Raw genomic sequence first — 144,179 nt, forward strand, 5'->3', positions numbered from 1 at the left:
ACATTCCTGATGGATTCTCCTCGGGTTTTTGCCTGCTATATCAGTTCTGTTATACTCGCAGACATTATTTTAACAGGTTTGGAAACTTTGGAGTGTTTTCTATCCAATACTACCAATTATATGCATATCCTAGCTTCTGGGCCTAAGTAACAGGCAGTTTACTTTGGGCACTTCATTCATCCAAACTTCTGAATACTGCCCCCTAGCCCAAAGAGGATTTACCCAGAAAGACTCACAGTTGTAATCAATTCCAAAGGTGTTTCTAACCTGTTTTGTCTCAGGGGGGTGAATACTTATCTAATCAAGATATATTAGTGTCTTATTTTCCATTATCTTTAATAAATCTTATAATGTTTCTTCCACTTTGACATTAGAGTATTTTGTGCAGATCATTGACCAAAAATGACAATTAAATCAATTTTAATACCCCTGGGTAACACTATAAAATGTGGAAAAGGTCAAGGGGTGTGAATACTTTATAAATGCACTGTATATCTTAAAAGGACTTTCCCAACATATTACTCTTAGATAATTTAAGCAGACCTGTGATCTATAAGAAAATGTTACAAACAACTTTGTTATCTCGCTATATTAAGATGCTAAAAACGATAGCTAGCTAGCTAAGTTAAATTAGTCTGCTGCCAAATCATGTAAAAATGTGTCAAATGACTCACCTTAGCAAGCCAAAAATACTTTAGAGTCACTTTCTCAAACAGCTTTCTAATTCTTGGTTTGTTAGTTGACAGTTCATCCATTGCACAATCATTTCTCTTAGCGCCAAAATCTAAATTACCTTTGAAGCGTTGGAGGCCCCATTGTCTTGCATCAAGATAATCGTCACGTAGGAGTGAAGCCATCTGACGTAAAACAATGTCGAGCCCCCTCAGACGGTGAGTGATGATGTCACAGCTCCATGTTATTGGTCGATAGACCAATCAATCAAGCATAAAGAGCAGATGATGGTAGCCTACCTTATACGCATGTAGCCTAAAAAGTAACAAACAGTACCATGGGAGATCACATGTGTACCTCTGAAGGAACATTATGTGTACCTTCGACCCGGGGAACAAAACTGTGACCTAATTGTGACCTTATTTTTGAATGTGTAAGAGCAAACTATTTCAACCTTTTGGGTAGGCTACTATTTTTAAGAATTACTTCATGACCAAATAAGAATCAATCATAAGTAAGTGAGTTTTTTTCACCACACTAAATGTTATGCATTTAGTTAAGTGAAATGCATAACAATAAGAAGCTAAAACAGAAAAATTCGAAATAAATTGCTTGTGCAATAAGCAAAAGCTAAAGTGAAAGCTGTGAACGTGTATTTCTGGACTAAGGACAGGCCCACTTTACTTTTCTGACACTTTATTTACAAATAGCTTCAGTGGTTGGCATTCAAACGTTGCGTTGGCCACTGTCTGACGAGCTTGGCATTTCTATTTAATTAGGAAAATGCTCAGTGCTGCTCAACCCCTAATTACACACTATTCAGAGCATTGGGCTGGTTTCAGTGGCAAGGCGATAGCAACCGACTGTAGACGAAAGTCTCTGAGTGAGGTCGGGGGAGGTGCATCTGCGACAGCCGAAAATCAGACAATGATGTGGTTTTCCAACAGAAAGGCTCAGGGCATCATGGTAGTGTTGCCATTGTTTATAAAAGTTGTTCTTTATAATGTCAAAAAATAAACTCCAACCCTATATAACACACTCCCAAACTGAAGATACGTGTTTACATTGTACAATCGATAAATTGCATTGAAGTTGGTTCCTGTTTCAGTTACTTCTTTGGTCACGTTCATGTGGGTTAATCAAAAACACCATAATGATTGGTTGATAATAGAGCCATCCACAAAGCAGGTGACGGCTAGAGGATGAAGTTGGTGAAGAGCAACTGCAGAAATTTGCAGTCGACTGCAATCAAAACTTCATGACCTTTGATCACATGATTTTTGTAAAGTTCATGCAGTTGACATGTAGGCTCAAGTCGGACAATTTTTATCCTCATAACACACTTTGAAAGGCGGTGAGCAACGATTGTCACCGACTATACAAAAGTGATCCGCTCAAAATTATCTGTAATCTCCCAAAGCCCTCGAAATGTCACAGGGTAAAACGATGTACCAACCTTAAATCAATGTTCAGCATCCACCTGTTTTTCTTTTGTTGTTTAGAGTGAGACCAACAAGAAAATATGCAATTCCATGAAGAGATTCAAATGTAATGACATACGCTATATATACTGTAGCTTCTGTACATACTGTACAGGTAACTGCCAAAATAATGGAAACAGTTGAGTAAATGAGGGATAAAATGTATATTGATGTCAGGTGCTTCCACACAGGTGTGGTACCTGAGTTAATTAAGCAATTAACGTCCCATCATGCTTAGTTATGTATAAAAATGCTGGGCAGGCCATTATTTTGGCTACCATGGCTATGCCCACATAGGATGATAATGCCCCCATCCACATGGCACAAGTGATCAGAGAATGGTTTGATGAGCATGAAAATGATGTAAACCATATGCCATGGCCGTCTCAGTCACCAGATCTCAACTCAATTGAACACTTATGGGAGATTCTGGAGAGCCGCCTGAGACAGTGTTTTCCACCATAATCAACAATTGGGTTGAGAAATTTCTCATGGAAGAATGGTATCACATCCCTCCAATAGAGTTCCAGACACTTGAAAAATCTATGCCATGGTGCATTGAAGTTGTTCTGGCTTGTGGTGGTCCAATGCCCTATTAAGATACTTCCCACTGGGCACAGACTTCAATTCAATGTTTATTCCACGTTGGTTCAATGTAATTTCATTGAAATGATGTGGAAACAACGTTAATTCAACCAGTGTGTGCCCAGTGGGCTTATGTTGGTGTTCCTTTATTTTGGCAGTTATGTCTGTATGTCTGCATAGATTTTATTCCACTCGTCCGTATCGCCACGTTATGTTCATTAGGTTAGGATTGTCTAAAAATAAGGCTTGAGCATGCATACAGTAGGCTGCATGAATTGCATGCACTGGTTTAGAGTTATAATTCAAACTAATTAAGATTAAGGAATATACTGGGCCTGTGTGTGTGTGTGTGTGTGTGTGTGTGTGTGTGTGTGTGTGTGTGTGTGTGTGTGTGTGTGTGTGTGTGTGTGTGTGTGTGCGCGAGTGTGGTCTTCCAGTTAATATGAGCAGCAGTGAAAGCTCTTGAACACTGTACTCTCTCTCTCTCTGATGTTAAAAAGTGATTACACGCAGAAGCAGTACTTTGTTCTACAAACTGATATGGCAAAAAGTAATCCTATCTGGATCCCACTGACTAAAAAGCCTTGCTTATCATTGACGTGTGAATCCCTGGAGCACAGCTTTCCCAAGACGTATTGAACTTTGCAATCCCTGCATTAGATTACATGAGGGAACTGTCTTCGACTCAATTAGGCATTACTATGTTACCCATGCATGTAAAAAAATCAACTGCATAATACAGCACTTACATATCTGTAATTCTGTCACCCCTCTGAAATTTTGCCAAGTTGTCAAATTGATTTACAATAGCTGTGTTGACAACACTCTCAGAGTGGGGATGCTGAAACCCATCAAAGCTCAAATGGGTGTCAAAGAATAAATCCCAGCCTGTAGGCTACTTTTTTTATATACTAGATGTGCCTTATTATGAATATTAAAAGGTCAAATAGTGCTGGAAAACCTTTATCTGTCTGATGTGGCAGTTGAAAAGACCATACGGTAGGTCACATACTGTATGTGTGAAGAGAGAAAGAAAGTGTCTCTTTAAAGCAAACAACTTGCTGCAGTTAATGTTTTATTAAGTTACAGTTTTAGAAAATTCAACACAAAAGCACAAAACAATGATTCACATGCACAATTTTAGTATACAAGACAAAACAGTTACTTTTCAATATGAAACGCAGTTCTATAGGTCAGTTATCTCATGGAGATCATGGATTAATACATCAGTATTAAAATCAAGGGCCACATGTTGTATAAAATATCAGTAGGTTGTCTTTGTAGGCCATCTTTAAAAATATATATGCAAGCTATTTACATTTGACCAAGCACATTTGTCAGAACTAAAGCGCACTCTTTAAGTAACCAACATCAGTGTTAATCATGTCATGTTGTAAAAATGTAAACTCAAAATGTAAGCTGACCTGATGGCTACAATAATTTTGTTGGATGCATTTTGTAGTAATTCACAAAGTACGATCCCAAAAAAGGTACATTATTTCTCCTATATTTTACAGTCAGCAGGGTGTAACATACATGTATATAGCTATGTAAATTATAGGATAGTCTGGCCAAGTTTGATAAAGGACTTATTTGTAAATCCACATACTCTAGCGCTGTGTGATGTGAAGGTGAACTGGTAAGTATATACTATTCTACTAACCAGCATACAGAAATAATGATCAGGTGATGAGCATAGGAATTAGGAAAAAGGTCTAAGAGTTATACTATTTCAATTAAACACTGTGTTACTGTGTTTTATCCTTGAATTATTTGGACACCGCGCTGTACTTTTTTTTTACAGTAGTATTATTACACAGGCTAAGTCCCCAGACAGTTTGACACCTAAAAAGCCATTGTTCATCATTTGTAGAGAAAGAAAAGGACTGCTATATCAATGTCACTCTTCAGCCTCAGATTAGAGTTTTTTTTTAAAGAGCTGAAGAGTCAAAAATACATTACAAAAAAGGAACATGACAATTTTCCTCTCTTAACCAACTCATGACCTTTAATGAGGAACAAAATGCTGTTCATTTTCATATGAATTTCAGTAAGAGAATTTATAAATGTGCAGCACTTAAAATCCGTTAAAAGTACTCGGAACTAGTAGGGGGATGTTACCTAAAACATCAGTTTGTCACAGTAGCTCTTATAAAAAAAACATGTAATGTATATTACATTGTATTATTAGGATTTTGACTTGTCTCCTCTGGATGAGGTGGACACACAGACAGAGAAAGAGTAGGGGAGGACATCTCAAATAGTAACCAACGAAAAATGTGCAACAGGAAGCCCCAGCATCAGTCAATCAAGCAGCTGAATTGTGACAGCTGCAATAATGGGACAAGGAAATCAATATCCCATTGACTGGGCTGCAGCAGTAATCAATGAGCACAGGCCTTTATGAAACCACTGTAGGAGCAGATAGGACAGGCTGATTGCATCCACTGGTTGGGCTTTACGGGCCTCTGGGGCCTGCACACCTGTTCTGGTGGCTAAGCAGGGACAGAGTCACACAGTTACCTTGGATCACTTCCTTCTGCTTTCATTCGACTTTGCAGATGACGGGAACAGTCCCACAACAACGTGATCAAAGGACAGCCAGCCATAATCAGTAACAAAGTTCAGTGAAGGCACAATTCCTTATAGCAGTAGTCAGTGGCCCCAGAATGACGGCTCATGATGATGGACCCATCGTACAATAACATGAACAGGAAACAGTTTCTCCCTCACCATCAGGCTAGTCACAGTTCTTTAAAAGAGTACTGTAGCAGTTCTCTAGTCTTGTACTTTATACACTCTTAAAAAATAATGTGCTATCTACAACCTAAAATGCTTATTTGGCTGTCCCCATAGGATAACCCTAGGACAACCCTCTGTGTCAAACCCTTTCCACAGAGGGTTGTACATGGAACCCAAAATATTTCTACCTTGAACCAAAAAGGGTTCTCCTATGGGGACTGCCGAAGAACCCTTTTTTCTCAGAGTGAAGTTTGAGAAGGGGACATGACAGCAGCCAACTTGGCTCCATAGACATGGCTCCATAGACATGACATAATTTATTAAGATGCTTTAATAACTGCTAAATTATGCTGCAGATTCAATCTTACATTTATTATGCCCAGGATCTCTCAGGACCATAAAAGTATAGACCCCCCCCAATTCATTTTCCAAAAACTGATCCAGAAAGAGTGGATATGTCCGTCAATTTGTAAGATGTTCCAGTGAAGGCACTCATATATGTCCTATACTTAAACATGTATGATTTATATATATATTTTGCCGACTGATGATCGTAATTCTGAATAATCAGGTCATAAATGATAGACGTATTTAGCATTTAGAGGTAATTTGAATGCAGAAAATTACAAGTGGGATTTGTTTTACACAATAACTCTACATGATTCTGTTCTCGGGAACCTTAACATTTCACTGTGTGCTGAATGCAGAGTGTGATATGCATCAATTATTAAGAGGAGCATGAGATACAGAACAAAATGTCAAGTCCCATCAGCTTGTTGTAAAGAGGGGGCTAAAGCTCAGGAGCCAACAGCTCTGTAAGGTGCCTAATACTATTTCAATTGCAGAGATGAGTGGCTTAGAGGGACAGGTGACCAAACTGGTATTCAGTTAACACAGCTCAAACACAAAGCATACAAGGTAATGGTCGAGCTACAGCCATAAAATCACTTGATCAAATATTATATGATTCAAACAGTTATCATGTAAAACTGGTTTTATCTGCTATAGTGGCCAATTTGACATTAGTTTGGGCATGGTGTCAGTTAGATAATTAGTTGTACGTCTTCAACCTCATAATAATAACCCAAGATGCCATGTACAGTTAGTTATATCAAAGGACGTCCAACCCATATAAACCACAACACATCTCTCCATTGAGCAGCTGACACCACAATTATGTGAACATACCTTCATTAAAACCTCACATTACTTTAAAAACACAAGATAACTAAATATTTTTTTGTCAACTACTTTGGTATGTAAATGGATTTAAGGCATTAGTAATCTTCAAGGATCAGTGTCAAACATATATACAGTTGAAGTCGGAAGTTTACGTACACTTAGGTTGGAGTCATTAAAACTCGTTTTTCAACCACTCCACAAATTTCTTGTTAGCAAACTATAGTTTTGGCAAGTTGGTTAGGACATTACTTTGTGCATGAGACAAGTAATTTCTCCAACAATTGTTTACAGACAGATTATTTCACTTATAAATCACTATATCACAATTCCAGTGGGTTAGAAGTTTACATACACTAAGTTGACTGTGCCTTTAAACAGCTTGGAAAATTCCAGAAAATGATGTCATGGTTTTAGAAGCTTCTGATAGGCTAATTGACATAATTTGAGTCAATTGGAGGTGTACCTTTGGATGTATTTCAAGGTCTACCTTCAAACTCAGTGCCTCTTTGCATGAAATCATGGAAAATCAAAAGAAATCACCCAAGACCTCAGAAAAACATTTGTAGACCTCCACAAGTCTGGTTCATCCTTGGGAGCAATTTCCAAACACTTGAAGGTACCACCTTCATCTGTACAAACAACAGTACGCAAGTATAAACTCCATGGGACCATGCAGCCATCATACCGCTCAGGAAGGAGATGGGTTCTGTCTCCTAGAGATTAACGTGCTTGGTGCGAAAAGTGCGAATCAATCCCAGAACAGCAAAGGACCTTGAAGATGCTGGAGGAAACAGGTTCAAAAGTATTTATATCCACAGTAAAACAAGTCCTATATCGACATAACCTGAAAGGCCGCTCAGCAAGGAAGAAGCCACTGCTCCAAAACCACCATAAAAAAGCCAGACTACGGTTTTCAACTGCACATGGGGACAAAGGTTGGTTGTACTTTTTGGAGAAATGTCCTCTGGTCTGATGAAACAAAAATAGAACTGTTTGGCCATAATGACCATTGTTATGTTTGGAGGAAAAAGGAGAGCCTTGCAAGCCGAAGAATACCATCCCAACCGTGAAGCACGGCAGCCTCGTGTTGTGGGGGTGCTTTGCTGCAGGAGGGACTGGTGCACTTCACAAAATAGATGGCATGATGAGTGTTACGCTCGTCGTTTGAATGAGGAGACCAAGGTGCAACGTGGCAGTCGTACATCATTTCATTTAATAATGAACACCAACAAAACGCAAAATCGAACGTAACGTTCTGCAGGGCTGGACAGCACAATGCAAAAACAAGATCCCACAATCTCAGGTGGGGAAAAGGGCTGCCTAAGTATGATCCCCAATCAGAGACAATGATAAACAGCTGTCTCTGATTGGGAGCCATACTAGGCCACCAAAGAAATATAAACATAGATTTGCCTACCCAAATCACACCCTGACATTAACCAAATAGAGAATAAAACAGAATCTAAGGTCAGGGCGTGACAATGAGGAAGGAAAATTGTCAATATATTGAAGCAACATCTCAAGACATCAGTCAGGAAGTTAAAGCTTGGTCACAAATGGGTCTTCCAAATGGACAATGACCTCAAGCATACTTCCAGTTGTGGCAAAATGGCTTAAGGACAACAAAGTCAAGGTATTGGAGTGGCCATCACAAAGCCCTGACCTCAATCCTATAGAAAATGTGTGGGCAGAACTGAAAAAGTCTGCACGAGCAAGGAGGCCTACAAACCTGACTCAGTTACACCAGCTCTGTCAGGAGGAATGGGCCAAAATTCACCCAATTTATTGTGGGAAGCTTGTGGAAGGCTACCCGAAACATTTGACCCAAGTTAAACAATTTAAAGGCAATGCTACAAAATACTAATTGAGTGTATGTAAACTTGACCTACTGGGAATGTGATGAAAGAAATAAAAGCTGAAAGCAATCATTCTCTCTACTATTATTCTGACATTTCACATTCTTAAAATAAAGTGGTGATCCTAACTGACCTAAAACAGGGAATTTTTACTCAGATTAAATGTCAGGAATTGTGAAAAACTGAGTTTAAATGTATTTAGCTAAGGTGTACGTAAACTTCCGACTTCAACTGTACTTATATAATGTAGACATCAGTACTCCCAAATAGAAGTATATTCCATTGGAAAAAAATATTTCCAAAATGGTTTTACAGCATGACAGCACTTATGACATGAGAGGAAACTGTAAAATATCATGCACACAAATTCATGTTTTCTCCAGAACAATTTATATCCTCAATGCATGGCCCCTTCAAAATTCCTGTTCTGTCCAGCACTGCCACAGAGGTTTGCACCCATGCCAATCTGAATGCAGGAGCAGGCTGCTAGAGGAGAGGGAGAGAGGAGGGCTGGTAGGAGGGCTGTGACGTGTCCAGACATCACCAGGAGGTGTTGAGGAGGAGAGCGCTGATGAGGAATGCAGAGAAATGAGACAGCAATAGTGGATTGAGACTAGACGCTCCCGAGCCTCGTGCGCCCATGCCTGAAACCACAAATCAGCAGTCAGAGAAGCTCTTCAAGAACTGAAAATTCCACTTTTCAAAAAGAGCAAAAAAACGAAAAATCGGGGCAGTTTCTGTCTCTATCTGCTAAATTTGATGACAAGTCGTTGTAAATCAAAGGGCAACTGTGAATTACATAGGGCTTTCCACATCTATTAGTAATTGCTTTCAACCGGATAGGACAAGTACACAGAGATGAGGCTTATATCACATCAGAGAGCAGATCTCTTGAGGGGGGGGGGGGGGGGCATTGTACCATTTTATATGCCGCAGAGCTGGGAAGTCAACAAGGAATAATAACCCAATGGCAGAGATGGATTGCACCACACATGCATTTCTAAAAAGGTTGCATTTCTTGCACCCGAAAGAAGTCTATTACACATGGTTGAAGAGGGATGCAAGAGCCCAAAATAAATGTTCTGTTTGGCTGATTTAATCATCATTAAAGCTTCATCAAGGAACACAGGGAGAGGAGAGGGGAGAGAGAGGAAGTGGCAAACGTACTTAATTTGTGGATGTGGATGGGTTCGCTGCCCACACCTTCACCGCCCTCACTCAGGGCCTTGATCTGGATCAGGTAGTTGTCGTTGGGAGACAGCGTCAGCTCCATCCTGGTTTTGTTTGTTATGATGCTGTTTACGTCATTGTACCGGTGTCTTCTCAACAGCACCTAGAAACGGCAATGCAAAACACACAATCAAAAATGAAAGATTGGCTGAAATGAGCAGTGAGGGAATTTAAACTTGATTTTGCTGATTGGATGATAAAATGGCTCCTAATGCTTGGTGACAGTACAGTGAGGTTTGCTGGTTGGAGCTATGGATGTTTTGTCCCTGTGGAAAACCTTACCAATATGATGGAAAGAGTGCGTTTGAGATGGTCGTGTTGTGCTTGACAAAAGAATAGAGCCACAGTGACATGAGACATACAAGATATCCGATGACCTCTGCCTCTGTCTCCATGGCTATCACAGGACCCCAGTGTAGAGTGAGCAGAGAGCCAATCATGGTCCACTCTACATTCAAAGGAGGCTGGCCTGGTGCTAAGAGAGAGAAGTGATGATGAAAGAGAGAAAAACAGAGAGATGTTCATATAATACTTGTATAGTTTTACAAAATAATGAGTTTCTGTTCCCCCTAAATGTTTAAGTAAAAATGTACACTGCGTGCACAATTATTAGGCAAGTGAGTATTCTGATCTTATCATTGTTTCTATTCACATTTTCGAACTCCAAACCATATAAACTTGAATGCTTATTGGATTTAATCATTTTCAGGTGATATGTATTTGTGTAATGAGGGAGGGTGTGGCGAAAGTGAATAACACCTTATATCAAGGTGTGCATAATTATTAGGCAGCTTCATTATCTCAGGTAAAATGGGCCAAAAAAGAAATTTAACTGACACTGAAAAGCCAAAAATGTAAAATGCCTTTAAGACGGATGCGACACTCTTTAAATAGCTATACTATTGAGGTGTGACCACCGGACATTCAAACGTTTTGTTGCGAATAGTCAACTGGGGCGCAAAAAACGCATGGGGAAGAAAAGGCACAAATTAACTGCAAAAGACTTGAGAAGAATTAAACGTCAAACTACCAGGAACCCATTATCCTCCAGTGCCACCATATTCCAGAACTGCAAGCTACTTGGAGTGTTCAGAAGTACAAGGTGTCAAGTGCTCAGAGACATGGCCAAGGTCAAGAAGACTGAAACAAGACCACCACTGCAAAGAAAGACCTGAAGACAGATTTTTCAAAGGTTTTATCCTAGGATACAATTGTTATCTGGTGATTTTTAAAAACATTTTTTATATTATTATTATTATTATAATTTTTTTTTTTTTGATGAAAGTGACTCTTGATGGACCAAATGGATGGGCCCGTGGCTGGATCAGTAATGAACACAGGGCACCACTTTGAGTCAGGTGCCAGCAAGGTGAAGGAGGGGTACTGGTATGGGCTGCTATCACTGAGGATGAGGTAGTTGGACCTTTTCGGGTTGAAGATGGACTGAAACTCAACTCCTAAACCTACTGCCAGTTTCTTTCGTCAAACAGTGGTACAGGAAGAAGTCCTCAGCATTCTAGAAGGACATGATCTTTATGCAGGACAATGCTCCATCACATGCATCCAAGTACTCCACTGCTTGGCTAGCCAGCAAGGGCCTCAAAGATGCCTGAATAGTGACCTGGCCCCCTTCCTCACCTGACTTAAATCCTATTGAGAACTTGTGGGCCCTTCTCAAACGTGAGATTTACAGTGATGGAAGACAATACACCTTTTTGAACAGCATTTGAGAGGCTGTGGTTGCAAAAATTTATCGTGAACAGATCAAGAAACTGACAGACTCCATGGTTGGAAGGCTCATGGCAGTTATTGAAAATAAGGGTGGCTATATTGGTCACTGAATATTTTTGAAAGGCCAAAAATGTTATATAATTGTCATTTTGTGTTACTTATCTGTTACACTTACTCTAAAAATTGAGAATAAACGAGTTGAGAGAAATTATTTTTGTAATTTAGTTGCCTAATAATTCTGCACACCAATAGTTGCCTAATAATTGTGCACACTTATATATTTCCCTGAGAAAGACAAAACTCACTTTTCCTTTGTTAAAAATTCAGGTTTGAGGTTCAATAACATTTTGGATTGACTGAGAGCATTGTGTTTGTTCAACAATAAAATGAATCCCGAGGAATACAATTTGCCTAATAATTGAGCATGCAGTGTATATACAGTACAATCCCCCAAACAGCTGAAGGAAAATGTACTTACTACGACTGTGATAATTGTAGTTGTCTCACCTAGCTATCTTAAGATGAATGCACTAATTGTAAGTCGTTCTGGATAAGAGCAACTGCTAAATGACTAAAACGTACATGGAAATGAGATTCACTCACCTGGCTTCTTGGTGGTGGCGTTGATGTGTGTAGACTGTGGCCCTGTCCCTGCAGTGTTAAAGGCGCACACAGCTAGATAATACTGTGTGTTAGCGCTCAGTCCAGTCACATTAACCGCTGAGTAGTTTCCAGAGGTTCTCACTTTGCCTACTGTGTCAGGCTTGGTGTCATCTTCCCAGTACACCACCTGTTAACCAATGGAAAGAAAACAACAAGAGATTGAGATATCAGACAAGCAATTTAATTCTAGCCAAAGGGACTTAAAAAAAAAAAAAACATTATTAGAACAGCCTCATCATTCAATCTGTAATGCCATTTGGTGTGCAGTGGAGGACTGGCTTCCCAATCAATGATATATGGGTCTTCAATTTTTGATACCCATAATCTCTAGCCCATGGTCATTCTACAAAGGCACCCAAGAGTAATAAGTAAAATGACAAAGGGCTTGTTTAATACAGTATAGGGATATTCTTGTCACAATAATGTGTTTAAGATCCACTGTTTTTGGTTCAATAAAATGTATTCCCCTTACAAATCTGTATTTTCAATGATAAAAGTACAGTTTCTGTACTTAGAAATTAACACATCCAGCTACAGCATGGAGGAATATCGTATTCTCTTTAACACTAGACAGAGCAATTAATTACTTTCCTTGGGGGGTATTAGCTTTCAATTAACAGTGCAGGTGAAGAGATATTTGATGAAGCAAATGAAATAATCCAATGCTAGCTTAGGGTCATTTTCAATATTCATGTTTCGGGTATTAAGTGACATAAGAGTAAAGTAAATAATTAGAGAGAAAATGTGAAGTCTGCTCTTGGGATAGGCACATCTATACTCCTGGTATTGGCCATGCAACTAAATTAACCTATTAGATACTAATTTTCATGCAAAAAAACTTAACAATATACCATACTGGAGTAAAAAACTAGATCCATACTGTGAGATGGGCATATTATCAGTTTAGACCTATCCTGCCAGTTTGGCTACTAACACAACAATACTAATGCATCTGTCTGTGAAAGGTGTCATCTCTTTCAGAATCCTATGACCTCCACTGTACCCAACCTCTAAGGCTCAAGATGCATACTAACAGCTTACCCCCTTAAAAGCCCCTCTCTCTCCAATCCTGTTTGCTGACCTGATAGCACTATTGTATCAACACAATATAGCCAGTGCCATGGCAACCAAAGGGTTTTGTTCCAGGGGGCAGAGGTGAGCAGGATTGAAAGAGCACTGGGAGAAAAGGAAAAGCTCTTCTTGCGTACTTAAATGGATGGATGAGAGCTTTTCTCAACCGGCTATAAAAGCTGCTGCAGCTAAATGGTGGTGGTCGTTAGACACAGCTGCTCTAAGCAGTGCTGGGACATATACAGTACGTGTAGGAGTCAACATATTAACAAAATGTTGTCAAGGTTACAGAACTCCTCATGATATCTTATACAGTGAGATGTTACAGTACACAGCACCCCAGGGAGATATTTCAAGAACCGTGTGTTCAAATAGAATAAATGAAGCTACTGCTTTACATATAAACACTAGAAATGGCAATGAGTATGTTGTTTCATTGAGGAAATTGAGTGAATCCTACCTCATAACCCAGCACTCTTTCAGGGGTGACGGGGAGGGCTTCCCAGATCACTTCAATTGTAGCTGCAGATACACTCCTGCCCCAAACCCTCTTAGGAGCCTCAATTGGTACTGCAGAAATAAAGAGCTGATGAGGACCCCACAGACTCATTCAACACCATCAAACACACTAATAGGAAGGAGAGGAAAGCAGAGAATAGACCTGTAGATTCACTGGATAGAGGTTTTGCCTCGGCTTGGTTGTTATTGGGATCTGACTTGCATGGCAAATTCAAATAACACAGTACCTCACTGACAGCCCAGTGTAGCAAGTTTCTGCTAGGATTTCCTGTAATCTACCACTGCAATAACTAATATCAAGTTGACACTCCCAGCTTGAGAGTGGGAAAGTGTCTGAACCAACGCATTTCATCTTTACTATAGAAGGTTGTGCCTCCAGAATGAAAAGATTAGGCGCGGTTTCAGCGTGACTTCCACTGGCAGCCATTTCCTTTACCTTCCTCTGCTGAGAACACTGTGGCTATGGAACTGAAGGGGCCCTCCCCACGTTTGTTGTACGCCCCAACCTTCACATCAAACGGCGAGAAAGGCGGGATGGTGTCGTTGCGGAAGATGTATCGGGCCACCCCGGGCGTGGAGATGACCACTCGTGTCCAGGTGATGGCACCCAGCGGCCGGAAGGCGATGATGTAACCGAAGCCCTCTCCATTCTGCAGTTCCTCAGGCACGGGCTGGGAGCGAAACACAAAACTATAGTGATATTAAAACGCATACAGACAAATGCACTGACACCCCTGTGTTTGTCGTCAGGCACCTGCCAAAGAGGTCTTCAACCTTGGTTGCAATGATTAGATGTAGTGTTTACACAAGGGTTCCCCAAATGGCTGTGACTTTATTTGGCCCCCTAGTTCTGAGCAAAAAATTATTATATGTATTTTATTTATAAAAAAGACTAAAAACACCAGCAAATCAGCTCCAAGTGATTTTAATTTAGGAAATCTGTTCCAAAGTATTCCCACGCATAGAGAGATATATGTGATCATATTCAAATCTAAGCAAGCTTTGAAATGATTATGTTTTAGTCAAATATTATATCCGTTTGGGCTTCTTGCTGTCAATTTGCAGTCCACAAATGATTTGTAATGATGTTCAGGCCCCCTGACCATTGGCCGGCGGCTGAATGTAGTTGATGATCCCTGGCTTACACCTACACCACAACCCACAGATGTGCAGAAATCACTGATTGTTTCTTTGAAGCCCACTTCATCCACAATTATGTGCTATTGCAGGGAGAAAAAAATTAAACAATCGCTGTCCATCAGTTGAATCACATTGGAAGGGAGAAATGGCACTCCATGGCCAGCACAGAAGAGAGGGCTGGCTCTAGTGCAGATCATAATATTTCTCCATTCAATTCTGCACAATTAAGCAAAACCATTACCCGGCTATGGAGAGAACAGTAAAACCATTACCCGGCTATGGAGAGAACAGTAAAACCATTACCCGGCTATGGAGAGAACAGTAAAACCATTACCCGGCTACGGAGAGAACAGTGAAACCATTACCCGGCTATGGAGAGAACAGTAAAACCATTACCCGGCTATGGAGAGAACAGTAAAACCATTACCCGGCTACGGAGAGAACAGTGAAACCATTACCCGGCTATGTAGAGAACAGCAAAACCTGACAGATGACTTACCTCCCAAGTTATCACTAATTCAGATTTTGTGCCTCCTCCGCCTCCAACATCAGTGGGAGCTGTATCAGGCACTGTAAGGCAAAGCCCAGAAGAGAGCAATTTTAAGGCTTTTAACATAGCTGAAATACAGGACTATATACCATACGTCTAGTCTCATGACACAGCTTTACAGATTTTCCCAATTGTTTACACACTAAAACTGGCCCATGAGGCACAATGACCCAAACCTTTAACTAATTTAGTTGAACCAGACACCAGATCTGCAATACTACTGGCATATGTTTTGCTTTACACTCAGATTGCAATTCCATAACAAACATTTGGCAAAACACAACACACAATTCTCTACCTTTGGCACAACCTTCACAACTAAAATGTCTTGTGTGCAAATGAAATGCAACACTGTTCAACAAGCTAAGCTCAATTACCAATTGATCCCATCCTCTCTTCAAACACTAATTGCGTAAATGTGTCACTTTGCAATCAGACCTCTGGCATGGATAAAAAGGCCACAGGTGAGTACTCCTGTTTTTGGAGAACAACGGAAGCAAACTTGGCAGAGAGAGGTAGAGGTGGAGGTAGAGGTAGAGGAAGACCAAGAACAAGGAGAGTAATCCCTGAGACGCACTGGAGGCCGGGTGCGTGGGGCTGGCACAGGATATACTGGGCCGTGGAGGCGCACTGGAGGTCTGGAGCGTAGGGCTGGCACAACCCGTCCTGGCTGGATGCTCACTTTAGCCCGGCAAGTGCGGGGCGCTGGCACAGGATGAACTGGGCTGTGAAGGCGCACTGGCGACACAGTGCGTAGAGCTGGCGCAGGATATCCTGGACCGAGGAGGCGTACTGGAGACCAGGAGCGCTGAGCCGGCACAATCCGTCCTGGCTGAATGCCCACTCTAGCACGGCAAATGCGGAGCGCAGGCACAGAGCACACTGGGCTATGAATGCGCACTGGAGATAGAGTGTGCATCACCGCATAACACGGTGCCTGACTGGTCACACGCTCCCCACGGTAAGCACGGGGAGTTGGCTCAGGTCTCAACCCTGACTCCACCAATCTCCCCGTGTGCCCCCCCCCCCCACCAATTTTTTTTTGGAGCTGCCTCTCGGTCTTCCGTTGTTGCCGTGCTAATTCCTCGTAACGTCGCCGTACTGCTCTCGCTGCCTCTATCTCCTCCTTCAGACGGCGATACTCCCCGTCCTGCCTCCAGGGTCCTTTCCCGTCTAGGATTTCTTCCCAGGTCCATTCGTCCTGACCACGCTGCTTGGTCCTTTGGTGGTGGTTAGTTCTGTAACGGCTCTCATCGGAATGAGTGGACCAAAGCGCAGCGTGGAAAGTGTTCATGATTTTTATTGATCAATGAAACACTTGAGCAAAGTAACAAAATGAACCACCGAACAGTTCTGTCAGGTAACAGAAAATAATTAACCACAAAACACAGGTGGGAAAAGGCTGCCTAAGTATGATTCCCAATCAGAGACAACGATAGACAGCTGCCTCTGATTGGGAACCATACTCGGCCAAAACAAAGAAATAGACAACATAGAATGCCCACCCCACATCACACCCTGACCTAACCAAATAGAGAAATAAAACGGCTCACTAAGGTCAGGGCGTGACAGAGCTATACTACTTTGTAACGTGTATCTTGTGTACTGTACTACTGTTGTGTTTACTGTACTGCATGCTATTTTGTTTTTGTAGAACTGAAAGACGACTATTTACAGACGAACAGGAGGCTGCCATTGTGCAAATGGTAGTTAAAAATGATGCCATAAGACTGTGGGAAATCTAGCATCTGTGGGACTGTGGGAAACCCTGCCATCTTCCACAACAACAGAATGAGCTTATCAACCATAGCCCGCATCCTTCAGAAACCCCATCTCCGTATAAAGCAAATCAACAGAAACCCATTCGAAAGGAATTCCCAAAGGGTAAAGGATAAATGGTACGAATATGTGCAAGTAAGCAATGTAGCAATGTATTACACTCTTGAAACATTAGAGACTCACTGATGTTGACAGTGAACTTTACTATACAGCAATTACAGTATTTACTGTCATATCAGAGAACAATGGAGTTGGATGCAAGTCCCATGCCCCTCGAACTCATATTCATAGATGAGGCTGGATTAAATTTAGCAAAGAAGAGGAGGAGAGGAAGGAACATCATTGGTCAACGCGCCATCATTGAGGTACTGTACCTGACCAGCGCGGGGAAAATGTCGCCATATGCTCAGCTATGAGCCACAATGGGGTCCTCCACAGAACACTGCCTATCTCCTTATTTTCCTGAACACCTTACATGACAATCTTTTTCAGCTAGAGCAGAGAGGGCCAGGTGATCCTGAGCAGCAAATGAATGTTCTAATTTGGGACAACGTGCGTCTCCGTCTGGCAGCTCAGGTCTGCAACTGCTTCCATGACTACCTGAGATGTAGTATCAGCAAACGTGTGTTAACAATTGGGAAAAATTGTAAAATGCATTCACAATATTTATTTTATTTTACACTCCACAAACTTCTCCTTTGATATTATCGACCCGACATGTTTTGGACTATATGGTCCAACTCAAATGCCAAATGTCACAAAGAATAAAAAACTTTTTTTTAGATTTAGCTGTTCAGTTTAATATTCAGAAAATGCCATTTTACTTGACAACTGTTTCGTGCATAACACTGCAAACCGCGCATGTGCATCCTGATTCCAGCCCAAAGTAAATGGTCCATCACAAGACATCTGGTTCAAGCAGCCTTTCATGTCAGATGTCTGTGTATACTGTATCTACAGTATTTATGTGTATGTGTGTGTTAGTGTGTGTGTGTTAGTGTATGTTAGTGTGTGTTAGTGTGTGTACGTGTTTGTTAATGTGTGTGTCTGCGTATGTATCTTAGAGAGACTAGAGGAGAAACACTCACTGGTATCCTCTGTCCTGGTCTTGGCTGAGGCTGGACTGGGCTCTCCCATGCCCACACTGTTGCGGGCCACCACCCTGAACTCATACTCCACCCAGGCGTTCAGGCCCACCACAGTGGCTGTCAGTGTGTTGCCATTGATCACCTCAGGAACTGGAAGTGGAAAGTAGACCATTATTATCATCCTGGATAAACATAGTTATGGTGTGCTTTGTTATGTACTGTATGGTAGGTGTATAAGCTACCTGTGTCCACAGCCTGCCAGCCCACAGTGAAGGGGGTCCGGGCTTGGATGATGTAGCCGGTGATAGGGCTGCCGTTGTCCCTGCCGGGGCTCCAAGAGAGCTGGGCCGTGCTATCTGTGATCTCCTCCACTGCTACTGTGTCCGGGCACCCAGGGGGACCTGACTCAATCAGACAATTAGCAAAGTGAGCCTCCACACCGCACCAGCACTCCCACCACCACCATAAACACCACCAACACTACGCCCCCATTACCAACTCATCATCCTCTTGCCTTTACAGCTGGTCCAATGCCATCATACTCCCTCTAATTAAGCTCTGTGTCCTTGATCCGGCTTCACAGGGACATTTAATGTAGACATGGGATATGTGAGGCTGAGAAGTGATTAAGAGCATGGGATCACTAACGCCAGACAGGAACATGGGAGGGGACAATTTGTGAAACATATGCGTGTGTTAGGAAGATGGACAGTGAGAGGAAGTGATAGAGAAAGAGAGATAGAGAGCGAGAGAGAGATTGAGTGAGAGTGACCGCAACACTAAGAGGCAAAGAATGACAGACAGTGTTCATGGATATCTACTCCAAAGATGGTTGCATGCAATGATGTTGTTGTTTGCTCCACTGTTCCATTATTCAGATGTTTCTATGGTATTTTGTCGGTATGTAAATTAGCCAATTAAAGTTCTCTGTAATAAACAATGGCTTTCCAAAACACCTGGGACAGCTATTACAGGGTGTTATGAGTGTGCATACCAATGTAAATCACTAGAGATAAGCTACAATAATGAGAGATGATACACTACGCCAAACACATATCAACTACCACTGTGGAAGCTGCGTTCACAAATGTACCAGTGCCAGAGTGTGCGCCATTTTCAAATTCAGCAATGTGAAATATTGTCTTTCCATTTTTTCTAAAATATGTCATAAAAATGTTATGTTTTCATTACACAAATACCACATATCATTACATTGTATAACATGCTATGTCATGAAATGTAAAAAAAAATATTTAAGATATTTATAGATATTATATACATGTACATTTGTCTGCACAGTTCTCACCAAAATATGACTACCACATCATATTTGTCATAAAGGTAGCTTGACAGCAAGTTTAATTAACCAATATTCTTCATATAGGCCTAGAAAATTAAGTGTGCCTTCTAGATTCCAATTTCAGCTCCAATTTATTGCATGAATCAATTTTAATTCTGTCAAAGTTCTTGCAAGATTTTTCATTGCAATCTCTAAGGTCAAGTATTCACAGCCGACACTATATTGTATTTCAACATTCAGACTTTTCTAAAGAACTTAAAATGTCATCACTTCAGAGAAATTAGTCCCTGTACAAATGTGAATCTCATAGCCAGAGTGAACTGAACATGAATTCCATAGAGGAACCCTTACAACCTTAACAGTCGGTTCTCTTACCTTTCACAACCAAGATGGCCGAAGCGGACAAGCTCTCCACGTCGGTGTCGATAACACAGACATATTTCCCCCCGTGATTCAGCTGGATGTTACGAATCATCAGATCTCCTGAAATGCTCTACAAGGGATAACAATAACACAATAACAAAAAATCTGCTGTAAGATCAAGATTCTAAAGGAAATACACTCTGAACTGTTTCATCATTCTCTCTGAGCAATTGCATGTGTGATCCTACTGTAGGTTGACTAATAAATACATGTATTACATCAGAACAATAAGGGGTGGTGCCCCTACCTTATTTTTCTTTCTAAGTGTGACTGTAGCTTTAACATTGAGGAAGCTCTGTGCACAGAGCTGCATGTGGTCCTCAGGCCACTGAGTCTTGTGACACACAGGAACCAACAAGAACGTCAGCTGTGTTCTAATCAAACAATCCTGTTGGCTACCCTTCAGGCACTGCATGTTCCCCTACTCAGCCTCGCACAGGACCCACAAAACAAACAAACACATTTCGGCTAATTGGCAAGATGATCCTAATTATTCCATAATTACATAAGCCAGATTAGATAAAAAATGTGTATGTCTCACAGACTAGGAGCTAATATTGTTCTATATAAAGCCATGTGCTCTTTGAGATCCTAAAACTGATAAACTGTTGAAAAACCCAAAGATGAGCAAGATGTGATGAAACACGTTGTGTACATTTTCCCGTCTGCCATGGAGGTTTAGTATAGTTACATAAATTAATGTGGAAGAGCGATACAAGTAATAGTATTCATATTTTAAAGTGAGTGATATGGATCATATTTACAGTCTTCAGAATGTATTCATAACTCTTGACTTATTCCACATTTTGCTGTTACTGCCTGAATAAAAAAGGTAATAAATATAAAACATTTTATCCATCTACACATAATACCCCATAATGACAAAGTGAAAACATGTTTTTAGAAATGTTAGCTAATTTATAGAAAATTAAATACAGAAATATCTCATTTACATAAGCATTCACATACCCTTTACTATGACACTTCAAATTCAGCTCAGGTACATCCAATTTCCTTGAGATGTCACTACAACTTGTTTGTAGTCCACCTGTCACCAATTCAATTGTTTGGGCATGATTTAGAAAGAAATACAACTGTCTACACAAGGTCCCGTAGTTAACATAACTGTCCGTAGATCTCCGAGGTAGAATTGCGATGAGGCATATATCTCTGGAAGGTTATAAAACAATTTCTAGAGTGTTGAAAGTTTCCAAGAGCATAGTGGTTTCCATCGTTGGGAAATTGAAAAAATACCCAGACTCTGCCTAGAGATGGCCGTCCGACCAAACTGAGGAACCGGCAAGAAGGACCACTCTGACAGAAAATCAGAGTTTCTTGGCTGAAATAGGAGAACCTGACGGAAGGACAATAGTCTCTACAACACTTCACCAATCTGAGCTTTATTGGAGAGTGGCCATACGGAAACCACTCCTGAGAAAAAGGCACATTAAAGACTCTGAGAGCATAAGGCAAATGATTCAGTGGTCTGATGAGCCAAACATTTTACTCTTTGACCTGTATGCAGCTGTCTATCACCATCCCTACCGTGAAGCATGGCAGTGGCAGCATCATGCTATGGGGATGCTTTTCAGCGACAGGGACTGGGAGACTGATAGGGATAGAGGGAACAATGAATGGAGTCAAATACAGACAAATGCTTGAAGAAAACCTGCTTCAGAGTGCAAAAATGTAAGTTCCAACAGGACAATGACCCCAAGCATACAGCCAAAGCAACGCTTAGATGGCTTCAGAACAAGAATGTGAAAGTCCTTGAGTGGCCCATACAAAGACCACACTTGAATCCCACTGAAAATCTGTGGAAAGACTTGAAGACATCTAACTTAACAGAGCTTGAGAAAATCTGCAAGAAAGAATGGGAGAAAATTCCCAAATCCAGATGTGTAAAGTTGATACAGACATACACAAGACGACTCAAAGCTGGATTCGCAGTCAAAGGTGCTTCAACAAAATATTGACTCAGGGGTGTGAATACTTATGGAAATTACATATTTCTGTATTTCATTTTCAATACATTTGCAGAAATGTCTAAAAACATGTTTTCACTTTGTCATTATGGGGTACTGTGTGTAGACGGGTGAGAGAAAAAAAAGGGGATCTACCTGGACCACTGTATCTGCAGTTAACTATTAGGCACATAGCAAGGCTACCATCGCTCTCGGGAGTTGGACTCACATTCCAAAAATCCAGGGCCAACGTTCACTTGGTGAAGTGGTCTGTTACACATACACAGCATGTCATCCTTCAGGACTTAAAATGGAGTATGCTTGTGCAGAGATGATTCACCTGAGGGCTAGCCAGGTTAGACACACTCAAGTCACGCTAGATTTCATCAACTCACTGGGCAGTGACCACAACTTGGCTTGGCTGCAATTGGGTATGAACGCTAGAGGTCTTCATCAGTCCAAAAAGTTAGACCTGTTCCGAAATGGACCTGGGGCTTTCCCACCCGGACACGATAAATATTTGTTTATATATAGAGAACCATTCTAAACGGACCTGAAGACACATACCTGAGACCCGTATCAGATCCGACCTAGACCCGGTTCCCGGGTATTCGGGTACAGGTGGATCTGTGAAAACCCTCTAATGAACGGCCTGAGGATCCTCACGTTTCGGAGTCAAAGACCAAGCGGAGCAGAGTGGCAGTTATGTGTAGCTAAGGGATGGCATGGCACTCCTCTCCTCTGAGAGGTTAACATGCTTATGCCATGTCTACGTCTGACATGCCAGCCAGCAGATGTCTGACCGGAGAACGAGGGGTTAAATCCCATGCTTTGGCAGGCAGGAAGCTATGAGGCAGATCTGGTTTAATTATGTTAATTCATTCATCAGAAGCTGTTGAGAGGAGCTGGTAATCTCCTTGGGCATTGGGATATGGAATCTGTGAAAACTCTTTCTCATTATGTGTGTCCACATGTCAATGTCATTTGTAATTTCCACGCAGGAGTGAACTTAGCATGACCACAACATTGGAGGGGTTCAACTCCAATACCAACCTCAACTTTGATCCATTCATTAAGTTTTTTTCCAACTATATCCATACAATGAACCTGGGGTGAGGAATGAATCCATAAAACAGTGAAAACATTTTCCTACAACTATTTGGCAGAGACAAGTGCAGAACAAATTAATATCAAAACTGAACACATATTTTCAACAAAGAGTAGTCTCTTATCGTTAATTCAAGGAATTAGGAATTTTACAGGTGCCAAGGCTTGCCCTTGGTTAATGCCAGCCAACTCATTATAAAACTCTTTCAGGGCACAAGATTCATAAATAGGTATGCAAATTAAATTACAGCAAAGAGAGATGATAACAAAATGTTCTCCCTTGAGGTGGATGGATGAAAAGTAAAAATACTTTTAATTAATCAGGCTTATTCCACCATAGAAACATCTTACGGATTAGCATGATCTCCTACGAAATGGTGTGGCTTTTCACCTTTATATTGTCTTGTGGATAACATCGCAATTCATATGAGCTGTCCGATAGACAGGGAGACGAAATATGCATGGCAGATTCATTGAAAAAAAGAAACTATAGCTTGAAACAATGGAAATTAAATTCAGCCTATTGAAGCAACACTTCAATGATGAGACTGCTGCTAAGATTTGATCCCAACACATCCTTCATTTGTACTCTTCTTGAATACACATTTAATAAAGTAGCCTACTGTGTGACAATAGGGCTTTTAGATGTTTTTAAGATGTAGCCAACCTATTATACAGAGATTACACAGTTTCCAAATAAGCCATATTGTTTTGCATAGTCTGCCACACTGTGTGAAAAAAATATCCCACACTCTTAGAAAAAAGGGTGCTATCTAGAACCTAAAAGGGTTCTACATGGAACCCAAAATTGTTCTACCTGGAACCAAAAAGGATTTTCCTATGGGGACAGCCGAATAACCCTTTTTTCTAAGAGTGTAGAATAGCCTCACAGCGGTGGTACAATGCTGCTGATGACTTACCCCTCCTACTCTGTCGAAATGGTCGGCATCCCTGTGGAAGTCTATGAGCTGCCCGTTAAATTCCCAGGAGAAAGACACATCCAAGGCCGGATCGCTGGCTATTTGGCAGGGCAGCACGATACTCTCACCAACAATGATCTCCATGTTAGCAGGCCTCTGGGTGATTCTGGTGGGCTCTGTCCAGACAACGACAGTTTAGTATGCATCTTAATACTCTCTGGGTGGGAACTACTAAATTCAAACTCTAGTGTTTAAGATTATAACTATATCAAACTATTGTTATGACAAGGATCACCATAGCTACATGTATCTAGCTTCTAGAACTTAATTTTCAAACTAGTGTTGCCTCACTAACATTTAACAACATTTCTGGTTGACACTTCGTATTTGCATGGTCAATTTGGGGGGAAATGTTTGAAGTAGGATTATGCAAGCAGAATACAATGGTGGCTGCAGTGGAGTATGGACATTGTAAGAGAAAGGTCAGGATAATTAAATTCCATTAGATTAAAGGGTTCAGCTGTTGGCGTATGACCTAAAAAAGCTAATGAGAAAAACAATGGAGGTAGTGACGGACGTTTACAATACATGTACCTGATAACTGCACCAACACATTACGTCACCACACCCATAAATAATGACCTTCACTTAATTGCTGTATAATAATGTATTGTCTATTTCACCACTCTCTCTAGTGAAATCAATTCCAATTGCTTTAATTGCAAAATTACAACCTTGTCTATGTACAGACAAAATAGTAATGACCAATTGAAGTTGTACGGACAGAATTGTAACGATCACTTTCATTAAATGTTAGGCTGGAATTATTGGTACAATAATCAGTACAAGACAGTAGATAAAAATATCCGACAGTAAGGACAGCGGTTGATGTTAAAAATGGCAATTACGTTAAAATCATGAACCAAAATGAATATTTTTTGGGAGATGCCTCGGGCTTATTGTGAGAACATGTTATGATATCACACCTGTGATAAGGAGTCTTCCGGTGGTGCTTGCAGTCCCAAACTGATTTTTAGCGATGCATGTGTAGCTCCCCGCATCCCTTCTGGTTGCATTGACAATCTTCAGTGTCCCGTTGGCAAGCAGAGTAATCCTAGGGGATAAATAACAGAGATTCTGAGCTGTTGCTTGGGTAGAGAATAGAAGAGCCATTTTTGAATCCAGTCCAAGTGCTAGGATGCATAATAGCCTTCCGTTTCAACATCATTTACATTTTTCCTTGTATTCCAAAAAGAAAACTGAAAATTGACTTTGCATTTAGCAATTTCCTGTGAAATTGGTGTCCTAATGCCAATCATTCTACCCAGGCTTGTCATCCAAGAGATGGTTATCTGCATGTGAATTTTTGAATTTAAACAAAATAATCCTGACTGAAACCTGAATGACTGAAATGTAGGTATTTGCATATGCTAAGCATTCAATATGCACAGACTCCGCATACAACATTTACTATCTATATCTACATTTTTCCAGGGGTTTGTTTTCTTCTCATCAGCCTTTCTCCCTATTCATCCCCACATCTGCAAATATTCTAATCACACACAACTGCCCTTTGTTCATGCTGGGTTTCACACTACCTCTCGTTTTTCTGCACGATCTCATTGCTTTTCTTCCACAGGCTAATTGCCCGGGGCGAGGCTTGGGGCTTGCACTCCAGAACCACTTCACTGCCTGAGCGAGCTTTCAGCAGGGGCTTCAGTGGATTCTTGGAGAAACTGGGAGGTGATGCTTTAGGAGACAGACACAGGATGGGGGGGGGGTGGTGAAGAAGACAACTTGAACCAACTCCCAGATCAACTGTGCTGAGCTGAGATTGACTGTCATTCCCTCCCTTCTTCCCCAATCCAATGGCATCAAAACCATGATCTCCATAGGAACTGCTCCAGAGCTTCAGTGATGAAGCCATGTCAGCGATGAAGCCATTTCCCCCCTCCCCCATAGAGACCAGTCCTCACTACACACTATGGGCTTCTCTAAATGTTGGGCTTTGTCTGTCATCATCACATTTTGTCAGTCATCATCTGAGACCCCCAGTGTCATTAAATATCAAGACAGAATTGGATTTCTCATCCAGTCAGTCAGATAGAACTCAGCAAAGCTCTCCGAATAAATCGATATGTAATCTACATGAGAAAGCCCTCTGATGCCACTGTGCAATGCGTTTGTAGTATCAAAATCAATATGATGAAATGATTGAAAGTAAAATGAGACACTCCATCAGATTCATATTTTCTTCTCTGGAGCCGAAGTGGCATTAAATGAGGCTGCGAGTGAATGTTGAAAAGGGCAACGGCAGGGTGCTAGTTTTATCTTTAAGAATATGATCAAACACACAGCAATCTAGACACATAAAAAGCAGAGAAGAAAGCTATCTTACCTAACACCATTAGCTCAGCGCTGGAATAAATAATGCCATGTTTGTTTTCAGCCACACACTGATACATTCCGGCGTCTGACAGGTTTAATGCTGCTATGGAGAGAGCCCCGTTTTCGATTTGCACCCGGCCCTGTGGACGAGAAAGCAAGCAGATCTGCATATGTATTGCTGGAGCAGTCTATTATGTCCACAGGCGCAAATGCAATTACTTGTACACCATGAAGAGACAAGAGAGGGGAAGAAATAACACTTTATAGCACCCTGTTCTGGTATGTATGCTCAGATTGGGACTAGGATAGGGTGAGGGGTTAGAAAATGCTGACCTGCTGCTTCAACAAAAACAAAGAAAGTGATGTTGTCAATAGCAGTAGACCACTAATAAGCTATTTATTTCCCATGGCCATCAAGTTGGAAAAGCCACTAAAACAAGTCAGAAACATTTTTCTGCTGATGTCTTACTCAGACTGAATTTGAACTCCATCAGCTGTTCAGAGATCCTGAACCACAGCACACTATGTGGAGATGCTGATGTGGTTTAACATGCAAGACTCCATACATACCTCTGCCATTAGGTTGTCTCCATTCCTCAGCCAACTGTAGGAGGGCTTGGGTTTTCCGTTTGCCTTACACTCCCAGAACAGGTTGTCCTCAATGGACAGGGCCCCGTCGATCATTGTTTGCAGCCAATGGGGTTTCGCTATGAAAAGAGGGAATATGCAGATGTCAGGGACACGATGTGTCAAAGAAATAATGATGATAACAAGGACAACGGAGCCAAGACTGAAAATAAATTGTTATCGTGGACCGCTGACATAATATCAGAATTTTGCCTTAACAGTTTGAATGAATATTTCATCATTGGATTCTCCATTCACCGAGCTGCCAGGACAGTAGCCTCAGGGAAATCGAGAGGGGGAGGGGTATGCCTCTTCATCAACAGCAAATTGTGTGCTGACTTGAGAACAATGAAAGTCTCGACCCATTGTTCACCCATCTTGGAATGCCTGATGGCCAAATGCCGACCCTTCTACTTCCCAAGGGAGCTTTCAGCTGTTATCGTGACTGCTGTATACATCCCACCTCAAGACAAGAAATATAACAAGTTGGCAATTAATGAACTGTTATATACAAGCAGGAAACGTACATCCGGGGGCTGTCTTTCTTGTTTGCCGGCGATTTTAATTCCACGTCATTAAGACACAACTTGCCTGGACTTCGTGATGGGCCGCCCCCCAGGTGGTGAAGGTAGGAAACAACACCTCCACTTCACTGATCCTCAATACAGGGGCCCCACAAGGGTGCGTACTCAGCCCCCTCCTGTAATCCCTGTTCACCCATGATTGCATTGCCACACATGCCTCCAACTCAATCATCAAGTTTGCAGACAACACAACCATAGTAGTCCCAATTAGCAACAATGACGAGACAGAGTACAGGAAGTAGGTGAGGGACCTGGTGGAGGGGTACAAGGAAAATAACCTCTCCCTCAACATTAACAAAACGAAGGAGCTAATCGCGGACTTCAGGAAAAAGCAGAGGGAGCAAGCCTCTATCCACATTGATGGGACCGCAGTGGAGAAGGTGGAAAGCTTCAAGTTCCTCTGCGTACATATCACTGACGATCTGAAATGGTCCACCCACACAGACAGTGTTGTGAAGAAGGCACAACAGCGCATCTTCAACCTCAGGAGGCAGAAGAAATTTGGCTTGGCCCCTAAGACTCTCACAAACTTTTATAGATGCACAATTAAGAGCATCCTGTCGGGCTGTATCACCGCCTGGTACGGCAACTGCACCGCCCGCAACTGCAGGGCTCTCCAAAGGGTGGTGCGGTCTGCCCAATGCATCACCGGGGGCACATTGCCTGCAGCACCCGATGTCACAAGAAGGCCAAAAAGATCATCAAGGACATCAACCACCGAGCCCCAGCCTGATTCACCCCACTATCATCCAGAAGGCAAAGTCAGCACAGGTGCATCAAAGTTGGGACCATGAGACTAAAAAAACAGCTTCTATCTATAGGGCATCAGACTGTTAAATAGCCATCACTAGCCGGCTATCACCCAGTTACTCAACCCTGCACCTTAGAGAATCACTGGTCACTTTAATAATGGAACACTAGTCACTTGAATAATGTTTACATACTGCTTTACTCATTTCATATGTATATACTGTATTCTATTGTACTGTATTTTAGTCAATGCCACTCCGACATTGCTCATCCTAATATTTATATATTTCTTAATTCCATTATTTTACTTTTAGATCTGTTTGTATTGTTGTGAATTGCTAGATATTACTGCACAGTTGAGCTAGGAACACAAGCATTTCGCTACACCTGCAATAACATCTGCTAAATATGCGTATGTGACCGATACGATTTGATTTGAACAGATCCATATATGATGGAATCTCAATTGCACTCCACACTGCCCTCACCCACCTAGATAAGAGGAATACTTATATCAGAATGCTGTTCATTGACTACAGCTCAGAGTTCAACACCATTGTCCACTCCAAGCTTGTCACCAAGCTTAGGACCCTGGGACTGAACATCTCCTTCTGCTACTAGATCCTGGACTTCCTGATGGGCCGATCCCACGTTGACCTTCAACACGGGAGTCCCACAGGGGGTTGTGCTTAGTCCCCTCCTGTACTCCTTGTTCACCCACGACTGCGTGGCCACGTACAACTCCAACACCCTCATCAAGCTTGCTGACGCCACGACGGTGGTAGGCCTGATCACCGGAGACAATGAGACAGAGAGGAGGTCAACCTACAGGGAGGAGGTCAGTGATCTGGCAGTGTGGTGCTGGAACAACAACCTCTCCCTCAACGTTAGTAAGACCAAGGAGCTGATCGTGGATTACAGGAAACTGGGGGGCGAGCACGCCCCCATCCACATTGACGGGGCTGCAGTGGAGCGGGTCGAGAGCTTCAAGTACCTCTGTGTCCAAATCACTAAGGACTTAAAATGGTCCACTCACAAGTGCACAGTCATGAAGAAGGCGCGATAGCACCTCTTCCTCCTCACGAAGTTGAAAAAGGTTTGGCTTGGGAATATGGTATTGGAACTAACCCAGCTTCTTACTTTGTTGTGTTCTTCTTATTTATTTTCTTGTGTGTTTTTAGTGGTACCTTATGTTATTTTTTGTGGTATATTGATATTGATTACTGCATTGTTGGTTTTGGAGCTTGCAAAAAAGGCATTTCACTCTACTTTTGCACGTGACATTAAAACTTGAAACTTCACACAGCCAGGTTTTCTAACAGATGACCAAGGCCAAAGTCAGTATTCTGACTCCAAGCCTCCATTTACAAATTTGGGTATCTATTACAACAGCACATTGACTCATAAGTGTCTTTGGATTCATTCAATGTAAAATGGATCACTTACCCTGGAAGGCGATACGACCTCGTGCAGCGTTTTTTCCCCGGCTATTTTCTGCCACGCACTCATACGTCCCTGTGTCTTCCTGCTGGAAATGTGGAATTTCGAGAACAGCATTGGAGTTCTTCATCTTCACCTTACTGGGAAATGGGACGCCGCTGGTTCTCCTCCAACTTATTTCTGGGACTGGGCTGCAACACAATGAGGAGAAAAAATCCCTTATGACGACTGTCTGTCAGTCTGAGGTGAAAAAATTTGATTAACTGTACAGAAGCTTCTTCTGTGTAATGGAATTCAATTTTTCTCTAAAGAGGAGGCTGCCAAAGCCTTTAGAATTAATGTAACCATACAAATCTGGAAATCTGGCTTTCATCCATTTTCACTGTATCAAATTTCAACAGCTTTGCCTTCCTGGACATATGAAAGGATGTTTGATTTTCACATCCTCACAATGTGCTACTGCTTTCTTTACTCCTCTGTAAGTCTGTGATACTTGACTTCAAGACAATGAGTAATATCACTAATGTTCCAGCATCCTATGAACAGCAACCTCCTAATTACGAAGACCTGCATAACAAATAAACCTGCACTCGCACAAACACGTGCACGTTCACTTACTTTCCCAGTGCGAAGCATTCTAGTTTTACCGTGGATCCCTTCGCAGCTGGAACAGTGTCAGGGAAATTAACTTCTATTTTCGGTTCGTATTCACCCATTGCTCCTATGAAAGGGAGACAATACACAAACAGCATTTTGGCATCAATGATTAATGGCACACACACTTTACGCCTTGGAAGACAAGGCTCAACAATAACTTGGGCCCAGAAACACAAAGGTCTTTGTGTGTGGAACAGAAACGATCACTGAGAGGTTGGTAAGAGGGAGAGAAATGGAAAAGGTTTCTTAAAGATTCAAAGAAGAATACACCTGGGGGAGGGGATGGTATGTATTCATCTCCTGTGGAGATGTGACTCTTTTCAGACTGAATCTAATATTCAAGCTGCTAGGAGGGCAACAACTCCACCCAATGACTTTTCCCTTTGAGGAGGTAAGGTTACACTTTGTCTTTTACCAAGTACAATTAGCATTATAGACTATCTGGAAAGAATGGTCTATTGTAGACTGTGTATAGTCTGCCAATGCTTTACACGTTGAGCGAGGTAGACTATTTGATGTTGTAGCCTGTGTAGCACCTATCTCTTTATAAGGGGCATAATCTGGGCAGCTTGTGCAGTCTGATCAGCGTGTATGTTTACATAAAGGATGGGATCTTACCGTCATTCCTCAGGACCAGTGGTGTAGGAGAGCTGAGGACTTTGCCCTTAGTGATGCTATTGTTGACCACACAGGTGTAGTTGCCCACATCAGAAGGCTCCACTTTAGCGATGTACAGACTTCCTGTCTCCTGGGAGATGAATCGACGACTATCTTGCTGGACAAAATAGGGGTACTCATTGAAGATCCATGCAAACGTCAGCTCTAGGAGGGAGAGGAATGTGACAGCGGTAAATACAGTAGTAGTACTGAACAGTAACGTACATGTAGACATAGTAGTCAACATTGAAAAATGCCCTTTTGAAAATATAATTTAGCATGTATGCGAAATGTTTCAGTGTAGATATATCCTATTGCTGAAATACTGTACTAGAAATCAAAATAAATGTTCTTCTCCTTTTTTAAGTTTCCTTTCAAGAAGATACCAGGCAAATGCAGTAGAACAGCTATCGCTGCACAAGAAAGAGCGTCCAAAGGAAAGAGAGCAAACAAAAATGGATTACAGCACCGCACTGACACTCTCATGACACATGCCCTGTTCTCTAGTCTGAGTGACTCTGGACGGGGCTTTCTTCCAGGCTTGTCTCATGCATGCCATGCTTCTCCTCAGCTAACAGGCCTAGCATAATTAAGAACACAGAACACAGCATTACTGAGTCATCTTGAAGAGAGCACAGATTCACAGGCGTGAAGTACTGTAGCAGTAGCCTATCCACAGTGGTGTGGAGGCGAGAGTGTGTAGGGAGCTACAAGGTGTGTACGTACTGTCACTCATTTCCTGTCCCCCTGGGAGCAGAACGCCTTGCAACCTTGGCTGCTGGGATCACGCTTTGGCAGTCGGTTTAATGAAGCCAAAACTAATTCATTCTGATGAAGCAAAGCAAGACCGGGTATCACTGACTCTAAGCTATGTGGCCAGTGATGAACAGCGATAGCATTTGTCAAGCAAATACAAGTAAAGAGGAAAATGAAAATATAGTGCAACAACCTCTTTTCTTATTGAACTCAATAGCCATTTATGTAACATGCACAATGTTACAAACATGCCATAGCTACAACACAAAAGGAAACCATCCCTTAATTGAGCTCTAAACAAATATTTATGATGGAGCAGAGCCCTAATGCAGTCACTTTAGCTAGCAACAATATTTCATTTGTGGCCATGTCTATGTAACATGAGATATAATGTGTCATTTGAGAAAACATCTATTCCAACATTTGAAGCCGCTGAGGCAGAATAAAAACCTGCAGGGATGTCTTATAGTCAGTGGGTAACGATGGGCCCAACGAGTTCAAGGTTGTGCGTGACATTCATGCTTCACAATGCAATGAGAGCAGTGCTACGCTTACTGGGTCGTATTCTCTTGTTCAAATAGGAAAACCAAACAAAACACAATACTGCTATGGTGACAACAACATGCCTGGCATAAGATCATTTCTGAGCAAGAGGCTGTCGCTGTGTGTTTCAAACTGGCTACACAAGCCCATTATCACCTCCTGCAGCTGTATACACATGCACACACACACACACACACACACACACACACACACACACACACACACACACACACACACACACACACACACACACACACACACACACACACACACACACACACACACACACACACACACACACACACACACAATGTGTACAATACAAAAGAGAGGAACCTCTAATGGGTCATGTTTAAAGGGATACTTCAGGTTTTTGGCAATGAGGCGCTTTATCTACTTCCCCAGAGTCATAGGAACCATGTATACCATTTTTATGTCTCTGTGTGGAATCTCTCTATGAAGGAAGTTAGAGTTGGTTTGCGAGCCGTTAGCGCCATGATACCCATAGATTCCCAGTCATGGAGCTAACGCTAGTTAGCAATTACGCTAGAGTTAGTTAGCAACTTCCTGAAACTGCACACAGTCATAAAAATGATATCCACAAGTTCAAATCAAATTATATTGGTCACATACACATATTTAGCAGATGTTATTGCGGGTGTAGCGAAATGCTTATGTTCCTATGTCCAACATTGCAGTAGTATTGAACAATTCACAACAATACACACACATCTAAAAGTAAAAGAATGCAATTAAGAAATATATACATCTTAGGACGAGCAAAGTCAGAGTGGCATGGACTAAAATACAGTAGAATAGAATAGAGTATATACATATGAAATGAGTAAAGCAGTATGTAAACATTATTCATTATTCAAGTGAATAGTGTTCCATTATGAAAGTCCATTTCTATGTGCAGTGGCAAGAAAAAGTATGCGAACCCTTTGGAATTACCGGGATATCTGCATAAATTGGTCATAAGATTTGATCTGATCTTCATCTAAATCACATCAATAGACAAACACAGTGTGCCTAAACTAATGACACACAAATGATTGTATTTTTCATGTCTATATTGAATATATCATTTAAACATTAACAGTGTAGGTTGGAAAAAGTATGGAGTCAGAAGTCCAATCAATGAGACGAGATTGGAGATGTTGGTTAGAGCTGCCCTGCGCTATAAAAAACACTCACAAAATTTGAGTTTGCTATTCACAAGAAGCATTGCCTGATGTGAACCATGCCTCGAACAAAAGAGATCTCAGAAGACCTAAGATTAAGAATTGTTGACTTGCATTAAGCTGGAAAGGTTTACAAAAGTATCTCTAAAAGCCTTGATGTTTATCAGTCCACGGTAAGACAAATTGTCTATAAATGGAGAAAGTTAAGCACTGGTGCTACTCTCCCTAGGAGTATCCATCCTGCAAAGATGACTGCAAGAGCACAGCACATAATTGTCATTGAGGTTAAGAAGAATCCTAGTGTGCCAGCTAAAGACATACAGAAATCTCTGGAACATGCTAACATCTCTGTTGACGAGTCTACGATACGTGAAACACTAAACAAGAATGGTGTTCAATGGAGGACACCACAGAAGAAGCCACTGCTGTCCCAAAAAAACATTGCTGCACGTCTGAAGTTCGTAAAAGAGCACCTGGATGTTCCACAGCGCTACTGGCAAAATATTCTGTGGACAGATGAAACTACAGTTGAGTTGTTTGGAAGGAACACAACACTACGTGGGGAGAAAAAAAAGGCACAGCACACCAGCATCAAAACCTCATCCCAACTGTAAAGTATGGTTTGGGGCTGCTTAGCGCCTGGACAGCTTGCCATCATCAACAGAAAAATGAATTCCCAAGTTTATCAAGACATTTTGCAGGAGAACGTAAGGCTATCTGTCTGCCAACTGAGCTCGTCAGAAGTTGGGTGATGCAACAGGACAATGACCCAAAACACAGAAGTAAATCAACAACAGAATGGCTTCAACAGAAGAAAATAGGCCTTCTGGAGTGGCCCAGTCAGTCCTGACCTCAACCCGATTGAGATGCTGTGGCATGACCTCAAGAGAGAAGTTCACCCCCAAGAATATTGCTTAACTGAAACAGTTTTGTTAAGAGGAATGGTCCAAAATTCCTCCTGGCCATTGTGCAGGTCTGATCCGCAACTACAGAAAACATGTGGTTGAGGTTATTGCTGCCAAAGGAGGGTCAACCAGTTATTAAATCCAAGGGTTCACATACTTTTTACACCCTGCACTGTGAATGTTTACACGGTGTGTTCAACAAAGACATAAAAATGTATAATTTGTAGTGTGTTATTAGTTTAAGCAGACTGTGTTTGTGACTTAGATGAAGAACAGATCAAATGTTATGACCAATTTCTGCAGAAATCCAGGTAATTCCAAAGGGTTCACAAACTTTTTCTTTCCAATGCATATGAGCAGCAGCCTCTAAGGTGCAGGGTTGAGTAACCGGGTGGTAGCCGGCTAGTGATGGATATTTAACAGTCTGATGGCCTTGAGATAGAATCTGTTTTTCAGTCTCTCGGTCCCAGCTGTGATGTGCCTGTACAGACCTCGCATCTGGATGGTAGCGGGGTGAACAGGCCGTGGCTTGGGTGGTTGATGTCCTTGATGATCTTTTTGGCCTTTCTGTGACATCGGATGCTGTAGGTGTCCATTTCAGATTGTCAGTGATGTGTACGCCGAGGAACTTGAAGCTTTTCAACTTCTTCATCTGACTCTGAAGTAGATAAAGGGCGTCATTGCCAAAATCTCGAAGTATCCCTTTAAAGTGAGTGGTGGTCCTTTCTAGCTCAGTTGGTAGAGCATGGCGCTTGTAATGCCAGGGTAGTGGGTTTGATTCCTGGGACCATCCATACGTAAAATGTATGCACGCATGACTGTAAGTCGCTTTGGATAAAAGTGTTTGCTAAATTGTATATATTATGGTCCTGCAGCAGGGTCAGCCTGTATGTGCAAAGTCCATTATTCAATACCAAGGAAAGTTGAACTGAGTAGGATTGCGATCACACACACTTCAATAGCAATCTCAAATGTGCAGAGTCATTCATCTGTAAAAGTTGAAAATAGCATGAATGATAAACAAGATATCCCAGAAAGTTTTGTTGTTTGTTTTTCCTCTAGGGTATAGAATAAATGAGTTTGAAAAATCCCTTTGAATTCTACATTCCATTTGAGTTGGGATAAGTTACAATTGATTATGTAATCCAGGTTTTAAAATCACTTTGCTGGGAACGTATTGCCTAAGGATCAGGTTAAGCCTCCAATTTGAGGAACATCTTTTCATTTAACCCCAGATTTGTCTCTAATTGAAGGAAATAGTTCAGAATGAAAAACAAACAGAGGCCCATCACGCACGGCTTTATTCTGCAGACATCTGTGCGCAATGCGTTTCATGTGAGGTTGCTAGCTGGAATGATTGCTTTGAGGGCTAACAAATAAGGTGTTATGAATAAACAGATTGTGAACACCCCGAATAACTTCTGTATATGCACTAAAATACTTAATCAAAGATTTTAATGGGATACAGAAGAGCGGTACCTTTCCAGTTATTCATAGATATCTCTAATAAGGAAAAAACATACCTCCAGAATGCATGGGTGGTCCACATAACAAAACCACTCCTTGGCCCTCTCGGACATTGACAGCACTCCGTGCAGTTTGGGTCTTGAAGTTATCTAGGTCTAATCAACACAAAAATCAAGCTTTAGTGTTACTACAGAATGGATGAACATGCATTATAAAGCATAATGGACAGTAAGCACTAACATGAGTAGCATCATGCCTAAATACAGTTGACAACTCAATCAGTATCAGCCAATGTGTTTCCCACTGTGGTTAGAGTTTCACCAACACATGCATCCGTTATATTGGATGCAGGAAACCATTCACAGGTACAGTGATTGATTGCTTTAGAACACACCCAATGCTATACAATACTTTGAAAGGCAATTGTAACATTGAACATTATTGATGGACTTGAGTATGTGATGTATACCTAACAACACACAGTTGTTATGATAGCAGCAGGAGATTAACTTGCAAAGGAATAAAAAAGAGAGGAGGAAACTGGAAGAACTGAACAAACACAGAGCACATGATGAAAAACAGGATTCAGTGCCAAGAGCAATAACCAACATCATTATTAAATACAGTGTAATCTTGCACTTAGCTTCCCCATTGATACTCTGGGCGCAATTCATCCCTGCAAATGAAAGGGGAAAAAGCTGACAGACTGAGCTTGTACCTGGGATGATGAAACGTTACTCTGTTTCAGTGAGTGATGGGCAAACCACTGTACCCCTGTGCCTAATGACTCCGCACCCTTGGGCTGGCAGCCCTGCAGTCAGGCCCCGAACACAAACAAAAGAAAGTCAATGTGACCGTTAAGACAAACTGGGAAAAGAGAAGGATTATAGAGGGGAGTGGGAGAGTGAAGGGAAGATTAATGAGCCAGTCTCTGATGACCGTGGTGAAATCCAACACGGCCAAGTCATAGCAGGATTCTGTCCAGGCCACGCGGTGGGTGGCCATCTTCTAACAGAGCAGTGGAGAACTAGAACTCTCAGCCAAGGTGCTGATTCTAAAGCAGGAGGAGGAAGGCTAGCTAGGCTATCTACAGACAGGTGGTGCAGGCTGGTTGGAAAGCATAACCACACAGCTGCAGCAGATCATGACGATAATATTAATTTCAAACAGTGGGGGTTGGAACTAAAAGGTAGTAATCAGTTAAGGTAGGGAGAGGAGGCCCACCTATACTCCTCTCTCCTCACACAGAAAGTCACAGCAGGGACTGGTGCTAAAATGCAGCACTCTGCAGGCTGGCTCCACCCTGTCTGTAGCAGAATGAGTGCTTCCTCTAGGCTAATATGTCTCCTCTGCACAGACTCCAACTCTGAAAGGCAACAAGAATGTGTCGGGAGGGAAGCCAGAAAAAAAAAATATAGAGGTATCTTGCAAACTCTTGCAAACTCTTCAGGTTCATTCTATTTCTATCACAAAGGAATTGCAACACAAGTCACAAGTACTCCCTGGAGTGGCTTCTACCAGTGTTTGATACAATTGTATTACAGTTGTGTTACAGTTGTTCAGAAATTCAATGTAAGTAGGATGAAGTTGATGGCCATAACACATCACAAAAAAGAAACACATCATCAAAATGACAGTTGAATTGTGGAGACAGGAAATGGAGGAAGCAAGCCATCCTTGTCTATGGCAGCTTCTTCATTACGAGGAAAAGCTAGCAGCCTATGCAGCAACCCTCATGTATCGCCAATACCTCCTCTGTGCATTCACCTACTAGACAATAAATATCAAGCAGCTTCCCTCCTCATCTAGGCCCCACAAGTGAGATTCATTATCCAGCCCATGAGGGTAAAGGCAGTCAATCTCTTAAGGGGAAGGAAAGGCTCTTTATCTCTACGACATGATCAATAGTGAGACGACATGATCAATAGTGAGACGACATGATCAGTGAGAGGGGAGAGGTGTCGCTACAATGTCTGTCTGTCGGCTCTCTATATGGTAGAGAATCATGCCAAAGCCTCATATTCATATAAATGATTGTGTCTGGTTTGCAACGTCTTAAGCTTTATTTGTGTTGTTTTCCTTTCAAGTCCAGATCGCAGACGCTGGCATAGATTTGCAAAGCATCAGTCAATACCGAGTGAGCACAGATGCTGTCAAAGCTGGAAACACAGCGACTAATGAGAATCAATGGAGTCAGAAGTTGCCTTACCCATTTTGTTGCATCTGACATTTCATTCAATTAACCCTTAAAAATATATATTTGAAGCAAACCAAACAAGAAATCTGAATTCTAAGGCCACAGCACACACACACACACACACACACACACACACACACACACACACACACACACACACACACACACACACACACACACACACACACACACACACACACACACACACACACACACACACACACACATACATACAGATGTGTTAAAAATAGCCCAATCACTTACATGCAAATTGTAGAGTGGCTCGGCAGCTGAGGATGATCCCCCATGTGTTGAAGGCAGTGCACTGGTATATCCCCGTGTCTTGGTCCCTGTCCAGACTGTTAATGATCAGGTTGCCTCCAGACATGTGACGCCGGTAGTCACTCCCAAGATCAATGAGTGTTCCGTTAAGCGACCATCTGGAAAGACGCAAACACAATCAGTAGCCGGGCCTCTGGAGATGCACACTCACAAACATTTATCATTTGGATCGATTTGATGGGTGCAGGTGGCCATTATTCTGTGAACACCACGAGACAGGAAATATCAAAACATTAGTTTGAATCTTTATGATTCCCTCATGATAAAGACAATTGAATCAAATGAAAGATATTGGATATAATCACCCTGTAATTGTTGGTGTTTTTAGCATGAGACTTTTCATAATGTATTGGGTTAGCCTAGCTAGCTGCCTTGGCATTTCAAAGACTGGCCTATTTGTTTCTATTGTACATAATTGTATTATGGGAAAAATGTACTTCACATCTCACATTAATGACATAAAATAATTTTCATGAGTCATAGCACAAAACAAATAATATTTTCAAGTTGTCTAAAAACATCAATCACCAGCTATGATAAATACCAGGATATACACTGAGTGAGGTCAAATAAAGTAAAATATAAAATGTTTTGGACTGTTTAGTACTAATGATTTGCTGCAATAAACAATTTACAAATAGGAAAACTAATTTTTGTTTTTCCAAAGTGAGACAGAAACCTAAAAACGAAAAAGGAAAATGAACGAAGCTGAGAGGCATGATAAGTATGGATTATTTTCCACTTAAGAAAGAAAGTAATTGTGAATTATTAGGATGAGACTTTGATCCAGCTAGCTTGAACAATGCCATTCTGGGACAGTGAAAAGACAATTCCAATGATGAGCAAAATAAATCTATATTATTTTTCCCCTTTTCAGTAAACTAACGAGCAGAGAAAATTATTCTTCACACAGCCTTAAAACCAGCCATGACTCTCCCCAGACTCCCGCCTGACAGACTACAAAAGATATAGCTGTCTTTCATGTTGTTGACTGCATTATTCATCTATCACAGTGTGGTTTTCACTTAATCAGACATATTTTGTCACCATTCCAGATACCAAAATTATTTTCAAAATGTTTGACGTTACAGTGTGTGATGAAGCCTATGTTTCCTGGGCGCACAAATATGAACGCAACAAACAAGGGAGTTTGATGACTTATTGAATCTCAATTGCTTTTAAAAAAAACAGCTTGTTTATACATGTTCCAAACGGCTCTGTTGATACAGTATGATTCATCACGTTACCATAGGTATACAGTCGATAGAAGGAGGATCTCACATGTGTAATCTCGTCCTAATATTTATATATTTCTTAATTCCATTCTTTTACTTTTAGATTTGTGTGTATTGTTGTAAATTGATAGATACTACTGCACTGTTGGAGCTAGGAACGCTAGCATTTCGCTACACCTTCAATAACATCTACTAAATATGTGTGTGACCAATACAATTTGATTTGATTTGATTTATAATAAAGAGGAGAGGGGGAGAGGGAGTGGTGGTCTGGTGGCTAGTTATATTCGCAGCCGCCCCAGAATATCTGAAGTTAATGGGAGAGGACAGTAGGCAGGCTGAGCAGATCAGACACCCCTGGAGCAGATGGCTGAGCTCTGCCTCTGCTGGGTGTGATGGTGTCTATGCACGACACATCCAGTCACTATGCCAGCCACCCGATCTAGCAGCAGCAGCAGCAGCAACACCTTAAACTGCAAGCCTGAACAGTGGGACAAGTTGTCAGAGACACCCCTCACCTGCCACCACTAAGTAGCCACCAGAAAAAGCCTGGTATGAAACCCCCCTGAGGGTGAAGGCTAGGTGACAGAGCATGTAACTCCCATCACATATAGAGCACCCATTCCATGAGAGTAAGAGTAAACAACAAGGATAGACTACAGTGCTGCAGCTAGTGTAATTTCACCACAACACAAGCAGCTGTGGAGTTATTTAACCTGAACCAATATAATTGAAATCACACATTGTCGTCATACAAAATAAATCCCAAATGACCAAGCAGTCATCACACTGAGATGTTATTATCACTCCACCAATTAAACCCCATGCGGACATAACTATCCTTTGCCATCCACTATCCAAAACATGAATTATCCATGTTAGCATAGTCATATTGTATTTGAGTCATCACCATCATCATCACCATCATCATAATATGCAGTGATGTGAATCTCTCTAACAGTCAGTGAAATGGTTCTTATCACCTGTGAGGTTGTGAGCAAAACCTCAAATATGGAGGCAAAAACATTAATTTAGACAGCCAGCTCCAATTATATTTTTATTGTGAGAGTATAAGATTGTTGCAAGCAGCATGCTGTGACCTGTATAGCAGTCTGTGCCCTCAAACCTGTTGCCAGCTCCGGACTAATGAGGGCTAGGGTTGCAAAGGGTGGGAAACTTTCCGGTATATTTCCGGAATTCTTCCATGGGAAGTTAAGGCCTGGAATTTGGGGGATTTTGCTTAAATTCATAAAAAAAGTTAGCTTATAACAGTGAACCTTTTTTTGTGGGATACACATAAGGCAATTCTAGGTCTTGTGGCATATTTTGGTTAAACTGTCCACAATTCAATGGAATTGCAACCCTCTGCATGCACAGTGCATTCTTCCATCACATGTGCAGTGCACTCTTCCATCACATGTACAGCTGATTCTCAAGATCTTGCACACTAATGAGATGCTATTGAGCCCACACTACTACACTGTCTGAGCCAAGGACTACATGCTTTCTGGTAAGTTTTGATTACAATACTGGGTGGGGTGAATATATTTTATATTACATATGTACATTATTTTTTGTTAACTAGTAAATAGTAGCCTACAGCAAAGTGTGTTTAAGTAATTTATAACTTGTTAACAATTTCTGCTAGTTAGTTTTTGCTACCATGTGGGATGTGATGTCCCTGTAGCTCAGTTGGTAGAGCATGGTGTTTGCAACACAAGGGTTGTGGGTTTAATTCCCACAGGTGGCCAGCACAGAAAAAAAAAAGTATGAAATTGTATGAAATGTATGCATTCACTACTGTAAGTCGCTCTGGATAAGAGCGTCTGCTAAAATGTAAAATGTAAAAATATTTAGCTTGTTTGAGACTGCTAACCAACGAGTGTTAATTCACCTATTTCCATACATGTTTAAATTTAAAACATTTTTCGAACAAAGGAGTTGTTTAATCTAACTGCTTAACTATTTATCTGCACATGGAATTGTATTTATTATTTTTTTACAGGAAAATGCCACTGGCTCTATCTGATGGGTGGAGACATTTCACTGCAGCTAATGTAGAAGGAAAATATGTGTACATTTGCAAATACTATGCCAAATGTGAAGAATGCAACAAAGATGCAGAATCATCTGGCCAAGTGCATAATGTTCCCTCAGCGTTCACAACAAGCAACCTCTGACAAAAGTCCCTCTACTTCTCTTCGAGGTGAAAATGATGAATCAGACACCTTATCGATAGCAACAGCTCATGGTCCTCCTGGAATCAGATTTTTTTTTACTCAATGGAGGAACGTAGTCAGAGAAATGCTGATGAATGTCTTGCTCGAGCTGTGTATGCAACTGGTTCACAGATGCGGAGTTCAAGTGAAGGTCAAGCAAATCATAGCGAAAGCAGACTGTATTGCAATCATCTCTGATGGGTGGTTGAATGTTCGCTGGAAAGGAATAATTAACTACATCATCTCCACCCCTCAACCAGTATTATACAAGAGCACTGACACAAGGGACAACAGACACACCAGTCTCTACATTGCAGATGAGCTGAAGGCAGTCATCAATGACCTTGGACCACAGGTATTTGCACTGGTGAATGACAATGCTGTGAACATGAAGGCTACTTGGTCTAAAGTGGAGGAGTTCTACCTCACATCACACCCATTGGCTGTGCTGCTCATGCATTGAATCTGCTCCTCAAGGACATCATGGCACTGAAAGAATGAATACACTCTACAAGACAGCCAAGGAAATGGTTAGGTATGTGAAGGGTCATCAAGTTATAGCTGCAATCTACCTCATCAAGCAAAGTGAGAAGAATAAGAGCACCACATTGAAGCTGCCCAGCAACACCCATTGGGATGGTGATGTCATCATGTTTGACAGTCTCCTGCAGGGGAAGGAGTCTCTCCAAGAAATGTCCATATCACAGTCTGCCGATATGGACTGCCCCATCAAGAGGATCTTTCTGGATGATGTATTTTGGGGGAGTGTGGTAAGCAGCCTGAATATCCTGAAACCTTTAGCCGAAGAGGATGGCTGACGTTTTACATGCCCGTAATAAATTGTGATATTGTGTACATTTTTTTGCGTTGTTTGTAACTTATTTTTTTACTTATTTTGTACATATTGTTGCTGCTACCATCTCTTATGACCAAATATAACTTCTGGACATCAGAACTGGGATTACTCACCACAGACTGGAAGAATATTTTTCCTTTAACGATTCCAACGAGAAAGATATACTGCTCTCCCGGGAACAGGCCCAGATCCACATCCTTTGCGTGAAGAAAAGACGGAGGAAAAGAGGAAGCAGATCAGGCTGCCTTTTGAGAATCCGTAGGCGAGCAAGGAAACTCCCATTGCCATCAATTCTACTTGCTAACATGCAATCAGTGAGATATAAAATGGATGTACCTACGATTATCCTACCAACGGGACATTAAGATCTCTAATATCCTATGTTTCACCGAGTCGTGGCTGAATGACGACACAGACAATATAGAGCTGTAGGGATTTTCAATGCACTGGCAGAACAGAGAAGCTACGTCTGGTAAGATGAGGGGAGGGGGGTGTGTCTTTTTGTCAATAACAGCTGGTTTGCGATGTCTAATATTAAAGGAGTCTCGAGGTATTGCTCGCCTGAGGTAGAGTACCTTATGATAAGCTGTAGACCACACTATCTACCAAGAGAGTTCTTATCTATATTATTCGTAAACGTCTATTTACCACCAAAGACTGATGCTGGCACTAAGAGCGCACTCAACCAACTCTATAAGGTCATAAGCAAACAAGAAAATTCTCATCCAGAAGCGGCGCTCCTAGTGGCCGGGGACTTTAATGCAGGCAAACTTAAATCCGATTTACCAAATTTTTACCAGCATGTCACGTGCAACCAGAGGAAAAAAACTCTAGATCACCTATACTCCACACACAGAGATGCATACAAAGCTCTCCCCCGCCCTCAATTTGGCAAATCCGACCATAATTCTATCCTCCTTATTCCTGCTTACAAGCAAAAACTAAAGCAGGAAGCACCAGTGACTCGCTCAATACGGAAGTGGTCAGATAGCGCGGATTGTACGCTACAGGACTGTTTTGCTAGCACAGACTGAAATATGTTCCGGGATTCATCCAATGGCATTGAGGAGTATACCACCTCAGTCATCGGATTCATCGATAAGTGCATCGACGACGTCGTCCCCACAGTGACCGTGCGTACATATCCCAACCAGAAGCCATGGATTACAGGCTACATCCACATCAAGCTAAAGGCTAGAGCTGCTGCTTTCAAGGAGCGGGACACTCATCTGGACGTCTATAAGAAATCCTGCTTTGCCCTCAGACGAACCATCAAACAAGCAAGGCGTCAATACAGGATTAAGATTGAATCCTACTACACGAGAGCACCAGCTGTTCTGGATGATGAGAGCACCAGCTGTTCTGGATGACTGTGATAATGCTCTCGGTAGCTGATGTGAGCAAGACCTTTAAACAGGTTAACATTCACAAAGCCGTGAGGCCAGATGGATTACCAGGACGTGTACTCAAAGCATGCGCGGACTTCACTGACATTTTCAACCTCTCCCTGACTGAGTCTGTAATACAGTGGTTCCTCCTTTAAAAGTTGCAGTGTACTGAGGTGCAGCTTGCATGGTGTCGCAGAATTCTATGGCACATTATTTAAGTGTGATCCACTGGTACCATTAATATTAGTTAGTGCTTTGAGAAGCATTTGGTAGCCTTCAATAATGGCTGTACTACAGATTGTGGGCACGCGGGAGACCAGGGTTCAATTCCCCGATGGGGAGGAAGGAGTAGGCTGTCCTTGTAAATAAGAATTTGTTGTTAACTAATTCCATATGTGTTATTTCATAGTTGTGATGTCTTCACTATGATTCTACAATGTAGAAAATAGGAAAAACAAATAAAAACCCTGGAATGAGTAGGTGTGTCCAAACTTTTGACTGATATTTGCTTAATGAATTTGATTACTATTATAGTGTTTCTATTCCAAGGAAAACGAAAAACACTCTGGATTTCCATTAGGATGGAAAATATGGCGCTAAACAATGTGACGGTCGGGAGTACAGTACTGCTCTATTTAGCTAAAGAATTCAGTGTCCTGAAGGCATGCGGGAGAACAGGGTTCCATTCCCAGACGGGGAGGAAGGTGTAGGCTGTACTTATAAATAAGAATTTGTTGTTAACCGGTTGGGGATAGGGGGCAGTATTTGCACGGCCGGATAAAAAACGTACCCGATTTAATCTGGTTACTACTTCTGCCCAGTAACTAGAATATGCATAGAATTATTGGCTTTGGATAGAAAACACCCTAAAGTTTCTAAAACTGTTTGAATGGTGTCTGTGAGTATAACAGAACTCATATGGCAGGCAAAAACCTGAGAAGATTCCTTACAGGAAGTGGCCTGTCTGACCATTCCTTGAGCTTCTTGACTCTGTTTATTGAAGACTGAGGATCTTTGCTGTAACGTGACACTTCCTACGGCTCCCATAGGCTCTCAGAAGGCGGGAAAAAGCTGAATGATGTAATTCCAGCCCCAGGCTGAAACACATTACCGCTTTTGGCAAGTGCTCTATCAGAGGACAATGGGCTTAGGCGCGTGCACGAGTCGACCCCATGTTTTTATTTTAGTTCGTCTCTGAACCTAAAGAGAGATTCCCGGTCGGAATATTATCACTTTTTTTACGAGAAAAATGGCATAAAAATTGATTTTAAACAGCGGTTGACATGCTTCGAAGTACGGTAATGGAATATTTAGAATTTTTTTGTCACGAAATGCGTCGTGCGCGTAACCCTTATTTACCCTTTCGGATAGTGTCTTGAACGCACGAACAAAACGCCGCTATTTGGATATAACTATGGATTATTTGGGACCAAACCAACATTTGTTATTGAAGTAGAAGTCCTGGGAGTGCATTCTGACGAAGAACACCAAAGGTAATAACATTTTTCTTATAGTAAATCTGACTTTGGTGAGTGCTAAACTTGCTGGGTGTCTAAATAGCTAGCCCTGTGATGCCGGGCTATCTACTTAGAATATTGCAAAATGTGCTTTCACCGAAAAGCTATTTTAAATCGGACATATCGAGTGCATAGAGGAGTTCTGTATCTATAATTCTTAAAATAATTGTTATGCTTTTTGTGAACGTTTATCATGAGTAATTTAGTAAATGTTTAGTAAATTCACCGGAAGTTTGCGGGGGGTATGCTAGTTCTGAACGTCACATGCTAATATAAAAAGCTGGTTTTTGATATAAATATGAACTTGATTGAACAAAACATGCATGTATTGTATAACATAATGTCCTAGGTGTGTCATCTGATGAAGATCATCAAAGGTTAGTGCTGCATTTAGCTGTGGTTTGGGTTTATGTGACATTATATGCTAGCTTGAAAAATGGGTGTCTGATTATTTCTGGCTGGGTACTCTGCTGACATAATCAAATGTTTTGCTTTCGCTGTAAAGCCTTTTTGAAATCGGACAGTGTGGTTAGATTAACGAGAGTTTTGTCTTTAAAATGGTGTAAAATAGTCATATGTTTGAGAAATTGAAGTAATAGCATTTCTAAGGTATTTGAATAACGTGCCACAGGATTCCACTGGCTGTTACGTAGGTGGGACGATTTCGTCCTGCCGACCCTAGAGAGGTTAACTGACTTTCCTAGTTAAATAAATGATATTGCTTCTAACTTCAATACACTCTTTAAATAAATAAGACCTTGTCATGATGTGGCCCTTTCTGGGTATAGATCGTGGCTTCCCCCTCTCTCTCACCCTTCTACACCCAGGTTCTGTTATCTCAGGCCATACATTTTTGGCGGGGACTCGCTCCCCCTGGTCATGCAGAGAGAGAGACACAGAGAAAACAAAGGATTTCACGTGGCGAACTCCTAAATCCCCAAAATGGGAATATGAAACAAAATGTCCACTTGTGAGGAGGTGGGAATGGTCCGTGGACACTTAAGGGACGGGTATGACGAGTGTGTTTCATTTGGTGATCTCAGAGAGGATAGGAAACACACATAACTATATCTCTGAATGTGTAAATTTCTCAATTATGGGGTTTGCATCTAATTAATGTATAAAATGAATGAGTAAAGATGAAACTATTTGTGAAATGATGTAATGTGATGTTAAACATTTAATGTGAGAGTATCGTATTCCCTTTAAAGTTTAACTAAGTCATTGGCCCGCCCCCGTGAGCACAGACATGATCAGGTGTCATGGAACCGCCTTTTCTACTCTTACGAATAAAACCCCCATGCTAACCACAAAAGACTTTGATCTTCAGGGAAACAGAAAGAGAGAGAGAGAATCGGATAAACTCTCCAGCAGACGGACCGGATTCCAACAGGAAAGATCACGACACATGGGCGTAAATATATATTGATTGCAATTATTCCCGAATGAGTGAGCGTTCATGTGCAAAGGATTAGCATTTCAATTAATATAATTATCAACTGTGTAGCGATTTATTTTGTCTTTCCCGCTCTTTCTCAGTCCACACCCATTTCCCTTTGTCCACCAAGCCGTCATATCGGCTTAGCCCACTAAGGAATCTTCCCTATCATTTGTTAGTAACATATCTACTGTTTGTTTGTGCATTTCTGTGATTATTTAGTTAGTTAGTAAATAAATGACTAAGCCAATTGGTGTATGGATGATTCATAGTAAAGGCTGGGTTCGTGCAGATAACCAACAATTTACGATGTTTGTAATGAGGCTGATGTGAGGTAAAGAATAATTCATTAATATAAGACTAATTGATTAGATATTAAAATATCTGAAGAGTTATATTCGAAAATTATAACTTTGTGATCTGAATATTTTCCATGGTGCCCCGACTTCCTATTTAATTACATTTACATGATTAGTTTAATCATGTAATAATTATTACAGAGAATTGATTTGATAAAATAACAGTCTTCAAAGACACAACAACCTACACCACTTTTAACAGCACATTACTCAACATTAGTGAGACTCATGTCGCCTACGGTAGGCCTACAGTATATCGAAAAACCTGATGTGACTCTCCGCAAATAATTACATATAGAGGATTGGAGGATTTTAAATTAAAACCAAAAGCCATTAAATTAAAACCAAAAGACATCAACCTGCATCTGTAGCACCACATTTTGCACAGTGGGAGCCCGCATCCACTCCGGAGCCTCCCATCCACAAAGTATCAAAATACAGAGTTGTTGGAAAAGGTATATTGTTCAGCTAATAGCCCATAATGGAAAGAGAGCGATTGTAATCTGAATAAAGGCCAAAACAATATTTGTAAAGGCAAAAACATTTATTTCTGTTTTTAGAGGGAGAGAAACGCCGGGCCAATTGTGCACCGCCCATAATGGCCAAAATATAGCCCTGCTAATAGCAATAATAGCACTGTACAACGTGACCATGTGTTTGAAAGAGTATTTTCCAGTAAGCAACAATCTGTTTACCTTCATTAGACAACTTTGTTACAATATTTATGTAATTCCATGATATTTATTCCCACAGTAATTTGTTATGGATCCATAACTAAATAAACATCAGCATTTTGAAAGAGTATTTTTATCATTATTTTATTAACGAAAGCATAAAGATGTTGATGAAGAAAATACTATACTGCTGTTTTGAGTTATAAATGTAACACTTCAGAGTACTTAAGTATCGAATACATTGCATGTATGGGGATGTTCACAACTACAGTAGCCGGGCTTTAAAGAGTCTACTGTCCTGCTAATCGGGCTACAAGTGTTTTAAAACCTGTTTTCAAAATGCCACCAGTTAACACATAGTAATTCGTTATGGACCCATAACTAAATAAACATCGGCATTTTGAAAGAGTATTTTTATAATTATTTTATTAATGAAAGCATAAAGATGCCATTATTAGTTGCATTGTTTTAGTTTGAACCTGCAGACTGGCACTAAGAACAGAACAGCGGGAATGTTTCCCTAGTCAGCGCCATTATTAGTGCAATGCCCCTTATTAAAGTGTTGCCAGTTTGGCGGGGTGGGGGTCCACCCCCCCTTCCTCCCCCTCCCTTCCCAATGGGCTAGGTCAGTCTTCTGTGCGTGGCTCTGCGGCCCATCCTGTGCCCCCTGACCTCGTGCCTTGAACCTTGCGTGCTTTCAGTGGATACACCTGGAGAATTGCAAGGCAGTCCCATTGTGAGCCACTCGGGAGCCATGACCAATATATATTGTCCTGCTAATAACAGGGTTAATAATATTTCCTGTGAGAATATCCAACAGGCTTTTATATAATTCTAAATTAATAATAATAATCGCTTTGTTTAAAAAAGAACAATATTTTGGAGATGATAACGTAAAATGAGCGAGAAAAAGGCCATTGTTGAACATGGGGTTAGACATTGTTACTAATTTGTAAATAAAGCCAGTTTGTTACTTTGAATTATTTATTTCTGTTTTTAGAGGGAGAAAAACCAAACACCTACAGTCATCTATCTCATGGGTCTCCCAGTTGAGGCCGGCACGGGTATTGAACCAGCATCTGTAGCAACAGAGATTTTAGACCGCTGCGCCACTCAGGCGCTATACAATGTGACCGGTCAGGAGTGGCCTACAGTACTACAGTAAGAGCAAAATAATCCTAACAAAATAAAATAATAAAAACCTTAGTGTAACAACAGTTTTAGTATGTAATATTGAAGTCGTGCACAATTATCAGTTTCTATTTAGGTTTATGTCGTCCATTCATTGTCAGTTAGTAACACAGTAGGACCCAAAAGCATAATCAGTGCTCTAACTCCCCCTTGCGCTGGTCTGGAGAAATTAAGTGGTGATGAAGGGTACCGTACTAAACCACAAATGACCTATAAGTCCCCCGGCGTAAGCTCACAACTTTTAAAGTAGGAACCACTGTACCTACAACTTTCAAGCAGACAACCACAGTCCCTGTGCCGAATAAAGCGAAGGTAACCTGCCTAAATGATTACCGCCCCGTAGCACTCATGTCGGTAGCCATTAAGTGCTTTGAAAGCTGGTCATGGCTCACATCAACAGCATCCTCCAGGATACCCTAGACTCACTACAATTCGCATACCACCCCAACAGATCCACAGATGACGCAATCTCAATCGCACTCCACACTGCCCTTTCCCACCTGGACAAAAGGAACACCTATGTGAGAATGCTGTTCATTGACTACAGCTCAGCGTTCAACACCATAGTGCCCACAAAGCTCATCACTAAGCCTGGGACTAGGACCATGGGACTAAACACCTCCCTCTGCAACTGGATCCTGGACTTCCTGATGGGCCGCCCCAGGTGGTAAGGGTAGGCAACAACACGTCTGTCATGCTGATCCTCAACACTGGGGCCCCTCAGGGGTGTGTACTTAGTCTCCTCCTGTACTCCCTGTTCACTCATGACTGCACGGCCAGGCATGACTCCAACACTATCATTAAATTTGCCAATGACACAACAGTGGTAGGCCTGATCACCGACAACAACGAGACAGCCTATACGGAGGAGATCAGAGACCTGGCCGTGTGGTGCTAGGAGAACAACTGCTCCCGCAACTTGATCAAGACAAAGGAGATAATTGTGGACTACAGGAAAAAGAGGACCGAGCACGCCCCCATTCTCATCGACAGGGCTGCAGTGGAGCAGGTTGAGAACTTCAAGTTCCTTGGTGTCCACATCACCAACAAACTAACATGGTCCAAGCACACCAAGACAGTCGTGAAGAGGGCACGACAAAACCCATTCCCCCTCAGGAGACTGAAAATATTTTTTAAATGGGTCCTGAGATCCTCAAAAGGTTCTACAGCTGCACCATCGAGAGCATCCTGACTGGTTGCATCACTGCCTGGTATGGCAACTGCTCGGCCTCCGACCACAAGGCACTACAGAGGGTAGTACGAACGGCCCAGTACATCCCTGGGGCCAAGCTTCCTGCCATCCAGGACCTCTATACCAGGCGGTGTCAGAGGAAGGCCCTACAAATTGTCAAAGACTCCAGCCACCCTAGTCATAGACTGTTCTCTCTGCTACCACACGACAAGTGGTACCGGAGCGCCAAGTCTAGGTCAAACAGGCTTCTAAACAGCTTCTACCCCTAAGCCATAAGACTCCTGAACCCCTAATCAAATGGCTACCCAGACTATTTGCATTGCCCCCCCTCTCCCTCTCCCCCTATTTTACACCGCTGGTACTCTCTGTTGTTATCATCTATGCATAGACACTTTAATAACTCTGCCTCCATGTACATATTACCTCAACTAACCGGGGTGTCCCCGCACATTGACTCTGTACCGGTACCCCCCTATATATAGTCTCGCTATTGTTATTTTACTGCTGCTCTTTAATTACTTGTTACTTTTATTTCTTATTCTTATCTGTATTTGTTAAAACTGCATTGTTGGTTCGGGGCCCGTAAGTAAGCATTTCACTGTAAGGTCTACACCTGTTGTATTCGGCGCATGTGACTAATAACATTTGATTTGATTTAATTTGATGAACTCTGGCTGACCGTGAGGATTACATCAATGTTGCATGAGGCCTCTTCATCAAATACAGGCAGGGAATGGAGCCACGCTCAGAGCTGTCTCCAGCCGCATTCTTCACCTGGTTTCCCCTGAGGCCACACACACAGGCAAAAGCAGGCCCACACACTCACAAGCACACTCACACACACTCACACTCACAGACACATACACTATATGACCAAAAGTATGTGAACTGGACACCTGCTCGTCTAACATCTCATTCCAAAATCATGGGCATTAATATGGAGATGGTTCCCCCTGTGCTTCTATAACAGCCTTAACTCTTCTGGGAAGGCTTTCCAATCGATGTTGGAACATGGCTGCAGAGACTTGCTTCCATTATTCCCCAAGCGCATTAGTGAGGTCAGGCACTGATGTTGGGCAATTAGGCCTGGCTCGCAGTCGGCGTTCCAATTCATCCCAAAGGTGTTTGATGGGGTTGAGGTCAGGGCTCTGTGCAGGCCAGTCAAGTTCTTCTACACCGATCTTGACAAACCATTTCTGTATGGACCTCGCTTTGTGCACGGGGGCATTGTCATGCTTAAACAGGAAAGGGCCTTCCCTAACTGTTGCCACAAATTGGAAGTACAGAATCATCAAGAATGTCATTGTATGCTGTAGCATTAAGATTTCCCTTCACTGGAACTAAAGGGCCTAGACTAAACCATGAAAAACAGCACCAGACCATTATTTGTCCACTACCAAACTTTACACTATGCATTCGGGCAAGTAGCATTCCCCTGTCATCTGAGAAACCCAGATTCGTCCGTCGGACTGCCAGATGGAGAAACGTGATTGATCACTCCAGACAATGCGTTTCATTGCTCCAAAGTCCAGTGGCGGCAAGCTTTATTGTGCTGACGTTGCTTTCAAAGGCAGGTTGGAACTCGATTGTGAGTGTTTCAACCGAGGACAGACAATTTTCACACGCTATGCGCTTCTGCACTCGGTGGTCCCGTTCTGTGAGCTTGTGTGGCCTACCACTTCAAGGCTGAGCCGTTGTTTCCACTTCACGATAAACAGCACTAACAATTGACCGGTGCAGGTCTAGCAGAGCACACATTTGACAAACTGACTTGTTGGAAAGCGGGCAGCCTATGACAGTGCCACGTTGATAGTCACTGAGCTTTTCAGTATGGGCCATTCTACTGTCGATGTTTTCCTATGGAGATTGCATCGGTGTGTGCTCGATTTTATACACCTGTCAGCAATGGGTGTGGCTGAAAGAGCAGAATCCACAAATTTGAAGAGTTGTCCACACACTTTTGTATATGTAGTGTAGCTAATCCTGGCCCTTAAAAAACACACTGCTGGCAAGGAGGCAGAGGGCCCTTGGTCTCAACACTGATAGTTGGCAGACAATAATACCAACAGCTCATCAGATATTACTGGATATCTTCATTTAACATGGTTGTATTTGAAATTGAATAATTAATATTTCAGTAGACAGACTTTGTCAGGGCAAGAGATGCATGCAAAGTTTTCTCCTCTGGCTCCACGCTGTGATCGCTTCCAGACTAAATGAGAAACTGAAATTGCCTAATGTGTCCTCGGAGAACTATGTAAGTATTTTTCCAGTACAAGACTATAAAGTAAGAGACGGCAACAACATCTCCCTGATGTCACATTAAGAGACAGGGAACATCAAAAACAAATTATTATTGTTGTCCAATGGTCACTATGCCCTTGGTTCTACTATGCCCTTGGTTCTACGTTACATTCAGTAAACAGTCACACTGCCCAAAGTAGTGCTCATTATGGGTCACTAACAAGGACAAAAATCTATTGTTGTAACAAATAAAACAATAGGATTTGACATGAGGTGTGGAATGACATGAGGTGTAGAGTGGAGCGACATGTGGGATGGGGTGGAGTGACATGTGGGGTGGGTGGAGTGAAGTGACATGTGGTGTGGGGTGGAGTGGAGTGGAGTAGAGTGACGTGGGGTGGAGTAGTGTGATGGGGTGAGGGTGGGGTGGAGTGAAATTTGGGGTGGGGTGGAGTGACATCTGGGGTGGGGTGGAGTGAGGTGGGGTGGGGTGGAGTGACATGTGCGGTAGGGTGGAGTGACATGTAGAGTGGAGTAACATGTGGGGTGGGGTGGAGTGGAGTGACATGTGGTGTGGGGTGGAGTGGAGTAGAGTGACGTGGGGTGGGGTGGAGTGGAGTGGAGTGACATGTAGGGTGGTGTGAAGTGGAATGAAGTGACATGTGGTGTGGGGTGGAGTGGAGTAGAGTGACGTGGGGTGGAGTAGTGTGATGGGGTGGGGGTGGGGTGGAGTGAAATTTGGGGTGGGGTGGGGTGGAGTGACATGTAGAGTGGAGTGGAGTAAACATGTGGGGTGGGGTGGAGTGACATGTGGAGTGGAGTGGAGTGACATGTGGGGTGGGGTGGAGTGGAGTGACATGTGGTGTGGGGTGGAGTGGAGTAGAGTGACGTGGGGTGGGGTGGAGTGACATGTAGGGTGGTGTAAAGTGGAGTGGAGTGACATTTGGGGTAGAGTGGAGTGACATGTGGAGTGGAGTGATATGTGGGGTGGAATGGAGTGGAGTGACATGTGGAGTGGTGTGAATTGGAATGACATGTGGAGTGGAGTGACATGTGGGGTGACGTGGAGTGGCATGTGGAATGGAATGGTGTGACATGGGGTGGGGTGGAGTGACATGTGAGGTGGTGTGGGGTGGAATGACATGTGGGGTGGGGTGGATTAACATGTGGAGTGGGGTGGAGTGACATGTAGGGTGGAGTGTAGTTACAAGTGGGGTGGGGTGGGGTGGCGTGACATGTGGGGTGAGGTGGGATGGGGTGGGGTGGAGTGACATGTGGTGTGGGGTGGAGTAGAGTGATGTGGGGTGGAGAAGTGTGATGTGGGGTGAAGTAACATATGGGGTGGGGTGGAGTGACATGTGAGGTGGGGTGGAGTGACATGTGGGGTAGGGTGGAGTGTTATGTGGAGTGGAGAGGTGTGACATGTGGGGTGGGGTGGAGTGATATGAGGGGGTGGGGTGGAGTGATGTGCGGTGGGGTGGTGTGGAGTGATGTGGAGTGGAGTGACACGTGGGGTGGGGTGGAGTGACATGTGGAGCGGGGTGGAGTGGAGTGACATGTGGAGCGGGGTGGAGTGGAGTGACATGTGGAGGTAGAGTGGAGTGACATGTGGGGTGGAGTGGAGTGACATGTGGGGTGGGGTGGAGTAGAGTGATGTGGGGTGGAGAAGTGTGATGTGGGGTGGAGTGAAATATGGGGTGGGGTGGACTGACATGTGAGGTGGGGTGGAGTGACATGTGGGGTAGGGTAGTGTTATGTGGAGTGGATAGGTGTGACATGTGGGATGGGGTGGAGTGATATGATGGGGTGGGGTGGAGTGATGTGCGTTGGGGGTGGTGTGGAGTGATGTGGAGTGCCACGTGGGGTGGAGTGGAGGGGAGTGACATGTGGGGTGGAGTGGAGTGACATGTGGAGCGGGGTGGAGTGACATGTGGAGCGGGGTGGGGTGATGTGGAGTGGGGTGGAGTTCCGTGTGGGGTGGGGTGGAGTGACATGTGGAGTGAGGTGGGGTGGAGTGACATGTGGTGTGGAGAGGAGTGACATGTGGGGTGGAGTGGTGTGACGTGGGGTGGGGTGGGGTGGAGTGACATGTGGAGCGAGGTGGAGTGGAGTGACATGTGGAGTGGAGTGACATGTGGGGTGGAGTGGAGGGGAGTGACATGTGGGGTGGAGTGGAGTGACATGTGGAGCAGGGTGGAGTGACATGTGGAACAGGGTGGGGTGACATGTCGAGAGGGGTGGGGTGGGGTGGGGTGGAGTTCTGTGTGGGGTGGGGTGGAGTGACATGTGGAGCGGGGTGGGGTGGAGTCACATGTGGGGTGGAGTGGAGTGACATTTGGGGTTGTGTGGAGTGACGTGGGGTGGAGTGACGTGGTGTGGTGTGGTGTGACATGTTGGTTGGGGTGGAGTGGAGTGGTGTGACATGAGTGGTAGAGTGGAGTGACGTGGGGTGGAGTGACATGTTGGGTAGGGTGAAGTGACATGTGGGTTGGAGTGGAGTGGTGTGACATGTGGGGTGGGGTGGGGTGATATGTGGGGTGGTGTGGATTGGAGTGACATGTTGAGTTTAGTGGAGTGGAGTAACATGTGGGTGGTGTGGAGTGATGTGGGGTGGAGTGGAGTGACATGTGGGGTGGAGTGGTGTGACGTGGGGTGTGGTGGATTGACATGTGGGGTGGTTTGGGGTGGAGTGACATGTGGCGTGGTGTGAAGTGACATGTTGGGTGGAGTGACATATGGGGTGGGGTGGAGTGACATGCGGGGTGGGGTGGAGTGACATGTGGGGTGGAGTGACATGTGGTGTGGAGTGGAGTGAGATGTTGGGTGGGGTGAAGTGACATGTGGGTTGAAGTGGAGTGGTGTGACATGTGGGGTGGGGTATAGTGACATGTGGGGTGGTGTGGAATGGAGTTACATGTGGGGTGGAGTGGATTGAAATATGGAGTGGAGTGACATGTGGGTTGGAGTGGAATGACATGTGGGGTGGAGTGGAGTGACATTTGAGGTTGTGTGTAGTGTCGTGGGGTACAGTGACGTGGTGTGTTGTTACATGTTGGGTGGGGTGAAGTGACATGTGTGGTGGAGTGGAGTGGTGTGACATGAGGGGTGGAGAGGAGTGACGTGGGGTGGGGTGGAGTGACATGTGAGGTGGGGTGGAGTAACATATGGGGTGGAGTGGAGGGGAGTGACATGTGGAGTGGAGTGGAGTGGAGTCACATGTGGGGTGGAGTGGAGTGACATGTGGGGTGGTGTGGAGTGGAGTCACATGTGGGGTGGAGTGGAGTGGAGTGACATGTGGAGTGGAGTAACATGTGGGGTGGAGTGGAGTGGAGTGACATGTGAGGTGGGGTGGAGTAACATGTGGGGTGGAGTGGAGTGACATTTGGGGTTGTGTGGAGTGACATGTCGGGTGGAGTGACGTGGTGTGGTGTGACATGAGGGGTGGGGTGAAGTGACATGTGGGTTGGAGTGGAGTGGTGTGACGTGGGGTGGGGTGGAGTGACATGTGGGGCGGTGTGGAGTGGAGTCACATGTGGGGTGGAGTGGAGTGACATTTGGGGTTGTGTGGAGTGACGTGGGGTGGAGTGGACGTGGTGTGGTGTGACATGTTGGTTGGGGTGGAGTGGAGTGGTGTGACATGAGTGGTAGAGTGGAGTGACGTGGGGTGGAGTGACATGTTGGGTAGGGTGAAGTGACATGTGGGTTGGAGTGGAGTGGTGTGACATGTGGGGTGGGGTGGGGTGACATGTGGGGTGGTGTGGATTGGAGTGACATGTGGAGTTTAGTGGAGTGGAGTAACATGTGGGTGGAGTGAAGTGAAATGTGGGGTGGAGTGACATGTGGGTGGTGTGGAGTGATGTGGGGTGGAGTGACATGTGGGGTGGAGTGGTGTGACGTGGGGTGTGGTGGATTGACATGTGGGGTGGTTTGGGGTGGAGTGACATGTGGCGTGGTGTGAAGTGACATGTTGGGTGGAGTGACATATGGGGTGGGGTGGAGTGACATGCGGGGTGGGGTGGAGTGACATGTGGGGTGGAGTGACATGTGGTGTGGAGTGGAGTGAGATGTTGGGTGGGGTGAAGTGACATGTGGGTTGAATTGGAGTGGTGTGACATGTGGGGTGGGGTATAGTGACATGTGGGGTGGTGTGGAATGGAGTTACATGTGGGGTGGAGTGGATTGAAATATGGGGTGGAGTGACATGTGGGGTGGAGTGGAATGACATGTGGGGTGGAGTGGAGTGACATTTGAGGTTGTGTGTAGTGTCGTGGGGTACAGTGACGTGGTGTGTTGTTACATGTTGGGTGGGGTGAAGTGACATGTGTGGTGGAGTGGAGTGGTGTGACATGAGGGGTGGAGAGGAGTGACGTGGGGTGGGGTGGGGTGGGGTGGAGTGACATGTGAGGTGGGGTGGAGTAACATGTGGGGTGGAGTGGAGGGGAGTGACATGTGGAGTGGAGTGGAGTCACATGTGGGGTAGAGTGGAGTGACATGTGGGGTGGAGTAACATGTGGGGTGGAGTGGAGTGACATGTGAGGTGGGGTGGAGTAACATGTGGGGTGGAGTGGAGTGACATTTGGGGTTGTGTGGAGTGACATGTCGGGTGGAGTGACGTGGTGTGGTGTGACATGAGGGGTGGAGTGGAATGATGTGGGGTGGGGTGGAGTGAAATGTGGGGTTGTTTGGGGTGGAGTGACGTGGCGTGGTGTGAAATGACATGTTGGATGGAGTGACATGTGGGGTGGTGTGGGGTCGAGTGATATGCGGGGTGGGGTGGAGTGACATGTGGGGTGGGGTGGAGTGGAGTGACATGTGGGGTGGAGTGACATGTGGGGTGGAGTGGAGTGACATGTGGGGTGGGGTGGAGTGGAGTGACGTGGGTTGGGGTAGGATGGGGTGAAGTGACATTTGGGGTGGAGTGGAGTGGAGTAGTGTGACGTGGGGTTATGTGGGGTGGAGTGACATGTGGGGTGGTGGGGAGTGAAGTTACATGTCGGGTGGAGTGGAGGGGAGTGACATGTGGTGTGGAGTGGAGTGACATGTGGTGTGGAGTGACATGTGGGGTGGTGTTTAGTGACATGTGGGGTGTGGTGGAGCGACATGTGGTGTGGAGTGACACGTGGGGTGGGGTGGAGTGACATGTGGGGTGTTGTGGGGTGGAGTGACATGTGGGGTGGAGTGGAGTGACACGTGGGGCGGAGTGGTGTGGAGTGACATGTGGGGAGGAGTGAAGTGACATGTGCGGTGGGGTGACATGTGGGGTGGTGTGGATTGGAGTGACATGTTGAGTTTAGTGGAGTGGAGTAACATGTGGGTGGAGTGAAGTGAAATGTGGGGTGGAGTGACATGTGGGTGGTGTGGAGTGATGTGGGGTGGAGTGGAGTGACATGTGGGGTGGAGTGGTGTGACGTGGGGTGTGGTGGATTGACATGTGGGGTGGTTTGGGGTGGAGTGACATGTGGCGTGGTGTGAAGTGACATGTTGGGTGGAGTGACATATGGGGTGGGGTGGAGTGACATGCGGGGTGGGGTGGAGTGACATGTGGGGGGTAGTGGAGTGACATGTGGGGTGGTGTGGAGTGGAGTGGAGTGGAATGACATGTGGGGTGGAGTGGAGTGACATGTGGGGTGGAGTGACATGTGGTGTGGAGTGGAGTGAGATGTTGGGTGGGGTGAAGTGACATGTGGGTTGAAGTGGAGTGGTGTGACATGTGGGGTGGGGTATAGTGACATGTGGGGTGGTGTGGAATGGAGTTACATGTGGGGTGGAGTGGATTGAAATATGGGGTGGAGTGACATGTGGGGTGGAGTGGAATGACATGTGGGGTGGAGTGGAGTGACATTTGAGGTTGTGTGTAGTGTCGTGGGGTACAGTGACGTGGTGTGTTGTTACATTTTGGGTGGGGTGAAGTGACATGTGTGGTGGAGTGGAGTGGTGTGACATGAGGGGTGGAGAGGAGTGACGTGGGGTGGGGTGGGGTGGAGTGACATGTGAGGTGGGGTGGAGTAACATGTGGGGTGGAGTGGAGGGGAGTGACATGTGGAGTGGAGTGGAGTGGAGTCACATGTGGGGTGGAGTCGAGTGACATGTGGGGTGGTGTGGAGTGGAGTCACATGTGGGGTGGAGTGGAGTGGAGTGACATGTGGAGTGGAGTAACATGTGGGGTGGAGTGGAGTGACATGTGAGGTGGGGTGGAGTAACATGTGGGGTGGAGTGGAGTGACATTTGGGGTTGTGTGGAGTGACATGTCAGGTGGAGTGACGTGGTGTGGTGTGACATGAGGGGTGGAGTGGAGTGATGTGGGGTGGGGTGGAGTGAAATGTGGGGTTGTTTGGGGTGGAGTGACATGTGGCGTGGTGTGAAATGACGTGTTGGATGGAGTGACATGTGGGGTGGTGTGGGGTCGAGTGATATACGGGGTGGGGTGGAGTGACATGTGGGGTGGGGTGGAGTGGAGTGACATGTGGGGTGGAGTGACATGTGGGGTGGGGTGGAGTGGAGTGACATGTGGGGTGGAGTGGAGTGACGTGGGTTGGGGTAGGATGGGGTGAAGTGACATTTGGGGTGGACTGGAGTGGAGTAGTGTGACGTGGGGTGGAGTGACATGTGGGGTGGTGGGGAGTGAAGTTACATGTCGGGTGGAGTGGAGGGGAGTGACATGTGGTGTGGAGTGGAGTGGAGTGACATGTGGTGTGGAGTGACATGTGGGGTGGTGTGGAGTGACATATGGGGTGTGGTGGAGCGACATGTGGTGTGGAGTGACACGTGGGGTGGGGTGGAGTGACATGTGGGGTGTTGTGGTGTGGAGTGACATGTGGGGTGGAGTGAAGTGACATGTGGGGTGGAGTGGGGTGGAGTGACGTGTGGGGTGGGGTGGGGTGGGGTGGAGTGACATGTGGGGTGGAGTGGAGTGACATGTGGGGTGGTGTGGAGTGACATGTGGGGTGGAGTGAAATGTGGGTTGGTGTGGAGTGACATGTTGGGTGGAGTGGAGTGGTGTGACTTGGGGTGGAGTGGGGTGGGGTGGAGTGGAGTGACATGTGGGGTGGAGTAGAGTGGTGTGACGTTGGGTGCGGTGAAATTACATGTGGGGTGGTGTGGGGTGGAGTGACATGTGGGGTGGAGTGGAGTGGAGTTGCATGTGGAGTGGTATGGGGTGGACTGACGTGTGGGGTTGGGTGGAGTGACATGTGGAGTGGAGTGAAATGTGGGTTGGTGTGGAGTGGTGTGGAGTGACATATGGGGTGGAGTGGAGTGGTGTGACTTGGGGTGGAGTGGAGAGACATGTGGTGTTGTGTGACATGTAGGGTGGTGTGGAGTGGAGTTACATGTGGGGTGGAGTAGAGTGGTGTGACGTTGGGTGCGGTGAAATTACATGTGGGGTGGTGTGGGGTGGAGTGACGTGTGGGGTGAAGTGACATGTGGGGTGGGGTGGAGTGGATGGACATGTGGGGTGGAGTGGACTTGGGGTGGAGTGGAGAGACATGTGGTGTTGTGTGACATGTGGGGTGGTGTGGAGTGACATGTGGATGGAGTGGATTGACATGTGGGTTGGTGTGGAGTGCAGTGACATGTGGGGTGGGGTGGAGTGGAGTGATGTGTGGGGTGGTGTGGGGTGGAGTGACGTGTGGGGTGGAGTGATATGTGGGGAGGTGTGGACTGACATGTGGGGTGGGGTGGAGTTACATGAGGTGTGGAGTGACATGTGGGGTGGAGTGGAGTGGAGTTGCATGTGGAGTGGTATGGGGTGGACTGACGTGTGGGGTTGGGTGGAGTGACATGTGGAGTGGAGTGAAATGTGGGTTGGTGTGGAGTGGTGTGGAGTGACATGTGGGGTGGAGTGGAGTGGTGTGACTTGGGGTGGAGTGGAGAGACATGTGGTGTTGTGTGACATGTAGGGTGGTGTGGAGTGACATGTGGGGTGGAGAGGAGTGACATGTGGGGTGGTGTGGAGTGCAGTGACATGTGGGGTGGGGTGTAGTGGAGTGACATGTGGGGTGGAGTGGAGTGGTGTGAGGTTGGGTGCGGTGCGGTGGAGTGACATGTGGGGTGGTGTGTGGTGGAGTGACGTGTGGGGTGGAGTAACGTGTGGGGTGGAGTGACATGTGGGGTGCTGTGGGGTGGGGTGACGTCTGGGGTGGGGTGGAGTGACGTGGGGTGGTGTGGCGTGGAGTGATGTGTGGGGTGGAGTGACATGAGGTGTGGAGTGGAGTGACATGTTGGGTGGGGTGAAGTAACATGTGGGTTGGAGTGGAGTGGAGTCACATGTGGGCTGGAGTGGAGTGACATTTGGGGTTGTGGAGAGTGACATGTGAGGTTGAGTGACGTAGTGTGGTGTGACATGTTGGTTGGGGTGGAGTGGAGTGGTGTGACATGGAGTAAGCTTAACTTTCTTAATTTTCTGAACATTCGAGATGTGTAGTCCACTTGTGTAGCTAGCAGGACTGACTTTGTGTGAGCTAGCCAACATTTAATTACTTCTGCGTTATGAGCTAGACACAGACACGGATGATCCATTGGTAGCTTGTTGTTACCAAGTATTGGTGCTAACCGTGTGTTATAGGATGCTAGCATGCTAGTTAGCTACGGCGTCATAGGACAGGGTGCACTAGGTGGGTTTTCACGGAAGAATACTGTACCAAGTTATCTAGCGGAATAAACTAAGTTTGAGCCTATTCCTGGAAACATTGAACCACTGTAGTTTACATCAATTTAATTTCTAGTGGTAGCTAGAAAAGTTATAATTTAGCGTTTTAGTGTTTCAGTGAAAGGTTAGTGAGGGAGGCCCTGCTCTCTCGCTTCCCCAGTTGTTTAGTTAATTGTCATTCCAATCTCCTTTGCATTAGCGTAGCCTCTTCTGTAGCCTGTCAACTATGTGTCTGTCTATCCCTGTTCTCTACTCTCTGCACAGGCCATACAAACGCTTCACACCGCGTGGCTGCTGCCACTCTAACCTGGTGGTTCCAGCGCGCACGACCCACATGGAGTTCCAGGTCTCCGGCAGCCTCTGGAACTGCCGGTCTGCGGCCAGCAAGGCAGAGTTCATCTCAGCCTATGCTACCCTCCAGTCCCTCGACTTCTTGGCGCTGACGGAAACATGGATTACCACAGAAAATACTGCTACTCCTACTGCTCTCTCCTCGTCTGACCACGTATTCTCCCATACCCCGAGAGCATCTGGTCAGCGGGGTGGTGGCACTGGAATCCACATCTCTCCCAAGTGGACATTCTCTCTTTCTCCCCTGACCCATCTGTCTATCTCCTCATTTGAATTCCATGCTGTCACAGTCACTAGCCCATTCAAGCATCCAATGAGCTTGACGCCTTGATAAGTTCCTTTACTGAGGATGGCTCACCCCTCACAGTTCTGGGTGACTTTAACCTGTTGGGGCTAGGGGGCAGTATTTGCACGGCCGGATAAAAAAACGTACCCGATTTAAACTGGTTACTACTCTTGCCCAGAAATGAGAATATGCATATAATTAGTAGATTTGGATACACAACACTCTAAACTTTCTAAAACTGTTTGAATGGTGTCTGTGAGTATAACAGAACTCATATGGCAGGCCAAAACCTGAGAAGATTCCATACAGGAAGTGCCCTGTCTGACAATTTGATGTCCTTCTGTTGCATCTCTATCAAAAATACAGCATCTGTGCTGTAACGTGACACTTTCTAAGGCTCCCATTAGAAAGTGGAAGCCGCCAGAAAGTGGAATGGGGTGTCTGCTGTCTCTGGGCGAAGAACAGCAGGAGAGTTTGTGAGTGGTCAGCCTGGGGACAGTGACACTGGAGATGCGCGGTCACGAGAATTCGTCTCGTCTCGTCTCGTACACGCGCGCTCCAGTGTCATTGTTCTCAGCAGGACCACTCACAAAAACCCCTGCTGTTTTTCGCCCAGAGACTGGAGAGCTCTCATTCCACTTTCTGGCGCCTTCTGAGAGCCAATAAAATCCTTAGAAAATGTCATGTTACAGCAGAGATGCTGTATTTTTGATAGAGATGCCCTAGAAGGAGAACAAATTGTCAGACAGGGCACTTCCTGTATAGAATCTTCTCGGGTTTTGGCCTGCCATATGAGTTCTGTTATACTCACAGACACCATTCAAACAGTTTTAGAAACTTTAGAGTGTTTTCTATCCAAATCTACTAATTATATTCATATTCTAGTTTTTGGGCAGGAGTAGTAACCGGATTAAATCGGGTATGTTTTTTATCCGGCCGTGAAAATACTGCCCCCTATCCCAAACAGGTTAAGTCAAATGACACCGCTGGTCCTGCTCACATTGCCCTACCCTATGCTTTGACCTCTTTCTCCCCTCTCTCTCCAGATGAAATCTTGCGACTTGTGACTGCCGGCTGCCCAACAACCTGCCCGCTTGACCATATCCCCTCCTCTCTTCTCCAGACCATTTCCGGAGACCTTCTCCCTTACCTCACCTCTCTTATGAACTCATCCTTGACCGCTGGCTACGTCCCTTCCGTCTTCAAGAGAGCGAGAGTTGCACCCCTTCTCAAAAAACCTACACTCGATCCCTCCGATGTCAACAACTACAGACCAGTATCCCTTCTTTCTTTTCTCTCCAAAACTCTTGAGCATGTCGTCCTTGGCCAGCTCTCTTGCTATCTCTCTCAGAATGACCTTCTTGATCCAAATCAGTCAGGTTTCAAGACTGGTTATTCAACTGAGACTGCTCTTCTCTGTGTCACGGAGGCTCTCCGCACTGCTAAAGCTAACTCTCTCTCCTCTGCTCTCATCCTTCTCGACCTATCTGCTGCCTTTGATACTGTGAACCATCAGATCCTCCTCTCCACCCTCTCCGAGTTGGGCATCTTCAGCGCGGCTCATTCTTGGATTGCGTCCTACCTGACAGGTCGCTCCTACCAGGTGGCGTGGCGAGAATCTGTCTCCGCACCACGTGCTCTCACCACTGGTGTCCCCCAGGGCTCAGTTTTAGGCCCTCTCCTATTCTCGCTATACACCAAGTCACTTGGCTCTGTCATATCCTCACATGGTCTCTCCTATCATTGCTACGCAGACGACACACAATTCATCTTCTCCTTTCCCCCTTCTGATAACCAGGTGGCGTATCGCATCTCTGCATGTCTGGCAGACATATCAGTGTGGATGACGGATCACCACCTCAAGCTGAACCTCGGCAAGACGGAGCTGCTCTTCCTCCCTTGGAAGGACTGCCGTTCCATGATCTCGTCATCACGGTTGACAACTCCATTGTGTCCTCCTCCCAGAGTGCTAAGAGCCTTGGCGTGACCCTGGACAACACCCTGTCGTCCTCCGCTAACATCAAGGCGGTGACCCGATACTGTAGGTTCATGCTCTACAACATTCGCAGATAACGACCCTGCCTTACACAGGAAGCGGCGCAGGTCCTAATCCAGGCACTTGTCATCTCCCGTCTGGATTACTGCAACTCGCTGTTGGCTGGGCTCCCTGCCTGTGCCATTAAACCCCTACAACTCATCCAGAACGCCGCAGCCCGTCTGGTGTTCAACCTTCCCAAGTTCTCTCATGCCACCCCGCTCCTCCGCACACTCCACTGGCTTCCAGTTGAAGCTCACATCTGCTACAAGACCATAGTGCTTGCCTACGGAGCTGTGAGGGGAACGCCACCTCCGTTCCTTCAGGCTCTGATCAGTCCCTACACCCAAACAAGGGCACTGCGTTCATCCACCTCTGGCCTGCTGGCCCCCCTACCTCTGCAGAAGCACAGTTCCCGCTCAGCTCAGTCAAAACTGTTCGCTGCTCTGGCACCCCAATGGTGGAACAAGCTCCCTCACGACGCCAGGACATCGGAGTCAATCACCACCTTCCGGAGACACCTGAAACCCCACCTCTTTAAGGAATACCTGGGATAGGATAAAGTAAGCCCCCCACCCCCCCACAAAAAAAATATACTATTGTAAAGTGGTTGTTCCACTGGATATCATAAGGTGAATGCACCAATTTGTAAGTCACTCTGGATAAGAGCGTCTGCTAAATGACGTAAATGTAATGTAAACATGAGTGGTGGAGTGGAGTGATGTGGGTTGGAGTGGAGTGACGTGTTGGGTGGGGTGAAGTGACATGTGGGTTGGAGTGGAGTGGTGTGACATATGGGGTGGGGTGGAGTGACATGTGGGTTGGTGTGGAGTGGAGTCACATGTGGGCTGGTGTGGAGTGGAGTGACATGTGAGGTGGTGTGGATTGGAGTGACATGTTGGGTTTAGTGGAGTGGAGTAACATGAGGGTGGAGTGAAGTGAAATGTGGAGTGGAGTAACATGTGGGGTGGAGTGGAGTGACATGTGGGGTGGAGTGACATGTGGGGTGGTGTAAAGTGGAGTCACATGTGGGGTGGTGTGGAGTGGAGTGACATGTGGGGTGGAGTGGAGTGGAGTAGAGTAACATGTGGGGTGGACTGGAGTGACATTTGGGGTTGTGTGGAGTGACATGTGGGGTGGAGTGACGTGGTGTGACATGAGGGGTCGAGTGGAGTGATGTGGGGTGGGGTGGAGTGAAATGTGGAGTTGTTTGGGATGCAGTGACATGTGGCGTGGTGTGAAGTGACGTGTTGGGTGGAGTGACATGTGGGGTGGTGTGGGGTCGATTGACATGCGGGGTGGGGTGGAGTGACATGTGGGGTGGAGTGGATTGGAGTGACATGTGGGGTGGAGTGACATGTGGGTTGGAGTGGAATGAAATGTGGGGTGGAGTGGAGTGAAATGGGGGTGGAGTGGAGTGACGTGTGGGGTGGGGTGGAGTGGAGTGACATGTGGGGTGGAGTGGTGTGACGTGGGGTGGGATGGGGTGGAGTGACATGTGGGGTTGGGTGGAGTGACATGTGGGGGGTAGTGGAGTGACATGTCGGGTGGTGTGGAGTGGAATGACATGTGGGGTGGAGTGGAGTGACATGTGGGGTGGTGTGGATTGACATGTGGGGTGGAGTGACATGTGGTGTGGAGTGGTGTGACATGTGGGGTGGAGTGGAGTGATGTGGGGTGGGGTGGGGTGGAGTGAAATGTGGGTTTTTTTGGTATGCAGTGACATGTGGCGTAGTGTGAAGTGACGTGTTGGGTGGAGTGACATGTGGGGTGGTGTGGGGTCAATTGACATGCGGGGTCGGGTGGAGTGACATGTGGGGGGGAGTGGAGTGGAGTGAAATGAAATGTGGGGTGGAATGGAGTGACGTGTGGTGTGGAGTGACACGTGGGGTGGTCTTCCCTGTGGCTCAGTTGGTAGAGCATGGTGTTTGCAATGCCAGGGTTGTGGGTTCGATTCCCATGGGGCCCAGTACAAAACAAAAAATTTATGAAATGTATGCATTCACTACTGGGGTGGGTTGGAGTTACATGTGGGGTGGTGTGGGGTGGAGTGACATGTCGGGTGGAGTGACATGTGGGGTGGAGTGGAGTGACATGTGGGGTTTTGTGGGGTGGAGTGTAGTGACTTGTGGGGTGGAGTGACATGTGGGATGGTGTGGAGTGGGTTTGAGTGGAGTGACATGTGGGGTGGAGTGTAGTGACATGTGGGGTGAGTGGAGTGACGGGTGGGGTGAAATGTGCGGTGACATGTTGGATGGTGTGGAGAGACATGTGGTGTGGAGTGACATGTTGGATGGGGTGAAGTGACATGTGGAGTTGTGTGACGTGGAGTGACATGTGGAGTGGTGTGGGTTGGACTGACGTGTGGGGTGGAGTGACATGTGGTGTTTTGTTTAAAGTAGTGACATGTGGGGTGGTGTGGAATGGAGTGACATGTGCGGTGGTGTGGGGTGACATGTGGGGTGGAGTGGAGTGACATGTGGGGTGGTGTGGGGTGACATGTGGGGTGGTGTGGGGTGACATGTGGGGTGGTGTGGGGTGAGATGTGGGGTTGTGTGGGGTGACATGTGGGGTGGTGTGGAGGGACATGCGGGGTGGGGTGGAGTGACATGTGGGGTGGAGTGACATGCGGGGTGGTGTGGGGTGACATGTGGGGTGGTGTGGAGTGACATGTTGGGTGGAGTGGAGTGGAGTGGAGTGACATGTGGGGTGGAGTGTAGTGACATGTGGGCTGGGGTGGAGTGACATGTGGGGTGGAGTGGAGTGGTGTGACGTGTGGTGGAGTGGAGTGGAGTTACATGTGGGGTGGAGTGGAGTGGAGTGGTGTGGAGTGACGTGTGGGGTGGGGTGGGATGGAGTGAAAGTGGGGTGTGGTGGAGTGACGTGGGGTGGAATGGAGTGACATGTGGGGTGAGGTGGAGTGGAGTGACATGTGGGGTGAGGTGGAGTGGAGTGACGTGGTGTGTGGTGGAGTGGAGTGACATGTGGGGTGGAGTGGAGCGGTGTGACATGGGGTGGAGTGGAGTGACATGTGGAGTAGGGTGGAGTGACGTGTCGGGTGGGGTGGAGTGACATGTGGGGTGGGGTGGAGTGACGTGTGATGGAGTGGAGTGACATGTGGGGTGGAGTAGACTGACGTGGGGTTGAGTGACATGTGGGGTGGAGTTGAATAACATGTTGGGTGAGTGGAGTGGAGTATTTTTATTTAATTTTTTTATTTCACCTTTATTTAACCAGGCAGGCAAGTTGAGAACAAGTTCTCATTTACAATTGCGACCTGGCCAAGATAAAGCAAAGCAGTTTGACACATACAACAACACAGAGTTACACATGGAGTAAAACAAACATACAGTCAATAATACAGTAGAAAAATAAGTCTGTATACAATGTGAGCAAATGAGGTGAGATAAGGGGGGTAAAGGCAAAAAAGGCCATGGTGGCAAAGTAAATACAATATAGCATGTAAAACACTAGAATGGTAGATTTGTAGTGGAAGAAAGTGCAAAGTACAAATAGAAATGATGGGGTGCACAGGAGCAAAATAAATAAATACAGTAGGGGAAGAGGTTGTTGGTTGGGCTACATTATAGATGGGCTATGTACAGGTGCAGTGATCTGTGAGCTGCTCTGACAGCTGGTGCTTAAAGCTAGTGAGGGAGATAAGTGTTTCCAGTTTCAGAGATTTTTGTAGTTCGTTCCAGTCATTGGCAGCAGAGAACTGGAAGGAGAGACGGTCAAAGGAGGAATTGGCTTTGGGGGTGACCAGAGAGATATACCTGCTGGAGAGCGTGCTACAGGTGGGTGCTGCTATGGTGACCAGTGAGCGGAGATAAGGGGGGACTTTACCTAGCAGGGTCTTGTAGATGACCTGGAGCCAGTGGGTTTGGCGACGAGTATGAAGCGAGGGCCAGCCAACGAGAGCGTACAGGTCGCAGTGGTGGGTAGTATATGGGCCTTTGGTGACAAAACGGATGGCACTGTGATAGACTGCATCCAGTTTATTGAGTAGGGTATTGGAGGCTATTTTGTAAATGACATCGCCGAAGTCGAGGATTGGTAGGATGGTCAGTTTTACAAGGGTATGTTTGGCAGCATGAGTGAAGGATGCTTTGTTGTGAAATAGGAAGCCAATTCTAGATGTAACTTTGGATTGGAGATGTTTGGTGTGAGTCTGGAAGGAGAGTTTACAGTCTAACCAGACACCTAGGTATTTGTAGTTGTCCACATATTCTAAGTCAGAACTGGGCGGGCAGGTGCAGGCAGCGATCGGTTGAAGAGCATGCATTTAGGTTTACTTGTATTTAAGAGCAGTTGGAGGCCACGGAAGGAGAGTTGTATGGCATTGAAGCTCGTCTGGAGGGTTGTTAACACAGTGTCCAAGGAAGGGACAGAAGTATACAGAATGGTGTCGTCTGCGTAGAGATGGATCAGAGACTCACCAGCAGCAAGAGCAACATCATTGATGTATACAGAGAAAAGAGTTGGCCCAAGAATTGAACCCTGTGGCACCCCCATAGAGACTAACAGAGGCCCGGACAACAGGCCCTCTGATTTGACACATTGAACTCTATCAGAGAAGTAGTTGGTGAACCAGGTGAGGCAATCATTTGAGAAACCAAGGCTTTCGAGTCTGCCGATGAGGATGTGGTGATTGACAGAGTCGAAATCCTTGGCCAGGTCAATGAATACGGCAGCACAGTATTGTTTCTTATCGATGGCGGTTACGATATCGTTTAGGACCTTGAGCGTGGCTGAGGTGCACCCATGACCAGCTCTGAAACCAGATTGCATAGCGGAGAAGGTGCGGTGGGATTCGAAATGGTTGGTAATCTGTTTGTTGACGTGGCTTTCAAAGACCTTAGAAAGGCAGGGTAGGATAGATATAGGTCTGTAGCAGTTTGGGTCAAGAGTGTCCCCCCTTTGAAGAGGGGGATGACCGCAGCTGCTTTCCAATCTTTGGGAATCTCAAACAACACGAATGAGAGGTTGAACAGGCTAGTAATAGGGGTTGCAACAATTTCGGCAGATAATTTTTGAAAGAAAGGGTCCAGATTGTCTAGCCCGGCTGATTTGTAGGGGTCCAGATTTTGCAGCTCTTTCAGAACATCAGCTGAATGGATTTGGGAGAAGGAGAAATGTGGAAGGCTTGGGCGAGTAGCTGTGGGGGGTGCAGTGCTGTTGACCGTGGTAGGGGTAGCCAGGTGGAAAGCATGGCAAGCCGTAGAAAAATGCTTATTGAAATTCTCAATTATAGTGGATTTATCGGTGGTGACAGAGTTTCCTATCCTCAGTGCAGTGGGCAGCTGGGAGGAGGTGTTCTTATTCTCCATGGACTTTACAGTGTCCCAGAACCTTTTTGAGTTTGTGTTGCAGGAAGCTAATTTCTGCTTGAAAAAGCTAGCCTTGGCTTTTCTAATTGCCTGTGTATATTGGTTTCTAACTTCCCTGAAAAGTTGCATATCACGGGGGCTGTTCGATGCTAATGCAGAATGCCACAGGATATTTTTGTGTTGGTTAAGGGCAGTCAGGTCTGGAGAGAACCAAGGGCTATACCTGTTCCTGGTTCTAAATTTCTGTAATGGGGCATGCTTATTTAAGATGGTGAGGAAGGCATTTAAAAAAAAATAACCAGGCATCCTCTACTGACGGGATGAGGTCAATATCCTTCCAGGATACCCGGGCCAGGTCGATTAGGAAGGCTTACTCGCAGAAGTGTTTCAGGGAGCGTTTGACAGTGATGAGTGGAGGTCGTTTGACCGCTGACCCATTATGGATGCAAGCAATGAGGCAGTGATCGCTGAGATCTTGGTTGAAAACAGCAGAGGTGTATTTAGAGGGCAAGTTGGTTAGAAATATATCTATGAGGGTGCCCGTGTTTACGGCTTTGGGGTGGTACCTGGTAGGTTCATTGATCATTTGTGTGAGATTGAGGGCATCAAGCTTAGATTGTAGGATGGCTGGGGTGTTAAGCATGTCCCAGTTTAGGTCACCTAGCAGCACAAGCTCTGAAGATAGATGGGGGGCAATCAGTTCACATATGGTGTCCAGGGTACAGCTGGGGGCAGAGGGTGGTCTATAGCAGGCGGCAACGGTGAGAGACTTGTTTTTAGAGAGATGGATTTTTAAAAGTAGAAGTTCAAATTGTTTGGGTACAGACCTGGATAGTAGGACAGAACTCTGCAGGCTATCTCTGCAGTAGATTGCAACACCGCCCTCTTTGGCCGTTCTTTCTACATGTGTGGTGGTGTGGAGTGGAGTGACATGTGGGGTGGGGTGGAGTTACATGTGGGGTGGAGTGGAGTGGTGTGACGTATGGTGTGGGGTGGAGTGACGTGTGGGGTGGTGTGGTGTGTGGTGGATTGACGTGTGGGGTGGTGTGACGTGTAGAGTGACGTGTGGAGTGGGGTGGAGTGTAGAGTGACGTGTGGAGTGGTGTGGCGTGTGGTATGGTGTGGGGTGGAGTGACGTGTGGGGTGGTGTGGAGTAGAGTGATGTGTGGGGTGGTGTGACGTGTAAAGTGAAGTGTGTAGGGGGGTGGGGTTGAGTGACGTGTGTAGTGGGGTGGAGTGGTGTCGTGTGACGTTTTGGGGTGGGGCGGGGTGGGACTGGTAATGAAATATACAAAATAAAGACCGTACTAAAGAGCACCGCTTTAATGGTAAAAAATGAATTGGAAAATGTGAAAAACCAGACAAAATATCCATTAGATCTTGTGATTCCAGTATTATTTGACAAGAAACTGTGTAATATTAGTTGATGCGTTCCTGCAGAATCGTGGGAGGTCAAAGCTTGTCCATTTGCAGCTCTGAGGGACAGCTAGGGCAGTTCATTGGGGGTATTTGAGGTCTTGAGTATTTTGTGTTATGAAACGTAGGCCTATTGCTAAACATTATTGTTTCGCTTTTAATCATCAAGACAAAATTCCTCTCCTTGCCGGAGGGGACACAAGTCAAGAACAGTCAGTGTCAAACATACACTCTGGTGCAAACCAAATAAAGCCACAAATGATCCCTTCTCTTGCAGTGAGTCCAAGGACTAAACGATGCAGGCTTGGGGGTTTGCTTCATTAATAAAGTGACTCACTTCTACTCTGAGGCCTGTGCTCTGTAGTAATTTTGTTTTATTACAAATAGCTTACGTAAAATGAAGTCCTTATGTAAAATGAAGTCCTGCTTTTCAATTGATTGACTTGTGTTCTGTCTATGTTCACAACGAAAGCGTGGACTGTCTTTCATTTGTCTTGGATTGGATTTTAGAATTGACATTAATCGTGTGAAATAGCTCATTTAGACACACTTAAGTGGAGTAAGTTATTAGCCTGCATAAAAACAATCATAATATGTTTTATTGCTTATGATGACTAATGTTTTATCCATCCAATATTAAACCAGTGATAACATATCGCTGTTACTTTACTAATGCAGGAAACTTTTGAGCTGCACTTAAACATCTAAAGAGGCTTTTACTCACAGCATGCAAGAGCTATTCCACTTTATGTGTCACAGTTGACTATGCCATATTTTAACAACATATTCATAACCACAATATATGCTTGTACCTGTGCAGAAACACTTAAGCCTGAATAGTCAGAGCAGTACTAAAAGTCACAATTGTTTAGTTTGATGGTGGGAACACATACACTAAACTTATTTTTCAATCAGTTCAAGTTGTAATGGTTCAGCTCATCCTTTGATCGCTCAGCTTGCACAACAAGTATAATGATACCCACTGCTGCTGCTCTAAGACCATGTTTTCAGCACAGACGCATTAGAGGAAATGTAAGCATTCAAGAAGGGAATGTCACTCACAAGGTTATTGCCTCTCTCAACTGCTTGCTGTGCATTTACATGATGCTGACCAAGCTACGAAACACAATCTACCACAAAACCAGTGCGGGCTGCCATTTTCAGGCACACTCACCACCGGGGAATAACCGGAGGGATATCAGAGAATCTAGTCATTGAAATCTCCCTACATTACTAATGATTTCAGTGCAGCACACATTAGCTTCAATCCAAGAGCAACCTAAATCAAATCTGTAATAAAGATAACTACACTCACATATCTGAAGTATTTATAAGCTAATGGTTGGCTGACTTCCCTTCTAAATCATAGCTGAACGTGTACGTTATTTTACAGTTTCTGTGGGTTTTGGAATGAGCATGCCCTATGAATCATTTTCTCTGTCTGGTTAACTGTCTGGCTTGGATGTTATAGTATCTCTACTGCAAACATGGCCAGCCCAATGTTTTTCTCTCTCCTCCAAATCAATACCAATTAATGCTATCAGTATCCTGTTTGAATGACTTGAGAGAGAGACACTGAAGATTTGGTTAAACCTTCGTGTTAAATGGCTGCTAATGTCAGTTCCACACTGACTTGTGGAATAATATTGTAAATAGATGGAATCCATTACCTGTACTCTGGGGAGGGTTTCCCCTCTGCCTCACATGTAATGGTGGCTTCCTGGTCAGGGGAGTTGTTGGGGAGAATGAGGTCACTGGGCTCTGTCCTCCATCTTGGCCCTTGAAACAGGACATCTTGTGCATGAGCTGGAGAACATAAGAAACACAGGCAGTGATACTCAGGCGTTAAACAATTGGCTTTCGTCAATGTGTGACATTTCAGTCATCTAACATCTAAGGATAACAAATTAGTCTGAACAAACAGGTAGAGGGTGAAAACTCGCGAATCCTGACACGCCAGCACTCACCAACAGAGGTGACAAAAATTGATGACACATTTGAAAACCATGTCTTTGATTACAAGATGGTAATACACTGTACAAGAGCGACGGGGCCATTAGAATATTTGATTTTGACGAGAGATAAGGAAACCATTATTTTATGAAATAGTATGCTACTAACCCCGATAATTCTGATAGTTTATCCATGAAAAACCTTCTTGTTGGCAGAACTAATTCAATGTTGGCACTACAAAAAGCATCTGAGCAGTGCAAAAACCATGGAGACTTCATGTGCCGTTGAAACGTCAGTCACATGCTTGAACCTGTGTGAATCCATTTGGAAGCAAGACAATTTATGATAACCAACAAATCTCTCCCGCTTTGTTAGTGTTACATCACTGTGCAAACCTCAAAATATTTTGGACGTTTTTATTGGTAGCCTAAGACCTTATGTTTCGGATACTTGTGTTGATTGTTGAGACCCTTAAAGTCTACACATTCGATTAGTTGATGGAATGCTGCATCAATCGGAAGAGTGCAGTCCATCAAAAGTGGCCAATCAATAACTCAACACTTTCAACTTTTTGGCCATTCGAGGGCGATGTCTCCAAACCCTGCTGCATCAATCTCTCCTATAAGACAGTATACTTATTGAAGAACATTGGATTCCCAGTGTGCAGCGGCCCTTACTTCTTAAAATGTAAGGAACGATTTCAACATCATTTAGACATGTAATACCTAGTGAGGTTGATTTATCTCAATATCCTCTGGACTTTTTCACATACAACCCTAGTGCCTGCAGTGCTGCCTTCCCCAGGAACCATTTTACTGAGTCCCATAGATATTAAAGTCACATGCTAAGTTTGATGGGTATATTAGCTATGCTGATTTAGTCTACACCGCCTTCCTTTGAGAAATAGGTGTGAATTACCTATAAGCTATGTCAAAACAATTAAAATGACTTACATTGGGATTTGCAATGTCATTTGCACACTTTAAAACAATGAAAAAAAAAGGAATGGAATCCCAGATGTCCCTGGAGGTGCAAATGCAGTAGGCTGCCCAAGGGATGGCTGAAGGGCAACAGGGGAAGTAGCGTAAATGAAAAACTGAATTTTAATCAATTTAACCTTGTCTGTATAAAATATAATATGGTTGGTTGCAAATACTAGGCTTGGAATCTGCCTGCCATCTAAAGTAATGCAATACAGAATCTGTAGAATTGTGTAGTCAGTGCATAGAATGGTTCATTTTAGTTCATAGCGCGCTGTCAAGCCAAATCCGGGGGAATGCATACAGCACTTTAAGATGATGTAGGCAACACCATAAGGATGAGATCTCTTACATTTCCATATGAGACCAAATAGACAACATAGGGCACACACATCAGTGTCATACTGTCAACTTCAAACTATCAGTGCTCCATTGAGCGGTATTGCAGTAAACTTGCCAAAAAGGTATACCAGTTTCTCATTTGTAACAAAAAGAGCAATAAGGCCTACTTACATTTTGCAAGTAACAACGTTAATATAAACATGAATCATCCCACTGATGGAAAATCATACAGGATTAGGAACTTGTAGAATGATAACTGTAAATACCTCTTCATGAATAAAATGTGTAGTAGAACATCTTACCGGCAAGGCAACCAATGATTGACAGTAGCAGAAGTCGTTTCCATAGTAACATCATCTTCAGTTGCCAAGGGCAAATACGACTCTCATCCAATTGCTTGTGAATGGAATGCTCTCCCTTGATTACGAGAATCTTAATCTAAGGGGAAAGTAATTATAGAAATAGTTCAAATAAGACATTTTGAGGCAAATATGACAAGCATTCAACAACAGAACATGATTCCAGTATTGCAAAAGTTGCACTATTTATGTTCTTTATTCTTCAATAGTTTTTAGAAGACTTGAAGTAAAAAACAAACAGTGAAAGCAGTGTAAATGAAATCCACTCACTAAGGACAACACATGCACATTACAACATTACTGTATGCAATGGTTGATTAATTACATTATGAATTATACTGTATGCCCTTTGATGACTAAACGTAATGTAAAATACAAGTGTTGACAAATTGCGGATAAGTAAGAAAGGACATATATATTAAAAAAAAAAATACGTAGCGTACTATGCGGCACATACTGTAGCTGGTACAGCATACAATGAGATAAACTTAGGTGGTCATTCAACCTACTCATTTGTGAATAAATGCTGTAGATAAATGTTCCTTTCAAAACACTACCGATCTTCCGTATCTCCTTTGACTAGCAGAAAAAAAGGTTTATTCTCGCAATATGTATCCCATTTTTGCAGAGGTGGGATATTGTTTTTTTAAATGTTTTTATTTAACAATACATTTATAGATTTTTCTTTAACAACACATATATAAGCAGAAATATTACATGAAAAAAAATTATAGCAAAAAACACATCAAAAGTTAACAGAAACAAAAAAATAAAAAATAAAAATGATGAAACAACTAAGACAAAACAAAAGTGTTACAGAAGCATAAAACCACCAAAATTACATTTTACAGTGGTCTGATCCAATAGGATAGAACATAATTGGGACAAATTTTAGATGAAACACAGCGCCACAAGCCAATCGGATATCTCTCACCACAACCCCACATGCACAAAACCAAAACCTAACAGAACCCTTTCTGTCCATTTTACAAAAATACAATCTCAACCAATTGTAATGGTAAGGGTAGAATTTCAGCTCTATACAATATGCTAGAGTCTGGCTCAACCGAATCCTCTGTGCAGAAACTGAACTCTTCGAAGGAATAGTACACTACCCAGAGTTCCCTTCATTAGCCAATATGTCACACACATTGCTCTGCTCAACCAAATCCAAAAATGGTCCCCAAACCTCTTCAAAAGTGTCTTGTTTACCTTTAACCGTATATGTTATCTTTTCCATTGTTAGGCAAGACGACATTTCCCTAAGCCATTGGGCAATATTAGGCCTGTTCACACTTTTCCAGGCAAGAGCTATCAAGCATTTTGCTTGCAACAAGCACATATCTATAAGTGTTTGAACTTGGTTCTTTAGATGATGATTGATTGGGTACAACCCCAGGATAAACACTTTGGGATGGAGAGCCAATTTTACCAATACTATTTGGGATATCATATGTGATACCTCCTTCCAAAAACCTTGAATTTTCTCACAGTCCCACAATGAAACAGAGTCCCTTTAGAATGATTACCCTTGTAGTAGAGGTCGACCTATTAATCGGAATGGCCGATTAATTAGGGCCGATTTCAAGTTTTCATAACAATCGGAAATCGCTAATTTTGGATCGCCGATTTGGGCGATATTTTTTTTATAACATTTTTTACACCTTTATTTAACTAGGCAAGTCAGTTAAGAACACATTCTTATTTTCAATGACGGCCTAGGAACGGTGGGTTGTTCAGGGGCAGAACGACAGATTTTTACCTTGTCAGCTCGGGGATTCAATCTTGCAACCTTACGGTTAACTAGTCCAACCCTCTAACCACCTGCTTTACATTGCACTCCACGAGGAGATCTGCCTGTTATGCGAATGCAGTAAGAAGCCAAGGTAAGTTGCTAGCTAGCATTAAACTTATCTTATAAAAAACAATCAATCAATCATAATCACTAGTTAACTACACATGGTTGATGATATTACTAGTTTATCTAGCCTGTCCTGCGTTGCATATAATTGCTTAGGTACATGTTGCTTCAACCATAAACATCAATGCCTTTCTTAAAATCAATACACAAGTTTATATTTTTAAACCTGCATATTTAGTTAATATTGCCTGCTAACATGAATTTCTTTTAACTAGGGAAAATGTGTCACTTCTCTTGCAACAGAGTCAGGGTATATGCAGCAGTTTGGGCCGCCTGGCTCGTTACGAACAGTGAAGACTATTTCTTCCTAACAAAGACAGCCGACTTCGCCAAACGGGGGATGATTTAAAACAAAAGCACATTTGCGAAAAAAGCACAATCGTTGCACGACTGTACCTAACCATTAACATTAATGCATTTCTTAAAATCAATACACAGAAGTATATATTTTTAAACCTGCATATTTAGCTAAAAGAAATCCAGGTTAGCAAGCAATATTAACCAGGTGAAATTGCGTCATTTCTCTTGCGTTCATTGCACGCAGAGTCAAGGTATATGCAACAGTTTGGGCCGCCTGGCTCGTTGCGAACTAATTTGCCAGAATTTTACGTAATTATGACATAACATTGAAGGTTGTACAATGTAACAGGAATATTTAGGGATGCCACCCGTTAGATAAAATACGGAACGTTTCCATATTTTACTGAAAGGAAAAACTTTTTGTTTTCGAGATTATAGTTTCCGGATTCGACCATATTAATGACCAAAGGCTCGTATTTCTGTGTGTTATTATGTTATAATTAAGTCTATGATTTGATAGAGCAGTCTGACTGAGCGGTGGTAGGCAGCAGCTGGCTCGTAAGCATTCATTCAAACAGCACTTTAGTGCATTTTGCCAGCAGCTCTTGTGCTCAAACGGTCAGAAACAGACTCCATGAGGGTGGTATAAGGGCCCGACGTCCACAGGTGGGGGTTGTGCTTACAGCCCAACACCGTGCAGGACGTTTGGCATTTGCCAGAGAACACCAAGATTGGCAAATTCGCCACTGGCGCCCTGTGCTCTTCACAGATGAAAGCAGGTTCACACTGAGCACATGTGACAGACGTGACAGTCTGGAGACGCCGTGGAGAACGTTCTGCTGCCTGCAACATCCTCCAGCATGACCGGTTTGGCGGTGGGTCAGTCATGGTGTGGGGTGGCATTTCTTTGGGGGGCCGCACAGCCCTCCATGTGCTCGCCAGAGGTAGCCTGACTGCCAGTAGGTACCGAGCTGAGATCCTCAGACCCCTTGTGAGACCATATGCTGGTGCGGTTGGCCCTGGGTTCCTCCTAATGCAAGACAATGCTAGACCTCATGTGGCTGGAGTGTGTCAGCAGTTCCTGCAAGAGGAAGGCATTGATGCTATGGACTGGCCCGCCCGTTCCCCAGACCTGAATCCAATTGAGCACATCTGGGACATCATGTCTCGCTCCATCCACCAACGCCACGTTGCACCACAGACTGTCCAGGAGTTGGCGGATGCTTTAGTCCAGGTCTGGGAGGAGATCCCTTAGGAGACCATCCACCACCTCATCAGGAGCATGCCCAGGCATTGTAGGGAGGTCATACAGGCACGTGGAGGCCACACACACTACTGAGCCTCATTTTGACTTGTTTTAAGGACATTACATCAAAGTTGGATCAGCCTGTAGTGTGGTTTTCCACTTTAATTTTGAGTGTGACTCCAAATCCAGACATCCATGGGTTGATAAATTGGATTTCCATTGATTATTTTTGTGTGATTTTGTTGTCAGCACATTCAACTATGTAAAGAAAAAAGAATTTAATAAGATTATTTCATTCATTCAGATCTAGGATGTGTTATTTTAGTGTTCCCTTTATTTTTTGAGCAGTGTAGTATCTTTATCCATTTACAAAAGCTCTCACCACAACCAAAAAGAGTTAATACTTCAAAGAGGTAGGGCCACTCAACCCTGTCGAAGGCCTTGTCTGCCTCCAATGACAGGATCGCAGTGTCTGACAACCCAATTTTAGCATGTAGAACATTTAGCACTCTCCTAACATTATGAAATCCTTCATGATCTTGAAGGATTTTGGTCTCTACCCACCACATCTGGGAGAAAACCCTCCAACCTCCTCGCAAGTGCTTTACAAACAACCTTACTGTCAGAATTCAAAAGCGAAATAGCACGATAGGAATTTTGTATTTTTTTTTATTTATTTCACCTTTATTTAACCAGGTAGGCAAGTTGAGAACAAGTTCTCATTTACATCTGCGACCTGGCCAAGATAAAGCAAAGCAGTTCGACACATACAACAACACAGAGTTACACATGGAGTAAACAAACATACAGTGAATAATACAGTAGAAAAACAAGTCTATATACAATGTGTGCAAATGAGATAAGATAAGGGAGATAAGCCAATAAATAGGCCATGGTGGCAAAGTAATTACAATATAGCAATTAAACACTGGAATGGTAGATGTGCAGTAGATTAATGTGCAAAGTAGAAATATTAGGGTGCAAAGGAGCAAGATAAATAAATGCATACAGTAGGGGATGAGGTAGTTGGTTGGGCTATTTACAGATGGGCTATGTACAGGTGTAGTGATCTGTGAGCTGCTCTGACAGCTGGTGCTTAAAGCTAGTGAGGGAGATAAGTGTCTCCAGTTTCAGTGATTTTTGTAGTTCGTTCCAGTAATTGGCAGCAGAGAACTGGAAGGAAAGGCGGCCAAAGGAGGAACTGGCTTTGGGGGTGACCAGTGAGATACACCTGCTGGAGCGCATGCTATGGGTGGGTGCTGCTATGGTGACCAGCGAGCTGAGATAAGGCGGGGCTTTACCTAGCAGGGACTTGTAGATGACCTGGAGCCAGTGGGTTTGGCGACGAGTATGAAGCGAGGACCAGCTAACAAGAGCGTACAGGTCGCAGTGGTGGGTAGTATATGGGTCTTTGGTGACAAAACGGATGGCACTATGATAGACTGCATCCAATTTGTTGATTAGAGTGTTGGAAGCTATTTTGTAAATGACATCGCCGAAGTCGAGGATCGGTAGGATGGTCAGTTTTGCGAGGGTATGTTTGGCAGCATGAGTCAAGGACGCTTTGTTGCGAAATAGGAAGCCAACTCTAGATTTAATTTTGGATTGGAGATGTTTGATGTGAGTCTGGAAGGAGAGTTTGCAATCTAACCAGACACCTAGGTATTTGTAGTTGTCCACATATTCTAAGTCAGAACCGTCCAGAGTAGTGATGCTGGATGGGTGGGCAGGTGCGGGCAACGATCGGTTGAAGAGCATGCATTTAGTTTTATTTGCATTTAAGAGCAGTTGGAGGCCACGGAAGGAGAGTTGTATGGCATTAAAGCTCGTCTGGAGGGTTGTTAACACAGTGTCCAAAGAGGGGCCAAAAGTATACAGAATGGTGTCGTCTGCATAGAGGTGGATCAGAGACTCACCAGCAGCAAGAGCGACATCATTGAGGTATACAGAGAAGAGAGTCGGCCCAAGAATTGAACCCTGTGGCACCCCCATAGAGACTGCCAGAGGCCCGGACAACAGACCCTCCGATTTGACACACTGAACTTGATCGGAGAAGTAGTTGGTGAACCAGGCGGGGCAATCATTTGAGAAATCAAGGCTGTTGAGTCTGCCGATAAGGATGTGGTGATTGACAGAGTATGCAGCTTTCCAGGTTTTAGGAGTAGATTGATCAGAGCTCCTCTCAAAGAAGGGGGCAGAAGACCATTTTCGTAAGATTCCTAAAACATATCCAGGAGGAGAGTGCACAGTTTGTTTTTAAATCTCTTGTAGATGTCTGGGCCAGATGCCCTCCCCACCCTCATACTATCAATTGCATTGGAAATTTCCTACACAGTCAGCTCAGCATTAAGAATATCCTTAGACTCATCAGAAATATTGGGAAACTCCAATCTATCTAAAAAGCTAGCCTGGGTATCAGTTTCAGGAAGATACTCTGAGGCAAATAATTTTTCATAAAAGGATTTAAAGGTATTATCTGCCGAGGGTCTACCGTCACAGCTCCCCTGCATCTTGAATCGAATTTATTGCTCTCTCTGTTTGCTGCTGTTTGATTCGCCAGGCCAACAGCTTCCCAGCTTTTTCACCCTGGTAATAATATGATTGGTTTAGTTTCAATAAGCTTGCTGCAGCTCTACCCGCAGAAATGCTGTTATATTGAGCCCTGAACAAGCGCAACTCCTTTTGTGCACCTGTGGAATTAGTGAGGAAAATTTCTCTCTCCAGAGTTTTAATTTTGGTTTCAAGTAATTTCATTTTTTGACAAGTATTTTTTGACTTGGAGCTGGTGAAATTTCTAATTTGTCCCCTTATGAAAGCTTTAAAGTCTTCCCATCTAGTACAAGTTGAAGTCTGTGTTGTATTAAATTGAAAAGTATAGGTCAATTTGCTGTCCAATGTATTCTGTAAAACTTGTATCTTGCAGCCATTTAGGTTGGAAGCGCCATTTAGGTGGGTCACCTATTAAATTAGAATTGGTATATCTAAGAGATGCTGGAGCATTGTCGGAGATAACAATGCTATCAAAAAAGCAATTTTCAATTGTAGAGCGTAATGCTGCTGAGAAAACAATTGTCGATTCGGGAATAGGTCTGGTGAGTGCTAGAGTAACAGTAGTATTCCACATCATCTGGTTTCATTTCTCTCCAAATCTCTAATAAGTTTAAATCCTTCATAAAGCGTAATGTGGGAGTAGTTCGAACCTGAGGTGCGATCTTAACAGGATCCAAAGTGCAATTAAAGTCTCCTGCAACAATATAATTACCTGGAAGTGTGGAAAGGTTTAAAAACAAATCATTAAAGAATTCAGAGTCATCTTCGTTGGGACCAGAGTGATCTTCGTGAACTGCTCGGACAGCAAGGTACCCCGTATAATAACATATCTGCCGGCGGGATCACAAATTGTTTGCAATATCTGATATGGAATGGACTTATGGATAAGAATAATAACTCGTCTTGCATGGAAACTAAATGAGGCTGCAATGATTTGCCCAGGCTACCCAGGCATATCATATTGCCAGATAATAGATGTGATTCTTGAAAAAATATGATCTTCACCTGAAGTTGTTTTGATCTACTTATTACCTGATTTATTTTGCAGATTTTATTTAATCCCATACAGTTCCAGGATGAGAATTTGACCTTAACACTATGAGTCATCGAATTTACCAGGTACGCTTGAACTATAACATTGCCCCATAAGAGCACATTGGATCAGCCAAACCTCCCTGGGCAAGGGAGTCAACAGCCAGTGGAATCACGTGGCGCGAAATACACCTAAGGAGGCTGAAGAAATTTGGGCCTAAATATATAGGGAGGCGGAGGAATTTCGGGCCTAAATATACCTAAAAAATGCTATAACTTCAATTTCTCAAACATATGACTATTTTACACCATTTTAAAGACAAGACTCTCATTAATCTAACCACATTGTCCGATTTCAAAAAGGCTATACAGCGAAAGCAAAACATTACATTATGTCAGGAGAGTACCCTGCCAAAAATAATCACACAGCCATTTTCAAAGCAAGCATATATGTCACAAAAACCAAAAGTACAGCTAAATGCACTAACCTTTGATGATCTTCATCGGATGACACTCTTAGGACATTATGTTATACAATACATGCATGTTTTGTTCAATCAAGTTCATATTTATATCAAAAAACAGCTTTTTACATTAGCATGTGATGTTCAGAACTAGCATACCCACCGCAAACTTCCGGTGACTTACTAAATTACTCATGATTAACGTTCACAAAATACATAACAATTATTTTAAGAATTATAGATACAGAACTCCTTTAAGCAATCGCGGTGTCAGATTTTAAAATAGCTTTTCGGCGAAAGCACATTTTGCAATATTCTGAGTACATAGCCCGGACATCACAGGCTAGCTATTTTGACACCCACCAAGTTTGGCCCTCACCAAACTCAGATATACTATAAGAAAAATTGGATTACCTTTGCTGTTCTTCGTCAGAATGCACTCCCAGGACTTCTACTTCAACAACAAATGTTGTTTTGGTTCCAAATAATCCATAGTTATATTCAAATAGCTCCGTTTTGTTTGTGCGTTCAGGTCAGTATCCGAAGGGTGACGCGCGAGTGCATTTCGTGACAAAAAAATGCAAAATATTCCATTACCATACTTCGAAGCATGTCAAACGCTGTTTAAAACAATTTTTATGCTATTTTTCTCGTAAAATAGCGATAATATTCCAACCGGGCGACGTTGTATTCATTCAAAGGCTGAAAGAAAATTTTTTAGAATTAACATGAACGCGCATCTCCAGTGTCAGTGTTCTCAGCCTGACCACTCACAAAATCTCCTGCTGTTTTTCGCCCAGAGACAGGAGAGACGTCATTCCACTTTCTGGCGCCTTCTGAGAGCCAATGGAAGCCTTAGAAAATGTCACGTTACAGCAGAGATGCTGTTTTTTTGAACAAATTGTCAGACAGGGCACTTCCTGTATGGAATCATCTCAGGTTTTGGCCTGCCATATGAGTTCTGTTATACTCACAGACACCATTCAAACAGTTTTAGAAACTTTAGAGTGTTTTCTATCCAAATCTACTAATTATATGCATATTCTCGTTTCTGGGCAAGAGTAGTAACCAGTTTAAATCGGGTACATTTTTTATCCGGCCATGCAAATACTGCCCCCTAGCCCCAACAGGCTAATATCAAATCAAATCAAATCAAATGAAATGTATTTGACACATACACATGGTTAGCAGATGTTAATGCAAGTGTAGTGAAATGCTTGTGCTTCTAGTTCTGACCATGCAGTAATATCTAACAAGTAATATAACCTAACAATTCCACAACAGCTACCTTATACACACAAGTGTAAAGGAAAGAATATGAATATGTACATAAAAATATATACATGAGTGATGGCCGAACGGCATAGGCAAGATGCAGTAGATGGTAAGAGTACAGTATATACATATGAGATGAGCAATATAGGGTATGAAACATATAAAGCCGCATTGTTTAAAGTGGCTAGTGATACATTACATCAAGATGGCAGGATGCAGTAGATGTTATAGAGTACAGTATATACATATGAGATGAGTAATGTAGGGTATGAAAACATTACATGAAGTGGCATTGTTTAAAGTGGCTAGTGATACATTACATCAAGATGGCAAGATGCAGTAGATGGTTTAGCGTACAGAATATACATATGAGATGAGTAATGTATGGTATGAGAACATTATATAACGTGGCATTGTTTAAAGCGGCTAGTGATACATTTAATTACATCAAGATGGCAAGATGCATATGGGATGAGTAATGTGAGTAATGTAGGATATGTAAACATTATATAAAGTGGCTAGTGATAAATTGATTACATTAATGTTTCCATTATTAAAGTGGCTGGAGTTGAGTGTTGGCAGCAGCCACTCAATGTTAGTGATGGCTGTTTAACAGTAGAAGCTGTTTTTCAGTCTCTTGGTCCCCGCTTTGATGCACCTGTACTGACCTCGCCTTCTGGATGTTAGCGAGTGAACAGGCAGTGGCTCGGGTGGTTGTTGTCCTTGATGATCTTTTTGGCCTTCCTGTGACATCGGGTGGTGTAAGTGTCCTGGAGGGCAGGTAGTTTGCACCCGGTGATGCATTGTGTAGACCTCACTACCCTCTGGAGAGCCTTCCGGTTATGGACGGAGCAGCTGCCGTACCAGGCGGTGATACAGCCCGACAGGATGCTCTCGATTGTGCATCTGTGAAAGTTTGTGAGTGTTTTTGGTGACAAGCCCAAATTTCTTCAGCCTCCTGAGGTTGAAGAGGCGCTGTTGCATCTTCTTCACCACGCTGTCTGTGTGGGTGGACCATTTCAGTTTTTCCGTGATGTGTACGCCGAGGAACTTAAAACTCTCCACCCTCTCCACTACTGTCCCGTCGATGTAGATAGGGGGCTGCTCCATCTGCTGTTTCCTGAAGTCCACAATCATCTCCTTTGTTTGTTGACATTGAGTGTGAAGTTATTTTCCTGACACCACACTCCGAGGGCCCTCACCTCCTCCCTGTAGGCCGTCTTGTCGTTGTTGGTAATCAAGCCTACCACTGTAGTGTCGTCTGCAAACTTGATGATTGAGTTGGATGCGTGCATGGCCACGCAGTCGTGGGTGAACAGGGAGTACAGGAGAGGGCTGAGAACGCACCCTTGTGGGGACCCAGTGTTGAGGATCAGCGGGGTGGCAATGTTGTTACCTACCCTCACCACCTGGGGGCGGCCCGTCAGGAAGTCCAGGACCCAGTTGCACAGGGAGGGGTCGAGACCCAGGGTCTCGAGCTTAATGATGAGTTTGGAGGACACTATGGTGTTAAATGCTGAGCTGTAATCGATGAACAGCATTCTTACATAGGTATTCCTCTTGTCCAGATGGGTTAGGGCAGTGTGCAGTGTGATGGCGATTGCGTCGTCTGTGGACCTATTGGGGCGGTAAGCAAATTGGAGTGGGTCTAGGGTGTCAGGTAGGGTGGAGGTGATATGGTCCTTGACTAGTCTCTCAAAGCACTTCATGAAGACGGAAGTGAGTGCTACAGGGCGGTAGTCATTTAGCTCAGTTACCTTAGCTTTCTTGGGAACAGGAACAATGGTGGCCCTCTTGAAGCATGTGGGGACAGCAGACTGGGATAAGGATTGATTGAATATGTCTGTAAACACACCAGCCAGCTGGTCTGCGCATGCTCTGAGGACGCGGCCGGGGATGCCGTCTGGGCCTGCAGCCTTGCGACGGTTAACACGTTTAAATGTTTTACTCACGTTGGCTGCAGTGAAGGAGAGCCCACAGGTTTTGGTAGCGGGCCTTTGTCACTTGTTAATAAACTTGCACACTGAAGTTGTGGTCAGCTTTTCCGAAGGGAGGGCGGGGGAGGGCCTTATATGCGTCGCGGAAGTTAGAATAACAGTGGTCCAGTGTTTTACCAGCCCTGGTAGCACAATCGATATGGTGATAGAATTTGGGGAGCCTTGTTTTCAGATTAGCCTTGTTAAAATATATATGTGGTTTCCAGTTTACATAGAGTCCAATGAAGTTATTTCAGGGCCGTCAATGTGTCTGCTTGGGGGGGAATATACACGACTGTGCTTATGATCGAAGAGAATTCTCTTGGTAGATAATGCGTTCGGCATTTGATTGTGAGGAATTCTAAGTCAGGTGAACAAAAGGACTTGAGTTCCTGTATGTTGTTATGATCACACCACGTCTCGTTAATCATAAGGCATACACTCCCTCCCTTCTTCTTACTAGAGAGATGCTTGTTTCTGTCGGCGCGATGCATGAAGAAACCAGGTGGCTGTACCGACTCAGATAGCGTGTCTCGAGTGAGCCATGTTTCTGTGAAACAAAGAACGTTACAGTCTCGGATGTCTCTCTGGAATGCTACCCTTGCTCGGATTTCGTCTACCTTGTTGTCAAGAGACTGGACATTGGCGAATAGTATGCTCGGGAGCGGTGAGCGATGTGCCCGTCTACGGAGCCTGACCAGAAGACCGCTCCGTCTGCCCCTTCTACGGCACCGTTGTTTTGGGTCGCCGGCTGGGATCCGATCCATTGTCCTGGGTGGTAGGCCAAGCAGAGGATCCGCTTCGGGAAAGTCGTTTTCTTGGTCGTAATGTTGGTGAGTTGACGTTACTCTTATATCCAATAGTTCCTCCCAACTGTATGTAATAAAACCTAAGATTACCTGGGGTAACAATGTAAGAAATAATACATAAAAAAACAAAATACTGCGTACTTTTCTAGGAACGCGAAGCGAGGCGGCCATCTCTGTCGGCGCCGGAAGTATACCAGTAGACCTCTGTTACCACCATAAACAAAAACACAAAGGACGCTTTAAAGCACGTCATTGTACAAAAACACATGCCTAACAATCAAGCACAAATGTGTGATTAACCCTCTCCACCTCTCAGTGACACTCCGTATAAGGTGCTCAACAGATCCACATACAGGTGAGTAACGTTGTCCACTGCAGACAGTACATTTTCGAATTTGATAGAGAATTCTGCATTCATATCTTTGATGGCCTTGAGGATATCTTTGGAGCTAACGGCACTGCACGTGTTTGTCACCGCAGTCCTGCTTCCACCACTAGCACATGAAGCTAGCACAACGCCTTTCACTTATTACGTCTGCCTTTTTGGTTTGACTTTTCTTTGTCCGCATTATGGGTTTTCGAAGCTAATAAACTATTACTGCCTTTCCTGGTACATTGAGCTTAAGGGTGAACTTATTTCAGGATGTATTTCAAATTTGTAGCAGAGCTGAAAAGATATGACTGATCAGCTCTGCGCCATACCGGAAGCCCCTTGCTTGTCATTTTACCTTATAATCCATCCATGCTCTGATGAAGGTCTTGTGACAGAAATCTTAGCCTAATTAAATGAAATGTATGCATTAGTCCTGAGTGTGTGGATATTTATTCCATTACCTTATAATCCATTGAAATTATACAGTATATTATATGAAATCACTCCTAAATTATTTGAATTGTTTGCATAGGGTTACTTACTAAGGTTTTCATATTCCCTTTCAAAAGCTTTCAAACCTGGTTTCACAGCCAGAAGCTAGAGAGAAGTTTTTCCATTGAGCCTATGCCATGCTCGCAAAGTCTGAACTGAGCATCAATACAGGACTAAGATCAAGTCGTACTACACCGGCTCTGACGCTCGTCGGATGTGGCAGGGCATGCAAACCTTTACAGACTACAAAGGGAAGCACAGCGGAGAGCTGCCCAGTGACACGAGCCTATCGGACGAGCTAAACTACTTCTATGCTCGCTTCGAGGCAAATAACACTGAAACATGCATGAGAGCACCAGCTGTACCAGAAGACTGTGTCATCACGCTCTCCGCAGCCGATGTGAGTAAGACCTTTAGACAGGTCAACATTCACAAGGCCGCAGGGCCAGACGGATTACCAGGACGTGGACTGCGAGCATGAGCTGACCAACTGGCAAGTGTCTTCACTGATATGTTCAAACTCTCCCTGTCCGAGTCTGTAATACCAACATGTTTTAAGCAGACCACCATAGTGCCTGTGCCAAAGAACACTAAAGTAACCTGCCTAAATGACTACCGACCCGTAGTCTGTAGCCATGAAGTGCTTTGAAAGGCTGGTCATGGCTCACATCAACACCATCATCCCAGAATCCCTAGACCCACTCCAATTTGCATACCGCCCCAACAGATCCACAGATGATGCAGTCTCTATTGCACTCCACACTGCCCTTTCCCACCTGGACAAAAGGAATACCTATGTGAGAATGATATTCATTGACTACAGCTCAGCGTTCAACACCATAGTGCCCTCAAAGCTCATCAATAAGCTAAGGACCCTGGGACTAAACACCTCCGTCTGCAACTGGATCCTGGACTTCCTGATGGGCCGTACCCAGGTGGTAAGGGTGGGTAACAACACATCCACCACGCTGATCCTCAACACAGGAGCCCCTCAGTGGTGCGTGCTCAGCCCCTCCTGTAATCCCTGTTCACTCATGACTGCACGGCCAGGCACAACTCCAACACCATCATTACATTTGCCGATGACACAACAGTGGTAGGCCTGATCCCCGACAACAATGAGACAGCCTTTAGGGAGGAGCACAGAGACCTGGCCATGTGGTGCCAGGACAACAACCTCTCCCTGAACGTGATCAAGACAAAAGAGATGATTGTGGACTACAGTAAAAAGAGGACCGAGCACGCCCCCATTCTCATCGACAGGGCTACAGTGGACCAGGTCGAGAGCTTCAAGTTACTTGGTGTCCACATCACCAACAAACTAACATGGTCCATGACAGTCATGATACGGGCACGACAAAACCTATTCCCCTCAGGAGACTGAAAAGACTTGGCATGGGTCCTCAGATCCTCAAAAGGTTTGACAGCTGCACCATCGAGAGCATCCTGACTGGTTGCATCACTGCCTGGTACGGCAACTACTTGGCCTCCAACCGCAAGGCACTACAGAGGGTAGCGCGAATGGCCCAGTACATTACTGGGGCCAAGCTTCCTACCATCCAGGACCTCTATTTTACATTTTAGTCATTTAGCAGACACTCTTATCCAGAGTGAATGCATACATTTCATACATTATTTTTTTTCTTCCATACTGGTCCCCCGTGGGAATCGAACCCTGGCGTTGCAAACACCATGCTCTACCAACTGAGCCACACGGCGGTGTCAGAGGAAGGCCCTAAAAATTGTCAAAGACTCCAGCCACCCTAGTCATAGACTGTTCTCTCTGCAACCACACAGCAAACGGTACCGGAGCGCCAAGTCTAGGTCCAAAAGGCTTCTAAACAGCTTCTACCCCCAAGCCATAAAACTCCTGAACATCTAGTCAAATTGCTACCCAGACTATTCGCATTGTACTGGCACCCCCCTGTATATATTGTTATTTTACTGCTGCTCTTTAATTAGTTGTTACTTTTATCTCTTATTCTTATCCATATTTTTTGAAACTGCACTGTCGGTTAGGGGCTCGTAAGTAAGCATTTCACTGAAAGGTCTACACCTGTTGTATTCGGCGCATGTGACTAATAACATTTGTTTTGATTTGAATTCACAATGCATCATACACAATATTGTCTGACAAGTAATCTAATGGGCATTTAAAAAATTTCTGATCTGGAACTGGTGCCTATTTTTCTAGAATTCCAATTCAAGCATTATTCCAATGGTAAACGCTTTCTTTCCTAAAGCTTTGACCGACAATACATCCCTGTTACCACAGGTAACTGATATGCCTCTCAGGATTAAGCATCCTATCCCTTCTTCACATTCTTAGAACGTGACACTTTTGTGGATTAACCCAATAGGGTAATACTATCTTTTGCATTCTTAATATAGCAGTAACATGGCATATAAAACTATGGTTTCATCGTCTTAAAATGTTTTACAAACCAAGACAGAATTGTGTGTGCAGTTTAAAGGGAGCAGTATAGGCCTAGCAGTTATTGTATATCCATTGTTATGAGTCACATTTTGCAAGAAGCACCAGCCTCCTGCAGCCACCAATACTGTCGCCCAGAACACGCTCTTCAGGGGGGTGATCTCATTTGGTTATAGATTACATAATCTTCCGGCCAGTGCTGGTTTAGCACCATGGTCCTAGTGCCAGTAATTGTTCCTCATCTGCTGTAATTACGGGACACAGTGTGTCTCAGAGTGGATTTCCTGTTGTCTTTCAAGTTTTAGGGGGCATTTTGCCACTGTAAATCGTGTCACATTGGATTACACGCTTTGAGATCGTACTGGGTAGAGATGTGTGCCACATTCCTCAGTTTGTCTGGTTTGCTCTGCTCCATCCCAGTCATCCCATCCTATCCTTCCCAGTCTAATGCAGGGACCCATGGAGGACAGACTGTACCTCTAGTAATCCCGCTCATTGCTCATGGAACGGTGCTTGGGCTCCATGTGCTTTCCTACCGCTCTGCTAAAAGCCGCTTTATGCTCACAGGGAAAAAAACTCCCACTTCAAATTCACTCCATTCATTAAAATCCCAATTTAACCAACACCCATCTATTTTTGTGACTACCTGGATCTACAAATAGTTTTTTAAGTATTGAAATCAAACCATATGGATTTCAATGAAAAGCATTTGAATAAACATGAAAAGCTGAATTTAAGAAGCGCATGTCATAATAAACAGCATATAAACACTCTAAATACGTCAAGAGCCGGACAAGGAGACTAAGAAGGGGAAAAAATGAATTATTTGGGCTAAATTATTTCAATTATTTCAAGGCTATAGCCTACAAAGAAATAGATTGTGAAGTATTTATAATTGCGACACAATAGACTGGTAGGGACATAAACGTGAAGCATTTAAACAACATTTAATTGTATTAAATCATTATAGTCTATAAATGGTGCATATAGTCTGTGACTTATTTAGAATTAAATACAAATTAAATGAAAAATGACTTATTAGTGACTTTGAATTCATTTTTAGAATCCATTTTTAGAAACACGAGTTTGGCCAGTCTGTGGCTTCAGGCTCATGCGATGGTGCCTGGAGAGCCGGTCAGCAGCGGAGAATGTCCTCTCCACATTTAGCCACTGTGGATGCTAAACACCCTTTTGGCCACTCTTTCCAGGCTGAGCAGAGAGGTAGGCCTAAATGGTTTTCGCTCACATACTCTGGTGGAGACATTGCTTGGCATGTTGGATCCCCTGCTTGTGAGAGAAATCAAGTTGGGCAGTCAACATGTCAAGCAAAAATATCTCCACTGAGTTCATCAAAAATGAAGAGCTCATACTGCAAATACAAAACATTAAAGGCACCTGCTCTTTCCATGACAGGTAAAACCAGGTGAAAGCTATGATCCCTTATTAACGCCACTTGTTTCAAAACATTTAAAAAATAAAAATGTATTTAACCTTTATTTAACTAGGCAAGTCAGTTAAGAACAAAGTATTATTTACAATGACGGCCTACACTGGGCAAACCCGGACGACACTGGGCTAATTGTGCGCCGCCCTATGGGACTCCCAATCACGGCCGGTTGTCATACAGCCTGGATTCAAACCAGGGTGTCTGTAGTGACACCTCATGCACTGAGATGCAGTGCCTTAGACCGCTGCACCACTCGGGAGGCCCAAGTGAATCCACTTCAATCAGTGTAGATGAATGGCAGGAGACAGGTTAAGAAGCATTTTTAAGCTTCGAGACAATTGAGAAATCGATTGTGTATGGGTGCCATTCAGAGGGTCAAGACAACAAATGTAAGTGCCTTTGAACGGGGTATGGTAGTAGGTGCCAGGCGCACCAGTTTGTGTCAGCACAGAAAAAAATGTATGAAATTGTATGAAATGTATGCATTCACTACTGTAAGTTGCTCTGGATAAGAGCGTCTGCTAAATGACTAAAATGTAATGTCAAGAACTGCAACGCTGCTGGGCTTTTCACGCTCAACAGTTTCCTGTGTCTATCAAGAATGGTCCACCACCAAACGGACATCTAGCCAACTTGACACAACTGTGGGAAGCATTGGAGTCAACATGGGCATTGGCACATCTGTGGGAAGCATTGGAGTCAACATGGGCCAGCATCCTTGTGGAACGCTTTCGACACCTTGTAGTGTCCATGCTCTGATGAATTAAGGCTGTTCTGAGTGAAAGGGGGGGGTGCAACTCAATTAGGAAGGTGTCCTTAATGTTTTGTACACTCAGTGTAGGTATGCATTATAATTACAGTCTGTCTTCTATTTGGCCGTGTACTGTAATGGTAAGGATGGCTGGATATCATTATGCACTGGCGGAGGTGAAGTGAAATTATGAATACGAGATTGCTCTGCCCAATATAATGAGGCATCACAGTTTCACCTTCACAATAGCTAAGCCTAATGAAAGTCAATGGCTAAACGTATCCCAGAGTAAATTAGATGACTTCTTGGTTAGAGGGGCTGTTGTTTGGCGCATAAATGATAGGAGAGGTGGTTAAAGGCATTCGTTTTCCCCTGAGGGGATGCATAATTCCAAAGAATCTAATAATGGCGGGAGTAAAGGAGAGAGGTTCCTTCACAACATGAGAGAGGGTGAGCTGTTTTCTGATGCAACAAGACCTGTGGCAAACAAAGCTGGACCAGCATGTACTGTAGTGTACACCTCAAAAGGAGACACTGTTACACAGTTAGATTAGAAAAACAGATCATAGGTATGCTATTCACTGTATGACAAGACAGCCTCATCTAAAACCTCATTCATATTGAAGATTGTCTCTTTTTAGAACAGGATACATATAATTGTGCTATAATCACTATTATTGCACTACATTGGAAAATCTCTTAGGCCAGCATCGACCAGAGACATGATTTCAGTTCTAAGTTCCACCATGCGCTGTGATTTACCCAAGAAAGATAATGAGCTCATCGTCATCTGAGTGTGCCTCACTGTTTATTTTATCCAGCGATCCGGCTACTGAGTAGACTTAATTTCACATGGGCCAATGAGGATGAATAAATGTTGCATTGCACATGGTTAGGATATCAAAGTTGGGTATTAAAGAACGGAACAAGGGCATTGAAAGAAGTCTTTGAGATTGTTACACAATGATGGTCTAAACGCACTGAGCTGAGTAACTGAATGGTGTTTGCCCAAGACCATTTCAATGTAGTGACCTGGAATATATTTTGTAACCTCTTACTTTACTGCCTCCCTTGCTCTCCTTAAAACTTTGTACGATGTCCATCCAATGAAAGAATGGTTTTACATAATCATATGAATGCCTCTCCTGAGATGTCTCTGTCTGCTGTTTCAAGTGCGGCTGCCATGGAAGCTCATCACATAATGCACAACACTGAGACGCTCTATAAAGATGACTGATTGACATGTCGTTAGATACATGCGTGCATAAGATAACATATGATTAGAACTGACAAACTGACTGTGACTAAGACCAAAAATGCACAGATCACATTAATGAGTAATGTTGACCGAGCCCAAAAAGAGGCGAATGTTATTGCGTTTCTCACTTCTGTCACTCAGAGAAACATTATAGTGACGTTGAGTCACAATTGTTTTATGTAGCTACAGTATAGTATAACAGATAAATGGTTAACTGAAAATGAGAAAGTAACGCCAAACCTCAAAATTGAAAATTATTTGTAAAGATTAAGGTTTTTAATCAACAATCGTGCATTTGAAGACAATCAATATGTCACAAATGTAATCCATTAAACTACATTTTATGTAGCAAGATATTTTCAGAGGAAGAAATTAAAAGTTTTCACACATTAAGTGAGAGAGTTTGTTTAACACTCCAATAACAGCTGTGCACAAAGGGTGGGGTGATTGATAGTTATCTGGTCGAAAAAACATCACCAAAGAAGGAAGGTTCTTATAACTGTGAAAAACAAAATAATTCCTGGAAGGCCACACTGTTCAAAAGACAACAAACAGTATAATCCAGTCATTCCCTCAGATGTTAACAAAGGGTCCAATCCATCGGTGAACCCAGCAGCTGCTGCAAACCATGGGGCCAGGCAGAAGAGTAAATGCACTTAAAGAAGCAGTCTGGGATCTTAAGCACTTACAAATGTGTAACATATCGTACGAATTGCAACGACATAACATATCATATGATTGGACAAATGACGTAGTACACAACTGTGCACAATTTTCGAGGACCTATTTTGGCTCGTGAGCATTGCCTTCAAAACTACTGGCTGAAATGATACAAAACCTCTGTAGCATCCCTTTAACAGACAGTGAGACAGGGAGCAGTGATCCGTTCCACAACCCCATCATTGTGGTCGCATATCTCCAGACCCCCATCCCAATAGCCATAGATACATCACTGGGTTGGAGGTGTGGGTTGTGTGGAATGAAGAGCGGTAGAGGGACAGATTATCTCTAGACTAGAGCTAGATCTCTGTGCATCCATGTACAGCACTATATTCAAAACAGAAATGCACTTACTGTAAGAAGACTGCCACTCTGATGTTCTTCAGAAGGGATTTCAAAACCAATTGAGCTCAAATAAAAGGGACACAACCCTTTCCTCTGTAGTAATAGATGTCAGGGGTATATTGCAGTGTTCAGGAATAACTCAGCACCATAGGCGCTTATGATGTTTTCACCTCTCATTTGGCTGTTCTTGTTAGCCACAAAATGAGATGAGCAAAGCATGCTAGAGAAATCTATAAATAAACATGAATAGAGGAGAGGGATCAAAATCCCCCATGAATAGCTCATACTTTGAAGATGTGTATTGGCTGAGCATGTGCGATTCTGCTGCAGCTGGTGTTCTGTCTTTTTTAAGGGGTCCACAATATGGTCAAAACAGAAGAGATAGAGTTTTGAGACATTCATATATGTATTTAGCTAGAGGAAATAGAATAAACGTGACACGGTTTTGGTCACAAAGGTCCCCCAGACGGCAGCCTGTAGGCAATCATTCCACACAGTCAGAGGAGTCAAAGTACTTATCAGGAAAAATACAATAAAAAATACAATGCCAGCAACATAATTAAAAGCATAACAACATAATTACAAGCACAACAACATCATTAAAAGCATAACAACATAATTAAAAGCACAATTTAATTATGTGTTGGATGACTAATCACAGTTTAATATGGAAAAGATGGTGTTCAAAAGAGACACAAGGTGCATCTGACTATGTGGAGAAAGGGGGCTATGTTGCAACCAACCTCAGCATTATAGCCTGTCTGCAGTCAAGAGCTATGAAGACTACTGTACCTTCCCTGGCCGCACCGCACAAAGCAAAGCAGCCCCTTGTGCCCTAGATGAGTTAACTGAGCTGCCTGAGCACCAAGACAAATCTCAGTAGCCTGGAGCAGCCATTCACGGCTCATGGTGTAGTCTACTATATCAGCATTATGCATGAGATGATCATGCACAACCATTATATATCACGTCTGATGGTGCCCCCTCACACACCTCAATATATTTGTTTTTAACATGAAATAGCTTTTTCTATAATTCAGAAGACAGGAAGTGTAATAAATTATTGAATCAGGGTGTTGTTTTTGTTTCACCTTTGCCACTGCCCATAAGTGAAAATGTGAAGCATGAAAAAGATTGCATGAAAAAGATTGCCACTCTTCAGAAGGGATTTCAAAACCAATTGAGCTCAAATAAAATGGACACAATCCTTTCCTCTGTAGTAATAGATGTCAGGGGTATATTGCAGTGTTCAGGAATAACTCAGCACCATAGGCGCTTATGATGTTTTCACCTCTCATTTGGCTGTTCTTGTTAGCCACAAAACCAACCATAACAATGGACCGTGTGATTTACGTTGCAGTTGCCATAACATTGTTAACTATAAAATAATTCGTATATTTCTCATTGCCTTTTCATTTATTGAAAATGAAAAATAAACTTCCCAGCATTTCGAAAAATACTAGTAGTCTATAGCCTATGCGGAGGGATTGTGGAATTCATAGACACTCATACTGACATGCAATGTATCCACTATTATGAGAGACATTTAAAGTAGCCTTTTAACATATGTATAAGCTTATCAAGTCAACTAATAAATACTTACTGAGTTGTTAAACAGAATGTTTTTTCCTCTTCATGAAATTGTATGATCAGAGAAATGAGCCGGACATAAGTGGTGGTATTTATCGAGTGTCTCTATGTCCTTTAAAAAAATATATACATTTTCGTAGCAGCTTTGGCTCTCTCATTCAGAATCCCATCGAGAGGTTGCGCGTAAACGCTGGTCCACAGAATCCCAGTCCGTGCACACTACACTCGTAAAAAGTCCCGCATATGCCTCACTCCTCTTGGTTTGGGGGAGATGCTCCTCGATGTAATCCCGAGGCACCCAAACAATTAGCTCAGCAGTGACAGAGCTCCAACTCCTACGTCGCCTTCTCACTCACAGGTGCTTTGGTTTAGTCTTTCAACAACTAAGACACTCCAAAAATGCTGCCAGTCTGGAGGAATACTGTGACAGAGTGATCTCTGAGTCGAGATTTATTAACATTCTGCGCATCCCCGGGCTTCAGCGGTTGTGCAGAGGTGGTGAAGCGCTCACTGATGACACGTGAAAACGCGTGCAAATGAAATCCAGCACCAGTCAGGCTCTCAATACACACCCTGCATGCTCTAATTTCCACATTCAAAGCCAAATGGATAGTTTTTTTATTTTATTACATGGCACACGGTCATTTATATGCGTTGCCCATTTGGAATTAGTCACAGCCATCCAAATGGAGGGAGTTACAGCTGTAGTTTAATTTCACGACTGTCAGGGTAATTTGTGTAATACCTCATGGTAATTGCATAGTGAATGTTATGAGCATCATATCGTCCTGAGATGATTATTCAATTAAGACCAGTATTCAAAGTCAACAGACCAATTTAAATGTATTCCACTGTAGGGCTGGTGCATCTAGTTATATCTACTACATCTATTTAGCTCTAGGCCTAAATGCAATATCCTACAGAAAATGTATCACAAATTGTGTTGAAAGATCAATGTTTCATAAAGCAACCAATAAACAGGACATCTTCATTAAATAGTACACGCAAAACACCAGTCTCAACGTCAACAGAGAAGAGGTGACACCGGGAGTTGCAAAGTTGCAAAGAAAAAGCCCTATCTCAGACTGGCCAATAAAAATAAAAGATTAAGATGGGCAAAAGAACATAGACACTGGAAAGAGGAACTCTGCCTAGAAGGCCAGCATCCTGGAGTTGCCTCTTCACTGTTGATGTTGAGACTGGTGTTTTGTCGGTACTATTTAATGAAGCTGTCAGTTGAGGACTTGTGAGGCGTCTGTTTCTCAAACTAGACACTCTAATGTACTTGTGCTCTTGCTCAGTTGTGCCTCCCACTCCTCTTTCTATTCTGGTTAAAGCCAGTTTGCGCTGTTCTGTGAAGGGAGCATTTCACAACGTTGTACGATATCTTCAGTTTCTTGGCAATTTCTCGCATGGAAAAGCCTTCATTTCTCAGAACAAGAATAGACTGACGAGTTACAGAAGAAAGTTATTTGTTTCTGGCCATTTTGAGCCTATAATCAAACCCACAAATGCTGATGCTCCAGATACTCAACTAGTCTAAAGAAGGCCAGTTTTACTGCTTCTTTAATCAGTTTTCAGCTGTGCTAACATTATTGCAAAAGGAGTTTCTAATGATCAATTAGCCTTTTAAAGTGATAAACTTGGATTAGCTAACACAACGTGCCATTGGAACACAGGAGTGATGGTTGCTGACAATGGGCCTCTGTACGCCTACGTAGATATTCCAATAAAAATCAGCCGTTTCCAGCTACAATAGTCATTTATAATTTTAGCAATGTCTACACTGTATTTCTGATCAATTTTATTTTAATGGACAAAAATTGTGCTTTTCTTTAAAAAACAAGGACTTTTCTAAGTGACTCCAAACTTTTGAACGGTAGTGTATGTGTGCGCATTTTATGTGTGTGGGCGTATGTAGTGCATGTGTGTATGTGTGTGTTGTGGTGTCATTGTATATATGTGTGAGTGTGTGGTTAGAGTCAAGTGTATGTGCATAGAGTCAGTGCAAAATGGGTCAGTGCAGGTAGTCCGGGTAGCCATTTGATTAGCTATTTAGCAGTCTTGTTTAGAAGGTTTATGGCTTGGGGGTAGATGCTGTTCAGGGTACTGTTGGTTCCAGACTTGGTGCATTGTTCCACTTGCGTTGCGGTAGCAGAGAAAACAGTCTATGGGTTGGGTGGTTGGAGTGTTGGAAAAATGTTTGGGCCTTCTTCTGACATCACCTGGTATAGAGGTCCTGCATGGCAGGGAGCTCAGCCCCAGTGATGTACTCACCACCCTCTGTTGCACTTTGCAGTAGGGTGCCTTGCAGTTGCCGTACCAAGCAGTGATGCAGCCAGTCAAGATGCTCTCAATGGTGCAGCTGTAGAATATTTTGAGGATCTGTGTGCCCATGCCAAACCTTTTCAGTCTCCTGAGGGGGGAGAGGTACTGTCGTGCCCTCTTTACAACTGTGTGGCTGTGTGTGGACCATGTTAATTCCTTAGTGATGTTGACAGTGAGGAACTTGAAGCTCACGACCCGCTTCACTTCGGTGGGGCGAGCTCGCCCTCCTTTCCTTTAGTCCACGATCAGCTCCTTTGTCTTGCTGACGTTGAGGGAGAGGTTGTTGTTGTCCTGGCACCACACTGCCAGGTCACACTCCTCCTCCCTATAGGCTGCCTCATCATCTTTGGTGATCAGTCCTGCCACCATTGTTTCGTCAGCAAACTTGATGATGCTGTTGAAGTCGTGTTCAGCCACGCAGTCGTGGATGAACAGGGAATACAGGAGGGGACTAATCGCACACCCCTGAGGGGCCCCTTTGTTTATGGTCTGTGTGGTGGACATGTTGTTGCCTACCCTCACTGACATGCGTCCACGTGTCAGGAAGTCCAGGATCTAATTGCTGAGGGAGGTGTTCAGTCCCAGAGTCCTGAGCTTGGTGATGAGCTTGGAGGGGACTATGGTGTTGAATGTTGAGCTGTAGTCAATCAACAGCATTCTTACATAGGTATTAATTTTGTCCAGGTGGGTCCAGGGTGACTGGGATGATGGTGTTGATGTGAGCCGTGACCAGCCTTTCAAAACATATAATGGCTATAGATGTCAGTGCAACGGGGCGATGGTCATTTAGGCAGGTTACTTTGGCGTTTTTGGGCGTGGGGACTATGGTGGTCTGCTTGAAACCAGTTGGTATTACAGACCGGGTCAGTGATAGGTTGAAAATGTCAGTGAAGGCACTTGCCAGCTGGTCAGCGCATGCTCTGAGTTCGCGTCCTGGTATTCCGTCTTGCCCCATGGCCTTGCGAATGTTAACCTTTTTAAAGGTCTTACTCACATCAGAACAGCTGGTGCTCTCATGCATGGTTCAGTGTTGCTTGACTCAAAGCGAGCATAGAAGGCAATTAGCTTGTCTGGTAGGCTCATGTTGCTGGGCAGTTAGCGACTGGGTTTACCGTTGTAATGCATGATAGTTTGCAAGCCCTGCCACATCCGTTAAGTATCAGAGATACTGTGTAGTAGGATCTGATTTTAGTTCTGTATTGACGCTTTGCCTGTTTGATGTCTCATTGGAGGTCGTAGCAGGATTTATTATAAGCGTCCAGATTAGTGTCCCGCTCCTTGACAGCGTCAGTTCTAGCCTTTAGCTCGGTGCGCATGTTGCCTGTAATCCATGGCTTCTGGTTGGGGTATGTACGTACGTACATACGATCACTGTGGGGATGACGTCGTCGATGCACTTATAATGAAGACGGTGACTGATATGGTAAACTCCACAATGTTATTGGAGGAATCCCGGAACATATTCCAGTATGTGCTAGCGAACCAGTCCTGTAGCTTATCATTCATTGGGTCACTTCCGTATTGAGCGTGTCACTGGTATTCCTGTTTGAGTTCTTACTTGAAAGCAGGAAGCAGGAGGATAGAGTTATGGTCAGATTTGCCAAAAGGAGGGTGAAGGAGGTCCTTGTATGCATTTCTGTATGTGGAGCATATGTGATTTAGAGTTTTGTCGCCTCTAGTAGCACAGGTGACATGCTGGTAAAAATGAAGTAAAACGTATTGAAATTTTCTCTGCATTAAAATCACGGGCCACGAGTAATGCCACCTCTGAATGTGCATTTTCTTGTTTGCGTATGGCCCAATACAGCTTGTTGATTCCAATCTTAGTGCCAGCATCAATTTGGGATGGCAAATATACAGCTACGAAAAATATAGATGAAAACTCGGTAAATAGTATGGTCTGCAGCTTATCATGAGCTATTCTAACATTAGAGATTGTGCACCAGCTGTTGTTAACAAAGAGACATACACCCTCCTCCCTTCATCTTACCTGAGTTTGCCTTCCGGTCTTAAGTATGCATAGAAAAACAAGCGAGATGTTCAGTATGTTATCCATGTCTCCGTTCAGCCATGGCTCAGAGAAAGATGGGATATTAAAAATGTTCAGGTCCCGTGGATAGGATAGTCTCTAATGGAGCTCATCCAGTTTGATCTCAAGTGACTGGACGCTCGCCAATAGAACAGAAGGCAATGGCGGTCTATTTGCTCGCCTACGTAGTATCGTCAGGATGTTGCCTCGCTGGCCTCTCTTTTGACGCTGCTTCCTTTTTCGAGTCCCAGGGATTAGGGCCTGGTCTGAAATAAGCATAATTTCCAGAGCTTCGGACTTTTTGAAGTAGAAATTTTAATCCAAATTGAGGTTAGTGATTGTTGTTCTGATGTCCAGAAGCTGTTTTCAGTCATAGAAATGATGCCGGAGACATTATGTGCAAAAAAAGTTGAGATCAGTGTAAAAAAACACAAAATAGCTTAATTGGTCAGGAGCCCGTAAGACAACTGCTATCCACTGCAGCACTACTACTGAGGTATAATAAGAACTGGAGACTGCGTCTAAGATGTCCAACAGTTGTTTTCAAGATAATCTACTCACTTTCGCATACACCAATTCATGGACCGTCTATATTGCATCCGGTTTATACGGACCAACATCACATGCACACTAGCACTCAGTGTGCAAAGGGAGCAGTGCAAGCACCGATGACGTCATCACATCATCCAAAAGCATGGCAGACATGGTGGAATATAACATTTTTATATCTTCGGCTGTGAGTGATGGAAAAAAATGTGTTCTCAGCTACAATTATTTGAATATTTCAATGAATGTTCTGTGCACAAAGGTGATGACTAAAGTGTCTTATTAGGAATTTTGTCTTTCTGGACCAGGCGTCAGTTGAACAGCAGTACTGAAGCAAAACTGTAGGAGTATTCGAAACCGCGCTTCTAGACAGGAACTCTGGCCCCTTAGTAGAATTCAAAGGACTGAAACCAAATGAATTAAATACCCTCTATATCAGGAAGCCCGTGTTAGTGTAATATACTACCACCATATTATAAACAGGTGGCATCCGGTAATAGGCCTATGTTGTTATCACAACATTCCTTTTAGGCCTACATGTTGGAACAAAACAACTAAATGCATGAACATGTACCTGACAAATGATAACAGGTATGAATACGGAAGGAAATACATGACAATAAACACTGTTATGAGAATTACACACTTTTCTCAAAAGTAAACTCACCTGTTTCAGGTCGACAATGGATAGGCCTACGCCCCTTCCCAAACTTTTACCCACTCTCCCCTGTTTCTTACCTGATACAGGTAAGAAACACTTTTATTGATTATTGGAATTATATCTAACTCAAATTACTCAAAGGTAGAGAAAATAAAGACCTTGACAAAAATGTTACTGTGATTTGCTACAATCAGGGGATGTGGCTGACATGATTGTTGCTAAATCGCAGTCTGCTCTCGCAAACAACGTTTGCATAATCAATGGGATGTAATCAACTAGGCATTAGTGTTTTCAGTGTGGAGCATAAAGTAGGCCTACACATTTTAATAGTCAAACTCAGACTATCTTTATCGACATGAGTGAGTGAGTATTTAGGTAGGGAAAATGACACGCAACAGTCACAATCCGCACGCGATTAATCAAATGTATTCATGAAGCCCTTTTTACACCAGCCGATGTCACAAAGTGCTATACATAAACCCAGCCTAAAACCCCAAACATCAAGCAATGCAGATGTAGAAGCACGGTGGCTAGGAAAAACTCCCTAGAAAGGCAGGAACCTAGGAAGAAACCTAGAGAGGAACCAGGCTCTGAGGGATGGCCAGTCCTCTTCTGGCTGTGCCGGGTGGAGATTATAACTGCACACGGCCAAGATGTTCAAACGCTCATGGATGACCAGCGGGTCAAATAATAATAACATAGTGGTTGTAGAGGGTGCAGCAGGTCAGCACCTCAGGAGTATACAGTATGTCAGTTGGTTTTTCATAGCCCAGCATTAAGAGTTCGAGACAGCAGGTGCGGTAGACAGAGAGAGTCAAAAACAGCAGGTCCAGGACAAGGTAGCATGTCCGGTGAACAGGTCAGGGTTCCATAGCCACAGGCAGAACAGAAATTGGAGCAGCAGCACGGACATGTGGACTGGGGACAGCAAGGAGTAATCAGGCCAGGTAGTCCTGAGGCATGGTCCCAGGGCTCAGGTTCCGGGAGGGGAGGGAGAGGGAGCAAGAGAGAGAATTAGAGGGAGCATATTTAAATTCACACAGGACACTGGATAAGACAGGAGAATTACACCAGGCTGAGACGGGGGGGGGGGGGGGGGGTCGGTAGACACTGTGGCCCTGTACGACTATACCCCTGGACAGGACCAACCAGGCAGGATATAACCCCACCCACTTTGCCAAATCACAGCTCCCACACCACTAGAGGGATATCCGCAAACCACCGACTTACTACCCAGAGACAAGGCTGAGTATAGCCCACGAAGATCTCCACCACGGCACAAACCCGAGGGGGCGGCATCCTAGGCAGGAAGATCACTCAACCCACTCAAGTGACTCAACCCACTCAAGTGATGCACCCCTCCTAGGGATGGCACAGAAGAGCACTAGTAAGCCAGTGACTCAGCCCACATAATGGGGTCAGAGGCAGAGAATCGCAGTGGGGATTTACTTTAGATGTTTTGCTTTGGGCCTGAAATAGAGACCAGTTTGTTGTGGTATAGGGGTACTCACAGACTAATATTGTCATAGTAGGCCTACGTTCATTATTTAAAATCAGAAAAAGTGTTGCTTTTCACAATCACATGTTGTTATACCAGCACAGCAAATGTAAGAGCATAACGTTCATGCAGATGTTACAGTTAAAAGTGTAGGCCTACTGGAGGGAATGTTGATGAATTTAGGTCAGAATTGTGGATTGAGCGTAAGATTCTATTTAAACGTTCAAGCTTCCATAGGCTGAGTAATCTATCCTTTAACCTCAAGACAGAGCAAGACAGCAGGCTAAATAACAGATGCACCGTGTTTGTGAAAGGGAGCACTGGCTTTGTAAAAACAGGGTGGTCATCACCGTGGCACATTTGACAGTCCAGACCATTTGAGTGCCAACTTGTAATCCGGTGAAGAGGTTGCATTCCAGGGCAACAATAAGGTTGTGAGCACTGAAGTGCAATATCCACTGTGTATGTGGTTGCTGCTGCCATATATGATATCATTAAATCTATAAACATTTTAACAGAATCACTAACGTACCAACAAGACACTAACACACTTAAGAAAGTAGTATGAATGACTAGACAGATTTCTGGATGACATGATGTCAACCTGAATGTGGTATCATATTGCAGCTGCGGGACATACATGGGTGGAGAGGAATATATCAATCAAGTTTGGTTATATGCAAGTCAGTGGCCAACCATAAAAGCATCTCAGTACATTGTTTTATGTTGCAATGCAGTGGGAAAAGGCATCAAACAGAATTTGATCCCTCATTTGGGGGATTTCCATCCTGGGATTTCTCACTTCAAAGGCAGGAAGGTGTGAAAGATCCATATGGTTTATTTGCTGCTCCAGGAGACCTTTCTGAAATGAATGGCAATGTCATGTTCTAATTTCCCATAACATGTCTGTGTCACTCGATTCTTTGTTCATAGAATTTATAGAGTGATTCTACATTTTTACATTGACATCTTAGGAATTTCGCAGATGCTCTTACCAAGAGCGACTTACAGTTAGTGCATTCATCTTAAGATAGCTAGGTGGGACAACCACATATCACAGTCATAGTAAGTACATTTTCCTCAACAAAGAAGCTATCAGCAACATCAGAGCTAGTAAGGGGGGGGAAAGGAAAGGATTTAGCAAATCTGAGCTGAGCATGAATCTAAGTTCCTTCACTCTCTTTGCTGATAGTTAACTAATAGCTCCCTATCTGCATTGACCCTTTTTGCACTAACTATTTTGATTCATCATATATAATGCTGCTACTGTTTATTATCTATCCTTTTGCATAGTCACTTTATCCTTACAAATATTTACATACACTGCATGGCCAAAAGTATGTGGACAACTGCTCGTTGAACATCTCATTTCAAAATCATGGGCATTAATATGAAGTTGGTCCCCCTTTGCTGCTATAACAGCCTCCACTCTTCTGGGAAGGCTTTCCACTAGATGTTGGAACATTGATGCAGGGACTTGCTTCAGCCACAAGAGCATTAGTAAGGTCAGGAATTGATGTTGGGTGATTAGGCCTGGCTCGCAGTCAGCGTTCCAATTCATCCCAAAGGGGTTCGATGGGGTTGAGGTAAGGGCTCTGTGCAGGCCAGTCAAGTTCTTCCACAGCGATCTTGACAAACAATTTCTGTATGGACCTCGCTTTGTGCACAGGGGCATTGTCATGCTGAAACAGGAAAGGGCCTTCCCCAAACTGTTGCCAAAAAGTTAGAAGCACAGAGTCATCTAGAATGTAATTTTATTCTATAGCGTTAAGATTTTCCTTCAGTGGAACTAAGGGGCCTAGCCCGAACCATGAAAACAGCCTAAGACCATTATTCCTCCTCCACCAAACTTTACAGTTGGCTCTATGCATTCAGGCAGGTAGAATTTTCCTGGCAACCCAGAATTGTCCGTCGTACTGCCAGATGGTGAAACATGATTCATCACTCCAGAGAACGCGTTTCCACTGCTCCAGAGTCCAATAGCGGTGAGTATTACATCACTCCAGCCTATGCTTGGCATTGCGCATTGTGATCTTAAGCTTGGGTGCGGCTGCTCGGCCAGGGAAACCCATTTCATGAAGCTCCCGATGAACAGTTATTGTGCTGACATTGCTTCCAGAGGAAATTTGGAACTCGGTAGTGAGTGTTGCAACCGAGGATAAACGCTTTTTACTCAGTACACGATTCAGCACTCGGCTGCCCTATTCTGTGAGATTATATAGCCTACTACTTTGCGGCTGAGCCGTTGTTACTCCTAGACGTTTCCACTTCACAATGACAGCACTTAAAGCTCTAGCAGGGCAGAAATTTGACAAATTGACTTGCTGGAAAGGTGGCATCCTAGCCACGTTGAAAGTTACTGAGCTCTTCAGTACGGGCCACTCTACTGCCAGTGTTTGTCTATGGAGATTCCATGGCTCTGTGCTCAATTTTATACACCTGTCAACAACGGGTGTTGCTGAAATTGAAGGTTGTCCACATACTTTTGCCCATGTACTGTATCTACCTCAATTACCTAGTACACCTGCACATCGACTCGATACTGGGACCCTGTGTTTATAGCCAAGTTATCGTTACTCATTGTGTATTTTTCCTCGTCTTGTTACTTTTCTATTATTTCTTTATTTTATCTCTGCCTTGTTGGGATGGGCCCTGAAGTAAGCATTTCACTGTTAGACTGTTACAGCTATTGTTTACGAAGCCTGTGACAAATAAAATGTGATTTGATTTGATTTAATAGTCAGGTGCTGAGTTGCTTATTGTTGAGCATTGTAAAGACACAATAGACAATTTTCTCTGTAATTATCTTGAGAGACATGCTTTTGAATGTAACAAACCCAGTGAAGTAGCCGAACACACATTTCTTCTGAAGCATCATTAATTAACGGCTCTTCATTCAACCATAATAGATAGAACATTACTGTGGAAATGTATTCATGCAATTTTAACAGAGCCACTTCGAGAGGAACTGCTGCCTCTAGGAATTTGGGCCTTGACCCTCTACACTGACAGGTTAACAACGGCTGCAAGATACAGCCATGGGCATCAACAATGGCGGGGTATCCAATAAAATGCATAATTGCATAATTATATAATCTAAAAAAATAATCAACATAAATAAAAGTGTTTTATGTATGTATTAGGCATGTGTGTAGATAAAGGTAAATCTGATTGAAAGACTTTTAATACCCATATTTGAACTATGTACAGTATGAACTCACAGGTTTTCAATTTTCCTTTAGATATTCAGCAATTTCATTACTGTAGCTACTCTAGGTACATCCTCCAAAGATGCAGAGGAAAAATCCAGAGAGGATCTGAGGAGAGGTTAGATAGGGAAAAAGACATGAGCTACAGATAAAATGTGACAATACAAATTAGACTGCCTTTAACACCTCCAGCAGTGTCTAACAAACTAATTCATGGCAAGCACCCATCAGAGATGGATGCAGGAAAAGCCCAGACAAAACTCCCTCTAAAGTCAGGAAATTAGCTTAGCTGTTTGTTTAGAGGTCTGGATGACTAGATATCCCACATGGGCATCTCAACAAATATTGACGCTTGCAAGGACAAAACAGAATGTTTTATATTAGTACTTTTTCCCCCCATACTGATACAGTCAGTTAATAATGTCACTAACAATGCCACAAGATGCAATGAGTTTGTAGAATTTCTGATATCCTATACTGCTTGTTTTATCGTTACAACAATCCTGATGCAGTGAATGACAATATACAGTATGACGTGTTGCATCGACTTCACTCAAAACGAAGACCTATAAAGAGCAAATCAGATAATTTATCATATCTCTAGCCTAGAGCTTGTAAAATAGATTGCAGTTCAATTAATGAAGAGATGGTGTGATACAGTTCAAACAAGTCAGTAGTCATCACACATCCAAAACTAAACCACAAAAAAGAAAGGTGCAAACTTTTATTCATTAAAGCTCAGAGATTCCAAATCCTGTCAACAATAAGACATCAAGATAACATGAAGTGATCAGATTCACTTCAGTGCTAAAACTGTAACGTGCTGTGGTTTCACACCCAGTCGATTCTGAAAGCATTGCTATCTCCTACTAAGCAGTGTTCTCATCCACCTGTACCATTCTAAAGCATGTGCCGGGTGATGAAGACATTCTGAGTGCTCCATAACATGCATGGGTCCATGCAAGCCAAGGATTCCATTCCCTAGCTGGCAATGTGCCAACCTACAACCCAATGCCGGAGAGAGAAGTAGTATCAAACTCCACTCAGTTTGTTCTTCAGTCAGAGAAGTCACCCACTGGGCACACCACGTCATTTCAATGTGGATAACTGTGTAATATTTGGTTGAGACGTTGATCAATGACTTTAAAACCTATATTCACTCACTCAAAAAGACAGCCAAAAGTTAGTTGAATTTCCAGTATGTAATCACTATGCTTTCCACCATCTAAAAGCACAACCAAATTCCAATGGAAAAACAATGACTGATATTTGGTTTAGTTTGTCACACAAATGTCTATCACTGAGCTTTCAACCATTTAAAAGCACAGCAAGGTTGAAATGGGAATACAATGTCAGAATGTTTTACATTTATTCAACAGATTGAAGTAATTTCACTGTGCTTAATCTAATAGCACAACCAAATGACATTGATTGCAGTTGAGATTACATACATAAATGGTGCAAATAATCAATGCTGTTCGAGATTCTGCACAGATTATTACAGCAATTGTGAAGATCTCCACAGACTTGTGATAACCTATCCAAGCTATCTTGAACATGATTACATAAGAAGACAATGTATAGTTACAGTAAGCTCAAACTGTGGCCATGGGATGTTACACTCATTTTCAGGTTGAATGTCACATTAATTAGATAGCTTTAACTTTAAGCTATTTACTATATTCAGCTTTTAACACCATATTGCCCTCCAAACTCGTCACTAAGCCTTGGGTTTGAACTCCTCCCTGTGCAACTGGATCCTAGATTTTCTGACGGGCCAACCCCAGGTGGCGAGAGTAGGCAACAACACCTCTGCAATGCTGATCCTCAAAACGGGGGCCCCCCAGGGGTGTGTGCTCAGCACCCTACTGCATTCCCTGTTCACCCATGACTGTGTGGCCACGCACAAATCATCAAATTTGCTGACGACTGTCACATTGTATAATGATCGGCGCAGGAATACGAAAATCGTTTTTTTTATATTTCTCTACCCAAAAAAAGCGTACGTCATGAACATGACGGGGACGAAGCCCAAAACAAAAAACGTATATATATAACACAGGGCTGTAACCCAAATAAAGAGCGAGGTATAAACTAATAAATATACAGGACGAGACCCGTAATAACAGTACACGGGGTGAGACCCGTAATAACAAGTGCACACTAATATGGTAACATGCAAGCCGATAAAACAGAGACCAATGGACATGGAAAAATAATCAACAAGGACAATGGGGAACAGAGAGCACATGCAGTGAGGGAAAAAAGTATTTGATCCCCTGCTGATTTTGTACATTTGCTCACTGACAAAGAAATGATCAGTCTATAATGTTAATGGTAGGTTTATTTGAACAGTGAGAGACAGAATAACAACAACAAAAAATCCAGAAAAACGCATGTCAAAAATGACTTAGTACTTGGTGGCAAAACCCTTGTTGGCAATCACAGAGGTCAGACGTTTGTTGTAGTTGGCCACCAGGTTTGCACACATCTCAGGAGGGATTTGTCCCACTCCTCTTTGCAGATCTTCTCCAAGTCATTAAGGTTTCGAAGGCTGACGTTTGGCAACTCAAACCTTCAGCTCCCTCCACAGATTGTCTATGGGATTAAGGTCTGTAGACTGGCTAGGCCACTCCAGGACCTTAATGTGCTTCTTCTTGAGCCACTCCTTTGTTGCCTTGGCCGTGTGTTTTGGGTCATTGTCATGCTGGAATACCCATCCACGACCCATTTTCAATGGCCTGGCTGAGGGAAGGAGGTTCTCACCCAAGATTTGACGGTACATGGTCCCGTCCATTGTCCCTTTGATGTGGTGAAGTTGTCCTGTTCCCTTAGCAGAAACCCCCCCCCAAAGCATAATGTTTCCACCTCCATGTTTGATGGTGGGGATGGTGTTCTTGGGGTCATAGGCAGCATTCCTCCTCCTCCAAACACGGCGAGTTGAGTTGATGCCAAAGAGCTCCATTTTGGTCTCATCTGACCACAACACTTTCACCCAGTTGTCCTCTGAATCATTCAGATGTTCATTGGCAAACTGCAGACGGGCATGTATATGTGCTTTCTTGAGTAGGGGGACCTACTCACATATACTCATGTATATGTGCTTTCTTGAGTAGGGGGACCAGGATTTCAGTCCTTCACGGTGTAGTGTGTTACCAATTGTTTTCTTGGTGACTATGGTCCCAGCTGCCTTGAGATCATTGACAAGATCCTCCCCTGTAGTTTTGGGCTGATTCCTCACCGTTCTCATGATCATTGCAACTCCACGAGGTGAGATCTTGCATGGAGCCCCAGGCCGAGGGAGATTGACAGTTCTTTTGTGTTTTTTCCATTTGCGAATAATCGCACCAACTGTTGTCACCTTCTCACCAAGCTGTTTGGCGATGGTCTTGTAGCCCATTCCAGCCTTGTGTAGGTCTACAATCTTGTCCCTGACATCCTTGGAGAGCTCTTTGGTCTTGGCCATTGTGGAGAGTTTGGAATCTGATTGATTGATTGCTTCTGTGGACAGGTGTCTTTTATACCGGTAACAATCTGAGATTAGGAGCACTCCCTTTAAGAGTGTGCTCCTGATCTCAGCTCGTTACCTGTATAAAAGACACCTGGGAGCCAGAAATCTTTCTGATTGAGAGGGGGTCAAATACTTATTTCCCTCATTAAAATGCAAATCAATTTATAACATTTTTGACATGCGTTTTTCTGGCTTTTTTTGTTGTTATTCTGTCTCTCACTGTTCAAATATACCTATCATTAAAATTATAGACTGATCATTTCTTTGTCAGTGGGCAAACGTACAAAATCAGCAGGGGATCAAATACTTTTTTCCCTCACTGTATATACACATACTAATCAGTTGGAATGGGAACCAAGTGTGCGTAATGAGACAAGACAGTCTGGGGTTGGTGGTAATGCAGTGCCGGTCGGCCTGTTCATTGTGTCGACACACGGCCCGCTGGAGACGAGTGTGCACAGCATTCCAGATCTCCTCAGCATGACGAAACCACTCGTCCACCGCAGGCGTCTCGGTCTGGCTCAGATGCCAAGGTGCCAGGGCTGGCTGATACCCCAACACGCACTGGAAAGGAGTGAGGTTAGTGGAGGAGTGACAAAGGGAATTCTGCGCATACTCAGCCCAAGGTAGAAAATCCACCTCCTTCCCCGGCCGGTCCTGACAGTAACACCTCAGGAACCTGCCCACTTCCTGATTGAACCTCTCCACCTGCCCATTTTCTTGAGGATGGTACCCAGAGGTGAGACTGACCGTGACCCCCAGGTGTTCCATGAACCCCTTCCATACGCGTGAGGTAAACTGAGGGCCACGGTCTGACACACTGTCCTCCGGCATCCCGTAGTGCCCGGAAGACATGCGTAAAAAGAGCCTCCGCATTTTGCATGGCCCGACAGGAGCCCAGGCTGAGGAAGGAGGCGACAAGCTTTGGAAAACCGATTCATAACAATGAGAACGGTGGTGTTCGCCTGGGAGGGAGGAAGGTCAGTGACAAAGTCCACCCAAAGGGTCGTTGTGGATTCGGCAGGGGAAGGAGCTTTCCATAAGAGAGGTGTCTGGGGGTCTTATGGAGCGCAAATGGAGCGGTTCTCCGGGAACTGTGCAGGTTCCGTACCCAGGGCCTGACGTATGTCGGCGTCCACATCCCACACCACTGGCACGATGATACGGAATGGAGGGATGATGTGGGTCTCCTCTCCCTGCCTCTCCTCTGCGTCATAGAGGCGAGACAGGGCATCCGCCTTCACATTCTTCGAACCTGGCCTATAGGAAAGCATGAATTGGAACCTGGCGAAGAATGGAGCCCAACTGGCCTGTCTCGGGTTTAGTATCTTCGCTGTCCTGATGTACTCCAGGTTGCGGTGGTCCATCCACACCAGGAAAGGGTGTTTGGACCCATCCAACCAGTGCCTCCACACCTTCAGAGCCTGCTTGGAGTAGAAGGCGCAGGGCCACAGCTTTGGAGGGAATCCGGGGCGCTGGGACAGCACTGCCCTGACTCCTACTTCAGATTCATCCACCTCGACGATGAAGGGGAGTGAGGGGTCGGGATTTGCTAGCACGGGAGCAGTGGTGAAGCGTGCCTTCAGCGTCATGAACGCCCTCTCCACCTCCGCCGTCCAACGAAGCAGCTGTTGACCTCCTCTCAGCACAGAGGTAAGAGGCGCGACCACAGTGCTGAAGAATCCAGATGAACCTCCGGAAATAGTTGGCGAACCCCAGGAATCGCTGGATTGCTTTCACGGAGTTGGGGATGGGCCATGACCTGACTGCGCTGACACGTTGCTCCTCCATCTCCACTCTCTTTGTGGATATGAAGTAGCCAAAAAAGGACATGAACGGCTGGAGAAAAAAAAAATTCTTTCTTGTTTAACATGTAAATGATGCTCCAAAAGTCTTTCCAGCACAGACCAGACCAACGAGACATGCTGTGTGCGGTCAGCAGAATAGACCAAAATGTTGTATATCTTCTATGGGCTACATGCGTGATATTTGCTACGTGATATTTCACTGGCTGTGTCCCCAGTGAAATATCAGGGTGGCAAATTCAAAATGTCATAATTAAACTTTCTCAAACATACAACTATTTTACACCATTTTAAAGACACACTTCTCCTTGATGTAACCACATTGTCCGATTTCAAAAAGGCTTTACAGCGAAAGCAAAACATTAGATTATGTTAGGAGAGTACATAGACAAAAATAATCACACAGCCATTTTCCAAGCAAGGACAAGTGTAAAAAAAAAACAAAACACAGCTAAATGAAGCACTAACCTTTGACGATCTTCATCAGATGACACTCCTAGGACATTATGTTACACAATACATGTATGTTTTGTTCGATAAAGTTCATATTTATATCCAAAAACAGCATTTTACATTGGAGCGTGATGTTCAGAAAATGTATTCCCACCAAAACTACCGGTGAATGTGCACATCAATTTACAAAAATACTCATGATAAACGTTAACAAAATATATAACAATTATTTAAAGAATTATAGACAGACTACTCCTGGATGCAACCGCTGTGTCAGATTTTAAAATAGCTTTACGGAGAAAGCACATTTTTCAATATTCTGAGTACATAGCTCGCCATCACAGCAAGCTATACAGACACCCGCCAAGTTCGGGGCAACCTAAACTCAGAATTAGTATTATAAATATTCTCTTACCTTTGCTGATCTTCGTCAGAATGCACTCCCAGGAGTGCACTCCAGAATGCACTCCCAGGACTACTTCCACAAGAAATGTTGTTTTTGTTCGAAATAATCAAAATGTATGTCCAAATACCTCTGTTTTGTTTGTGCGTACAGATCACTTATCCAAAGGCATAACGCGCGAGCGCGGTACCAGAGACGAAAAGTCAAAATGTTCCATTACCGTACTTAGAAGCATGTCAAACGCTGTTTAAAATCAATCTTTATGGTATTTTTAATGTACAATTGCGATAATATTCCAACCGGACAATAGCATATTCATTCAAGAAGAAAAAGAAGGAACGGCGTGCTCGCGGGACCGCGCATATCCAATCCCTTTGTCCACAGGCAGTCCACTGATTGACTGAGCTCCTATTATCTGCCCAGTGACAGGAGAATGCTGAAAGAACTTTCTGAAGGCTGTTGACAGCCTTAGGAAGCCTTAGGAAGTGCAACGTGACCCCACAGAAACTGTAGTTTTGATGGAGAATCAAAAGAAGAACTACAATTCTCAGACTTTCCACTTCCTGGTTGGATTTTTCTCAGGTTTTTGCCTGCCATATGAGTTCTGTTATACTCACAGACACCATTCAAACTGTTTTAGAAACTTCAGATTGTTTTCTATCCAAATCTACTAATAATATGCATATTCTAGTTTCTGGGCCAGAGTAGTAACCAGTTTAATTTGGGTATGTTTTTCATCCGGCCATGAAAATACTGCCCCCTACACCCCAACAGGATATACATTACCATTCAAAAGTTCATTTAAATACAATCAAATTGATCAGAAATATAGTGTTTAGATTGTTAATGTTGTAAATTATTACTGTAGCTGGAAACAGCTGATTTATAATGGAATATCTACACAGGCGTACAGATCTTCAGTTTCTTGGCAATTTCTCGCATGGAATTGCCTTCATTTCGCAGAACAAGAATAGACTGACGAGTTTCAGAAGAAAGTCCTTTGTTTCTGGCCATTTTGAGCCTGTAATCGAACCCACAAATGCTGATGCTCCAGATACTCAACTTGTCTAAAGAAGGCCAGTTTTATTGCTTCGATAATCAGGACAACAGTTTTCAGCTGTGCTAACATAATTGCAAAAATAGTTTTTGAATGATCAATTAGCCTTTTAAAATGATAAACTTGGATTAATTAACACAACGTGCCTTTTGAACACAGGAGTGATGGTTGCTGATAATGGGCCTCTGTACGCCTATGTAGATATTCCATAAAAAAATCAGCTGTTTCCAGCTACAATAGTCATTTACAACATTAACAAGGTCTACACTGCATTTCTGATCAATTTTATGTTGTTTTAAAAGACAAAAAAATATGCTTTTCTTTCAAAACCAAGGAAATTTGTGACTTCAAAGTTATGAACGGTAATGTTTAATACACAACACCCCATCCCAGCATGTCCCGAAACACAGGTCTGGAAGACTGAATGAGCATTAGACAGGCCAAAGGGCATTACGAGATATTCGTAATGCCCCGTGGTCGTGGGAAAGGCCATTTTCCATTTGTTGCCTGCACGAATGTGCACCAGATTGTAGGCGCTCCTCAAGTCCAGTTTTGTGAAGTACTGCACCCCTTGCATTTGTTCGATGATGGTTTGGATGAGGGGTAAAGGATAGCTGAAATTAACAGTGCCTTTATTCAGTGTTAGAAAGATGGGGGGCTCAGTCCCCCATCTTTCTTCTTAACAAAAAATAAGCTTGAGGAGGCTGGTGACATAGAGGGGCAGATAAAACCCTGCTGGAGGCTCTCCGGAATGTAGGTCTCCATGGCCTCCGTCTCCGTATAGGATAGGGGGTAGACGTGTCCTCTCGGATTCATTCCATCTGGTGGAGGACGCGATGGTCCAGAACTCCAGGGCGAACTCTGAGGCGGTCCTAGATCCCTAGTGTAGTCAGAGTAGGTGCTCACCTCCCTCTCTGCCCTCCACAGGATGATCAAACACAGAGCGGAAGAAGAGGGTGAAGTGCCCGTAGGACTCGACCTCGGGTCCGCCTGTTTCCCAGACCGCGGCACCCCAGTCCAGGGCCCGTCCAGTCAGTGCCAAGATGACAGTGGCAACCGTGTCTCTCCCGGAGACAGCCTCGGTGTTGCGAGCGAGGTACAGGGGACGGAGGCAGGTAGTGGGTGGTGTGGTTAGCTGGTGCCGGAACCGATGCTGGAGACTGGAGAGACTGCACATTCCCCTCAAATGCCAGTATGCTTCCATGGCGCTGCCGAGTCTGGAGAGATAATCCTTGTGATGCTGGACTGTCCCTACGAGGGTTGCCAGCTTGGCCTTTCCCGCTGTCTCCATTAGATGGGTTGATTATTCTGTCACGATGTATAATGATCGGAGACAGGTGCACGAATACGAAAATAGTTTTTTTTATTTCTCTATTCAAAATTGCGCACGTCATGAACATGACGTGTATGAAGCCCAAAACAAACGTATAAACCTCTAATAAATACACGGGATGAGACCCGTAATAACAATACACAGGATGAGACCCGTAATGACAATTGTACACTAATACGGTAACACACAAGCCGATACAAAAGAGCACAGGTACTCACAAGACCAACGGACATGGAACAATGATCAACAAGGACAATGGGGAACAGAGGCACATATATACAGTTCACATATATACAGGAGACATACTAATCAGGGGGAATGGGAACCAGGTGTGCGTAATGAGACAAGAAAGTCCGGGGTTGGTGGTAATGATCCAGTTCAGTGACGCCTAGAAGGCCAGCGACGTAGACCTCCGAAGCTGGTGAACGGAATGAGCAGCAGTCCTGGAGGAATCAGTAACAACGATTCAACGACTGGCTGAAGAAATTTGGCATGGCCCCTAAAACCCTCAGAAGCTTCTAAAGATGCACCATTTAATGCATTGTGATTCGCTGTGTACAACAACTGCACCGCCCTCAACCACTTGGCTCTCCAGAGTGTGGTGCGGGCAACCAAACCGGGGGAACAGCACCCGTATCAAAGGAAGGCTAAGAAGATAATTAAATCAGCATCATGGAATCGACTCTTCACTGTTGACGTTGAGACTGGTGTTTTGCGGGTACTATTTAATGAAGCTGCCAGTTGAGGACTTGTGAGGCAATAGTCATTTACAACATTAATAACAATGTCTACACTGCATTTCTGATCAATTTTCCGTTTTTTTTATTGACATTTTTAAAAATGTTCTTTCAAAAACAAGGACATTTGTAAGTGACTTCAAATTTTTGAATGGTGGCGTATATATACATTATATATATATATATATATACTGCTCAAAAAAATAAAGGGAACACTGAAACAACACATCCTAGATCTGAATGAAATAAATAATCTTATTAAATACTTTTTTCTTTACATAGTTGAATGTGCTGACAACAAAATCACACAAAAATAATCAATGGAAATCCAATTTATCAACCCATGGAGGTCTGGATTTGGAGTCACACTCAAAATTGAAGTGGAAAACCACACTACAGGCTGATCCAACTTTGATGTAATGTCCTTAAAACAAGTCAAAATGAGGCTCAGTAGTGTGTGTGGCCTCCACGTGCCTGTATGACCTCCCAACAACGCCTGGGCATGCTCCTGATGAGGTGGCGGATGGTCTCCTGAGGGATCTCCTCCCAGACCTGGACTAAAGCATCCACCAACTCCTGGACAGTCTGTGGTGCAACGTGGCGTTGGTGGATGGAGCGAGACATGATGTCCCAGATGTGCTCAATTGGATTCAGGTCTGGGGAACGGGCGAGCCAGTCCATAGCATCAATGCCTTCCTCTTGCAGGAACTGCTGACACACTCCAGCCACATGAGGTCTAGCATTGTCTTGCATTAGGAGGAACCCAGGGCCAACCGCACCAGCATATGTCCTCACAAGGGGTCTGAGGATCTCATCTCAGTACCTAATGGCAGTCAGGCTACCTCTGGCGAGCACATGGAGGGCTGTGCGGCCCCCCAAAGAAATGCCACCCCACACCATGACTGACCCACCGCCAAACCGGTCATGCTGGAGGATGTTGCAGGCAGCAGAACGTTCTCCACGGCATCTCCAGACTCTGTCATGTCTGTCACGTGCTCAGTGTGAACCTGCTTTCATCTGTGAAGAGCACAGGGCGCCAGTGGCGAATTTGCCAATGTTGGTGTTTTCTTGCAAATGCCAAACGTCCTGCACGGTGTTGGGCTGTAAGCACAACCCCCACCTGTGGACGTCGGGCCCTCATACCACCCTCATGGAGTCTGTTTCTGAACGCTTGAGCAGACACATGCACATTTGTGGCCTGCTGGAGGTCATTTTGCAGGGCTCTGGCAGTGCTTCTCCTTGCACAAAGACGGAGGTAGCGGTCATGCTGCTGGGTTGTTGCCCTCCTACGGCCTCCTCCACGTCTCCTGATGTACTGGCCTGTCTCCTGGTAGCGCCTCCATGCTCTGGACACTACGCTGACAGACACAGAAAACCTTCTTGCCACAGCTCGCATTGATGTGCCATCCTGGATGAGCTGCACTACCTGAGCCACTTGTGTGGGTTGTAGACTCCGTCTCATGCTACCACTAGAGTGAAAGCACCGGCAGCATTCAAAAGTGACCAAAACATCAGCCAGGAAGCATAGGAACTGAGAAGTGGTCTATGGTCCCCACCTGCAGAACCACTCCTTTATTGGGGGTGTCTTGCTAATTGCCTATAATTTCCACCTGTTGTCTATTCCATTTGCACAACAGCATGTGAAATTTATTGTCAATCAGTGTTGCTTCCTAAGTGGACAGTTTGATTTCACAGAAGTGTGATTGACTTGGAGTTACATTGTGTTGTTTAAGTGTTCCCTTTATTTTTTTGAGCAGTGTATATATATATATATATATATTATTTTTTAACTTGGGGGGCCAAATAAATCCACCCGCGTGCCACCAGTTAGGAAACCCTGCTATATAGTCTACATATGGGCACATGTTTTGACTCAGCTTTGAGTATTTACATTGCTCAGACAATACTAAAGAACAATTCATAAGTTCCAAAGCACTCACCTTTAACACATCATAAACATGTGTCAGGAATGTGTTAGTAATCTCAATGTAAACTGGGCAGTAAATTGCTAGAAATATATTGTGTTGGCCTATACATTGCACAGAAAGATAAATACAAACATTTGGCTGATGCTTGTGGATTCCACCTTGTCGGAACAATGTGGTTGACTGAGCTTTCACCATTCATGACGTCTCACTCAGAGGCCTTTGGAGGTCCACTGGTATTAATTAAAAAGTGAAAGCACCTCCCAACACAACCCTGACCTGCCACAGACTTCCGCTCCAATTAGCTGCACTACTAGAGGCAGTCTCAGAGGTTTGAGGCAATACATTTTTTTTATTGTGATCCAGTGACGGATAACAGTGTTGAGCAACTTTCTTTCATCTCAACTGATTTCAACCCTACAGTATTCTTTAGTTTGAAGTGAAATTAGACCTATTATGATAATGTTTTATATAGGTCAAAGGACACCTCTGCTAGTGACCTGATCCTCTAGCAACCACAGCATGGTACCAGCAGAAGGAGCAGGCCAGAGATCACATGGACCAGCTCAAGAGAGACACTGGACTGGAAGACGAGGAGATTGCATCTGCAACGGAGTACAGGCAGCTCTGGAGAATCCACTTTTCATCCCTGTTGACCCCAGATGACCAGATGATGATAAGATGATGGGAGGGTGAGTGACAACATGTTCAAATTATGTAAAATAATCATCCCTCACTCCTCTCCCCGTTGGCCTACTCAAAAACATGAATATTGTCTACAAAGGCAACATCACCAAATTAAAACATATACAATTGAGACAGCAACTGTGCAGCTCTGTGAGAAGTTTGTGGCTTTTCTTATCTTTACATTGTGTTTGAGTTTAGCCAAAAGAGTTCTAATTTCAGAAGTGGTCTTACAACTCATTTTTGAATAATCAGTTAATTTTCCATTTCTGTTCAGAGCCTGTTTTAGTCAAACATAACATGTTACAGCTTATACCTCTGCATCTGGGTGTGTTAGATTTACCTTCTCACAACCAGGAAGTCCATAGCCAAGTGTAGTAAGGGGAGGTGCATGCAATGTTGTTGTTAATCCTCTTTATGGGTCCATTGAAATTATTTTGTTTAGAAAGGGAAAATTAGAGAGAGGACCAGATCTGATCCCTCTTCACCTATTTCTTTAAGGAATTACAGCAGGGTCTGCTCTGGTCTCTGTGACCTGTGCTTGTGCACATGGTATGTATGTTTTGTATGGATTGAAACATGCCACGTGTTGATGGGTCTATTTGACACCATGGCACTGGCTTATCTAGAAACATATTTACATGTTTCAAATCATATTTTGAAGCATATTCTTTGAAATACTCTGAACAGTCAAACTGAACAAGTCCTACCTCAGTGGATCTCTGAGTTATTCAGAGTGCAAGCTGAGTTGTACTCATCAATAGAGCCATCCTGACACATGCTAGCTTTTTTGTGGATGTAAAGTTATCCTCCCTCATGTATAACACTCCCACATGCTGACAATTTTAATTGCTGATTATGTTTGGCTCATTTTAGATGTCCTCCGCTCAGCGGGTTGGCCTTGTTCAGAATATCACTGCATCATCTTAGCAGAACAAAGCTTTTTCAGCCTGCTGGTTTCATACACAGGCTCATAGCAAGGGTTGAAACAGAGGTTCACATACAGTACAAATACTTTCCATTCAGAAGCTTTGGAAATAGAAAAAACAATGGATGTTCATGCACAATTGTACAGACTTTAAATGAGTTGGTGGATGAATAGAGTTTAATTGGCGATAAGTGAAAAAAAATTATATCACCAGCCATTCTGACATGTCCTGTGGGAATTTTAGATTTTATGTTCAGAAATTATTCAGAGGAAAGTAAATGAATATGATGTTGACTTTCAACCTGAAAGTGGTAGACTGAACCACGCAAAACAACTTCCATTTCCAGTTTTTAAAGTTAGGTAGACAATGAAAAAACTTGGCAGATCATTTTCATCCTTGTCAATGCAACTTCTTTCCACCCATGAGAAATGTTACCTACTTTGCCTTGGGAGGCAAACCAAAATTCTACACTGAACTATGAATGACCTTTGACTCAAATGTGTTGCCATTTGCAGAGGTCACAGGCTCTCAGGCGGTGGTCATTTCAAAAGAAGAATTTGTAAATATGTTTGTGAAATATTGATGCAAGCCAAAATCAATATTCTCAGGTATGCTTATAGCTATGTGTGTGACATATTCTCCCCACTAGTTTTTCAGTCACAGAGAGAGATGTGATGACACGTCTCTGTGTACCTCTCCGGCTCTCTGAAGCAACAGTGTGCCATTTACTCTGAGGCTGATTCCACTCTGTGTGAATGAGAAGATAGTGTGGTGAGTCGACTCTCATATCTGGACACTGATAGGTTCAACACACCCCCCGCCTCCCGGGACACCACACCCATCATCCCTGAAGCACACAACTCGCTGCTCTCCTCACTTACCCAGGCATCCCCCTCTCGCTGTTAAATATTTAATTTGTAAACGTGCTGTGGAAGATCACACGAGCACTCACAAAGGGCACTCAGCTGAATATGCAACGCTCTGATAAATATTTCAGCATTCCACTTCACCAGCCCCCTGTTGAACCGCCATGAGCCTCGAGCTGACCCTTGCAAGAATTCAACATGTTTTCCTTTAAATGTTTATTCTTTGAATCAAATCAAGTCAACGATTTTTGGTCGCATACACAGATTTGCAGATGTTATTGCAGGTGCAGCGAAATACTTGGGTTTCTAGATCCAACAGTGCAGTAATAACTAACAACAAAAAATCGAATAAAAACAACACACATATAATCCAGAAATATCAGAACGAGCAATGTCAGAGACTAGAATGTACAGCACCAGTCAAAGGTTTGGACACACCTTGTAATCGGCCTGTGTGTAGCTGGTGTAGAGAGTCAGGCGCAGGACAGCAGAATCAATGTATTTACTCAAGTATTCACAAAATACAACACAATATACCGAGCCCACAGACCGTATACAAGACAAACAATTACTCACAAACAAACATGGGGGACAAAGGGTTAAATAATGAATAAGTAATTGGGGGATTGAAACCAGGTGTGTAAGACAAAGATAAAATAAATGGAAAATGAAAAGTGGATCGGCGATGGCTAGAAGGCCGGTGACGTCGAACGCTGCCCGAACAAGGATTTTTCTTTATTTGTACTGTTTTATACATTGTACTGTAGAATAATAGTGAAGACAACAAAACGATGAAATAACACATATGGAATCATGTAGTAACCAAAAAAGTGTTCAACAAATCAAAATATTATTTTTGAGATTCTTCAAAATAGCCACCCTTTGCCTTGTTGACAGCTTTGCACACTCTTGGCATTCTCTCAACCAGCTTCACCTGGAATGCTTTTCCAACAGTCTTGAAGGAGTTCCCACAAATGCTGAGCACTTAATGGCTGCTTTTCCTTCACTCGGTGATCCAACTCATCCCAAACTATCTCAATTGGGTTGAGGTCGGGTGATTGTGGAGACCAGGTCATCAGATGCAGCACTCCACCACTCTCCTTCTTGGTCAAATAGCCCTTACACAGCCTGGAGGTGTGTTGGATCATTGTCCTGTTGAAAAACAAATGATAGTCCCACTAAGCGCAAACCAGATGGGATGGCGTATAGCTGCAGAATAATGTGGTAGCCATGCTGGTTAAGTGTGCCTTGATTTCTAAATAAAATCACTGACAGTGTTGCCGTGACAGCACCCCCTGCAATTTCTGAGGCTGGTAATTCTAATGATCCTATCCTCTGCAGCAGAGGTAACTCTGGGTCTTCCTTTCCTGTGGCGGTCCTCATGAGAGCTAGTTTCATCATGGTGCTTAATGTTTGTCCGACTGCACTTTTTTATTTTTTTAACCTTAATTTAACTAGGCAAGTAAGTTAAGAACAAATTCTTATTTACAATGACGGGCCTACCCCAGACAAACCCTAACCCGGACGACTCTGGGCCAATTGTGTGCCACCCTATGGGACTCCCAATCATGGCCGGTTGTGGTACAGCCTGGTATTGAACCAGGGTCTGTAGTGACACCTCTAGCACTGAGATGCAGTGCCTTAGACCGATGCCCCACTCGGGAGCCCTAAAGAAAGTTTTTGAAATGTTTTCGATTGACTGACTTTTATGTCTTAACGTAATGATGGACTGTCATTTCTCTTTGCTAATTTGAGCTGTTCTTGCTATAATATGGACATGTTTTTTTTTAATCAAATAGGGCATCTTGTGTATACCACCCATACCTTGTCACAACACAACTGACAAGCTCAAACACATTAAGAAGAAAATGAATTCCACAAATTAACTTTTAACAAGACACACCTGTTAATTGAAATGCATTCCAGGTGACTACCTCATAAAGCTAGTTAAGAGAATGCCAAGAGTGTGAAAAGCTGTCATCAAGGCAAAGGATAGCTACTTGAAGAATCTAAAATCTAAAATATATTTTGATTTGTTTAACACTTTTTCGGTTACAACATGATTGCATATGTGTTATTTCATTGTGTTGATGTCTTCACTATTATTCTACAATGTAGAAAACAGTACAAATAAAGAAAAACCCTTGAATGTGTAGGTGTCCAAACTTTTGACTGGTACTGTATATACAGTATATAATGTTGTGTATAGACAGTATGGACAGTATATGAATAGACAAGTGTGTACAGCAGTAGTTTATATAAGATGAGCCATGAATAGAATACAGTATATACACATAAAGTTGGTAAAACAGTATGTGAACAATATTAAAGTGACCCCTGGCTAATGACTTTAATACAGTATATACCCCTAACAGACTATAGAGGCCTACACAACAAGATATTTGTTTTTCTACAAAAAAGCGACCAGGGTCCAGTTGACCCATAAATTCACATAATTTTTATATTGACATTTCTTAGGGTCAATCTCCAAGATTAGGGGGAAGAGATAGCAAAAAATGTGTCCCATGTTGTATAGAAACCTCTTTCCTTTTTCCTAAATATACAATTTATTTTCTCCATTGGCAATACCACTAATTTATTGTAGGTGGCTGGTCTTTTATCCAGTTAAGGAGAATGCATTTGTGGGCCAAAAATAGTATTTCTTTAAGAAGATTGAGCTGTGCTAAGGTAAGTGATGGCCTGTTCCCGATGACACCCAGTACAAATAGCCATGGGTCCAATCTTATAGGACATATGAACATGCCCTCCAGCTCCATTTTGACATTTTCTCTGAATCTTTTTATTAATGGGCAAGTCCAAAACAGATGGGCATGAGTGCCTTTTTCCTTCTTACACTTACAACAGTTATCAGTGAATTCTGCTTTCATTTTATTCCATATAATGGGAGTCCTATGAACCCTTTGCATAATCTTACATTGCATCTATTTTACCTTGTTGCAGGTGAACAGTTGTCTTGCTTCAAGCATAGCCTTTGTCCAAATTTTGAATTTCTGGGTCTCTCCCCAGCTCCATTTCCAAAACCCTAATCAGAGCACTTGATTTACTTTAAACATTAGAGTGTATAGAAGCATAAAATGAAGATATGAAGTGTTTAGGTCTTTCAGCTTTCAGCAGGAGATTGTCCACTGGGGTTCGTATTGGGTTATTTGGGGGGAACACCATCTTAGATTAAATTAAATGTCGTACTTGCAGATACCAAATAAATGTCAATTTTGGGGGGATTTGCTGAAACGAAGCAATGTGTCACGATCAAACATGCTGTATCTGATATTGACCTTATACCTTTCTGGTGCCAGAGCTGGAATATGCTATCAGAGACGCCAGGGGGAAATACCTTCATTATTAATAAGGGGAGTCAGAGCAGAAAAGCAATCCTTTCTCCCAAGGTGTTTGCAAATATCTCTCCAGATCTTAAAGGTGCTGTTAAGAATCCGGTTATGTTTCACTTCTGTACTGACTGAGTTTCTATCACCAGTCATAACTGATTAATGAGTATGGAGGTATGAAACAGGATTCATTACTGACGCAGTTAGTGCAATGTTAATCTCTGAGCCGTTCTGCAATTATGCGACCATGACAAGCCTAGTTATAAAATAACTAATTAGGAGAGCAATCTGTATATTTTTCTCTTTTAAGCTGAGTCAATAATATTTTTACATTTGACTGGCAAATTAATTCCTTTCAAAATTAATAACCCTAACCCTAACCCTAACTGCTCCAGCTCCTTCCAGTTGGATGGGTTCCGCTGGTGTACAGCAATCTTAAAGTCATACCACAGATTTTCAATTGGATTGAGGTCTGGGCTTTGACTAGGCCATTCCAAGACATTTAAATGTTTCCCCTTATACCACTTGAGTGTTGCTATAGCAGTATAATTAGGGTCATTGTCCTGCTGGAAGGTGAATCTCCGTCCCAGGCTCAAATCTCTGGAAGACTGAAACTGTTTTCCCTCAAGAATTTCCCTTTATTTAGCGCCAACCATCATTCCTTCAATTCTGACCAATTTCCCAGTCCCTGCCGATAAAACACATCCCCAGAGCATGACGCAGCCACCACCATGGTTCACTGTGGGGACAATGTTCTCAGGGTGATGAGAGGTGGGTTTACATGTTTTTATTTATTTAAGCAGGTAGGCCAGTTCAGAACAAGTTCTCATTTAAAACTGTGACCTGGCCAAGATAAAGCAAAGCAGTGTGACACAAACAACACGACAGAGTTACACATGGAATAAACAAACATACAGTCAATAACACAATAGAAAAGTCTATGTTCAGTGTGTGCAAATGAGGTAAGATAAGGGAGGTAAGGCCATAGTGGTGAAATAATTACAATTTAGCAATTAAACACTGGAGTGATAGAAGTGCAGAAGATGAATGTGCAAGTAGAGATACTGGGGTGCAAAGGAGCATTTTTTTAAATTAATAACAGTATGGGGATGAGATAGTTGGATGGGCTATTTACAGATGGGCTATGTACAGGTGCAGTGATCTGTTAGCTGCTCTGACAGCTGGTGCTTAAAGTTAGAGAGGGAGATATAAGTCTCCAGCTTCAGTGATTTTTGCAATTCTTTCCAATTTGTTCCAGTGTTGCGTTTGCGCCAAACATAGCATTTTCCTTGATGGCAAAAGTTTTGTCTAATCTGACCAGAGTACCTTCTTCCATATGTTTGGGGAGTCTCCCACATGCCTTTTAGCGAACACCAAATGTGCTTGCTTATTTTTTTCTTTAAGCAATTGATTTGTTTTCTAGCCACTCTTCTGTAAAGCCCAGCTCTCTGGGGTGTATGGCTTAAAGTGGTCCTATAGACACTTTGCAGCTCCTTCAGGGTTATCTTTTGTCTCTTTGTTGCCTCTCTGATTAATGCCCTCCTTGCCTGGTCCATGAGTTTTGGTGGGCGGCCCTCTCTTGGCAGGTTCGTTGTGGTACCATATTCTTTCTATTTTTTAATAATGGATTTAATGGTGCTCCATGGGATGTTCAAAGTTTAGGATATTTTTTTATAACCCAATCCCTATCTGTACTTCTCCACAACTTTGTTCCTGACCTGTTTGGAGAGCTCCTTGGTCTTCATGGTGCCGCTTGCTTGGTGGTGGCCCTTGCTTAGTGGTGTTGCAGACTCTGGGGACTTTCGGAACAGGTATATATATACTGAGATCATGTGACAGATCATGTGACACTTAGATTGTACACAGGTGGACTTTATTTAAATAATGATGTTACTTCTGAAGATAATCGGTTGCACCAGATCTTATTTAGGGGCTTCATAGCAAAGAGAATGAATACACATGAACATACCTCTTTTCCGTTGTTTTTTATTTATAAAAAATATATATATATATCATTTCACTTCACCAATTTGGACTATTTTGTGTATGTCCATTACATGAAATCCAAATAAAAATCTATATAAATTACAGGTTGTAATGCAACAAAATAGGAAAAACACCAAGGGGGATGAATACTTTTGCAAGGCACTGTACATTACATCCTTAACTAGCCTCTAAAAACATTTCAGGATGACAAAAGTGAATGCAACAGGGTGATAATAATTTTGTTTGGTTACCTTTGCTTTCTTTGGTACGAGAACAATGGTTTACATCTTGAAGCAAGTGGGGACAAAGACTACGATATGGAGAGATTGAATATTTCCGTAAACACTCCAGCCAGCTGATCTGCACATGCTCTGAGGACGTGGCTTGGGATGCCATTGGGGACGGCAGCCTTGCGAGGGTTAACACGCTTAAATGACTTACTCACATCAGCCTGGAGTCCCTGCCACATACTGTACATCTCGTGTGTCTTAGCCATTGAATTGCAACTCCATTTTGTCCCTGTACTGTCGTTTTACCTCTTTGAATGCCTTATGGAGGTCGTAGCTGGTCTGTTTGTACACGATTATGGTCCCAGTCAGCTTGCCATGGTTAAATGCGGTGGTTCACGCTTTCAGTTTTGCGCAAATGCTGCTATATATCCAGGGTTTTTGGTTTGGATAAGTTCTAATTGTCACAGTGGGAACAACATCCTCTATACACTTCAACAGTGTCACCGAGTCAGTGTATACATTGATACTATTCTCAGAGGTGACGCAGAACATTTCCCAGTCTACCTGAACAAATCAATCTTGAAGAAAAGATTCAGATTGGTCAGCCCAATGTTGAATAGTCCTTACCACGGGAGCTTCCTGTTTAAGTTTCTGCCTATAGATGGGGAAAAGCAGATTAGATGCGTGATCTGATCTGCCGAAGAGAGTGTGGGGAAGTGTCTTGTAGCCATTCCGGAAGGGAGAGTAGCAATGATCCAGGGTCTGTGGTGCGTGTGTGATAGGAGATGTGATGAGGATCTCCTAACAGAAGGACATGCATTCCTGTACGTTACCACACTCACACCATGAGTTGTTAATCATGAAGCAAACACCTCCATCTTTCTTTTTCTCTGAGAGTTCTTTCTTCCTGTCCATATGATGGACGGTGAACCCCACTGGCTGAATAGACAAGGATAATATATCCGTAGAAAGCCATGATTCCGTAAAACAGAGTATTTTACAGTCTCTGATGTCTTTCTGAAAGGAGATCCTCGCCTTGAGCTTGTCTACTTTTTTGTCCAGGGACTGAATGTTTGTGAGTAATATACTTGGAAGAGGTGGATGGTATGCACGCCGCCTGAGTCTGACTAGGGCCGCACTTTTACCTCTTCTCCGGTGTCGGTGTTTTGCTGCAGCCTCTGGTATGAATAGAGCTGCCTCTGGAAGTTCAAACAAAGGATCTTGGTCAGGGAAGTCGAATTTCTGATGGAATTTCTGGTGAGTGACCACCGAGATAATATCCAAACATTATTTGGGGCTGTAGGTAATAATACCAGAAACGTTCTGAGCAAATAATGTAAGAAATAACTGAACAAAAATATAAATGCAACATGCAACAATTTCAATGATTTTACTGAGTTACAGTTCAGATAACGAAATCAGTCAATTTAAATAAATTCCTTACACCCTAATCTATAGATTTCACATGACTGGGCAGGGGCACAGCCATGGGGAGCCAGGCCCAGTCAATCACAATGAGTTTTTCCAGACAAAAGGGCATTTTTACAGACAGAAATACTCTTCCGTTTCATCAGCTGTCCTGATGGCGATCCCGCAGGTGAAGAAGCCGGATGTGGAGGTCCTGGGCTGGTGTGGTTACACTTGGTCTGTGGTTGTGAGGCTGGTTTCAATTCTCTGGCAACAGCTCTGGTGGACATTCCTGCAGTCAACATGCCAATTGCACGGTCCCTCAAAACTTCTGTGGCATTTGTGGCATTGTGTTGTGTGACAAAATTGCACATTTTAGAGTGTAATGATCATGCTGTTTAATAATAAGCTTCTTGGCATGTCACACCTGTCAGGTGGATGGATTAGCTTGGCAAAGGACAAATGCTCACCAACAGGGATGTAAAGCAATTTGTGCACAAAATTGGAGAGAAATAAGGTTTTTGTGCATATGGAACATTTATGGGATCTTTTATTTTAGCTCATGAAACATGATACCAACACTTTTTAATGTCGCGTTTACATTTTTGTTCGGTACATATACACTGCAAAGTCCCGTCCCGCTCGCACAAACACACACACACACACACACACACACACACACACACACACACACACACACACACACACACACACACACACACACACACACACACACACACACAGCACACACACACACACACACACCAATGTAATTCTATGCATGTCACAGTCTCTTAAGCAGCCTAATCCTATCCTCTCTCTTTCTAAGGTAATCCTTTCATTACCACTAAACACCTCACCAAGTACTCTCATTCAGTCCAGGAGCATTTTCAAACAATACTATAGTGCTATACACTATAACCACAGTTTTCATCTCGTTATAAGAAAGCCTTGGTCATTCAAACACATTTTACAATAAACACTCTCAATGTAAATGATGTGCCGTAAATGATCTACCTAAGGGATAAAAAAGGTAGGCATAGTGTCATTGGAACAATTTCACTGAGGGTTTAATGTTAATCCCTGTAGTTTCTCCAAAAGACAGTGCTTTCAGGAAGAAGAGCTTCACTTTGCTTTTCAGGGAGCAGTGAAGTGAAAACACACATTTAACACTGAATGTGCAGAAAATAGTTATTCAGTGGAAGGTTGAAAATAGAAGGAGCATATCCCGATTCTCAATTTAATTTTATTTTTATTTCACCTTTATTTAACCAGGTAGGCTAGTTGAGAACAAGTTCCCATTTGCAACTGCGACCTGGCCAAGATAAAGCATAGCAGTTCGACAAATACAACACAGAGTTACACATGGAATGACCAAAACATACAGTCAATAATACAGTAGAAAAAATAAACAAAAAGTCTATATACAGTGAGTGCAAATTAAGTAAAATATGGGAATTAAGGCAATAAATAGGCCATGGTGGCGAAGTAATTACAATATGGCAATTAAACACTGGAATGGTAGATGTGCAAAAGATGGATGTGCAAGTAGAGATACTGGGGTGCAAAAGGAGCAAAATAAATGAATAAATACAGTATGGGGATGAGGTAGATAGATGGGCTGTATACAGATGGGCTATGAACAGGTGCAGTGATCTGTGAGCTGCTCTGACAGCTGGTGCTTAAAGCTAGTGAGGGAGATGGGAATCACCAGCTTCAGAGATTTTTGCAGTTCGTTCCAGTCATTGGCAGCAGAGAACTGGAAGGAAAGGCGACCAAAGCAGGAATTGGCTTTGGGGGTGACCAGTGAGATATACCTGCTGGAGCGCGTGCTAAGAGTGGGTGCTGCTATGGTGACCAGCGAGCTGAGATGAGGCAGGGCTTTACTTGTAGATAACCCGTAGCCAGTGGGTTTGGCGACGAGTATGAAGCGAGGGCTAGCCAACGAGAGCGTATAGGTCGCAGTGGTGGGTAGTGTATGGGGCTTTGGTGACAAAACGGATGGCACTGTGATAGACTGCATCCAGTTTGTTGAGTAGAGTGTTGGAGGCTATTTTATAGATGACATCGCCGAAGTCGAGGATCGGTAAGATGGTCAGTTTTACGAGGGTATGTTTGGCAGCATGAGTCAAGGATGCTTTGTTGCGAAATAGGAAGCCGATTCTAGATTTGATTTTGAATTGGAGATGCTTAATGTGAGTCTGGAAGGAGAGTTTACAGTCTAGCCAGACACCTAGGTATTTGTAGTTATCCACGTATTCTAAGTCAGAGCCATCCAGAGAATTGATGGTGGACGGGCAAGCAGGTTCAGGCAATGATCGCTTGAATAGCATGCATTTAGTTTTATTTGCGTTTAAGAGCAGTTGGAGGCCACGGAAGGAGAGTTGTATGGCATTGAAGCTCGTCTGGAGGTTAGTTAACACAGTATCTAAAGAAGGGCCAGAAGTATACAGAATTGTCAAGTCCTGACCAGTAAAGGGGTTATTTGTTATATTAGTTTGGTCAGGACGTGGCAGGGGGTATTTGTTTAGAGTGTTTCGGAGTTTGTTGGGCTATGTGTTTTGTAGAGGGGTGTTTGATTAGAGTGTTCTGGGGTTTTGGTTTATGTTCTATGTTAGAATATTTCTATGTTCTAGTCTAGTCTTTCTAGTTCTATGTTTAGTTTGTTGATTTGGCCTTCAATTGGAGAAAGCTGTTCCTCGTTGCCTCTGATTGAAGGTCCTATGTATAGGGGTGTTTTGGTAATGGGAATTGTGGGTAGTTGTCTCCTGTTTAGTGCCTATTCACTTGATAGGACTGTTAGTGTCGTTCGTTGTGTTTTGTATACGTGTTTTGTTTGTTTTTCCTTCTTTTCACAATTAAAGAAGATGAGTATACATTTTTCCCGCTGCACCTTAGTCCACTCATTACGACACCTGATACAGAACTACCCACCACAAACGGACCAAGCAGCGGGGTAAGGAGCTGGAGAGGAATTATGTAGACTACAGGGAATCGTGGACATGGGAGGAGATTCTGGACGGGGCTGGACCATGGCACCAGGCTGGTGAATACCATCGTCCACCGGAGGAGATAGAGGCTGCCAAGGCAGAGCGGCGCTGGTATGAGGCGTTATACGCGCCGATTGGGAAGCACGAGCGGCACCCCCAATAATTTCTTTGGGGGGGGCACACAGGTAGTTTGGCTGGGCCAAGGGTGAGCCCTAAGCCAACTCCCCGTGCTTATTATGGGGAGCGTATGGAGTGGAGAGCGCCGGAGTATGCGGAAGTGCACATGATCTCGCCCATGCGCACGCACAGTCCGGTGCGAGCGAACCCAGCCCCTCGCAAGTGCCGTGCTAGAGCGGGCATCCAGCCTGGAAGGAGGATGCCTGCGCAGCGCATCTGGCCACCGGTGTGCCTCCTAGGCCCAGGCTACACTATGCCTGCTCTACGCACGGCAACCATCAGGCCTCTGCACAGCCCAGTTCGCCCTGTGCCAGCACTCCGCTCGTGCAGGGCTGCTATTACCATCCAGCCAGGACGGGTTGTGCAGGAGGTGCGCTCCAGACCTCCAGTGCTAACCCATGGCCCGGTGTATCCAGTTCCTGCTCCTCGTGCTTGCCCTGAGGTGCGTGTCTCCACTCTGGCGTGTCCAAAGCCAGCACCACGCACCAGGCATCCAGTGAGTCAGCCCAGTCTAGTATGTCCTGTTCCCGCTCCTCGCACTAGCCTTGTGGTGCATGTCACCAGTCTGGTACCTCCACTACCAGCCACACGCACCAGGCCTCCAGTGCGTCAGCCCAGTCCAGCTCGTCCTGCTCCTGCTCCTCGCACTAGCCCTGTGGTGCGTGTCCTTAGTCTGGCGCATCCTAAGCCAGCCCCACGCATCAGGCCTTTAGTGCGCAGTGCCCGTCCAGAGCTTCCGGCGACAGTGCCTTGTCCAGAGTTTCCGGCAACAGTGCCTCGTCCAGAGCTTCCGGCAACAGTGCCCCGTTCAGAGCTTCCGGCAACAGTGCCCCGTTCAGAGCTTCCGGCGACATTGCCCCGTCCAGAGTGTCCGGCGACAGTGCCCCGTCCAGAGCGTCTGGTGACAGTGCCCCGTAGAGAGACGGCCCACAGTCCGGAGCCGAGAGAGACGGCCCACAGTCCGGAGCCGAGAGAGACGGCCCACAGTCCGGAGCCGAGAGAGACGGCCCACAGTCCGGAATCGACGCAGCGAGAGTCGCCCTACAGTCCGGAATCGACCCAGCGAGAGTCGCCCTACAGTCCGGAATCGACACAGCGAGAGTCGCCCTACAGTCCGGAATCGACGCAGCGAGAGTCGCACTACAGTCCGGAATCGGCGCAGCCAGAGTTGCCCTTCAGCCCGAGGTCTCCAGCGACGCACATCAGCCCGAGTTCTCCAGCAACGCACATCAGCCCGAGGTCTTCAGGGATGCGCCATAGCCCAGAGACTTCGGGAAGGGTAACAATTAATAAATATTTAGCGGGGGTGGACAGGTTCGGTTAGGGAGTAAGGCCGGAGCCTGAGCCACCTCCATAGTAGGTGGGTTGGGGAGGGGGGGTGTAGCACAAGAACCATTGGTGACGGTGGCCACCCTCCCTTCCCTCCCTTTAGTTGGGATAATTTTTTTATATTTTTTGGGGGGGGGTTATTTTTGTGTTTTTTTTGTGTGAGGTGCATTCGGGGTCTGCACCTTTGGGGGGGGGGGGGGGGTACTGTCACGTCCTGACCAGTAAAGGGGTTATTTGTTATATTAGTTTGGTCAGGACGTGGCATGGGGTATTTATTTAGAGTGTTTCGGGGTTTGTTGGGCTATGTGTTTTGTAGAGGGGTGTTTGATTAGAGTGTTCCGGGGTTTTGGTTTATGTTCTATGTTAGTATATTTCTATGTTCTAGTCTAGTCTTTCTAGTTCTATGTTTAGTTTATTGATTTGGCCTTCAATTGGAGGCAGCTGTTCCTCGTTGCCTCTGATTGAAGGTCCTATGTATAGGGGTGTTTGGGATTGGGAATTGTGGGTAGTTGTCTCCTGTTTAGTGTCTATGCACCTGATAGGACTGTTAGTGTCGTTCATTGTGTTTTGTATACGTGTTTTGTTTGTTTTTCCTTCTTTTCACAATTAAAGAAGATGAGTATACATTTTCCCGCTGCACCTTGGTCCACTCATTACGACACCCGTTACAAGAATGGTGTCGTCTGCGTAGAGGTGGATCAGAGAATCACCAGCAGCAAGAGCAACATCATTGATGTATACAGAGAAGAGAGTTGACCCGAGAATTGAACCCTGAGGCACCCCCATAGAGACTGCCAGAGGTCCGGACAACAGGCCCTCCGATTTGACACAGTGAACTCTATCTGTGGCTCAGTTGGTAGAGCATGGTGTTTGCAACGCCAGCATGGTGTGTGCAACGCCAGGGTTGTGGGTTCGATTCCCACGAGGGGCCAGTACAAAAAAAAAAAAAAGAATGCATGAAATGAAAATGAAATGTATGTATTCACTACTGTAAGTCGCTCTGGATAAGAGCGTCTGCTAAATGACTAAAATGTAATGTAAATGTAGTTGGTGAACCAGGCGAGGCAATCATTTGAGAAACCAAGGCTGTTGAGTCTGCCAATAAGAATGTGGTGATTGACAGAGTCGAAAGCCTTGGCCAGGTCGATGAATACAGCTGCACAGTCATGTCTCTTATCGATGGCGGTTATGATATCGTTAAGGACCTTGAGCGTGGCTGAGGTGCACGCATGACCGGCTCTGAAACCAGATTGCATAGCGGAGATGGTATAGTGTGATTCAAAATGGTCGGTAATCTGTTTGTTAACTTGGCTTTCGAAGACCTTAGAGATGCAGGGTAGGATAGATATAGGTCTGTAGCAGTTTGGGTCTAGAGTGTCTCCCCCTTTGAAGAGGGAGATGACCGCGGCAGCTTTCCAATCTTTGGGAATCTCAGACGATAAGAAAGAGAGGTTGAACAGGCTAGTAATAGGGGTTGCAACAATTTCGGCAGATAATTTTAGAAAGAGAGGGTCCAGATTGTCTAGCCCGGCTGATTTGCAGGGCTCCAGATTTTGCAGCTCTTTCAGAACATCAGCTATCTGGATATGGGTGAAGGAGAAATGTTGGGGGCTTGGGCGGGTTGCTGTGGAGGGTGCCAGGCAGTTGACCGGGGTAGGGGTCGCCAGGTGGAAAGCATGGCCAGCCGTAGAGAAATGCTTATTGAAATTCTCAATTATAGTGGATTTATCGGTTGTAACAGTGTTTCCTAGCCTCAGAGCAGTGGGTAGCTGGGAGGTGCTCTTATTCTCCATGGACTTTACAGTGTCCCAGAACTTTTTTGAGTTTGTACTGCAGGATGCACATTTCTGTTTAAAAAAGCTAGCCTTAGCTTTCCTAACTGCTGTGTATATTGGTTCCTAACTTCCCTGAAAAGTTGCATATCACGGGGGCTATTCGATGCTAATGCAGAACGCCACAGGATGTTTTTGTGCTGTTCAAGGGCAGACAGGTCTGGAGTGAACCAAGGTTCTACATTTTTTGAATCGGGCATGCCTATTTAAGATGATGAGGAAGGCACTTTTAAAGAATAACCAGGCATCCTCTACTGTCGGGATGAGGTCAATGTCATTCCAGGATACCCCGGCCAGGTCGATTAGAAAGGCCTGTTCGCTGAAGTGTTTTAGGGAGCGTTTGACAGTGATGAGTGGTGGTCATTTGATCGCTGACCCATTACGGATGCAGGCAATGAGGCAGTGATCGCTGAGACTTTGGTTGAAAACAGCAGAGGTGTATTTGGAGGGTGAGTTAGGATGATATCTATGAGCGTGCCCGTGTTTACGGATTTGGGGTTATATCTGATAGGTTCATTGATAAGTTGTGTGAGGTTGAGGGCATCAAGCTTAGATTGTAGGATGGCCGGGGTGTTAAGCATGTCCCAGTTTAGGTCACCTAGCAGCACGAGCTCAGAAGATAGATGGGGGGCAATCAGTTTACATATGGTGTCCAGAGTACAGCTGGGGCAGAGGGTGGTCTATAGCAAGCGGCAACGGTGAGAGACTTGTTTCAATAATAACAATAATTATAGGAGAGTGGAGACTACTTTCATACTAGCTTTGTGGCTCTATCTATTATCACATCTAATTGACTTCACTGGCTAATGAATCATACATTTCCTATCTTCAAACCAATCATGTGAAAATGGCTTTCATATGAATTATGAGCTAAAGAATCAGATACAGTATATTGTTTGACCATTTACTGCTACACCCTCTGATATTCAGCGTACCAGGCTATCGGAACTCTACTCTAAATGTACATTTCAGTGTAAGTGTTGTTAGCATGTGTTGTTACAGACTATGTGACTCCTATTATCGAAAGATCACATCACTAGTCAAGTAGGGAACAATAATGCCTTACAGAGTACACTTCGTAACTGCTATTCTTAACTTTTAGTGACAATGCTCAGAACTAAAGAAATGCTAACATTCCACTTCTGCTCAAACAATGAGAGTAAAACAATAGATTATATGTGGCGTCAAGTCTCATTCTGGTCTGTGGTGCTCTTCCTCTTATGGGGGATTCATCAATAAAGCAATTGTTTACTCTCCCCGTAGGTCTCAGTTCAGGCTTTAAAATGTATGAACAGCAGTACAAACAGACAGTGGATGGTTGGGAAAGGTTCCCGGAGTCCTTAGCAATAACGACAAAATCAATCACATCTCACACAAGTCACACACAACCCCAGGTTCCCTAGTAGTGCATTCCAAATGCATTCTCACATTCACATGTTCTCTGCTCCATCATCATATCTCATAGTGTTAATAGTTTGTTCCATCATGGGGGGGTGGATGGTATACCTCCAGCTTAATCTCAGAGCCTCTCTGTGTAAAATCCTGTTAAGCCTGCAACACACTTCAGGCTTTTTAGAAATCCTATGACCACACTACCTTTCACATAACAAACCTTGGAGAGAGTTCTGAGAACGGAGTTGCTAACATTCCTCTAGCAGTAATCATTTCTCAGCAGAATGGTGGATGTTAATTGGAGTGTACAGCAACAGGGGCAATTAAGATACCAAACATGTTTGACATTTCCTGACAGTGCCCATAGAACCTTTTACATGTTGTTCCTTTAATTCCACTATGATGTCCCCAACCTTTATTGAAGTCTTAATAATTTGGAATGTCTTGCCAGATATCAATTGTGTTATCTGTTAAAGCATAGGTATCAAACTCATTCCACGGAGGGCCGAGTGTCTGCGGGTTTTCGCTCCTCCCTTGATATTGATAAATTAAAGTCACTGATTCATAAGGAACTCTCCTCACCTGGTTGTCTAGGTCTTAATTGAAAGGAAAAACAAAAACCCTGCAGACACTCGGCCTTCTGTGGAATGAGTTTGACACCCCTGTGTTAAAGGCTTTAGAAACTACAATCCTGAAAGAAGCACTATTTTTATTAAAATACTTTGACATTGCAAAACTTGTAGTTCTTTGCTCATATTTGAAGTGCAAAGTTTAGTTTGTCAATTGGTTTGAAATTTCTCTCCCTTGTTCATTTTTCCATCTAGGCCCTGTATGATTGAAGCACAGCTGACTCAGCCCTCAATGAGTTGAATCGGTCAGTTTGTCTGGGGCGACAACAAACCTGTTGGGGCTACTCGAGGACTGGAGTTGGGGAAACACTGCTCTTAACCATGGGACAGTACTGTTCTTACTTCAAACAAAACCAGAGAATGTCGGTCTGTGTTCCGTCACGTTTGCTTACTCACATGGCCCCTCCGAGCAAGTGTGGATGCTTTTTTCGGCCTCCCCATCCACAGTTTACATGCTTGGAGAACCACATGGATAGCAGATTTGCCACTGGCATGCTCACAGCACCAGCTAGGAGTCTGCTCATTATTCTCCACACATTGTAAATACTATGGTTGGAGTGGGGCCTGGCGGCATCCTCAGAGCAAGACAGCAATCTCAACCTGCACTGATGGGGCCAGATAGGCCTCTGATCTATCTATGCACATGGATTTACAGTGGAAGTGGAAATAGAGAAAGCCTTGCCATTCTAAAGGGACTGCAGCAAAATAAGACTCAGTTTATACAAGGGTACATTCCTTCTGTTCTTTGGAAGAGCACAGTATGAAATGTACAGGTGCAGAAGTTATATGAAACCTGAATGGGAAGCAGGGCAGAGTCTGGCTGTGGTAATCAGGCTTTCTAGTAGTTTATCTGTAAGAAGACAAATTTGCCATAACCAAGACCTTCAGAAGTTCAAAGAAGATAGACCTAGAAGTGAATTTGTGATTGATTGCATTTTACTTGACATCTCCATCATAAAGGCACTGTGTATACAGAATGTATTTTCAAGAGGATGCACACACATTCACATTCCTTCACACTCTTCACATACGCTGCTGCTGCTACTCTCTGTTTATTATCTATGCATAGTCACCTTACCCCCACCTACATGTACACTACCGTTCAAATGTTTGGTCACTTAGAAATGTCCTTGTTTTTGCCCATCAAAATAAAATAAATAGTTCAGAAATAGAGCGTAGAATTTCTTAATGTTGTAAATGAATATTGTAGCTGGAAACAGCAGATCTCTTAATGGAATATCTACATAGGCGTACAGAGGCCCATTGTCAGCAACCATCACTCCTGTGTTCAAAAGGCATGTTGTGTTAACTAATCCAAGTTTATCATTTTAAAAGGCTAATTGGTCATTAGAAAACCCTTTTGCAATTATGTTAGCACCGCTGAAAACTGTTGTCCTGATTATCGAAGCAATAAAACTGGCCTTCTTTAGACTAGTTGTGTATCTGGAGCATCAGCATTTGTGGGTTCGATTTCAGGCTCAAAATGGCCAGAAACAAAGGACTTTCTTCTGAAACTCGTCAGTCTATTCTTGTTCTGTTTAATGAAGGCTATTCCATGCGAGAAATTGCCAAGAAACAGAAGATCTCGTACAACGCTGTGTACTACTCCCTTCACAGAACAATGCAAACTGGCTCTAACCAGAATAGAACGAGGAGTGGGAGGCCCCGGTGCACAACTGAGCAGGAGGACAAGTACATTAGAGTGTCTAGTTTGAGAAACAGACGCCTCACAAGTCCTCAACTGGCAGCTTCATTAAATAGTACCCGCAAAACACCAGTCTCAACGTCAATAGTGAAGAGGTGACACAGGGATGCTGCCTTCTATGCAGAGTTGCCTCAGACTGGCCAATAAAAAGAAAAGATTAAGATGGGCCAAAGAACACAGACACTGGACAGAGGAACTCTGCCTAGAAGGCCAGCATCCTGAAGTCGCCTCTTCACCGTTCACGTTGAGACTGGTGTTTTGCGGGTACTATTTAATGAAGGCATGAGCTCTGATTTGTTTCTTGTGCAGGCTGCACACACTTCATCAGTCTTGAATTTCCCAGCGGTATCCCCCTTGTGTGGCCGTAATGCCCCCCAAAAATCCATGCCTTTTATGGCCAAAGTGGCTGTTGTGCCCTTGGGCTGAATATTATAACCTCTCTGGGCTAGCGTCCCACCTACTCAACAGCCAGTGTAATCCCGTGGCGCGTTATTCAAATACCTCAAAAATGCAAAAACTTCAATTTTTCAAACATATGACTATTTTACACCATTTTAAAGACAAGACTCTCGTTAATCTAACCACACTGTCCGATTTCAAAAAGGCTTTACAACGAAAGCAAAACATTAGATTATGTCAGCAGAGTACCCAGCCAGAAATAATCAGACACTCATTTTTCAAGCTAGCATATAATGTCACATAAACCCAAACCACAGCTAAATGCAGCACTAACCTTTGATGATCTTCATCAGATGACAACCCTAGGACATTATGTTATACAATACATGCATGTTTTGTTCAATCAAGTTCATATTTATATCAAAAACCAGCTTTTTACATTAGCATGTGACTAGCATGTGACTAGCATTCCCACCGAACACTTCCGGTGAATTTACTAAATTACTCACGATAAACGTTCACAAAAACATAACAATTATTTTAAGAATTATAGATACAGAACTCCTCTATGCACTCGCTATGTCCGATTTTAAAATAGCTTTTCGGTGAAAGCACATTTTGCAATATTCTCAGTAGATAGCCCGGCATCACAGGGCTAGCTATTTAGACACCCAGCAAGTTTAGCACTCACCAAAGTCAGATTTACTATAAGAAAAATGTTATTACCTTTGCTGTTCTTCGTCAGAATGCACTCCCAGGACTTCTACTTCAATAACAAATGTTGGTTTGGTCCCAAATAATCCATTGTTATATCCAAATAGCGGTGTTTTGTTCGTGCGTTCAAGACACTATCCGAATGGTAAAGAAGGGTGAAGAGCACGGCGCATTTCGCGACAAAAAAATTCTAAATATTCCATTACCGTACTTCGAAGCATGTCAACCGCTGTTTAAAATCAATTTTTATGCAATTTTTCTCATAAAAAAGCGATATTATTCCGACCGGGAGTGGTGGTTTTCGTTCAAAGAGAGGGAAAATAAAAACGTCTCGTGCCCTCGTGCACGAGCCCCAGTCTAATGGTCCTCTGATCGGCCACTATCCAAACACGCTAATGTGTTTCAGCCTGGGGCTGCCTCGATATCATTCAGCTTTTTCCCGGGTTCTGAGAGCCTATGGTAGCCGTAGGAAGTGTCACGTTACAGCAAAGATCCTCAGTCTTCAATAAAAAGAGCCAAGATGAACAACAACTTGTCAGACAGGCCACTTCCTGTTCAGAATCTTCTCAGGTTTTTGCCTGCCATATGAGTTCTGTTGTACTCACAGACACCATTCAAACAGTTTTAGAAACTTTAGGGTGTGTTCTATCCAAAGCCAATAATTATATGCATATTGTAGTTACTGGGCAGGAGTAGTAACCAGATTAAATCGGGTACGTTTTTTATCTGGCCGTGTAAATACTGCCCCCTATCCCCAACAGGATAATTATCAGTGCTTCATTTGTAAATCGGGAGGTGCTGGAACAGAAAGTGAGTGTGAGAGGGGGTGACCTGGGGAGCTCTGAAGTACTGGAACGCTTATCATCACATGTGCGTAGTGGCATAGAGCAGTAGAGTAGAGGCCCTTCCAGAAATTGCACACGTGGGAAACATATTTTGTGGCCTTGGGTCCGGGAAATGTTTGGCCATTTATAAAAGCATTTTATGCAATTGTACATCATTTTACATGACTGGAGACTTTGGCATAATCTTTTTTATGCCGTGTTCAAAACAACTGGGAACTTGGTGCTGAGAATGGTCATCCAACTCGGAATTCCAAGTGGTGAACTCTGGCCTCTTTCTAGAGCTCTGACTTTCTGACCTGAAGATCACTGACGTCATGATTCAATTGTTGTTTTCCAAGTTCCTAGTTGTCTTGAAAGCACCATAATACCGCACAAATTATCGAAATGACGGCATACTTTGATACTGACAAACTGAGAATCTGAGATCAATGAAAATGACCTTGTCTTGAATCCATCAATATCCTTGGCCTAGGTGTGTGGAGATATATTGCATGCTACAATATGAGGAGCAAATTATAGTCCTAAAAACACTTTCCAGTTTCACTGACTCACTTTATCCTGTCTGGGCTAGGGGGCAGTATTTTCACGGCCGGATGAAAAACGTACCCAATTTAAACAGGCTACTACTTTAGCCCAGAAACTAGAATATGCAAATTATTAGTAGATTTGGATAGAAAACACTCTGAAGTTTCTAAAACTGTTTGAATGCTGTTTGTGAGTATAACAGAACTCATATGGCAGGCAAAAACCTGAGAAAAATTCAAGCAGGAAGTGGAAAGTCTGAGAATTGTAGTTCTTCTTTTGATTCTCTATCAAAGCTACAGTGTCTGTGGGGTGACGTTGCACTTCCCAAGGCTTCCATTGGCTGTCTAAAGCCTTCAGAAAGTGGTTTGAGCATTGCTGTCACTGGGCAGATAATAGGAGCTCAGTTATTGAGTGGTCTGCCTGGCAACAAAGGGATTGGATATGCGTGGTCAAGCGAGCACGCCGTTCCTTCTTTTTCTTCTTGAATGAATACGCTATTGTCTGGTTGGAATATTATCGCAATTCTACGTTAAAAATACCATAAAGATTGATTTTAAACTGCGTTTTACATGCTTCTAAGTACGGTAATGGAACATTTTGACTTTTCGTCTCTTGTTCCGCACTCGCGCGTTATGCCTTTGGATAAGTGATCTGCATGCACGAACAAAACGGAGGTATTTGGACATAAATAAGGATTATTTCGAACAAAAACAACATTTCTTGTGGAAGTAGCAGTCCTGGGAGTGCATTCTGATGAAGATCAGCAAAGAGCATATTTCTAACACTAATCATGATTTTAGGTTGCCCCGAACTTGGCGGGTGTCTGAATAGCTCGCCGTGATGGCTGAGCTTTGTACTCAGAATATTAAAAAATGTGCTTTCTCCGTAAAGCTATTTTAAAATCTGACACAGCGGTTCCATCCAGGGGTAGTCCATCTATAATTCTTAAAATAATTGTTATATATTTTGTCAACGTTTATGATGAGTATTTTTGTAAGTTGATGTTCAAGGTTAGTGCTTCATTTAGCTGTGTTTTGGGTTTTATTGACACATGTCCTTGCTTATAAAATGGCTGTGTGATTATTTTTGTCTATGTACTCTCCTAACATAATCTAATGTTTTGCTTTCGCTGTAAAGCCTTTTTGAAATCGGACAATGTGGTTACATCAAGGAGAAGTGTATTTTTAAAATGGTATAAAATAGTTGTATGTTTGAGAAAGTTGAATTATGACATTTTGTTGTTTTTCAATTTGCCGCCCTGATATTTCACTGGCTGTGTCCCGCAGGTGGGACACTAGCGTCCCACCTAGCCCATAGAAGTTAAGATGCGCAGCGCAGCTTACTTGCTGGTGATGGCATATGCACTCGTACCAAAAGCCTCTCTCTCTCTCGTTTTATTTTGTGGAACAATATTTGGAAATTGATCAAATATTTTGTTAACCTACAGCTGACAGATTAGAGTCTTCTCTTTTCAGCTTGTGCCATTTGCTTTCCAACCTGTCTTTTCCCTTGATTGTAGACTATTTGAAATATTGCGAAAGGCCAGTTTTGTCTACATTCTGTTTGTTCACTGACAGATTTTCCGCCGAATGTAGGCTATTCCTTGATATTGGGCTACACTCCACAGCTATGTATCCCCTGTGGCAAAATGTTAGGCTTTCTCATGGTGTAGTAGGCTATTCTGAATTATTTAATTTATTTCTGAATAGACAGCAGTTGGCAAAACGTTGGAAAATGTATTTCAATTTATCAGGCATTCTGCAAAACCGTTCGCTCGGCTCTATAAGGAAATAAATGATGAAGTGCAATGCTGGAGAGATGAGAGTTACTGGCTCATGTGTATCAGAGCAGAGAGAGGGAGAGAGATCATAGAAAGTAAATATCATTCTTGTTCTGTGAGAGTTACGGGGGCAGGAGAATTACTGAAGAGGCAACTCAAATGAACGTTGATAGCATTTATTATAATTTTTCCATTGCAAAAAATAACAATTATTTTTCATACCACAAAAGGTACCGGATTCGGCCAAAGAGGTTCCGGAACAACACAGTCCAAAACACAGAAGAAGAAAGAGAGAGTTTGGATGATGATCGTACTGTGGAGGAGCCCCTGAGATCTGGAGAGAACAGAGTTTGGATAATGATCGTACTGAGGAGGAGGCCCTGAGATCGGGACAGAACAGTGTTTGGATGATGATCGTATTGAGGAGGTGGCCCTGAGATTGGGACAGAACAGAGTTTGGATGATGATGGTACTGTTGAGGAGCCCCTGAGATTCGGACAGAACAGAAAGGTGAATGATTTGTCTATTCACATAGAGATGAAAGAGCTGCCAGTGCCAATCTCTAAACCTGAACATGTGTCCCAGAAAGAAGAAGGGAAGGGAAGAACCATAGAATAAAGGGAAGGTTCTGTAAGGCTATCACTCTGTGTATCCAAGCCCAAGAAAACATATCCCCGAATCAACCATAGAGCACCAGCATGTTGGGCAGCAGCAGCATGTCTCTCTCTACTCTCTACTCTACTGCCGACACCAGCATGACTGACACACACTTCATTGGTGTGTCTCTCTACCGTCACTGTGTCATAGTCTCGGCTGCCAAGGACTTTACCACCTGCACACCTGCATAGCTGAGTGGGGAGAGAGAGTCGGAAGATCTGCTGAGTTTCTTTTCTGCAGCTCAGCCCACTAAATACATTTTACTGTGATCGTGTACTAGGCCAATGTGCATTGCACACATCGCATTGCGTATCAATGGTTGTGTGCCAAGTTATTGACAATAATAATGTACATTTTTCATGCAGAAAAGGTTTTGATAGGCCATTGTAGGTAGTTGGTTTGCATTCTCACAGCACTAAAAAACAACAGAAAAGGGATTCCTCAAAATATGTGAGACTAACAACTTCATAGGGCTCATCACTAACAATGACGAGATAGATGTAGATAGACATGAAGTGCAATGTATAATAGTCTGGTGCAGTGAAAACAGCATTGAAGTGAATACAAAGAAAACAAAGGATATCATATTGTGAATTTTAGGAGGCGGGGGGAATCACGTTGCGGTGATGTGGAGCTGGTGGACTGTTTTTAGTTCCTGGGCATAAACACCTCATCCGACCTGACACGGTCAGCCAACACAAATCTACTGGGTGGAGGTACTGGAGCAAAACTGAAAGTACCATAAAAATGAAAGTACCATATTAGTACCCAGTGGTGTAAAGTAACTAGTACAAATAATTGACAGTACAACTTAAGTAGTGTTTTGGGGTATCTGTACTTTACTATTTATATTTTTGACAACTTTTACTTTTACTCCACTACATTCCTAAAGAAAATATATACTTTTTACTCCCAGACATTTTCCCTGACCACCAAAAGTACATTTTGAATGCATAGCAGGAGGACAGGAAAATGGTTCAATTCAGGCACTTGTCAAGAGAACAGGTGATCTTCCCTACTGCCTCTGATCTGGAGGACTCACTAAACACAGATGCTTCATTTGTAAATTATGTCTGAGTGTTGCAGTGTGCCCATGGCTATCTTTAAATACGAAAAACAAAAGAATGTCATGCCATCTGGTTTGTTTAATATAAGGAATTTGAAATGATTTACAGCATTTACATTTGATAAGTATATTTAAAACCAGATATACTTTTAGACTTTTACTCAAGCAGAATTTCACTTTTATTTGAGTAATTCTCTATTAAGCTACAGTATCTTTACTTTTACTCAAGTATGACAATTGGGTACTTTTTCCACCACTGGTACTGTACTTCCATGGTATAAATGAAAGTACCATGGTATACCACGGTGCACCATGTTACATACCATAGTGTACCATGGTAAATGTTGTATGGGTCACCATCACCCGGGGCACAGGGCAGCCACGCACCAGACAATCAAACCAAAGGGAATAACCAGCTCACTTCATCATGTCAATGGGGGTGTGGTTTGTTACCACATCAGGTTCAGACACAGGCTGGGTTCTCATCCAAAGCAAAGGTCAATATCCTTAATCTATCCTTCATCTTCATACAAAGTTATTCTAAACAGCTGAACATCTGTCCACAGTCCACACTCATTGGTCGGTTGGTATGCTGCTTACATGACAACATGGCAACTGTCAGACTTTGGCCTTTGTCACAACCAGTCCCTGACTGAATCATCTCTGTGAACTGTGATTTGTGCCCAGTTTGCCAAATTGTTACTGTAGGCTTAAGGCACTTTCAAACCAAAAGAAATGATGCATCCTACCAACAGCCAATCCAGTGTCTTTTGATGAATGCAATGCAAGGGTGGAACATGCAGTCAGTGGTGTAGTGGAGGGTATGCACAGGTATACACTGTATACCTACTTATTTTTGTGGGCATTGCCTATACTCACTTGTTAATCCCCATGATGCGTATCGAAGTAGGCTAGTGTGGAGGTATATGCTGAATCAGTTAATAAGGCTGATGGATAGATCAGAATGTTTAGATTAAAATGTTGCTAAACCATTATTTCTTCATATTTTGAGTGCAGCAATGTGCACATGGATGTAGGCCTATGCACAAATGTTCCAAAATGCAATTTGCGGGAAAACACTATTCTAAAATGTGCACCGCACATGAGTGGTTTCATGGACAAAGAAGGAAATATCCGTTAAACATTTTGAAAGAGGAGATCTAAAGATGCAACAATTATCACTGGTTGTTAACATGACTAGGATAATGCCTTTGGCTTCTAGACAATGAAAGAAAGTTGATTTGAAAACCAATAGAACAGGAGAGCACATATGAGGAAGTCTTTATAAAATAATTGCCTCCACGTTTCTATGGTGGGATTTTGGCTATAGGCTACTAAATTCAATTGTCTGTCTATTCAAAGTGGAGCAGTTGTTAATTCTAACAAAACCTGAGACATTTTTGGATGCTTTAGTAAAACACATTTAAGTAAAACGTCCAGGTTTCAAAATAAGGAAGAAGAAAAATATAGCGATGCTAATGATAGGCTTAACCATCTTCTGGTAGATGGAAAGGCTTTCCCAAAAACCTTCTCTATTAAATGTTAACTAGCTACAAAGTAGTCTATGCCTACCTGGCAGAATGACATCAGCATTATTTTTATTAATCCAGTGGCCATTTATTTCGCAAACTCCATCTCATGTAGGCTACAGAAACACCACTAACAAAACAACAGTGTTAGGTGCCTGCATACTTGAATTA

At 43.7% G+C, this 144,179-nt stretch overlaps 1 protein-coding gene across 1 annotated transcript; it reads right to left on the bottom strand.

The window, feature by feature from the left end:
- Nucleotides 1-3,796: 3,796 nt before the first annotated feature.
- Nucleotides 3,797-95,944, bottom strand: LOC106565730 (contactin-3). The gene is made up of 23 exons (XM_014133161.3): nt 95,509-95,944; nt 74,456-74,591; nt 72,549-72,684; nt 38,423-38,598; nt 36,018-36,116; nt 31,068-31,271; nt 30,411-30,513; nt 29,799-29,983; nt 26,962-27,098; nt 26,402-26,531; nt 25,602-25,752; nt 24,990-25,117; nt 24,004-24,179; nt 19,965-20,082; nt 18,532-18,690; nt 18,290-18,439; nt 15,372-15,442; nt 14,169-14,403; nt 13,674-13,783; nt 12,083-12,269; nt 10,111-10,223; nt 9,686-9,851; nt 3,797-9,162 (listed from the first exon to the last, which is right to left on the bottom strand). The coding sequence occupies exons 2-23, from the start codon at nt 74,508-74,510 to the stop codon at nt 9,059-9,061; spliced, it is 3,093 nt and encodes a 1,030-aa protein (XP_013988636.1). The 5' UTR covers nt 74,511-74,591; nt 95,509-95,944; the 3' UTR covers nt 3,797-9,058.
- Nucleotides 95,945-144,179: the final 48,235 nt, after the last annotated feature.

This window comes from Salmo salar, chromosome 12 (assembly GCF_965601325.2).
Source record: "Salmo salar chromosome 12, fSalSal1, whole genome shotgun sequence".
Classification (NCBI taxonomy): Eukaryota; Metazoa; Chordata; class Actinopteri; order Salmoniformes; family Salmonidae; genus Salmo; species Salmo salar.

What these genes read in the sequence shown, in the direction of transcription:
- LOC106565730 (XM_014133161.3), bottom strand. Translation starts at nt 74,510, where the DNA reads ATGATGTTACTATGGAAACGACTTCTGCTACTGTCAATCATTGGTTGC. An exon ending in GAATGCTTCGCACTGGGAAA is followed by an intron (nt 29,984 to 30,410) that starts GTAAGTGAACGT and finishes ATTGTGTTGCAG; the next exon opens with CCCAGTCCCAGAAATAAGTT. An exon ending in AATTAGTGATAACTTGGGAG is followed by an intron (nt 14,404 to 15,371) that starts GTAAGTCATCTG and finishes TTTCGCTCCCAG; the next exon opens with CCCGTGCCTGAGGAACTGCA.